Source organism: Rutidosis leptorrhynchoides, chromosome 8 (genome assembly GCF_046630445.1).
Source record: "Rutidosis leptorrhynchoides isolate AG116_Rl617_1_P2 chromosome 8, CSIRO_AGI_Rlap_v1, whole genome shotgun sequence".
Taxonomy (NCBI): Eukaryota; Viridiplantae; Streptophyta; class Magnoliopsida; order Asterales; family Asteraceae; genus Rutidosis; species Rutidosis leptorrhynchoides.
The window spans coordinates 372,866,480-373,010,658 of record NC_092340.1 but is presented as its reverse complement, the minus strand read 5'-3'; the positions used below and the strand labels follow the sequence as shown (position 1 = coordinate 373,010,658).

Genomic DNA, 144,179 nt, shown 5'->3' with positions numbered 1-144,179 from the left:
TAGTGGGATATAAAAGGTTCTCTGGTAACGATGGCGAAAAGACAACGTATATATATATATCGAGGTTATAATAAAACTAGTCTTACTGAGAAGTCGAAGTTAACTTACTGGAGCTGTGACAAAAATTGACTACCTTGAAGAAGAAATCGTAAGGCTGTTTTTGCTAGTGAATGGTAAAGGATTCAACACAGGTACGTGTTAAACCATGACTTTGGGTTCGAGAGTTTTTCGGGTGCATAACTATATGCAACAATCTTTTCTTCCATAGATGAAGTGCGGTTGATTCAACCTCTCGATTGAGGTATTTTCAAAAATCATGAAAGATTTGAACGCGGATTGTAACTGTTGAGGTACAAATGAGGTTTAAGATAAAATCAAGTGGCAAACTTGAAGAATTATTTAGTTTCATATGTTATAATCAATATTTTAATTCATTTTAATTGTCCAAAGTTAGCAGTCCAATTGTCCAATTGTCCAATAGTCCAATGAATTCATATATAAATTAGATATATAATATTCGAATTAATTAATACGTATCATGACCTGTGTACCGGTCCCAGTATTGATCACAACTCAAACCATATATATTTTTTGGAATCAACTCCAACCCTGTATAGCCAACTCCAACATTCACATATAGAGTTTCTATGGTTGTTCCGAAATATATATATATATATGGGTTGATATGATAGGTCGAAACCTTGTATACGTGTCCCATTATTTAAAGTGCGTAAAATAAATAAATATAGATATCATGACCCGTGTACAACGTATTGTCTCAGAATTAATCCGACGTATTGTGTACGTGTGTCCCGATTTAAAGTGCGTAAAAGTAAATAACATAAATTAAATGACAATTAAATTAAATTGCAATAAAATGTAATACAAAATTAACAGTTAGCTGGGAACAGTTAGCTAGGAACAGTTAGCGTGGAATCTTAACAATATTTAAATTAGTTAATCCGTTTGTTTCTAACACTTTTTATTTGTCCAATGTTTTCTTCGTTATGCCACTTGTTGGATTCTGATAGGTCAAAATCCAAATACGAAATTTGAATGGAAGTGGTTATTTTGTGGTGAACAGATACGTATATCAGTGGTTGTAAGTAGGATAGTAAATAATCGTTGAATCAGATTTGAAGAATGTACAGTGTAACTTATTAATGTGAAATCATAAATATTCCTCGGGTACTACCTACCCGTTAAAATATTTTTCATCATTAATAGTTTGTACGAAAGAGTTTTTAATTACAATCTTTATGAAAACATATATGCATATATATTTTCTTCAGATGTAATCATGGATTTAATGAGTCAATAAGATATTAAACTCATTTGATTTATTGTTAATACTAGATTACATAATCTCTAAAACTTTAGAAATTACGTAATCGCCATGTCGAGCGAAAATAATCGATGTAGAACGATATGTAGAACGATGATTATACTCGAGGTACAGAATGAGATGTCAAAGCTGGTGACGCGGATGTTGTTGTTGGTGGTACTGTTAGTGCCGGTGATGCTGCTGGTGCTTGTAAGTTTTGAACCATATTCTCCAAGGTTAGCACTCGAGCTCGAAGTTCTTTAACTTCTTCTACTAACCCTGGTTGGTTATCAGTGTGAGGTAGAGATCGGATATCTTCTCTAGTTCCGTTAATGGTAGTCTCAAGACAAAAAATTCTCGCAAAAAGGGTATAAACGGTGTTGCGAACATGTTCGCCGGTGAGCGGGTCGAGTACTCCAAGGTTAGGTGGTAGATTCGGTTCATGATATGGAGTACCTTCTTCCATTCTCCATAGGGTGAGTATGTCGCGAACCCACCCCCATCTTCTCCAGTAATCACGGTAGTTGATTGGTTGGTGTGTTCCCGTCACACTGCCTTCGGAGTCAGAGGAACTTGGACGATTCGTAGAGGCCATCTTTCGCGATCACAGATAAATATTTTTGGTATGAAACGTTTAGTGACAGCAACTGATAGTTGGATGGTATTCTCAATGCATAATATGCATAGATATATATAGTACCAGGATTCCTTAAATTACGGAGAAATTTACGGGAGATATCAGGCAAAGTCTATCGTAATAGATACGCTAAGATATGAATTAGCAGATACGCTAAGATATGGATTTGTCGGTACACTATCTATGCAATAAAGGCAGTAGGACGTGTCTAGACTTAGAATGATAAGCAGGTAATTTTCGACACGAAATGATAAGCAAAACTTTTGACATGCAGACACGGTCGAAGTCCAGACCTGCTAATGCATCTAAACAACTATCAGTTAGACACACTAATGCAAGACCTGATTCGCTAAGACCACCGCTCTGATACCAACTGAAATGACCCGTCCTAATCCACCTGAACGAAGTCATCAACATTTGGTCCCATTGCGATGATCGACTCCAAGTAATGTCCTTAAAAATGAGCAAATGCACAGCGGAAGACTTAATTCGTACCTGAGAATAAACATGCTTTAAAACGGCAACATAAAGTTGGTGAGATATAGGTTTGATGCTAGCAGCGTTATAACTATGGACCACAAGATTTCTTATTCATAAACGTTTAAATAAAAATATTCTAAGTTGTTGAGCACTTGATAACCATACTTAACATTTAATCAACGTCGCATATTCCCTTTATCATGAAATCTTACTACACCGTACCAAGTGTAGTCACCAAAACGAAGTACTGTGCAACCGTTGAATACTGGTCGTCCAGTCCGGTTGGGGTTGTCAGGCCCGATAGATCTATCAACAGGATTCGCGTTTACAATACCTCATGTAAATAGTAGTTACCAAGTTACAGGGAAGTATGCCAGTGGTACAACTCAACGTAGAATATATATTTTTAATCACTTGTGTCCATAACGTAAATCATAAAATGCATGTATTCTCATCCCAAAATATTTAGAGTTTAAAAGTGGGACTATATACTCACCATACTGTATTTCGTAGTAGAAATACATATAACATCATTGAACAAGTGTAAGGTTGGCCTCGGATTCACGAACCTATATCACGTATATATATTAACACACGTAGTTGTAATCGAACAGATATACATATATATATTATTATTAGTAATTTTAAATATATATATATATATATATATATATATATATATATATATATATATATATATATTTTATTTTATATATAAAAATATTAATATAGTTAAGTTATGTGTAGTAAATATATATGTATAATCTTTATTGTTATGGTTATAACTTTAATAGCATCTTTAAAACTCTTATTTTCATAATCATAATTATTAAAAATAATGATAATACTGATAACAATAATAATGATAGCTTTAGTGATATCAAAATAATAATTTTAGTAAAAATGATATTAAGTTTAATAATAACAATACTAATAATTATTTTAATAATAATAATGATAACCTTAATAATAATACTTATGTTATTTATAATAATAATAATAATAATAATAATAATAATAATAATAATAATAATAATAAATAATTATAATAATAATCATAATAATAATAATAAAAGAACATGTGACTACCTCAAGTGAATGAATTTTCAGAAAAAAACAGCCCTTGCCCGGGCTCGAACCCGTGACCTCCCGCTCACCCTTCACTCCCTCAAACCATCCCGCTGTTACTTATTTTTCTGTTATATTCTACCCGTTAATATTTATAATATGTATTAATCTTGCATCCACTTCTCCTTCCTCTTCACTGAAATTCGCCCCGTATCCAATTTAGATTCCAAAAACGTTTTACTTACTTAATTTAAAGGCGTAGCTATGTTTATAAATTAGTTAAATAAATTAAAACTACCGAAAAAAAAGAACTCGCTGTGACAGGAGGTGAACCACGATATGAACACAATTTCAATTTCGAAATTAAAGTATGTTTTAGCCATAAATTAAAACATGAAAAAGGTGCTAAACTTCTATTAGAAACTTCCTGTATCCTCAATTAATCTTAAAACCACAAATTAAAATCAAATTTTGTGATGAACAATAAGGTTGACTTTTAAATTCAAACACTTTGACTCCGAAATTCGTATTCGATATGAAGAATTGGGTTTTGAAACTTTGCAGATAGTTTAGACGAAAGATTTCTAACATAAAGGCATTTAAGGATTTCTAACTTCGATTCAAATTATAAATGTTCATCACAACCTGTCGTAGCAGGAAAAAAAAATAATATCTGTTCCTGTGTAAATAATATCTCTTCCTGTGTTCATTTCTCTCAATGCAGTATGTGAGTGATGAATCGAATCATTTAAGGAGTAAAATGGTTTGTTGTTTAGTGATAAAAAAAATCGACCTTTGATCATGGGTTAAACAGATATTCAGAAAAAATAAAAGAGGAAAGCGATATATCTGTTTTATTCATTTGATTCTTATATTTATAAAATTTATTATTGATAGTTTAGTAAATATTATTATTAGTACTAAAATACTGATTAGTATATTTAATAATAGAAATAATAATAATAATAATAATAATAATAATAATATTAATAATATTAATATTAAAGTAATATTAATAAGAAAAATGATAATAAATACTATAAAATTTATAACAATAATATTACTAATAATATTAATAATATTAATATTAAAGTAATATTAATAAGAAAAATGATAATAATTACTATAAAATTTATAACAATAATATTACTAATAATATTGATAATTATAATAATACTAATAATTATAAAGATAAATGATAATAATTTATAATAATGATAATTCTTAATAATAATATCTAATAATAAATAATAATGATACTGATAAAGATAATAATATCATTACTTACAATACTAAATTATATATTTCAAATAAAATTAATAGTTATAATAGTTCTGATATTAGTATTAATAATAATAACGGTAATATTTGTAGTTAATGCATCAAATTTCATATTTATGTATTATATATAATAATAATAATAACACCCATATTAATATTTAATATTTATATGTTTTATATATAATACTACATGTATTATAGAAGTCACACATATATATTTATTCAACTAACAATTTAACTATTCTATATATTATTTTACATATTTATTTATAATAATAATTTCATACAAATGATTACTAACATAATATATATATATATATATATATATATATATATATATATATATATATATATATATATATATATATATATATATATATATATATATCTATTTACAAACAGTTGTTCGTGAATCGTCGGGCATGGTCGAAGGTTAATTGATTACATGAATGTAGATTTCAAAACTTTCTAGACCCAACATTACAGATTTTGCTTATCGTGTCGGAAACATATAAAGATTAAGGTTTAAATTTGGTCGGAAATTTTCGGGTCATTACAATATTACCCTTAAAAGATTCAAATCTTCCCACACTTAGTTAGCTGTGGTGTCGAAATTGTGATTAACTTCATTGTCAACTTCCATCGGATCATGTATGTAATGTTTAACTCTGTGACCATTGACTTTAAATTCAATCTCATTTGAATTTATCAACTCTATTGTTCCATATGGAAAAACTCTTTTAACTATGAATGGTCCAGACCATCTAGATTTCAATTTTCCAGGAAATAGCTTGAATTGTGAATTGAAAAGAAGAACTCTGTCTCCTTCTTTAAATTCTTTTGAACTTCTGATTCTTTTATCATGTCATTTCTTCATTCTTTCCTTATAGATTAACGAATTTTCATATGCTTCATGTCTTAATTCTTCTAATTCGTTTAATTGACTTAATCGTAGACGTCCGACTTCATGTAAATCAAGATTACATGTCTTCAAAGCCCAAAATGCTTTGTGCTCAATTTCTACTGGAAGGTGACATGCTTTTTCGTAAATGAGTTAAAAAAGTGTGGTTCCAATTGGAGTTTTGTAGGCTGTTCTAAAAGCCCAGAGTGCATCCTCCAATTTCATGGACCATTCCTTTGGATTTGATCCTACGGTTTTCTCTAGAATACGTTTAAAGCTCGGTTGATATTTTCAACTTGTCCACTTGTTTGTGGATGATAAGCGGTTGAGATTTTATGAGTTACTCCATATCTTTTGAGAACTTTCTCAAGTTGATTATTACAAAAATGAGTACCCCGATCACTTATTAAAGCTTTCGGTGTTCCGAACCTAGTAAAAAGACGTTTTAAAAAATTGACTACAACTCGTACATCGTTAGTTGGGAGAGCTTGTGCTTTCGCCCATTTAGATACATAATCAATAGCAACGAGAATGTAGAGATTATTATGAGATTTTGGAAATGGACCCATAAAGTCAATACCCCAAACGTCAAATACTTCACATACTTGAATGACATTTTGTGGCATTTCATCACGTTGACTTATTTTTCCGGTCCTTTGACAAGCATCACATGATTTACAAAGAAGGTGTGCATCTTTAAAAATTGTAGTCCAATAGAATCCAGCGTCGTAGACTTTCCTTGTTGTAAGTTGAGGCCCATAATGCCCTTCTGTTGGTCCTATGTGACAATGGTTTAAGATTTGACTAGCTTCATCTCCGAATATGCATCGGCATATTATTCCATTGGGACAACTTTTAAATAAATGTGGATCTTCTCAAAAATAGTGTTTTATATCACTAAAGAATTTCTTTCGTTTTTGGCACGATAACCCTTTTTCAAGGAATCCACATACTAAGTAGTTTGCATAGTCTGCAAATCATGGAATTTCATTATAATCGATCTTCAAAAGATATTCATCAGGAAAGTTATCTTGTATAGCCGATTCATTTAGAACTTCTAATTCGGGATTTTCAAGACGAGAAAGATGATCAGCTGCGAGATTTTCTGCTCCCTTTTTATCTCGGATTTCAATATCAAACTCTTGTAAGAGTAAGATCCAACGGATTAATCGTGGTTTAGCATCTTGTTTTGAAAATAAGTATCTAAGAGCAGAATGGTCGGTATAGACCACCGTTTTAGCTAGAACAAGATATGAACAAAATTTGTCAAAAACAAAGACAATAGCAAGAAGTTCTTTTTCAGTAGTTGTGTAATTCATTTGTGCTCCTTGTAATGTCTTACTAGCGTAATAAATAGGTTGAAATCGTTTTTCAATCCTTTGTTCTAAAACGGCTCTCATTGCAAAATCACTTGCATCGCACATAAGTTCAAATGATAAATTCCAATTTGGAGTTATCATGATCGGCGCATTAGTGAGTTTTTCTTTAAGAATATTAAAAGATTTGATGCATTCATCTAAAAAGATAAATGGAGCATCCTTTTCTAGGAGTTTATTCATAGGAGTGGCAATTTTAGAAAAGTCTTTTATGAAACGTCGGTAAAAACCGGCATGCCCTAGAAAACTCCTAACTCCTCTAACATTGGTGGGATGTGGAAGTTTAGCAATTACATCTACTTTAGCTCTATCTACTTCAATTCCTTCCTTTGAAATTTTATGACCAAGAACGATGCCTTCTTTAACCATGAAATGGCATTTCTCTCAATTAAGTACTAGATTTGATTGTTCGCATCTAATAAGCATTCGTTCAAGATTAACTAGACATGTTTCAAAAGTATCACCGAAGACTGAAAAGTCATCCATGAATACTTCCATGCATTCTTCTATCATGTCGTGAAAATCGCCATCATGCACCTTTGAAAGGTTGCAGGGGCGTTGCAAAGTCCAAATGACATGTGTTTGTAAGCAAAAGTACCATAAGGGCACGTGAACGTGGTTTTCTCTTGGTCCTCGGGTAAGATTGGAATTTGAAAGTATCCGGAGAAACCGTCAAGAAAACAATAGTAACTGTTTCCGGCTAACCTTTCCAACATTTGATCAATGAAAGGTAAGGGAAAGTGATCTTTTCTGGTGACGTCATTTAATTTTCTATAATCAATACAGACACGCCATCCTGTTACAGTCCTAGTAGGAATAAGCTCATTTTTTTCATTTGTGATGATAGTCATGCCACCTTTCTTAGGTACGCATTGAACTGGGCTTACCCATTGACTATCAGAGATTGGATAAATTAAACCTGTATCTAGCAGTTTAATAATTTTTTTCTTAACATCTTGCATATTAGGATTTAGTCTTCGTTGACGTTGCACATACGTTTTATGACCTTTTTCCATAAGGATTTTATGTGTGCAATACGAAAGACTTATGCCTTTAATGTCATGAATCTTCTATGCAATAGCTGATTTATGAGATTTTAGCACAGAAATGAGTTGAGATTTTTCATTTTCCGTAAGAGAAGACGATATTATTACAGGCAATTCAGATTCACCATGTAAATAAGCGTATTCCAAATGGTTTGGAAGTGGCTTTAACTCTAATGTCGGTGGTTCTTCTATCGATGATTTATATCGATATCTGTCTTCCTCTTTTAACATTTGAAGTTCTTCTGTTGTTGGTTCATATTCATTAGCCATGAGTGCGGTTAACTTTTCAGCTTCATCAATTGGTTCAGTTCCTTCTCTTAAAGAACATTCTCCTGTTCCTTGTAATTCTGGAAATTCTTTTAACAATTCTGCATGTGAATCTATAGTTTGAATATAATAACATGTATCATTTGCAGATTGCGGTTGTTGCATGGCTCTATCAACAGAAAAGGTAACACTCTCGTCCTCTATACTTAGGGTCAGTTTCTTACCGAACACGTCTATTATTGCTTTAGCCGTGTTTAAGAATGGTCTTCCTAATATGAGAGGAACTCGAGAATCTTCTTCCATGTCCAAAATAACAAAATCTACTGGAAATACTAAAGTACCAACTTTAACTAGCATGTTATCCATTATTCCTCTAGGATATTTTACTGATCGATCGGCTAGTTGTATGCTTATTCGTGTTGGTTTTAATTCTTCGAGGTCTAGTTTAGCATATAATGAATACGGCATTAAATTTATACTAGCATCTAAGTCTGCCAATGCTTCTATTGAACTAAGACTACCCAGAAAATATGGAATTGTGAAACTTACTGGATCTGAAAGTTTTTCTGGTATCTTATTCAACAGTACTGCAGAACAATTAGCATTCATTGTAACAGCCGAGAGTTCTTCCATTTTCTTTCTATTTGTTATTAGATCTTTCAGGAATTTAGCATACCTAGGCATTCCTGAAATCACATCAATGAAAGGAAGATTTGTGACAACCCGGAAATTTCCAACCAAATTTAAACTTTAATCTTTATATGTTTCCGACATGATAAGCAATATTTGTTAAGTTAAATTTTAAGAATTTTAAACTATGTTCATACATTCATTCAACCTCGATCAAGTTCTAACGATTCACGAACCATTAAACGAATATGATTATATATGTATATGTGTATATATATTATAACTTGAAACGTAAACAAAATATTAGATTAAATACTTTATATGATTGTATCTGTTTCAAAATGTTTATCAATGGAATTAGAAGATAAGATCAAATGATTGAATTATCGGATATATTGAATTATGATTACAAGTCTCTGTTGAAATGCCCACGTTGATTTGAGAAATCTTTCCATTTTAACAATATTCAAAAAATGGTAAAGTGATTTATAAATAAGAACAAATTGTCAATCATTGAGAACTAGACAAAGGATAGTGGAAGATTGAATCTCATTAAGACTCGATTGATCTATTTAGTTTCAAACGTACAAAAACGTTTTCAGTTTAAAAAGAACTTTATTATTAAAACGTATATAACTTTTATAAATATCTAGAACTACTTTTGACAACTCATTACTTAGCTAGTATGATAAAGATAACGATATTTATATTTTATTTTATTAAATATATATAACAATTTAAATTAATATTATATATATTTATACGCGTATTATACGTACATAGTTTTATACTTTTACTATACTTAAACTTTACCTTTATTTTATTTTTACTTTACTTTAACTTTAATAATTCACTTTAATAATTCATACTTTAATAATTCACTTTAATAATTTATACTTTAATAATTCACTTTAATAATTCATACTTTAATAATTCACTTTAATAATTCATACTTTAATAATTCACTTTAATAATTTATAATTTAATAATTCACTTTAATAATTCAAAAATCTATTATAAATAGAATTCAATAGGTTTCATTATTTCATAGAAACTTGAAAATATTTTTCTCTAAACTCTCTCAATCGATTTACATATATATATTTACTCCGTATTATTTCAAGATATTATTAGTATACATAAAATATTACGACGGAGTACTGTCCGAGTGATTTCGAAATTGTTTTTCGAGTAGGATAGGATTAAGGAAATTATGGGTTATAGCTATGGAGGTGATTGAGTATGGTTCATGGGTATGCTCGTGAGGTCAATATAGTGTTTATCATTTCCGTTGCGTCTACGTACCTTTCCTGCAATATTGAATCTCAATATTGATACGTGAGTACTCATAATTTAACTTTTACATACTAATAGTGTATCCCTGACTAGTGCTCGAGTATTTAGGATTATGCATGCTTGTACTTTTGATATTGCCCTTAGACAGGTTAGGTTGAATCTTGAATTAGTTACACTTGCGGTTGAGATAAGGTATAAGATATGCATGTCCTTGGAAAGCTAGCGAAAAATTAAGAACTTTTCCTTTAGATATCGAATGGTTTCGATGAACGGATTAGAATTAAAAATGATTATTATTATCGTAGTTTTTATCGTCGTTCTAGTTTTATCTTATTATTATCATTATTATTATCTTTATCAATGAAAGGGATTTATCATTAAAAATTGTTATTTTTTTTATTATTACTATCGTTATTATCGTTAAAGTTATAATTAGTATATTTTTATTATCCAATTATTATTATTATTATTATTATTATTATTATTATTATTATTATTATTATTATTATTATTAGTATTATTATTATTATTATTATCATTATTAATATATATATCATTATTTAAAAATGGTTATTGTTATTGTTATTATTATTATTACTATATTATCATTAAGATAATTATTAGTCTTATCGTTAATAATGTTATAGTAACTATCATTATTAATATTAGTGTAATTAAAACAAATATTTGTAACACCTAATTATTTTGATTACTATTATTATCATTATTATGAACACGATATAAAAGATGATTAAAAGCTATTAAACGAAACGATTAGGAAATAATGAGTAAGAGTATCATGATGAAATTAAAATATTATAAGATATTGATTTAGATAAAATTATAGTTCTTATTATTTTTATCATTACTATTATTATTAAAAGTATCGTTAGTATTAAAACTATCATTTTAACAAAAATTATCATTTTAATAGAAATGTCATTGTTACTATAAAATATCATTATTATTATTATTTTAAATAGAATTATTATTTTAAAGATAATATTAAAAATTATCGTAAATATTAAAGTTATCATAATTAGAATTATCGTTTTATTATAATGTCATCTTAGTAATTATAAATATTGATATTTTTATAATAATAATTATTATTACAAAATAATACAACTTTTACTTACTATCATTATAGATATTATTTTATCAAATAAATATGTGATACAAACATATTTTACTACGTGTAATAACTTACTTTAATAATACCTATCATATTATCTTTATGATATTAAATTAACCCTATAAATTTTATTACTTAATATATATAAAAGTATATTTTGTTATATAAATTTAATATAAAATTTTATTTATTAATACATAAATTATATTATTTACTCTAATAAATCTTTTAAAAATATTTAAAAATATAAAACGACGATATTTAAACTATATATTAATCATGTATAGATTTTTGGAAATTATTTTGAGTCAAATTTACTTTTGTTGACTTTTGCATATTAGTCTCGAGCATTAGGATTGTGGTACACTATGACTTGACCTAATTTGTTAGACAAATATTGACCAACACATAAATATATATAATTAATTTAGGTTCGTGAATCCGAGGCCAACCTTGCACTTGTTCAATAACGTTATATGTATTTTTACTACGAAATACAGTATGGTGAGTTTCATTTGCCTTTTTACCCTTTATATTTTTGGGACTGAGAATACATGCGCTTTTATAAATGTTTGACGAAATAGACACAAGTAATTGAAACTACATTCTATGGTTGAATTATCGAAATCGAATATGCCCCTTTTTATTAAAGTCTGGTAATCTAAGAATTAGGGAAAAGACACCCTAATTGACGCGAATCCTAAAGATAGATCTATTGGGCCTAACAAACCCCATCAAAAGTACCGGATGCTTTAGTACTTCGAAATTTATATCATGTCCGAAGGAGGATCCCGGAATGATAGGGGATATTCTTATATGTATCTAGTTAATGTCGGTTACCAGGTGTTCACCATATGAATGATTATTTTTGTCTCTATGCATGGGACGTATATTTATGAGAACTGGAAATGAAATTCGTGTGGTCTATTAAAATGATGAAAATAAATGATTATGATAAACCAATGAACTCACCAACCTTTTGGTTGACACTTTAAAGCATGTTTATTCTCAGGTGTTAAAGAAATCTTTCGCTGTGCATTTGCTCATTTTAAAGATATTACTTGGAGTCTTTCATAGCATATTTCGAAGAACGTTGCATTCGAGTTATTGAGTTCATCAAAGATTATTGTTAAATCAATTTATAGTTGGATAGTGGATATTATGAAATGGTATGCATGCCTGTCAATTTTTGATGTAAAGAAAGTTTGTCTTTTAAAAACGAATGCAATGTTTGTAAAATGTATCATATAGAGGTCAAATACCTCGCAATGTAATCAACTATTGTGAATCGTTTATAATGTATATGAACGGGTCCTTTCAGTTGGTATAAGAGCGGTGGTCTTAGCGAACCAGGTCTGCATTAGTGTGTCTAACTGATTAGTCGATAGGATGCATTAGTGAGTCTGGACTTCGACCGTGTCTGCATGTCAAAAGTTTTGCTTATCATTTTGTGTCAAAAATTAACTACTTATCATCCTCAGAAAATTACTTGCTTATCATTTTTAGTCTAAGACACGTCTTGCTGCATTGATTGCATAAATAGTGTATAGACAAAAATTCATATCTTAGCATATCTGCTAAATCATATCTTATCGTATCTGTTAGTTTAAACTTTGCCTAACATATCCCGCAAAGTCCTCCGTAATCTACGAAATCTTTTGATATATATATATATATATATATATATATATATATATATATATATATATATATATATATATATATATATATATATATATATATATATATATATATATATTCTATGTAATTAGAATACCATCCGTTAGCCAAAATCATTTCATATCGGAAAAAAATAATCCTTTATCCAATCGTACGAAATGGAATTCGTCATCAGTTCAAGTCACTCAGATTCCGAAATGGAATCCCATTCAAGCTCCGAAAGCAGTGTGACCGGAATAGATCAACCAATCAGTCATCACCTATTCTGGATGAATTGGGGATGGGTTCGTAGCCTCCTCAATCATTGGAGACAAGAAGAAGGTGATCCCTTCCATCCACCACATTGCCCTCTTGACAAAGAACCTGAAGCACTTACCGGCGAACCTGTCCGAAACACCATTTTTTCGCTCATTTCTAGAGTATCTCGTCATGATTATATATTACATCAAATTTTAGATTTTATTTATCCGCTCGTCCGAACCGACAATCACCCCGGTGTAATAGAAGAAGTCAACGAGCTTCGCGCTCGGATAGTGGCTTTGGAGAATATGGTGCAGAGATTACAAACACCAGCAGCAGCATCAACAGCATAACCAGTATTACCATCATCAACGCCAACAGTACCATTACCACCTCCAACCACAACCGCGTCGTAAACCTCAACTTCACAATCTGTCCCACGAGCATCAACGTCATACGCACCATAGATACCAAGGAGTACCAACAACAATAACTGACGAAGTATTAATTCATAACTTCATTGGAGAAACATTCCACGGCGATTATGTAATCTCTAAAGTCTTAGAGATTATCAAATCTAGCCCTAACCATAAATCAGTTAAATGAACCAAAATGATAGAAGGAAGAGTAGAAACCCTGACAAAAATGGTGTGTGATTAACAAGCTAAACTTGCTTTACCAACAGCATCAACAGTACCGTCAGCGTTACTAGCATCGTCAGTACAGTCAACATCCGAATCAACAACACCAATAACATCACAAACTCTATCAGTTTAAGAATCACTGTGGACATCATTACGAATCAATAACATGTATATTTTATCAACGAGTTATGAAGAATTAACTCATTCCCTTTGAAGAAATTATATGTATATATATATATATATATATATATATATATATATATATATATATATATATATATATATATATATATATATATATATATATATATATATTTGAAATAAATCTTTCCGTGCTAAGCTATTGTGTATGAATCTTAACTACTCGGTTAATTCATATTACAAATATGCAATAATGTGCGTCCTTCGGCCACAACTTAAACAGCGTTAACTACAATCTCTGTCGCAATTCAATAAATTCCAATTCATAATAAATCAAATATATATTTGATTTTACACTTTCATCATCGATGTACCCGAAACTTTTCAGATAACATCATTCGTACTTTGCAAAATTTACAAGAATTCCACGAACCGAACATCATACATCAACAAATAACGAAGTATTGATTCATAATTTCAATGTCATTAAAGAAATACTGCGTAAAAGTTATGTACTTTTTAAAGCCTTTAGGGATTATTCAATTCTAGTTTCAACCGTAAATCAAATGAGTTTAATTTAACATTAACTCATTAAATCTATGTTACATCAGAAGAAAATATACATATATATATTTTTATAAAGACTGTAATAAAATTCTTTTGTACAAAATATTAATTGTGAATTTTTTTTAACGGGCAGGTAATACCCGAGAGATATATAAATTCACAATTAATATGTTACATTCTTCGAATCTGATTCAGCAAATCATGCATTATACTCCCAACTTTCACAACAATATACATTCTTTTATAGAAATCAAAACAACCATACTCATTCAAAATTTAATTACATATTCTGATTTTGAATTCTCAAAATTCAACTTGAGATATGACCAAAATCATCACTCTTAGATCCTTACATCTTTCACAAGCTATATTTTAACTTCAAAACTATGTTAGAACATCAAATGTATGTTAACGATTACAATCTGTGTTCAAACCCTTCAAAAATTTCTGAAGACACTTTGAATGATGAGCAATCGAGATGATGATCCAACCGCATGTTACCCACAGTTATGTACCCGAAAAACTCTTGAAACCAAAGTAAAAGTTTAAACCACGTATCCGCGTCAGATTCTTTGGCATTTATTTGCAAAAATAACTTTGCGACTCCTATTCAAAGTAGCCAGTTTTGTCACAGCTCCATCAAGTCAACTTCGACTTTTCAGTCAGATTAACCTTATTATAACCTTGAGATATACACCATCGTTACCAGGGAACCTTTTACATCCCACCACATTATTAGCAGATGTACCAACAACTTCATTACCCTTTAACTTTAGCCTCTCCAAAAAGTCATTATAATTATTCATTGAAACCCCATCATTTACTCATTCGCATCTTGTAATGAGAATTGCCATACGAATCATTGGGAATTAGCAATCAGTATTTTGAAATCTCGCAGCATGTCTACGCCAATAGTTATATGTGTATATATAACGTTTATCTTCTAGACTTAATTTGAATGTGAAGTTTCTGAAAAACACTCCGAACTACGAATTGGTTCTCCAAAAATGGAAAAAATGCTGATGAAGCAGCAAAAACTATAAACGACTTTAAACGGTAAAAGCTGGATGATAATGATGAAGTGTTCTGGCAAAGCGCAGAAAAAGAGAAGTTTTGGAACTGAAAAACGGATTGAGCAAATTATGAAGGAGGCTGTGGACAAATTACAAAGACTGAACCTGACTTCAAAGGATCCAAATGATTCAGTACCTGCTGAAGTCATTAACGAATACCTTGCTCCTGACTCTAAACCCCTGCGGACAATATTCTTCATCATCCTCTGATATTAGAAATTCTAAAATATCATCATATCTTTCATTATAAATATCCTCCATATTTCTGAAGATATTTTCTTAATTTTTCTTATTTGAAATCATTTACCTCTTCGCGCTATCTGTATTGCATCATAAAAGAAACTATTTTAGTTTCTAAATTCTGAAACATTCAAGTTTAAAATAGGAATATTTTGAAGTAGTGTTGGGAACTGAAGCATGAATTAGTATAATATAATGACACTTGATCAATGTGATTATATTACAGTAAGTCATGCTGAGTTTCTAATTGGAACGTGATGATTCACAGATCATAACATCATCATGTGCCATGTTATACGACTCTTGTATTCTATTTAACCTCTAAAATATCAAGAAAATATTTCTTAATGATTCGGCCTTTTTCAAGGTATTCTAGTAATTTGACAAGTCAAGATCGTGCCATCACAATTTCCTTCCTAGAACATTAACAATGTTCATTCCGAAATTCATATCTGTGAATTCTGGACCATTACAAGCGGTGCTTAATCGCAAGAAGAAGAAACGAAAGGACAAAACTACGAAATAGAAATTGGGGTATAAATTGAAGCAAATAAAAGAGAGCATTAACTGTGAATGATAATGATTATAGAAGACAGAAGCAGACACTTTGAAATATAAGGGAACATATAAAGCCCAACGACAAACCAGAAATTATAAACCATATATATCGATGCATATAGCAATATAAAGACACGGGAGAACTAGAAACACTATAAACTCAAGAGTATAGTAGAAGTAAATAGATTCTTCCGGCGGTAGATGAAAAAGAAGAATGACCGATATGAAAGTTAGAAGTATATCGAGAATCAGAACTGGATGGAGCATATTGATGAATACTTTAAAATATGAGTTGAGGGGGGAAGAATAGAAGGTGATGAAACATGACCAGGAACTTAGAAATCAACAGATTTAACTCACACAATGGCGGAATAAGTGAATCAAACCCTCTAGTGAATAGGTTAATTTTTTTTTTTTGGTTAATTTAGTCAAACCACAACTAAATCAAGTGTGATTAGATCAACACCTAGAGCTATTATTCACCACTTGGGTGATTTGGACTAAGAGAGAATCGGAGGAGCTCACTAGATCTGAGTGTGTGTAACAAATGAGAGGCTTAACCTAAAATGAAGAACATAAGACTTTATATACCCCTGCTGTTGACTCACCCATATGATTCATTCATCACACGTATGAGTTGGCTTCATCATCCGTACGGGTGATCATTCACTCGTGTCTTCTCATTTAGGTTGTAATTGTGACTTAGCTCAGCATCAACCATGCGTATGAGCCTGTCAGCCGTACTAGTGAGGCTTCACTCGTACGTCTGACTAAGTCTAACATAGTTAAACATCTAAATCTCGTTCCTGCAGTTCCTGTAACCACATACAAACACGGATAGGATAATAACGAGCAATCATGATGGCTTGTAAACTGTTGTACCTGCAATGGACGTGGGTAGATGTCTAGGGACTTGCATAAAATGCATCAACAGAAGGTGTGAGTTGTAAGGAAATGAAGGAGGTGAATTTATAAGAAAATCTCTGACAGAACAATTAAAATGGACGATCGCATTTAAAGCGGATCCTAATTCCCTTGATTACCGGAGAGTCAAATCTTATTAAGAAGATTTTCTTCAAATCCCTTGAAATCTGGGAATCAATCATATCTACGTCAAATGATAAGATGAATCTACACTTACTCATTTCACTCTTCTATGTTAGCTTCATTCGTACTCTTCATATAAATGGATTGTTTATCCAAATTATTCGCTGATGATAAAACTCTAATTTTCAGCTCGTATGCATCATGAAAACATACTTATTATCATTCACGACCTTTCCACTCAAATTTCGGGACGAAATTTCTTTAACGGGTAGGTACTGTGACAACCCGAAAATTTCCAACCAAATTTAAACTTTAATCTTTATATGTTTCCGACACGATAAGCAATATTTGTTAAGTTAAATTTTAAGAATTTTAAACTATGTTCATACATTCATTCAACCTCGACCAAGTTCCAACGATTCACGAACCATTAAACGAATATGATTATATATGTATATGTGTATATATATTATAACTTGAAACGTAAACAAAATATTAGATTAAATACTTTATATGATTGTATCTATTTCAAAATGTTTATCAATGGAATTAGAAGATAAGATCAAATGATTGAATTATCAAATATATTGAATTATGATTACAAGTTTCTGTTGAAATGCCCACGTTGATTTGAGAAATCTTTCCATTTTAACAATATTCAGAAAATGGTAAAGTGATTTATAAATAAGAACAATTTGTCAATCATTAAGAACTAGACAAAGGATAGTGGAAGATTGAATCTCATAAAGACTCGATTGATCTATTTAGTTTCAAACGTACAAAAACATTTTCAGTTTAAAAAGAACTTTATTATTAAAACGTATATAACTTTTATAAATATCTAGAACCACTTTTGACAACTCATTACTTAACTAGTATGATAAAGATAACGATATTTATATTTTATTTTATTAAATATATATAACGATTTAAATTAATATTATATATATTTATACTCGTATTATACGTACATAGTTTTATACTTTTACTATACTTAAACTTTACCTTTACTTTATTTTTACTTTACTTTAACTTTAATAATTCACTTTAATAATTCATACTTTAATAATTCACTTTAATAATTCATACTTTAATAATTCACTTTAATAATTCATACTTTAATAAATCACTTTAATAATTCATACTTTAATAATTCACTTTAATAATTCATACTTTAATAATTCACTTTAATAATTCATACTTTAATAATTCACTTTAATAATTCAAAAATCTATTATAAATAGAATTCAATAGGTTTCATTATTTCATAGAAACTTGAAAATATTTTTCTCTAAACTCTCTCAATCGATTTACATATATATATTTACTCCGTATTATTTCAAGATATTATTAGTATACATAAAATATTACGACGGAGTGATGTCCGAGTGATTTCGAAATTGTTTTTCGAGTAGGATAGGATTAAGGAAATTATGGGTTATAGCTATGGAGGTGATTGAGTATGGTTCATGGGTATGCTCGTGAGGTCAATATAGTGTTTATCATTTCCGTTGCGTCTACGTACCTTTCCTGCAATATTGAATCTCAATATTGATACGTGAGTACTCATAATTTAACTTTTACATACTAATAGTGTATCCCTGACTAGTGCTCGAGTATTTAGGATTATGCATGCTTGTACTTTTGATATTGCCCTTAGACAGGTTAGGTTGAATCTTGAATTATTTACACTTGCGGTTGAGATAAGGTATAAGATATGCATGTCCTTGGAAAGCTAGCGAAAAATTAAGAACTTTTCCTTTAGATATCGAATGGTTTCGATGAACGGATTAGAAGTTATAATCAATTGAATTTTCGATATTTTTATTAAAAATGATTATTATTATTGTAGTTTTTATCGTCGTTCTAGTTTTATCTTATTATTATTATTATCATTATTATTATCTTTATCAATAAAAGGGATTTATCATTAAAAATTGTTATTTTTTTTATTATTACTCTCGTTATTATCGTTAAAGTTATAATTAGTATTATTATTATCCAATTATTATTATTATTATTATTATTATTATTATTATTATTATTATTATTATTATTATTATTATTATTATTATTATTATTATTAGTATTATTATTATTATTATCATTATTAATATATATATCATTATTTAAAAATGGTTATTGTTATTGTTATTATTATTACTATATTATCATTAAGATAATTATTAGTATTATCGTTAATAATGTTATAGTAACTATCATTATTAATATTAGTGTAATTAAAACAAATATTTGTAACACCTAATTATTTTGATTACTATTATTATCATTATTATGAACACGATATAAAAGATGATTAAAAGCTATTAAACGAAACGATTAGGAAATAATAAGTAAGAGTATCATGATGAAATTAAAATATTATAAGATATTGATTTAGATAAAATTATCGTTCTTATTATTTTTATCATTACTATTATTATTAAAAGTATCGTTAGTATTAAAACTATCATTTTAACAAAAATTATCATTTTAATAGAAATGTCATTGTTACTATAAAATATCATTATTATTATTATTATTTTAAATAGAATTATTATTTTAAAGATAATATTAAAAATTATCGTAAATATTAAAGTTATCATAATTAGAATTATCGTTTTATTATAATGTCATCTTAGTAATTATAAATATTAATATTTTTATAATAATAATTATTATTACAAAATAATACAACTTTTACTTACTATCATTATAGATATTATTTTATCAAATAAATATGTGATACAAACATATTTTACTACGTGTAATAACTTACTTTAATAATACCTATCATATTATCTTTATGATATTAAATTAACCCTATAAATTTTATTACTTAATATATATAAAAGTATATTTTATTATATAAATTTAATATAAATTTTTATTTATTAATACATAAATTATATTATTTACTCTAATAAATCTTTTAAAAATATTTAAAAATATAAAATGACGATATTTAAACTATATATTAATCATGTATAGATTTTTGGAAATTATTTTGAGTCAAATTTACTTTTGTTGACTTTTGCATATTAGTCTCGAGCATTAGGATTGTGGTACACTATGACTTGACCTAATTTGTTAGACAAATATTGACCAACACATAAATATATATAATTAATTTAGGTTCGTGAATCCGAGGCCAAGTTTGCACTTATTCAATGACGTTATATGTATTTTTACTACGAAATACAGTATGGTGAGTTTCATTTGCCTTTTTACCCTTTATATTTTTGGGACTGAGAATACATGCGCTTTTATAAATGTTTGACGAAATAGACACAAGTAATTGAAACTACATTCTATGGTTGAATTATCGAAATCGAATATGCCCCTTTTTATTAAAGTCTGGTAATCTAAGAATTAGGGAACAGACACCCTAATTGACGCGAATCCTAAAGATAGATCTATTGGGCCTAACAAAACCCATCCAAAGTACCGGATGCTTTAGTACTTCGAAATTTATATCATGTCCGAAGGAGGATCCCGGAATGATAGGGGATATTCTTATATGTATCTAGTTAATGTCGGTTACCAGGTGTTCACCATATGAATGATTATTTTTGTCTCTATGCATGGGACGTATATTTATGAGAACTGGAAATGAAATTCGTGTGGTCTATTAAAATGATGAAAATAAATGATTATGATAAACCAATGAACTCACCAACCTTTTGGTTGACACTTTAAAGTATGTTTATTCTCAGGTGTTAAAGAAATCTTCCGCTGTGTATTTGCTCATTTTAAAGATATTACTTGGAGTCTTTCATAGCATATTTCGAAGAACGTTGCATTCGAGTTATTGAGTTCATCAAAGATTATTGTTAAATCAATTTATAGTTGGATAGTGGATATTATGAAATGGTATGCATGCCTATCAATTTTCGATGTAAAGAAAGTTTGTCTTTTAAAAACGAATGCAATGTTTGTAAAATGTATCATATAGAGGTCAAATACCTCGCAATGTAATCAACTATTATGAATCGTTTATAATGTATATGAACAGGTCCTTTCAAGATTTACATTTATTTGTTTAAACATATCTGATAATGCTAAAAACGAACATATATTTCATAGCATTATTCCTCAAGAAAGACAAGCTTTTAGTTGCAATTGTTCTATTTACAAGTGATATTCGTTTAAATAATAAAAGGTGAAGACAAAAGACAGATTCGACGATTTGAAGACGCAAACGACCAAAAAGCTCAAAAGTACAAAAGACAATCAAAAAGGTTCCAATTATTGATAAGAAACGTCTCGAAATTACAAAAGTACAAGATTCAAAACACAAAGTACAAGATATTAAATTGTACGCGAGGACATTCGAAAATCCGGAACCGGGACCAGAGTCAACTCTTAACGCTCGACGCAACGGACTAAAAATTACAAGTTAACTATGTATATAAATATAATATAATATATAATTAATTATATTAATTATATATATATTATATTTATATATAAAAAACCGTCGGCAGAGAAAACTCCAAGGACTGAGCTGTAAATACTATCTCCGCGACTCGCGGAGATTGAAGGGGTTTTTGCCGCGAGTCGCGGAGCCCCAAAATTCAACTCTGGCTATAAAGCAAACCGAATTCTGATCAAATTTCATATTCTATTTCAATCTCTCTCTCAATATAGACGTAATATATATATATAATTTATATTTTAATTTTAATTTTAATTTTAAATCCTAATAATAAGGGTATGTTAGCGAATGTTGTAAGGGTGTAAGTCGAAATTCTGTCCGTGTAACGCTACGCTATTTTTAATCATTGTAAGTTATGTTCAACCTTTTTACATTAATGTCTCGTAGCTAAGTTATTATTATGCTTATTTAAAACGAAGTAATCATGATGTTGGGCTAATTACTAAAATTGGGTAATTGGGCTTTGTACCATAATTGGGGTTTGGACAAAAGAACGACACTTGTGGAAATTAGACTATGGGCTATTAATGGGCTTTATATTTGTTTAACTAAATGAAAGTTTGTTAATGTTAATATAAAGATTTACAATTGGGCGTCCCTATAAATTACCATATACACTCGATCGGACACGATGGGCGGGGTATTTATATGTACGAATAATCGTTCATTTAACCGGACACGGGAATGGATTAATAGCCACTAGAATAATTAAAACAGGGGTGAAATTACATTCAAGGGTAATTGGTGTAATTGTTAACAAAGTAGTAAAACCTTGGTTTACACGCAGTCGATAACCTGGTGTATTCATTAAACAAAGTATTAAAACCTTGTTACAATTCGAATCCCCAATTAGTTGGAATATTTAACTTCGGGTATAATAATAATTTGACGAGGACACTCGCACTTTATATTTATGACTGATGGACTGTTATGGACAAAAACCAGATGGACATATTGAATAATCCAGGACAAAGGACAATTAACCCATGGGTATAAAACTAAAATCAACACGTCAAACATCATGATTACGGAAGTTTAAATAAGCATAATTCTTTTATTTCATATTTAATTTCCTTTATTTTATATTTAATTGCACTTCTAATTATCGCACTTTTATTTATTGTTATTTAATCGCACTTTTAATTATCGTACTTTTTAATTATCGCAATTTTATTTTATCGCATTTTTATTATTCGCAATTTCATTATCGTTATTTACTTTACGCTTTAATTTAAGTCTTGTATTTATTTTATATTTTACATTAGGTTTTAACTGCGACTAAAATCTTAAAATCGACAAACCGGTCATTAAACGGTAAAAACCCCCCTTTATAATAATAATACTTATATATATTTGTATTTTTATAAAAGTAAACTAATATAGCGTTGAGCTTTGTTTAAAGATTTCCCTGTGGAACGAACCGGACTTACTAAAAACTACACTACTGTACGATTAGGTACACTGCCTATAAGTGTTGTAGCAAGGTTTAAGTATATCCATTCTATAAATAAATAAATATCTTGTGTAAAATTGTATCGTATTTAATAGTATTTCCTAGTAAAATAATAACTATTTTATATACACCTCGCTTCACATCAAGTATTTTTGGCGCCGCTGCCGGGGAACATTCTTAAAAGCCGGAAGCGCAACGCTAATATAAAAAAAAAAAAGATTTTTAGTTAACTTTTATTAAAATTCGTTTTTGTAAAAATACGTTTTAATTATTCAAAAATATAAAAAGAAAAACAAAAATATATGTATTTTTAAGATTTTGTTAAATATTTAAGTTTTATAAGTTTCTTTATTTCTATTTTAGTTTATAAAAATATAAGTTTTATTTTAAAATCTTTTATTTATTTAAAAAAACAGAAAACATAAAATAAAAAAAAAAAAAAGAAAAACGCGTAAAAAAATTGAAAGCTGTCAACAGAATTTCTGAACCCCGCGACTCGCGGGGTTTTCTTCTTTAATTGCCGCGACTCGCGGAGATCATCTGACACGCGCACAGGAAGCCCTAATTCAGCATTAATAACGGTTTTTAATTAATTATTATTATTATTTAAACCTAATTATTATTATTATTATTATTAGTTTTAGTTTTATTTTTACTTTTTATTTAATTTATGTATTTTAGTATTAATTTGTTTTAATTAAATTGTAAAATTAGTAGTTTTATTAAATAAATAATATAAAAAATAATATTTTTATAAAAATTGTACTTTTTACAACTTTTTGTATATTTTTATATTTTGTCCCTTTTTAATCGTTGTAGCGTAATATTTGTATTTTTTAGCTCATTTTTAATTTTAAACTTAGTTTTTGCTATAGTTATTTTTACTCCTAGATTTTTAGGCTTTGCCGTAGAATTCCTTAAGTGCTTTTTCTTTAGACTAAGATTTAGGTGCTTTAGAATTTTGCGACGCCTTTTTAAGTTTTAGTTTCTTTTTAAGTTATTTCCATTTGGGATTTAGTTTTTCCTGTAAGCTTTAATATTTTTAGACCTTTTACTATGTATCAATTATCATTCCAATTAGTAATCTCAATTTGCGATTATAATTTTAAGTTAGTTGTAGTAATAAGGTTAAATTAGTTAAGTATTTTTAAGTTTTTATAAGTTTCTTTTATTTTTTCATCACCTTTTATTTTTCAACCATTTTTCGTTTTTCGACCTTTTTCGACGAACTCTTTTTCTCTCTTATTTCTCGCCATTCTAGTTTTTAGGACTTAGAATTTTTTCTACTTCTTATCTAAATTTCTTAAAATTACGAAAATTTATTTTAAGTGGTTAAATTAATAGACATCAAAATTTTCTGGTTCGTAGTAATAGTTGGATTTGTACGTGGACCGGGTTATTGGAGCCAAACAGTCCTCAATTATATTGAGACCAAACGAATCCTGCCCCTCTGCTGCATCTTTTGGCTATTCGAAACGTGGGCAAAATCAGAAAAGTCTATTGATTGGATAACTTATTATAATTTTTCTTTCCTTTTAAAAACTAATAGGATATTCAGTGAATGCACCGAGCAAGACGTTCATCACCTTTTGTACGTTCACCACCTGTAACTAGATCAAGACATCGTTTAACAAATATAGCCGCCGTTGATTTTTCTTTAGAATCGTCATCTAGTCAACCAAGTACTTCAGTTCAAATTTCCGATAATCCATTTTTTGAACCCGACCTCACAATTGAGAATCCAGAGAATATTCAGGAACGGTTCGTAGATCCTGAACCATTAAACTTTCCTCCGGAACCACCAATCATTCAAACAGAGATTGTTGAGGAACGAACCATTAAATCAGAATCATCTAGTGATTCCGATTCAACAAATTCAATTATGGAGAATCTGGAACCTTTAAGTATGGAAGACCGAATGAGAGCTAAACGCACTGGCCAAGGTCACGCAATTACTCATCCAGACATTAATGCACCAGATTATGAAATCAAAGGACAAATTCTACACATGGTGACTAATCAATGCCAATTTAGTGGTGCGCCGAAGGAAGATCCAAATGAACATCTACGTACCTTTAATAGGATCTGCACACTATTTAAAATACGAGAAGTGGAGGATGAACAGATATATCTCATGTTATTTCCCTGGACTTTAAAGGGAGAAGCCAAAGATTGGTTGGAATCGTTACCTGAAGGGGCGATTGATACATGGGATGTTTTAGTTGAAAAATTTCTTAAACAATTCTTTCCTGCATCTAAAGCCGTAAGACTTCAAGCAGAAATTGTTACGTTCACACAAAAGCCAAATGAAACTCTATATGAGGCGTGGACAAGATATGGAAAGTTGTTAAGAGGATGTCCGCAACATGGTTTAGACACCTGTCAAATAGTACAAATATTCTACCAAGGATGCGACATCACTACAAGGAAAGACATAGATATAGCAGCTGGTGGTTCTATTATGAAGAAAACCGAAACTGATGCTTACAAAATTATTGATAACACTGCTTCCCACTCACATGAGTGGCACCAAGAAAAAGATATCATTAGATCATCTAAAGCAGCTAGAGCCGATTCTAGCTATGACTTAGATTCCATTTCCGCAAAGATAGATGCTGTGGAGAGACGAATGGAAAAGATGACTAAGGATATTCACTCAATACGAATTAGTTGTGAGCAGTGTGGAGGACCACATTTGACAAAAGATTGTCTCAGTATTGAATTAACAATGGAACAAAGAGAGAATATTTCATACATAAACCAAAGGCCTGGAAATAATTATCAGAATAATTATCAACCGCCAAGACCAATTTACAATCAAAATCAGAACTATAACCGAAATGTTCCATACAACAACCAACAAGGTCCTAGCAATCAACAAGTATCCAATAATACTTACAACCAGCAAAGACCGAATTTTCAAAACAAACCACCACAACAAACCGATGATAAAAAGCCAAATTTAGAAGATATGATGACGAAGCTAGTTGAAACTCAAACGCAGTTTTTCACATCTCAGAAACAAACCAATGAACAAAATGCTCAAGCATTTAGAAATCAACAAGCTTCTATTCAAAATCTGGAACAAGAAGTAAGTAACCTAGCAAGGTTAATAGGTGAAAGAAAACCGGGAAGTCTACCTAGCGATACAAATGCTAACCCACGGAATGAAACAGCTAAAGCTATTACCACAAGAAGTGGTACAACACTTAAACCACCTGAAATACCTGTAACTTCTGATGAAACCATTCCTACTCCACAAGAACCACAACCTGATCAAGATAAGGAAAAAGAACCGGTAGTTGAAAAGGTTAATGAAAATAACACAGTTAAGGATAAACCTTATGTTAAACCATACCAACCACCACTTCCTTACCCGAGTAAAATGAAGAAAGAAAAACTTGAAGCCGAGCAATCCAAATTCTTGGATATGTTTAAACAGATAAATGTAAATCTTCCTTTCATTGATGTGATTTCAGGAATGCCTAGATATGCTAAATTCTTGAAAGATCTAATCTCAAATAGAAAGAAAATGGAAGAAATCTCGGCTGTTACTATGAATGCTAATTGTTCAGCAGTGTTGTTGAATAAGATACCAGAAAAACTATCTGATCCAGGAAGTTTCACAATTCCATGTTTTCTGGGTAGTCTTAGTTCAATAGAAGCATTGGCAGACTTAGGTGCTAGTATAAATCTAATGCCGTATTCACTATACGCTAAACTAGACCTTGGAGAATTGAAACCAACCAGAATAAGCATACAACTAGCCGATAGATCAATAAAATATCCTAGAGGGATAATGGAGAACATGCTAGTTAAGGTTGGTACTTTAGTATTTCCAGTAGATTTTGTTGTTTTGGACATGGAAGAAGATTCTCAAGTTCCTCTCATATTAGGAAGACCATTCTTAAACACGGCTAAAGCAATGATAGACGTGTTCGGTAAGAAACTGACCCTAAGTATAGAGGATGAGAGTGTTACCTTTTCAGTTGATAGAGCAATGCAACAACCACAATCTGCAGATGATACATGTTATTATATTCAAACTATAGATGCACATGCAGAATTATTAGAAGAATTTCCAGAATTACAAGGAACAGGAGAATGTTCTTTAGGAGAAGGTAATGAACCAATTGATGAAGCTGAAATGTTAGCTACACTTATAGCTAATGGATATGAACCAACAACAGAAGAAATTCAAATGCTAAAAGAAGAAGACAGATATCGATATAAATCATCGATAGAAGAACCTCCGAAATTAGAGTTAAAGCCACTTCCAAACCATTTGGAATACGCTTATTTACATGGTGAATCTGAATTACCTGTAATAATATCGTCTTCTCTTACTGAAAATGAGAAATCACAACTCATTTCTGTGTTGAAAGCTCATAAACCAGCCATTGCATGGAAGATTCATGATATTAAAGGAATAAGTCCTTCGTATTGCACACATAAAATCCTTATGGAAGAAGGTCATAAAACGTATGTGCAACGCCAACGAAGACTAAATCCTAATATGCAAGATGTAGTTAAGAAAGAGATTATTAAACTGCTAGATGCAGGTTTGATATATCCAATTTCTGATAGTCCATGGGTAAGCCCAGTTCAATGCGTACCTAAGAAGGGTGGTATGACTGTCATTACAAATGAGAAAAATGAGCTTATTCCTACTAGGACTGTAACAGGATGGCGTGTATGTATTGATTATAGAAAATTAAATGACGCCACCAGAAAAGATCACTTTCCCTTACCTTTCATAGATCAAATGTTGGAAAGATTAGCCGGAAATAGTTACTATTGTTTTCTAGATGGATTTTCCGGATATTTTCAAATTCCAATAGCACCCGAAGACCAAGAGAAAACCACATTCACGTGCCCTTATGGTACTTTTGCTTACAAACGCATGCCATTTGGACTTTGTAACGCCCCTGCAACCTTTCAAAGGTGCATGATGGCGATTTTTCACGACATGATAGAAGAATGCATGGAAGTATTCATGGATGACTTTTCAGTCTTCGGTGATACATTTAAATCATGTCTAGTTAATCTGGAACGAATGCTAATTAGATGCGAAAAATCAAATCTAGTACTTAATTGGGAGAAATGCCATTTCATGGTTAAAGAAGGCATCGTTCTTGGACATAAAATTTCAAAAGAAGGGATTGAAGTGGATAGAGCTAAAGTAGATGTAATTGCTAAACTTCCACATCCCACCAATGTTAGAGGAGTTAGGAGTTTTCTAGGGCATGCCGGTTTTTACCGACGTTTCATAAAAGATTTTTCTAAAATTGCCACTCCTATGAATAAACTCCTAGAAAAGGATGCGGCATTCATCTTTTCAGATGAGTGTATCAAATCTTTTAATATTCTTAAAGAAAAACTCACTAATGCACCGATCATGATAACACCAAATTGGAATCTACCATTTGAGCTAATGTGCGATGCAAGTGATTTTGCAATGGGAGCCGTTTTAGGACAAAGGATTGAAAAACGATTTCAACCTATATATTATGCTAGTAAGACATTACAAGGAGCACAAATGAACTATACAACTACTGAAAAAGAACTCCTTGCTATTGTCTTTGCTTTTGACAAATTTCGATCATATCTCGTTCTAGCAAAAACGGTGGTCTATACCGACCATTCTGCTCTTAGATACCTATTTTCAAAACAAGATGCTAAACCAAGATTAATCCGTTGGATCTTACTCTTACAAGAGTTTGATATTGAAATCCGAGATAAAAGAGGAGCAGAAAATCTCGCCGCTGATCATCTTTCTCGTCTTGAAAATCCCGAATTAGAAGTTCTAAATGAATCGGCCATACAAGACAACTTTCCTGATGAATATCTATTGAAGATAGATTATAAAGAAATCCCATGGTTTGCAGACTATGCAAACTACTTAGTTTGTGGATTCCTTGAAAAAGGATTATCGTACCAAAGACGAAAGAAATTCTTCAGTGATATAAAACACTATTTCTGGGAAGATCCACATCTGTTTAAAAGTTGTCCCGATGGAATAATACGCCGATGTGTATTTGGAGATGAAGCTAGTAAAATTTTAAACCATTGTCACACAGGACCAACAGGAGGGCATTATGGGCCTCAACTGACAGCAAGAAAAGTTTATGAAGCTGGATTCTATTGGCCTACAATTTACAAAGACGCACACCTTCTTTGCAAATCCTGTGATGCATGTCAAAGGGCCGGAAAAATAAGTCAACGTGATGAAATGCCACAAAATGTCATCCAAGTATGTGAAGTATTTGACATTTGGGGTATTGACTTTATGGGTCCATTTCCAAAATCTCATAATAATCTATATATACTCGTAGCCATTGATTATGTATCTAAATGGGCGGAAGCACAAGCTCTCCCAACTAACGATGCACGAGTTGTAGTCAACTTTTTAAAACGTCTTTTTGCAAGGTTTGGAACACCGAAAGCTTTAATAAGTGATCGGGGTACTCATTTCTGTAATAATCAACTTGAGAAAGTTCTTAAAAGATATGGAGTAACTCATAAAATCTCCACAGCATATCATCCACAAACAAGTGGACAAGTTGAAAATACCAACCGAGCTTTAAAACGTATTCTAGAAAAAACCGTAGGATCAAATCCGAAGGAATGGTCCATTAAATTGGAGGATGCACTCTGGGCTTTTAGAACAGCCTACAAAACTCCAATTGGAACCACATCTTTTAGACTTGTTTATGGAAAAGCATGTCATCTTCCAGTAGAAATTGAACACAAAGCATTTTGGGCTTTGAAGACATGTAATCTTGATTTACATGAAGCCGGACGTCTACGATTAAGTCAACTAAACGAATTAGAAGAATTAAGACATGAAGCATACGAAAATTCATTAATCTATAAAGAAAGAACGAAGAAATGGCATGATAAAAGAATCAGAAGTTCAAAAGAATTCAAAGAAGGAGACAGAGTTCTTCTTTTCAATTCACGATTCAAGCTATTTCCTGGAAAATTGAAATCAAGATGGTCTGGACCATTCATAATCAAAAGAGTTTTCTCATACGGAACGATAGAATTAATAAATTCAAATGGGATTGAATTTAAAGTTAATGGTCACAGAGTTAAACATTACATACATAGTCCGATAGAAGTCGACAACGAAGTTAATCACAATTTCGACACCACAGCTAACTAAGTGTGGGGAGAATCAAGTCTTTAAAGGATAATATGTATTTCTGTTAGAGTTAGAATGTCTGTTTTCGTGTAGTTCTCGAAAATGGAACACGTATGGTCTTTCCCTAGCAGACCCTAAAGAACTAGTCTTCTCCCCCCATTCTGAATTTTTATTTTTTTTTTAGGTTTTTACGAAATGAAGACTGCCTGTGAACTAAACCATGGTCTAATGCTACACGCTTTGATCACTAAAAGAAATAATGACATACTACCGAGTGAATTAGTATCAGTAATCAGAGAAAGAATGGACGGAGTTAGAAAAGGATCCAGATGCGAAGATAATAAGTTACAATTTGGTAAAGGAAAATCAAAATCCGCAGCGAAAAGAAGAGCACGACACCTAGAACGATGTCACAAATGCGGAAAATGGTCACATGGAGGTAAATGTTCAAATAATCAAACCTATTCAAATACCGAATTTGTTACTTTATGCAGAGACGGACCGTTCATATGTTTAGAAGAAAAGACACTGAATGCTCGAGGTTACGCCTATGTAGCCATGGAAAATCAATTAAACCGACTATCTTATGAATGGAATAGATCATATAACTAAGAAATCTATTTCACAGGTATGTCTGTACAGTTTTTATTTTTATTTTTAACCTTTTGATAATAAACGCTAATTTGTTCGCTAAAAAGTATTAAATTGGTATTAAATAAAATTAGGTTTGGCGACCGAAATTATTGATATCATTCAAAAATTTATTACATCACTGCGAAATTTAACGTTTATTCTTAAGGTATAAATATCTTTAATCAATCAACCCAAAATATTTCAAAAATTCGTCATGAGTTAAATTAGGTCTTGGAACCGAAATTACTTTACCGAAAAGAGGGGCGCATATTTTTGATAATATTTGATTGATTAAAGTGGGATAAAAAGACAAAAAGATTTTTAATTTTATTTTTACCATGTTTTTAAAATTAATATTTAAATCTTAAATTAATATTGTAAACTTTGTAAAAACAATATATTTAAAATTGTAAATATTTGAAAAATTAATATAAGTTTGGTATGAATTTATAATATGAATTTTTAAATTAAGTTTGGTGTGAATTTTTAATTTTTAAAATATGAAATTTTAATTTTATGCATTTCAAATTTTAAGTTTGGTGTGAATTTTTAATTATTAATTTTTAATTTTGAATTTTATATTTAAGTTGTGTGAATTTAAAAACAAAAATTTACTTTATCTCATTAAGTTAAGAATATGATTTTTAAAATTCGTCGTAAGTTGAAGACTAGGTCTTTGAACCGAAATTGCTTTACCCGAGGGAGGGACGAGAACTTTTATTATCATTATTTTTAATCTTATTGAATTAGAGTATGCCAAAAACATTGAAAAAACCCAAAAATCTTAGCTTTTAAAACAATCGCTACAAAAAGACAAATTTTAAAATTTTGTCGAAGGACGGACTAGGACATCGATCCGAAATGACCTCGTCCTAAATAACAAGGGAAACAAAATTTTAAAATTAATTACTAAATTGTTTTAATAAGTTAATGATTATAAAAAAAAAAAAAAAAAAAAAAAAAAAAGAGCAAACTCCGCGAGTCGCGGAGTTTGGAGGGTAAATCCCCGCGACTCGCGGAGGGACCAAAACCCAGAAAAAAAATAAAAGAGCTGCACGAACTGATCAGCTCCCACACACAAAAACAACTCGAAAAATACTGCAAAAACACTGCGAAAAAACCCGAAAAACACCCCCAAAAATCCCAATTTTTAACCGTTAATCACCAAATTTTTTGCTAAAATCATGTTGAGAAGGATGCTATCTAAGAATTACTCAAGAAAAACGGTAAATTTCTACACCTAAACACCATTTAATTCGAAATTAGGTGTTCTTGAGCTATTTTTTCCCCAATTTGATTTTGATGCTTTTTAGTGTAATTAGACTTAAATTGTTTATGTATTATGCTTGTATAACCTAGATTGATGCTGTTTAACATGATTAGAAGCCTTAAACTTCAAATTTTGAATAATCTAGGGTTTGTGTTCTTGAGCAATTTGGGGCTTTTTGATATAAACAGGTTATGGCCGATTTTTGTCATGAATTGTTGCTAAATTGAGTAGTGTAACATGTCTAGGTAGTTAAATGATCCAAACTTTGAGCCTAAACATGATTTTGAGAATTAAAGTGGACTTTTTCAAGTCCAAAATTCATGAACTTGATTTTTGAAAGATAATGCCATTTGAGACTTGTTAAATTGCTAGTAATGATTATTTTGACATGTTATTTGAGTTGAATGCTTATGAACTTGGCAAAAATTTTCGTATATGCTTATTTGAAAAAGTGTAGATTTGATAAAAATGTGAAAATAAGCTTAAGTTTGATATAAATTGATAATGTCATTGTAATTATTTTGATTGATGATTTTGCTGACACTAATGCATATTTGGATGCACAAAATTTGTGTTTGATGTGTTTTGCAGAATGAAAGGGGTGAATCTTCATCCCAAGCCCGCAATGCTCCTGCTGAGAATTTGGAACAACAGGAGGTAGATAACTACTACAAGCAGGATGTACCTCATCCAGTCATTACCTTTTCCGATATGCATTTGGAAGAGTTGCACCCGAACCTGAGATTTGACAGACTTTGGATAGATTATCCAAAATATCAACGGGGTTTGCATACTCTTCACTCTAAGGTTGTTGAGGTACCGAGGGTCATAGAATGGGGACCCTTAGAAGCTGTAGAATTGGTCGGGCCAATTAGGGAATTACTTGTACAGAGGTATGGTAATTCTTCTTTTAATGACTGGATATGTTTATTCACCATACGCCGACCTGTATATAAAGTATGGTGTGAAGAGTTGTTATGTAGTATAGAGTTGAATGATCGGGTAGCTAGTTTAACCGATCGTTCTTTTATTAGATTTTTGTTAGGCGGTTCGATGCGCCACATGTCTTTACTAGACATGGCTCAGGCTTTACGTATATATACGCCTGAGGAGTTAGCGTCTGCCGATTGTAGAGGATTGATACTAAACGGTAGAAAGATAGATGAGAATTTTGATACACACGGTGTGTGGAGTCAAATGACAAGCCATCACCGTTTCAAAGGGGGAAACTACTCTTATTTGGATATAGATAGAGCCGAATTAAGAGTAATACATAGGTTTTTAGCTAATTCGATTACACAAAGGGGTAAAAACAAAGAAAAGGTAAATGAACAAGATTTGTTTTACCATATGTGTATTCGAGACCCACAGAGCGCTGTAAGTATACCATATTGTGTGGGTTATTATTTATCAGCTATGGTTCGGGGGATGCGACCACATAGCATAATAGGAGGTGGTATTTTTATTACTTTGATTGGTGAATATCTCGGTGTGGATATAAGTCGGGGGGGATTATTACTAGAAGAGCCGGAACCCCGCGATACTATAGGTTTAAATGTATACCATGGTGCGAAAGTTTTGAAGCGGCGAAATAACGCCGCAGTACGATACCATGGTAGACATCCACAGGTGGAGAGAAACCAGGAACAAGGTAATGTAGGAGGGGGAATGAGATGCAAGAAATGCATAGGTTTATAGCTTCTCAGGAATACGAAAATGCTAGACAGAGAGCATTTGAAGATTGGCAAGTTCATCAGAACCAGATCATAGCGCATTGCCAACATATAGGTAGAAACTATATTCCTACACCGAAACCCGTCTTCCCTCCTTGGTCGATAGAGATGCAGCCACCATATCCTACGTATGACCCTGCCGAAGCATTCTATAGCACTTATGGTTATGCCTGGAACCCCTATTGGTACCAATATCATCCTTAGTTTACTTATTATTTTTTTTTTATTTTGTAATTTGTAATTATTGATATGTTTAATACTCTTGTTAATATTGTAATCATTTTTATAATTATCTAACTTTTATTCTTAGATTTTAATAATTTTTGAATGTGGGGTAATATACCAAACTTCAAAAATATGTATATATGTTTGCAGTTTATCTTATGTACACAACAGGGTAAAACAACGCATTTTCAAAGACTGGCATTAAGTTCAGCAAAAGCAACTAATTTTGACGACAAGATGCAAAATATATGTGAAATAACAACAAGACGGAATGAACAAATGATGTGCACCATTTATCATTCAGCAAACAAACGCCAATATATTTGGAAACTTTGGTAAAAATTTAATCATTTTCACACAAATCACCCTCAATAATTTAAATTGTTACTGATTTCTTGCAAATGAGGGCATTGCAAGATCTTAAGTGTGGGAAGGGGTTAAATTCTTTCGGATTTTAAAATTTTTTACTTTATACACTTGGTTACCATTAAAAATACTAGTAAAGCAGTAGTTGTATTAGAATCTAGTGCTCTCTGATAAAAAAGAACAGCCCTAGTCTTATATACTGACTACCCAATTCTAGTAAAATTTTTCAATTAAATGAATTCAAATCATGTTTATACATATTTATGAACGATAAAACTAGGTTTTAACACCGAAATTATTGTTACCTCAGAAAGGACATAAATTGAGAAACAAACTAAAATGTTAAAATTCATTTAAAATGGAATAGAGGACGATAAAAAGGAAAATAAAAGCCAAGTGTGGGAAAATTTACCAAGTTATTTTAAACATATGTCACATATATCTGTAACCAATAACTGAAAATACTTTTGCTTTGAACTAAACTAAACTGTTTTACCCAATAAAAGAAAAGAAGAGATGGATCTACACGATGAATCAATTCCATCATTAAAAGGAAGTAAAGTCTTCCTAAAAAGAAACGCGCTTCTTGATTTAGGTCATGAAGTTGTCGTCCAGACCAGCTGTAGGTTGACGAAAAATCTAGAAAAGTCATCACTAAAATCAGCAGGAAATCCACGGACCTCAGAATTAAACAGGGTCGCCAAGTGGTCAGATTTATCCTAACCATGAGAAGGATTTATCTCGTACAATGGGGGGGCACCATGCAAATTAGCTGGATAAGACTAATGAATCAGATCCCCAGAAAGGATAATCTCCTTAAAGATTAAAAATCAGCTTTTAAGACTGATATTACTCAATCCTAGAGATTGACCTTAAAGATTGAGAATTCAAACTCATGGAATTCAATGATATCTAAACTCGAGCTTAAACGAGAAAATATTTTGATCAAAATTACAAACCGATTTGTTTTCTGAAAACCCTATTTTCAATGCGTTCATTACCATTGAACGTAAAATCCTAGGAATTCACCTGGAATTCATTAGGTCACCTGAACTAAATCGGGTGTCAACCGTAAGAACGGTGGTTGCATAACATGGTCAAAGACAGGACCTTGTGCCAGACCGAAAAATTATAAGGGTGAGCTTTACTATTGCTCCTACCAAGGATAGTAATTGCGTCCGACACGTTATAGACCATAATCAAAAGCATGTCACGAGACATTGCCTTAACAGTTGCTTGTTCAACGCTTTCCTTTACAACCGGACGGTAGTTTGCCGAAAGGTAATATACGGGACAAGTAAACTGGACGTGTTGCTTTCCTAATACAAGGTTAGCAAGTGGGTGACATAAAACCGCAAGTTTTGAGCTAAAATTTTCAAATTTGAAACCCACCAAACCCACAAAAATATTTTGCAAACACCGGTAAAGGGTTATTCCGGAAAACTTATCTAGGGTAAAAACTAGATTTAATTTTCAAAAGATCAAATGTTTTCATAAAGATCCAATTTCCTTAATGGATCTAAATTTTTATAGTCATGTGGGACTGTAAACCATATCGTTACTACCATTGTTTATACCGCCGTATAGAAATCACTGATGTACAAAGTGTGAAGAATAAAGAAGTGATTCTAGTATTTCAAGACGATATTGCTTGAGGACAAGCAACGCTCAAGTGTGGGATTATTTGATAATGCTAAAAACGAACATATATTTCATAGCATTATTCCTCAAGAAAGACAAGCTTTTAGTTGCAATTGTTCTATTTACAAGTGATATTCGTTTAAATAATAAAAGGTGAAGACAAAAGACAGATTCGACGATTTGAAGACGCAAACGACCAAAAAGCTCAAAAGTACAAAAAACAATCAAAAAGGTTCCAATTATTGATAAGAAACGTCTCGAAATTACAAAAGTACAAGATTCAAAACACAAAGTACAAGATATTAAATTGTACGCGAGGACATTCGAAAATCCGGAACCGGGACCAGAGTCAACTCTTAACGCTCGATGCAACGGACTAAAAATTACAAGTTAACTATGTATATAAATATAATATAATATATAATTAATTATATTAATTATATATATATTATATTTATATATAAAAAACCGTCGGCAGAGAAAACTCCAAGGACTGAGCTGTAAATACTATCTCCGCGACTCGCGGAGATTGAAGGGGTTTTTGCCGCGAGTCGCGGAGCCCCAAAATTCAACTCTGGCTATAAAGCAAACCGAATTCTGATCAAATTTCATATTCTATTTCAATCTCTCTCTCAATATAGACGTAATATATATATATAATTTATATTTTAATTTTAATTTTAAATCCTAATAATAAGGGTATGTTAGCGAATGTTGTAAGGGTGTAAGTCGAAATTCTGTCCGTGTAACGCTACGCTATTTTTAATCATTGTAAGTTATGTTCAACCTTTTTACATTAATGTCTCGTAGCTAAGTTATTATTATGCTTATTTAAAACGAAGTAATCATGATGTTGGGCTAATTACTAAAATTGGGTAATTGGGCTTTGTACCATAATTGGGGTTTGGACAAAAGAACGACACTTGTGGAAATTAGACTATGGGCTATTAATGGGCTTTATATTTGTTTAACTAAATGAAAGTTTGTTAATGTTAATATAAAGATTTACAATTGGGCGTCCCTATAAATTACCATATACACTCGATCGGACACGATGGGCGGGGTATTTATATGTACGAATAATCGTTCATTTAACCGGACACGGGAATGGATTAATAGCCACTAGAATAATTAAAACAGGGGTGAAATTACATTCAAGGGTAATTGGTGTAATTGTTAACAAAGTAGTAAAACCTTGGTTTACACGCAGTCGATAACCTGGTGTATTCATTAAACAAAGTATTAAAACCTTGTTACAATTCGAATCCCCAATTAGTTGGAATATTTAACTTCGGGTATAATAATAATTTGACGAGGACACTCGCACTTTATATTTATGACTGATGGACTGTTATGGACAAAAACCAGATGGACATATTGAATAATCCAGGACAAAGGACAATTAACCCATGGGTATAAAACTAAAATCAACACGTCAAACATCATGATTACGGAAGTTTAAATAAGCATAATTCTTTTATTTCATATTTAATTTCCTTTATTTTATATTTAATTGCACTTCTAATTATCGCACTTTTATTTATTGTTATTTAATCGCACTTTTAATTATCGTACTTTTTAATTATCGCAATTTTATTTTATCGCATTTTTATTATTCGCAATTTCATTATCGTTATTTACTTTACGCTTTAATTTAAGTCTTGTATTTATTTTATATTTTACATTAGGTTTTAACTGCGACTAAAATCTTAAAATCGACAAACCGGTCATTAAACGGTAAAAACCCCCCTTTATAATAATAATACTTATATATATTTGTATTTTTATAAAAGTAAACTAATATAGCGTTGAGCTTTGTTTAAAGATTTCCCTGTGGAACGAACCGGACTTACTAAAAACTACACTACTGTACGATTAGGTACACTGCCTATAAGTGTTGTAGCAAGGTTTAAGTATATCCATTCTATAAATAAATAAATATCTTGTGTAAAATTGTATCGTATTTAATAGTATTTCCTAGTAAAATAATAACTATTTTATATACACCTCGCTTCACATCAATATCCAAGAATTTGGATTGCTCGGCTTCAAGTCTTTCTTTTCTCATTTTACTAGGGTAAGGAAGTGGTGGTTGGTATGGTATAACATAAGGCTTTGCCTTAACTGTGTTATCTTCATTAACCTTTTCAACTACCGGTTCTTTTTCCTTATCTTGCTCAGATTGTGGTTCTTGTGTAGTAGGAGTAGAGTCATCAGAAATTTCAGGTATTTCAGGTGGTTTAAGTGTGATACCACTTCTCGTGGTAATGGCTTTAGCTGTTTCATTCCGGGGGTTAGCATTTGTATCGCTAGGTAAACTTCTCGATTTTCTTTCACCTATTAACCTTGCTAGGTTGCTCACTTCTTGTTCCAGATTTTGAATAGAAGCTTGTTAATTTCTAAATGCTTGAGCATTTTTTTTTATTGGTTTGTTTCTGAGATGTGAAAAACTGCGTTTGAGATTCAACTAGCTTCGACATCATATCTTCTAAATTTAGCTTTTTATCATCGGTTTATGGTGGTTTATTTTGAAAAATGGGTCTTTGCTAATTGTAAGTATTGTTAGATACTTGTTGATTTCTAGGACCTTGTTGGTTGTTGTATGGAACATTTCGGTTATAATTCTGGTTTTGATTGTAGATTGGTCTTGGTGGTTGATAATTATTCTGATAATTATTTCCAGGCCTTTGGTTCATGTATGAAACATTCTCTCTTTGTTTCATTGTTTGTTCAATACTGAGACAATCTTTTGTCAAATGTGGTCCTCCACACTGCTCACAACTAATTCATATTGCGTGAATATCTTTAGTCATCTTTTCCATTCGTCTCTCGAAAGCATCTATCTTTGCATAAATGGAATCAAAGTCATGGCTAGAATCGGCTCTAGCTGCTTTAGATGATCTAACAATATCTTTTTCTTGATGCCACTCATGTGAGTGGGAAGCAGTGTTATCAATAATTTTGTAAGCTTCAGTTGCGGTTTTCTTCATAATGGAACCACCAGCTGCTATGTCGATGTCTTTTCGTGTAGTAATATCGCATCATTGGTAGAATATTTATACTATTTGATAAGTGTCTAAACGATGTTGCGGACATCCTCTTAACAACTTTTCAAATCTTGTCATGCCTCATATAGAGTTTCATTTGGCTTTTGTGTGAACGTAACAATTTCTCCTTGAAGTCTCACCGCTTTAGATGCCAGAAAGAATTGTTTAAGAAATTTTTCAACTAAAACATCTCATGTATCAATCGCCCTTCAGGTAACGATTCTAACCAATCTTTGGCTTCTCCCTTTAAAGTCCAGGGAAATAACATGAGATAGATCTGTTCATCCTCAACTTCTCTGATCTTAAATAGAGTACAGATCCTATTAAAGGTTCGAAGATGTTCATTTGGATCTTCCTTTGGTGCACCAGTAAATTGGCATTGATTAGTTACCATGTGTAGGATTTGTCCTTTAATTTCATAATCTGGTGCATTAATGTCTGGTTGAGTAATTGCACGACCATGGCCAGTATGTTTAGCCCTCATTCGGTCTTCCATACTTAGTGGTTCCAGATTTTCCATGATTGAATTTGTTGAATCTGAATCACTAGAGGATTCTGACTTAATGGTTTCTTCCTCGACAATCTCTGGATGAGTGATTTGTGGTTCAGGAGGAATGATTAGTGGTTCAGGATCTCTGAATTGTCCCTGAATATCCTCCGGATTCTCAATTGTGAGGTCGGGTTCAAAAAATGGATTATCGAAAATTTGAATTGGAGTACTTGGTCGACTAGATGACGAATCTAAAGAAAAATCAACGGCGACAATGTTGGCTAGATGTCTTGATCGAGTTACAGGTGGTGAACGTATGAAAGGTGGTGAACGTTTTGCTCGGTGCATTCACCGAATGTCCTATTAGTTATAAAAGATAAAAATTATTAAAGCTATCAAATTAATAGACATTTTTGAATTTGAGCACGTTTCGAATAGCCAATAGATGCAACAGGTAGCCAGGACCCTTTAAATCGGAAGCCCACAACTCGCCACTAACAAATCCAACTATTACTACGAACCAGAAAATTTTGGATGTCTATCCATTTAACCACTTAAAATAATTTTTTCGTTGAAATTTAAAGAAAATAAAGAAAGCTCTATGTCCTAAAAACTAGAGCGTCGAGAAATAAGAAAGAAAAAGATTGCGTCGAAAAGCGTCGAAAAATAAAAGGTCGAAAAATAATCGTCGAAAAACAAACAGTCGAGAAATAAAAATAAGAAAATAAAGCGTCGAAATTTTAAAGTCTAAAGATTAAATATTAAAAGTTGCATCTAAAGGTATTAAAGCTTAAAAGGAATTCTATATCCAAAACAGCAATAACTTAATAGGCACTAAAATCTATTAAAACTAAAGCGATAAGCGACGTCGTAAAATTCTAAAGCGCCTAAGTCTTAATCTAAAGAAAAAGCACTTAAGGGATTTTACGGCAAAGCCTAAAAATCTTGAGCTACTATGGCAAAATACTAAGTTTAAAACTAGTTACAAACGATAAAAATACAAATTACAAATTAAACGATAAAAATATACAATTTATAAAAAAGAAATAAAAAATGATAAAATTACTTATTTTTATAAAAATATTATTTTTATATTATTAATTTATAAAAGTATTAATTTTATAATTTAATAAAACTAATTAAACTTAATATTACAAATTAATTATTAAAACTAGAATTAAAAATTAATTTAATAACTAAAACCCTAATTAATAATTAATTAATAATAATAATATTAATAACCGTAACCGTAATTATGTCGGCTAAGGTACCAGGGCTGTCAAATCACCTCATGCGACCGCATGAGGTTCCTTTGTTTCGGTCATGCGACCACATGGATCCGAAAACCAGGCCAGAATTTGGGCTGCTACAGTACCTTGGCCCGATTACTTTGTATTATATATATTTTTTTTACTTTTTTACTTTTTACTTTATATTCTTTACTAAATTTATATAAGTAATATTTATAAAAAATATTTTTTTAAAAAAAACTAAAGAAAAATACTTTTATACTTTATAAAATATATTTTCTTTTTACACACTTAAATATATATATATATATATATATATATATATACATATATATATATATATATACATATATATATATATATATACTTTTTTTATGTTTTTATATTTTTGTAATTTTAACAAAATATTTTTTACAAAATAAGAAATATTATATTTTTACAAAAATATCTTAAAAACTACTCCGTAATTTTTTTATAGCGTTTCGCTTCGGCCTTCCCCGACAGCGGCGCCAAAAATACTTGATGTTCTGCGAAGTGTATACGAAATAGTTATATTTTTACTACGAAATACTATTAAATACGATACAATTTTACACAAGTTATTTATTTATTTATAGAGTGGATATATCTAAACCTTGCTACAAAACTATAGGCAGTGTACATAATCGTACAGTAGTGTAGTTTTTAGTAAGTCCGGTTCGTTTCGCAGGGAGCTAGCCAAGTTTAACGCTATATTTATTTTAAACTATATTTGTATATATATATATATATATATATATATATATATATATATATATATATATATATATATAAGTAATATTATTATTGTTATAAAAGGGGGTTTTACCGTTTAATGACCGGTTTGTCGATTTTATGTCTTAAGTCAGAATTAAAACCTAATGTAAAATATTAAATATACAAATGACTTAATTTAAAGCGTAAGTAAATAACGATAATAAAAGTGCGATAATTTAAAGTGCGATAAATAAAATGACAAATAATAAAATTGCGATAATTAAAAAGTACGATAATTAAAAGTGCGATAAGATATAAAATAAAGGAATTATGCTTATTTAAACTTCCGTAATCATGATGTTTGACGTGTTGATTTTAGTTTATTGTCATGGGTTAATTGTCCTTTGTCCTGGATTATTCAATATGTCCATAAGGTTTTTGTCCATAATAGTCCATCAGTGATAAATATAAAGTGCGAGGATCGTCGTCAAATTATCCTTATACCCGAAGTCAAATATTCCAACTAATTGGGGATTCAAACTGTAACAAGGTCTTAATACTTTGTTTAATGAATACACCAGGTTATCGACTGCGTGTAATCCAAGGTTTTACTACTTTGTTAACAATTACACCAATTACCCTTGAATGTAATCCACCCCTGTTTTAATGAGTCCATTAACTATTAATCCATTCCCGTGTCCGGTCAAATGAATAATTATTGGTATTTATAGATATCCCGCCCACCGTACCCGATTAAGCGTATGTGGTTATATATAGATACGTCAAATTATAACCTTTATATTAAATTAACGAGGTATCGTTTAGTTAATATAAAGCCCATTAATAGCCCATAGTCCAATTTTCACAAGTGTCGTTCTTTTGTCCAAACCCTAATTATGGTACAAAGCCCAATTACCCCGTCTTTAATATTTAGTCCAACATCACGATTACTTTGATTTAAATAAGCATATTAATAACTTAGCTACGAGACATTAATTTAAAAAGGTTGAACATAACTTACAATGAGTATTAATAGCGTAGCGTTACACGGACAGAGTTTCGACTTACAAACTTAAAACATTCGCCACTATAACCTTATTATTATTAATCTTAAATTAAAATTAAAATTATAAAATATAAATATAATATATATTTAAGAGAGTGAGAGATAGATTGAATTCTGTGTTATATTTCGGCCAGAAATCGTGAGATTTATAGGACTTGGCATGCTACAGGAAGCCATGCGACCGCATGGTTTTTGTGTCTCCAGGCCATGCGATCGAATGGCCAGCTGGATCAGACCACATTCACTTGTTTGCTAGTTTGTCGACGGTTTTTAATATATAATATAACATATATATAATTTTAAGAATTATTTATATATTATATTATATTCATGTGCATAGTTGACTTGTCATTTTAGATCCGTTGCGTCACGCGTTGATAATTGGTTCATGTCCCGGTTCTGGATTTTCGAACGTCCTTTCGTACGATTTAATATCTTGTACTTTGCGTTTCGCGACTCGTACTCTTGTAACTTTTAGACGTTTCTTATCAATAAATTGAACCACTTGGATTGTACTTTGTACTCTTTAGCATTTTGGTCGTTTGTGTCTTCAAATCGTCGAATCTGTCTTTTGTCTTCACCTTTTATTATTTAAACGAATATCACTTGTAAATAGAACAATTGCAACTAAAATCTTGTCTTTCTTGAAGGATAATGCTATGAAATATATGTTCATTTTTAGCATTATCATTACACAACTCTTACATTCTACCTAATCTCCAGACAAATCAAGAACATATTTTCTTGATAATTCTATCTTTTCCCGTGATTTCTGATAATTTGTCAAATGTTTTGGAAATATGATTTGTGGTATAAAAGATGAGCGTTGTGAAAATAATGGAACGAAGGAAGTTCATTTATATTGAAATATTAAGATAAAGCAGTCGAGACAGATTATCGCATTTAACCAAAGAAGATCCTATTTCCTTAATTACCGAAAAAAAATCAAATCTTATATAGATTTCAAAGATCTTCCTTAAATTCCTTGAATTCCAAAAATCAATAGTGACTACGTCACCGATTAAGACGAACTTACATTTACTCATTTCACTATTTTGTGATAGCTTCATACGTACTCTTCGAATAATCGAATTTACTCAATGGTGATAAAGCTCTAAATTCCAACTCGTATGAGTCATGAAAACATATTTATTGTCAGCCATGACCATCCCAATCAAATTTTGGGACGAAATTTCTTTAACGGGTAGGTACTGTGACGACCCGGAAATTTCCGATCAAATTGAAACTTAAATCTTATATGATTTCGACAAGATAAGCAAAGTCTGTAATATTGAGTTACAAAATTTTGAAACTGTTTACATGAATTCAGTTAACCTTTGACCATGCCCGATGATTCACGAACAATTGTGTGTAAATAAATATGTAAATAAAATATAAATGTATATATAATATTTTGAATTTATAAAGTATACTTTAATCAATTAATCAATTAGAATTAAAGATGTAAAATAACAAACAAATAAGTAAGTTATTATTAAAATGAAGATATATAAATAGATATATAATATTATTACAAATCTTTATATATATATATATATATATATATATATATATATATATATATATATATATATATATATATATATATATATATATATATATATATATATATATATATATATATATATATATATAAAAGATCTCTATTAAACTATTATATTGAAACATTTGTAAAATTTATAAATATATAAATATTAAGTATTAAATTAATATATATATATATATATATATATATATATATATATATATATATATATATATATATTACTATATAATATATATTACAAATAGGATATAATTAATAATTGTAATATATTAAATTATAAGTTAAAATATAGTTAGTACATTAATTATTATTATAATCAGTATCATTAAAATTATAACATAAAAATTATTACATGTAATTTGTTATATTATTATTATTAGTACTATTATGATTATCATTATTGTTATTAACTATATTATCATATTAATATTAATATTTTTACTATTATTAATATCATTATTATTCTTATAGTTATTATTAATATAAAATAATACAAAATATTATTATTATTATTTATAATAAAATTATTATCATTCTATGATTACTAATAACATTATTATTATTTTTATTATTAATATAATATAATTATTAATTTAAAAATTAATTAACTAAGGATTACAAGATCACCTTCAATTACAGAATCAAAATCTGTTCCATATCTACATCAAACTGTATACAATTTTTATTTCTGTCTACAATTCGTGCAGATTGATTCCAATTTACCACACTAACAAACAAACTTAGTACAACTCAAAAATCAATATGCATATTCTTCTTCTTCTGCTTTCTGAATCGAATATTATCCGTGTGATTGATATAACCTGTTGACAAGCAATTTAGTGAGCTGTAAAGAATATATAGTCAATTACTTCTATATCACTCTGTAAATAATATATACGTATACATAGAGATTATAAAGGATCACCAGTTTAGTTTGTTTCACGTCATGATCAACCTTTATTCCTTCTGCAATACATTGAGAAAAATCAAACAGACAGATACAAAATTTGTTAGATATTAAACAGAGGAAGAATCGAATTCAGTTGGGCGTCAACATCAATTCATTTACTTTATATTTTTTTTAGTCCTTCTTGTATTTCTTGTCTGCAATTGATTCCATTCGAATTCACAATACAACAAAATCTGTTGAACGTCCAATCTACTTTTATTTTCCTTCTTCATCCTGTACAAGAGATGTTGTCGACCACCATCAACCCTACAAAATAATAACTTAATCAATTATTATTGTGGTATCTCTCACAAAATACATATATACTTACATATCCAAAGCACATAGAGGGAAAGAATTATAGATTTTCATCCAACACCACATTATACTTCTCAGTTCCAAGCTACAAACTCACCCTCCATCGAACTCAAACACCACTATCAATCTTCTACTTTGTTTTCTGTTTTTGCACAAAACCAAACCCACATAAACTGCCACCTTCAAACTATCTTTCTCTTCTCTCTTCTTTTCATTTAGAACCGTGAACCATCACACACCCAAATCGATTCCTCCTTCTATATATATATATTTTTTTCTTTTCTCTTTTCTGATGACACCCAACAAACACCCCTTATATTATATTTTTCTTTTCTTTTCTTCTTCTGCTACCTTAAGTCTGCTTTCCGTTTTCTGCATAAGCGACATCCAAACAAACCTGCTACTATATAATTTCATCACCAACTGAACTACTACTTCGACTTTTTTCTTCTTTTTCTACGAACCGTTTGAGCTGCTACAATACTTGTGTGGTGTCCAAGTCCTATTATAATGTAAGTAAAATTGATGAGGTAGTGAGTGGTTGGTAAAGTTTGAATAATGGTGTTGTCGGTTATTATAAAAAGGAAAAGAGGTATGGCCGAAACATATTGAATCAAACAACCCACTTGCGATTAAGTTAGACTTTTTTTTATTGCATACGTTTTCAATTGTGGAATGGGAACTAGTTTAAACCTTGGGCTGAGTATTTGTTTTATATTTTGGGCCGAATACTATTGGGGATTGTTAGTCCGTGATCCACTTTTCTTTTGAGCCAAGGAATGAATGAGAGTAAAGGAAATAATGATAATGATGTAGTATTAGGATAAATAATGATTAGGAAATGAAAACATGTTGATGATTTTATGATGGTACGGTTATGATAATAATGAGGATGATGAAATGACGATGTTATGATGAACCTATGATGATGAGTGAGTAAGATGTTAGATGATTATTCTTGTGTCACGAAGATGATGATTCATTATGAAAGAGATCGTGATAATGGAAGATGGTTATGATTTTATGTTAGTAATAGATTAGGAGCGATGGTGTATAATGGTGATGATAATGAAGATGGTAAATAACTTCGAGAGGGTTAAATAAATAAGTAGGCGATTAATTCAAAGAAAGTATTAAGTGGTTCATTGGTTAGGAGTGGTGTCTGGTGAACGGGAGGTTGCGGGTTCGAGCTCTGTCTGGGGCATTTTGTTTTTGAAAAAAGCTTTTGAGGTAGCTAAGTTATATGTATTATTATTATTATTATTATTATTATTATTATTATTATTATTATTATTATTATTATTATTATTATTATTATTATTATAGGATGAAACACCTTTTTATCTACTATTATTTTATCGAATAACTATTAGTTATATAAAATCATATTTACTACATATAACGTAACTATAGTAATATTTTTACAATAAATATTAATAAATGTAACTAATTAGCTTATTAATGAAAAACATAACTAAAGTAACAATTAATACACTAATAATACATAAATTGTTCGATTACCATTATATGTGTTAATATATATATAAATGATATAGGTTCGTGAATCCGAGGCCAACCTTGCATTTTTCAGTTCTGTCGTATGAATTTTTTACTACAAAATATCGTATTGTGAGTTCATTTGATTCCCTTTTACTCTTTACATTTTTGGGACTGAGAATACATGCGCTGTTTTTACAACTGCTTTATTAAATGTTTTTGGAAATATATTTTGAACTGCGAATACATGAAATGTTTTTATAAATGTTTGACGAGATAGACACAAGTACTTAAAAACATTCTACGAATGAGATATGAGTACACCGGATATCACTCCTTTATAGTCTGGTAATCTAAGAATTAGGAAACCGAGCTCCTAATTGACGCGAATCCTAAAGATAGATCTATGGGCACTAACGAGCCCCAGCCAGAGAATTTGAACTGCTTTAGTACTTCAAAATAGATATACAACCGTCAGCTTTAAAAGATATGATCTGTTTGTGAGGTGTACACAACCATCATATTTAAAAGAGTGGCCTGATTGTATGCTTTTTGCATGACCGTGCGGAATGCCGGTATACGGGGGATATTCTAGATGCATTTTGTTAAGGTCGATTACCAGGTGTTTGTAGTTCGTATGAATGACTTTTATCTCTATGCCGTGCGAAATGCCTGATATGAGATTATGTTATGAAAGATATTAAAAATCGCGAGGCAACCTACGGGGGAGAAAAGGATACGAACCTACTCTGCTAAGCATTATAAAATATGGTTTCGTACACGAGATAGGTGTACTGTATTTAAATCTTGTGGTCTATCAAAATGATGAATTTTATTGTTTACGATAAACTAATGAACTCACCAACCTTTTGGTTGACACTTTAAAGCATGTTTATTCTCAGGTATGAAAGAAATCTTCCACTGTGCATTTGCTCATTTTAGAGATATTACTTGGAGTCATTCATGGTATATTTCAAAAGACGTTGCATTTGAGTCGTTGAGTTCATCAAGATTATTATTAAGTCAATTATAGTTGGATATATTATGAAATGGTATGCATGCTGTCAACTTTCGATGTAAAGAAAGTTTGTCTTTTAAAAACGAATGCAATGTTTGTAAAATGTATCATATAGAGGTCAAGTACCTCACAATGAAATCAACTATTGTGAATCGTTTATAATCGGTATGAACTGGTCCTTTCATTTTGTTTAGTCATCGTTCAAGATAAAAATAGTTTAAAATTAAAAAATAAAATTACAAAAACACCTTTCATAAACAGAACCTACAATCATTGAAACGAAAATCTGCGTAAGTGGTCCGAGTCTCAAATGACGCTAAACAAACTCACTATTTGTATGTAGATAAATGATTAAAGTTTTTTTTTTTCAAGAAAAGAATAATAATATAATTATAATTAATAAAATGGTGGTGATCATCACACATCAAATTTTTTAATTCATATATACTATTTTATATGAAATTCCAATCCTACCCTTGTATTGATCGATATTTTCATCTTTGCTTTTATGTAAAAAGCAAGCACAAACTTGTACATTTATATAAAAAAAAAATGTGTATAAGATAAAAAATGATGTGTAAGGATCACAATACTACTAAAATCAAACTTGAATGTTGATTTATATAGGAGGGAGACACTCTACTTGGTAGCTTAGGGATATATTACTGTTTAGTATTTAAATACCTGAAGAAAGTGTTACACAACTTAAGGTGGTTGCGATGCACTTTCTTTTGAGGAGGTGACGAAGATTTAAAACATATAGCTTGGGTTAAACGAGATGTGATATTCAATTACTACGAGAATGGAGGTTTGGAAATTTGAAGTTTAGATTTAATACTTTGACCGAATTTGATCACTTTTGACCGAATTTGATCAATTTTTTCTTACTTTGACCAACTTTTTACCCTTGACCGTTTTTTAGCTACGACGAGTCGGCCATGCCTAAAATCGATGCGTCAGCCAAGTCGGCCGACTTTTACAATACTTATCGCAACGGAATGGTGTTTTCCGATTCAAGGATGAAAAGGGGAGATCTTTTTTATTTTTATTCGTACAACTACGTTTTTATCGATTTTTTGTAAAAGTATGGATAAAATTAGTTGAAACAATTGTAATTGTTGTTGTTTTCCATCTAGTTTCTTTTAGAGGTTTTACAAAAGTTGCATTGACGTTTAAAAAAAATTATATAGGAGGGAAAAGTGTAAAAGAGCTCTGGCTCGGGGCTTCCATATAATCATCGGATGGCTAGTACTCGAATCCTATCCGTATCTAAATACATACGCTCATTAAATAATTCACGATAGGAAATTTAGAACCTCACAGTTGTTAAAATACCTCAATACCACTAGGTCATAAGCCCTTTGGTGATTACCACAATATTTACTTATAAGTCAAACTTTATATTTTTTCTAACAAATTAATTACAACAATGAACCATACTTTTGTTACACGATAAATATGAGAATGAGAATATAATATATATGGCACAATAATATGTTTCATGTGTAACTGTGTAAGTAACACGAACACATGCAGCTAAATCATTATCATAATCAAATAATTCATGTCTTAATTAAAGGGAAAAGAATCAAGTAAAGTCGATCTCTAGAGAATGAAGCATACAAGGGAAAGTAAGAAATTAAACTACATAAAACAAATATAAGGAGTAATATATTATGCATATACTCCGTAGTAAATGTTGTATGGACCATGCACTTTACACACTTTACAGGCGAATACCTTTAGGGTGATGATATATCCACCATAATTTTTACTTCATCCATCATAAATTATGTATTAATAGATTGTATCATACAACCTGTTAATGTACAGTTATGATATATAAAGTAAAAATCATGATGGATATATCAAGTCCCATACATTTATGATGACCGGTACCAATATACAATTTATTTTGACTTTCAATCCACTTTTTCTTTATTGTGACATAGACATGAGCGTCTCAGGAATCCAAGTAAAATATCGAGGGACCAACCATATATAAGAACCTAGCTATAGGAATTAGCTACATGTGTTGAATATTTTGATGCCTTGAAAAAGACGGCCAAATAATGTCCCATTCTTATCTAGTGAAGGTGTCATGCATCGGGGTTTAAGACAAGGCGACCCGTTGTCTTCCTTTTTGTTCATTATCGTGGCGGAAGTTTTAAGTAAAATGTTAGACTAAAGATTTACATGAAGGTTTACTTTTGGGGTGTAAATTTAATCAAGTTACTTCCGTTAATCATTCTCAATTTGCGGACGACACAATCATTTTTGCAAATCCATCTTTACAAGAATTGCATCGAATAAAACACATTTTGGAATTGTTCTATTCTCTTTCCGGATTACAAATGAATTCCATCAAGACCACTTTGTATGGGATACATGTTCCTAGAGCCGATATGAGTGTATTTTCTTCCTTTTTTGATTGCAAAGTTGGTTCTTTTCCTTTTGATTACTTAGGTGTGCCCATATGTCTCACCTATAATAAGATTGCAATGTGGGATCCCATCATTGTCAAATTCAAAAAGAGGTTAGCGGGTTGGAAAGGGAGATGCTTATCTTTTGGTGGACGATTAATCATGGTGAACGCGGTTCTTTCAAATTTACCGATCCATTACATGTCTTTATACAAAGCTCCGGTTTCAATTATCAAACATCTAGAAAGGCTTCGAAGAAATTTTCTTTGGGGTGGCGATTGTTCTAAAAAGAAGACCTCTCTTGTTAAGTGGGATACGGTTTGCCTACCCAAAGATATGGGAGGTTTGTGTAGTGACCCGAACTTTTCCGAACCTTTCTATGATTATATGTTTAATAAAAACTATATTTACATGATTAAATATTTCCAACATGTTAAGCAATCAAACTTGTTAAGACTTGGTTAATTGAAACGGAAATTTTGTAAACGTCTGATTACCTAGTTTGACCAATGATTCACGAACGCTATAAGTTGTATATGACATGATGATACATAAATGAATAAATATATATGTTTAACATGATATAATGATCATCAAGTATCTCATTAAAAATAGTAACAATAAGTTATATACTTAAAAAGGAGACTATTGACGTATGAAACTCGAAACGATACATATAACGATTATCGTTATTACCACGTCTTACTAAATATATATAAAGCATATTAATACATTGTTATATTATATATAACATGATAATATAACATGATAATATAATAATTAAATATATCATTAAGTGTATTAACAATGAACTACATAAGTAAAAACAAGACTACTAACTTAAGGATTTCGAAACGAGACATATATGTAACGATTATCGTTGTAACGACATTTAAATGTATATATCATATTAAGATATATTAATATATCATAATATCATGATAATATAATAATTTAAAATTTCATTTGATATTATAAACTTTGGGTTAACAACATTTAACAAGATCGTTAACCTAAAGGTCTCAAAACAACACTTACATGTAACGACTAACGATGACTTAACGACTCAGTTAAAATGTATATACATGTAGTGTTTTAATATGTATTCATACACTTTTGAAAAACTTCAAGACACTTATCAAAATACTTCTACTTAACAAAAATGCTTACAATTACATCCTCGTTCAGTTTCATCAACAATTCTACTCGTATGCACCCGTATTCGTACTCGTACAATACACAGCTTTTAGATGTATGTACTATTGGTTTATACACTCCAATGATCAACTCTTAGCAGCCCATGTGAGTCACCTAACACATGTGGGAACCATCATTTGGCAACTAGCATGAAATATCTTATAAAATTACAAAAATATGAGTAATCATTCATGACTTATTTACATGAAAATAAAATTACATATCCTTTATATCTAATCCATACACCAACGACCAAAAACACCTACAAACACTTTCATTCTTCAATTTTCTTCATCTAATTGATCTCTCTCAAGTTCTAACTTCAAGTTCTAAGTGTTCTTCATAAATTCTACAAGTTCTAGTTACATAAAATCAAGAATACTTTCAAGTTTGCTAGCTCACTTCCAATCTTGTAAGGTGATCATCCAACCTCAAGAAACCTTTGTTTCTTACAGTAGGTTATCATTCTAATACAAGGTAATAATCATATTCAAACTTTGGTTCAATTTCTATAACTATAACAATCTTATTTCAAGTGATGATCTTACTTGAACTTGTTTTCGTGTCATGATTCTGCTTCAAGAACTTCGAGCCATCCAAGGATCCGTTGAAGCTAGATCCATTTTTCTCTTTTCCAGTAGGTTTATCCAAGGAACTTAAGGTAGTAATGATGTTCATAACATCATTCGATTCATACATAAAAAGCTATCATATTCGAAGTGGTAAACTAGTAATCACTAGAACATAGTTTAGTTAATTCTAAACTTGTTCGCAAATAAAGTTAATCCTTCTAACTACACTTTTAAAATCAACTACACACATGATCTATATCTATATGATATGCTAACTTAATGATTTAAAACCCGGAAACACGATAAACACCATAAAACCGGATTTACGCCGTCGTAGTTACAACCGGGGGCTGTTTTGGTTTGGATAATTAAAAACTATGAAAAACTTTGATTTAAAAGCTATACTTCTGGGAAAATGATTTTTCTTATGAACATGAAACCATATCCAAAAATCATGGTTAAACTCAAAGTGAAAGTATATTTTTCAAAACAGTCATCAAGATGTCGTTCTTTCAACGAAAATGACTACCTCTTTCAAAAACGACTTGTAACTTGTATTTCCGACTATAAACCTATACCTTTTCTGTTTAGTTTCATAAAGTTAAGTTCAATACGAAACCGTGGCCGCTTAAATCACTCAAAACGGATTAGAAACGAAGAAATGGCGAGCAAAACAAAATTGGTAAAAACTACTCATTTTAACTACGTAAAAATTGGTAACAAATCTATTCCAACCATAACTTAATCAACTTGTATTGTATATTATGTAATCTTGAGATACCATAGACACGTATACAATGTTTCGACCTATCATGTCGACACATCTATATATATTTCGGAACAACCATAGACACTCTATATGTGAATGTTGGAGTTAGCTATACAGGGTTGAGGTTGATTCCAAAATATATATAGTTTGAGTTGTGATCAATACTGAGATATGTATACACTGGGTCGTGAATTGATTCAAGATAATATATATCGATTTATTTCTGTACATCTAACTGTGGATAACTAGTTGTAGGTTACTAACGAGGACAGCTGACTTAATAAACTTAAAACATCAAAATGTATTAAAAGTGTTGTAAATATATTCTGAACATACTTTGATATATATGTACATATTTGTTATAGGTTCGTGAATCGACCAGTGGCCAAGTTTTACTTCCCAATGAAGTAAAAAATCTGTGAAAGTGAGTTATAGTCCCACTTTTAAAATCTAATATTTTTGGGATGAGAATACATGCAGGTTTTATAAATGATTTACAAAATAGACACAAGTACGTGAAACTACATTCTGTGGTTGAATTATCGAAATCGAATATGCCCCTTTTTATTAAGTCTGGTAATCTAAGAATTAGGGAACAGACACCCTAATTGACGCGAATCCTAAAGATAGATCTATTGGGCCTAACAAACCCCATCCAAAGTACCGGATGCTTTAGTACTTCGAAATTTATATCATATCCGAAGGGTGTCCCGGAATGATGGGGATATTCTTAAATATGCATCTTGTTAATGTCGGTTACCAGGTGTTCACCATATGAATGATTTTTATCTCTATGTATGGGATGTGTATTGAAATATGAAATCTTGTGGTCTATTATTATGATTTGATAATATATAGGTTAAACCTATAACTCACCAACATTTTTGTTGACGTTTTAAGCATGTTTATTCTCAGGTGATTATTAAGAGCTTCCGCTGTCGCATACTTAAATAAGGACGAGATTTGGAGTCCATGCTTGTATGATATTGTGTAAAAACTGCATTCAAAAAACTTATTTCGTTGTAACATATTTGTATTGTAAACCATTATGTAATGGTCGCGTGTAAACAGGATATTTTAGATTATCATTATTTGATAATCTACGTAAAGCTTTTTAAACCTTTATTGATGAAATAAAGGTTATGGTTTGTTTTAAAATGAATGCAGTCTTTGAAAAACGTCTCATATAGAGGTCAAAACCTCGCAACGAAATCAATTAATATGGAACGTTTTTAATCAATAAGAACGGGACATTTCAGTTTGGGCGTTACTCCTCTTCGTGTTAAAAATCTTGTGTTATTGGCTAAATGGTGGGCGAGAATGAATTCTAATCAACAAAGTCTTTGGAAAACAATTGTTACCACTTCTTTTGGTCCTTCGTTTTCGGGTAAACTTATGAATAACATTTCATCTCTTCATACAAATAAGTTATCACCCATTTGGAGGGACATTATTAATCTGCACAATGATGATTCTGTAAAAAGTATAGTGGGCTCTAACATTTGGAATTGGAAAGTTGGAAACGGGGCTAGTATTCTTTTTTGGTTCGACACTTGGGCTAACAACCGAATCCTTAAAGACGATTTTCCTTTCGTGCTCAGACCCTACTGTTTCTGTTCAAGGGTGCAGGTACCCGTCTGCTGTCGATCAGGTGCAAGTTGGGTGGGACTGTCACCTCATCCACCCTTTATCTCAATACGATTCTATGCGGTACAACGAGCTTCTCTCGTTCCTTGATAACTTTTCTCTCTCAGACAATGATCAAGATGAGGTTTTGTGGACTGCTGTCCCCTCGAACACGTTTTCTGTCTCTGATGGTGTTCGTATTTTTTTACAATCGGCTAACGTCAATGTTGTGTCTCCTATTTGGCCAAAAGTGGTGTGGAGTAATATGGTTCCTTCTAAAATCATGTTATTTCATTGGTTGGCGATTCGTAATTGTATCCCCGTTAAAGATATTTTATCAAGAAGACACATTATACCCTCTTCTCAATCAACCCTTTGTGTGTGGTGCATGATCGAGGTCGAATCAACGAGCCATTTGTTATTACATTGCAAGTAGTCTCATCTTATTTGGTCGGATCTTTTTAAGTGGTGGAACATTCGGTGGGTGATCCCTCAATCGATTGAAGCTTTCTCGTTTGATTGGTTTCATGGAATGAGAATTAAGGCTTCAAAGTTTTGGAAGCTTATTGGTCCCGCTACCTTTTGGGCAATATGGATGGCTAGGAACGACTTCATTTTTAACGGTAATTTCACGTGCCGTTCGGTCCTTGTTAGGAATATCAAACTCAAGGTGTTTCTTTGGGCTACCAATCTCAAGTTGTGCCATGGATTGCATTCCTATGTTTGGGATTATAATCCCTCTATTTTATGTTACTAGTTTCTAGCAATTGTTGTTGTATTTTGGTTTTCATGACCGAGAGTTCATCTCCGTCATTGTATTCTTCTCTTGATTGTTTCATCGTTTTGATGAAGAAATCGCTTCTAATATATTTCAATTTTTCGCAAAAAAAAAAAAAAAAAAAAAAAAAGGTATTTGGAACCTAATCAATATCAATATATAGCTTATTCTCTTGAAAATATTTTACTCCGTAATAAATTGCCTTTTTTCTTTATTCATACAAGATTGATATATTATATTATATTATATTATACCTATATTCTAAAAGACATAGGAGAAATGAATAGTACCCGGAGGTATTTTCGACTTTTTCCCTTTTTTTTTTTTTTTTTTTTTTTTGCAAATTCAACCACAAACCACCCTACACTTTATCCAAAAAATCAAATCCATCCCCTAAACGGGGGTAAAGTGTCAATTACCCATTCTCATAAAAAATCTTAAACAAACTCCACCCAAATATTCAACGGGTCATATCTTCGCACTCGCAACGAGTTAAATTTTTCCGCCACCATCGTTAAACTCGAAATAATTTTAGGAACACAATGTCACTAGCTATACTCAAAACGGACGCTTTTTAAAAAACGCTAAATATTTGGGATACTTTTCATACACATTAATGCCCCGTTAAATTTTTAAAAGTCGACAACTCCATAGCGAAACGCGGAGATGCACATATATTGTTAATTTTAAATAACATTTAAATCTTTCACGGGTTATACCTTAGTTCGACTCGAGTTGCGTTTCAACAACATCATCGTTAGCCACAAAAAAATTTTACAAATTAAACGCAATAAAATATATTAAAAAACGAACCCCCGGCGCGAAGCGAGGGTTCGAACACTAGTTCTATTCTATATTCTAAGTATATGAAAATAAAAAAGACCAAATTTTTTTCTCGCACTACTACAAACCGTTTGACTCATCATATGCGTTTAACCTCGTTTTTTTTTTCTTTGTAGGATCATTTAAACGGATTTGAAAAAAATCATTAATTGTTATATCGAGTGCGAAATTCTCGATACAATTTTTTTAGTCGAAAAGACTTTGATTAATGATCGATTTACCTTAAGAACCGACTTGGAACAATTAGGAGTCGATTAGGATTTGATAACAAACGTTTAGGAACGAGTAGATACGGCTCAGAGGTGTTAGGGTTCACAATCTTGATAATGAACCCGAATGACGTATATATAGAGACTGCAAGTCTATCCGTACGGATGTGTTAGCCATCCGTACGGATGCAATGTATCCGTACTATAGTATTTTTATCCGTACATATGTAAACTCAGTGTAAAACTTTATGTTCTCGCACGTAGTTCAAATGAACGAGGGACTTACATTTATGAATCAACAATCTTTTATTTTTATATACTTAGAAATTCAATAATATATTAAGAAAGAAAAAAGCTATTAGTAGAATGTTTCACTAGACTCGTTAGTTAATTCCATACTGAATTAGGGACGGAGGAAGTAGTTTATATTATTCGTTAAATTCTAAGGAGCTTTTTATTTACCTCATTCTACGTATTTAAATTCTTGAAACCGGATCATAGTTTACCTCTTCAAATTGTCACACACAACTTATTAAAAATATTAACGTGAGAATAAGCTGTATAAGTTGATAAGTCGATGGGTTCCAAACAGTTGTTTATAAGATAAAGTGGGGGTATTATATGGCGGTTTTGCCTAGGGTATCAAAACACTCGGGACCCGACCAGGGGAAGAAGATATTGGTAAATATCATCATATATAATCAAAAAAAGAGTACCAATAGAAAAAATTACGCCGTTGGTACTTGTGAAGTGGCGGAACATTGTAGAGACGAGGCGGGACACCCGCCCAGTTGGATTTTTTTTTAAAAAAATTACACTAAAAAAATAAAAAATTTACTGAAAAATAAGGTTTTTTTAGTGTTCGCCCCAGCTATTATTGAAAAATTTAATATAATTTTAAACCCGCCCTGTCTTTAGTCGGGTTCAAGTTCCGCCACTGTACTTGTGGTTTATTTACATTTTCTTGATAGAACCGATAGAACCATATATAGTGAATACCCCGTATGGGGTACATTTTTTTACCAGTACCAGCAAATACAATTTAAAGGAATATGAACACCAGGTAATTAAGCTTGGGCAAGACAAACGAACAAGGGCCATAAATGAGTAAATCAGACATGTTGGGTACTATAGTTTTCAGTGTGTAATGACTGTCTATTTGCATCAATGATGGAAATACCAGATTTTCAGAGAGACTTTATCATGGAAGAAAAATATATGTGCTTACGTGGCAATAAAGTTTAATTATTGCAAGATTAAATGCCCAATCGTGGATTGGATGGGGTATCTATCATAAGATATGGTTGGTGTGCAATATTACATGACATATACTTCCTCCGTTCATTTTCTATTCAGTTCTTTTTCTATTGTTCAGTATTTTATTTTAAAATATTTTAAATTAATTATTTACTTTCATAAATAAAAAAGATTAATATGATAAAATCTCTTTGTGTCAGGGTAAAACTGGAAAGTTAACAAAAAGTACATGTGACAGGTTTTTTAAACTGTATTTTTTGTCTAAGGACAATAGAATTGAGACAAAAGGAGTATATTTTAAAAAATAAAGGGATAGAGTCTTAGGCTATTAGACTAATCTCAAACATCACACTATTTTTACAATCACATTATGTCACATTAGCGCCACCTCAGCAGCTTCTTCTTTCACATTACCAATCACATTCAGTAACAATCATCACACTAACCACATTGCGCCTACTTCAATATTTTATTTTATAATAAATTTATTATTATTATTAACATTATTATTAATATTATTAACTTTATTTTTTAAATTTGAAAATCTAACGGCTATAAAATCCGATCGTTTTTATTTTTTTCATAAAAACGGCTAGTTTTTTAATTTTACCTCTATAAATACACCCACTAACTCAAATCTTTTCACACACTTCATTTCTCAACTCAAAACCAAAATACACCAAACTACTCAAAAATGAAAACAATTCCCCCAATGATTGTTGCATATGACGTTCATTACAGAGGTGACTTCCGTAATGAAATGAAGCTTTACAAGTTCGGTAAAAAAATGTCATTTGAAGGAATCGATGCTCGTGACGTTGGTTTACAGGATCTGCTAGCGTTTTTGAAAGAATGTTTAATTGTCGGGGACGACGCGCTGCCATATATTCTTTTTCAAGTCCACAAAATGCACATCCATTGTCTTCGGATCTATATTATTTTTAAAAGATTTAACTAGAGTTGACTATTCCGGATAAATTCCATCCACCAAATAATATACTTTAGTAAATTGAAACTCATTAACTGTATAGTTACATGGAGGTAACTCGTCTTTTAATAAATATTTAAATAAATTCGATTGATATAAAACATTTATGTTGTTGTTTGAACCTGCGGGACCAAAAAAGGAATGTCAAATCCATGTATCATACGAGACAACATCCTCTAACATAATTGTTGGGTAACCATAATCACCTCGTGTATATTGCCCTTTCAATCCTCTAACATAATTGTTGGGTAAACATAATCACCTCGTGTATATTGCCCTTTCCAAGTAACGAGACAATTTCTCCAACCCCAATGCATACAATTGATGCTCCCTAGCATACCCGGAAAACCATGTATTTCTTCATGTTTTGAATTAAACATTACACATCGTGTGCATTTGGCCTTCTCATGTACTCGACAGAATATAAGTGTAAAACACTTTTGTAAAAGTTTTCCAAACACAAATAAGCATTCGATTCACCCATGTCCAAATATTCATCAAATAAATCGGGTGCAACACCGTACGCTAATTGTCTTATAGCAGACGTACATTTTTGAAAAACATTAAAACTGTAAGTAACTAGAGGGGGTGAATAGTTACTTAATACGATTTTTAAAAACTTTTTCGATGATCAACAAGATTTAAACAATCTTTGATCACTTTAATCAACTCAAACCAATGTGTGACGTGTTTATGTTGGTAGTAATGCGGAATGTAAAGTAAAGTACATAAACACAAGGATTTATAGTGGTTCGGGTAAATGTTAACTAATCCACCTTAATCCACTCTCCGATTCACTAATTGGGAGTTTTTCTTCACTTAGATCAACTTGTCTCCACCTTGGACGAATATTAATCCCAAATGGAAATTTATCAACTCCCTAATTCCCTTTAAGGAAGATGATAGCTAAGCTAGCATTTGCTTCTAATTACAAAGTACAAAGCTCACCCTTTCTAGTGATTACAATCCTAAGACAATTCTAAAGATTAATACAACACTATGTAAACTCACAAAGATAGTAATTTGAAAGTAAATTTACAACCCCTTATAATTTATGAGATTATAGAACTTCTCTTGCTAATCACAAACATATGTATATGAGTTATGTTCTTGTGATTCTCTGGTGATTTTGAGTTGTTGTATGTAAGAGGTCTAAATCTTCAAAGTTCTCCAAGTCTTGCTATTTATATGGAGAGATAAAAAAAGTAGCCGTTGCTAAAGCTGGGACCACGGTCGACAGTGGGTCGACCGCACGCGGTCCAGTCCAAAACTCCTATCCGATGTATAGCCGTTTGAATCAATTTTGAACTTTAATCTTTGGACTATTTACTTCATTTTAACACATGTAAAAGATACCCAACATCCTATACAAATACTATATGCATTAGATGTTTATTTACCTTGCATGAATTGCCTTGATAGTGACTTGTCATGCTAAAAGTGGAAAGTCTAACATTCTTGAATACAAGTCATGATAATCATTTGAGGTAATCTCAGTTTTGTCATAATCTTTTGTTTGTAATTAACACATTTGCTAAATCCTTATTAGTTGGTCAACATGTCATTGATGACAACAACACACTTTAATCATAAAGCATGCTAGTATTCAAATTTAAACTTGTTTGTGAATTAATTAAGCGTGTTAATGATGTCTTGACAATTTAAGCAAGTAATATCAATTTAGTAATACATCAAGTTAAATCAAGTCTAAACAATTCATAAACTTGATTTTAGACTTAAGCAAACCTATGTGTGTTAATAATTCATTATCTTTTAAGATTACTAGATTATGACATATTAAGCATTATTCCAGTATCATAAGCATATATTGAAGTAGTCCAAATACAAGTTGATGGAATTCCAACTTGTAACACATAGAAAGACAAGGTTCATGCATATACATATTAAGTAACTACTTAGCATTTAGCATTCAGCATTCAGCACATATTCAAATAATACACATGTATTAATAGCAAGTAGTCAAGTAATATTCATGTAATGACTAGCAAGAGATCACTAATTTATCTAGGATTAAACATATAGTGATAACATAGCATTGAACTAAGGGTGCAAGGTTCCACGGTCTGACCTGCGGTCGACTGTGGACCAAACCGTGAAGACTTAGTTTTCATTTTAAGCTTTGTTTGGTTTTGGTCTTTTGCTAGAGTAAGTGTGGATTAGTAAACTTGTATATATATGTCAAGATGTCTACCATCACCTCTAGTTATGTGCATATGTCATCATCAAAACACTTATTGTTTATGGATTAAGATTAGTAAAGTCATTAAGCATAATCTGCATTAACCCACAATCTCCCCCAACAAAAACCATATAAACCTGTAGCATCTTGTTTTTGTTGAAAGAAAGTAAAATATTCGGGAATAGGTTCTTGATTAAAATTAATTATACCTCGACATATGCGGATAAATAAAGACTTGCTCATACGATAGCGTCTCCAGAACTTATCAAGCGGTAAAGTGGGGTTGTCTAAAAAATAATCGTTATAGAGTTGTTTTGCTTTTCCTTCTCGATCTCGTGGAAAATGTCTTATAGGAGCTATAACACCGGCCATTTTTTTTTAAAACACACAGCGGAAGACTTTATTAACAAACACACTATAAGTCACGTCATTACATTAATCTGAGTAATTAAGTTTAAGTTTACACAACGGTGTTACGTTATTACAAAACATGATTTAAACAAAAGTCCACATCAGAGTAGGGTTGTCAAACATGTCTTCTGCATCAGCACCTATCCCGACTAGCAGTTCCTAAACCTGCAAGGGGGAAATTATGTGGGGGATTAGCGCACCGCTAAGTGAATGGAATCTATCTAACAGATATAGCTTAAGCCACACACAAGCTATATACTAACAACATTACTTGCTAACTACCAACTAGCATACAATAAGACAATACGAGGATCGGCGGCTTGTACGAGCACACGACTCCCAGCTGATCGGGCCTGAGTCTACCGATAGTCCCTGCTACCCAATTCACAGTATAGTTATCCAGATGCAGGGGGTGCATCGTTCACACTATACTTTACAATCAGTAGCCTATGGACCCAACCTCCCCTAGGCACGGTTGACCTCATACGGACTCTAACCTCACCTAAGCACGGTCTCGAGTCCCCAGTCTCCCTAGGCCCGAATGGTGCCATTCACACAGTGTACACATAATTCACATACAACATCAGGCATACTATATTATTCTAACATGGCAATTTCTACACTATGCATGGTAAAAGAGTCAATCACTGTAGCATGATATGCTACTTAAACTCTATCCGGAGATAGACCCACTCACCAATTACCAGCAACTGCTCAGTTATTATTTCTGAGCTTCCTCCTTGTCCTTATCTCTTGAGAACAGCAAAAACCAAGTTAGAATAGTGTTCCCATCAAGATTAGACACACTGACAGCGAATTATAGCAAATTAGTAAAAAAATGCGTCCGCTAAAAATTTCATGCTTAACACTTATGCATTTTCAAATTTTCAAAATTTACATCCTGAAAATCTTAAAAATACACGGACAGCGTAACGACTATAAATCAACACTTCGTAAAATATTCACTGTCTAAGACCATCGGTAGATGGTCCCATCCATCGGCCGATCGTCAACACACCATCGGTCGATGGTCTCCCCTAATCGGCCGATCGTCAAAATTACATCCGCTGGTCAAAGTCTCACACCATCGGTCGATGGTCTTGTCCACCGGCCGATCAACCCTCACCATCGGTCGATGGTCAACGACCATCGGTCGAAGATAGTTCATCAGCTGTAACAGCAGCAAAGTGACGGGTTTCAACCCAAAATTATCAAATCTCGACCTATGGCTCGTTTAAGACCCCAAAACCGAACACATCTTTTATAATAAACGTTTTGAGACATAAACCCACAAAATTTACATTCAAACAACATCAATTTAAGCACTTTTGACCCAAAATCACTTTTTAACAAAACTTACCTTCAAACTCAATTTACACACTGATTTGGACATGAAATTTGACAAATCTTACCTTGATAGACTCACAACAACACAAGGAATCAGTTTCTTGACTCAATTCAAGGACCAAATCGAGATGGAGTGATTAGGGTTTTTAAAGAGGTGAAGGTTAGGTACGAGAGTGAAGAAGAAATTTCTGAAAACATAACAAAATGAGCTGGTCAAGGCTTATATATTTGTGTTAAACACAATACCCTATCACACACGGGTATTTACCAGTTATCTGATATCTTATGCACAAGATTAGGTAACCCAAACGAGATCCAATTAAAATAAACAAACCTGTTCTGGGACCCTTGTCACAAACCGGTCACAACACTAATAAAATATTTAATATAAAAACACTTAAGACTAAGCACAAACCCTACGGGCAAAACCTGAAACTTACAACTAGCCCGGGTTTCAGTCTGTTACAGGAGCTTTGGGTATAAAGGCACCTTTGTTTTCGACTTATTTTTCTTCTAAAAAAACTATAGATTCGAGAGATTGAAGTAGATCATATGCATTTGCAATAGCTACCACCTCTTCATAACTATCATCTTCTCGATCCATAGTCGAAAATTTATAAATGTATAAGTTTTTTAATTGTAGTTTTAAGTATGAAAATTATGAGTAAATGGTTGTAGTATATATAGGGAAAAAAAAAAAAAAGCTAAACGGCTAGTCCAACGGCTATATTCAATATTGTTGCAATTATTCTTTTTTTTTAAATTTCTTTCGCGTGCTTCGATCAGTCAAACCTGGGCATAATCCAAGACGGCCACTCAACGACGGCCCAACGACGCTGTAATGACTACACCATTGCTATCAGTCTTAAAATTTATTCATTATTAATCCTAACTTAATAGGTTACATACAAAAAACACGGTTTAAGAAAAAGTGACTGTCACTTGTATTTTTTGTTTACTGATAATGCTAAAAACGAACATATATTACATAGCATTATCCCTCAAAAAAGACAAGCTTTTAGTTGCAATTGTTCTATTTACAAGTGATATTCGTTTAAATAATAAAAGGTGAAGACAAAAGACAGATTCGACGAATTGAAGACGCAAACGACCAAAAAGCTAAAAGTACAAAGTACAATCCAAGAGGTTCAAATTATTGATGAGAAACGTCTAAACGTTACAAAAGTACAAGACGCAAAACGCAAAGTACAAGATATTAAATAGTACGAAAGGACGTTCGAAAATCCGGAACCGGGACCAGAGTCAACTCTCAACGCTCGACGCAACGGAGCTAAAATTACAAGTTAACTATGCACATAAATATAATATAATATATAAATAATTCTTAAAAATTATATATATATATATATATAATATATATAAAACCGTCGGCAAGAAGCAAACAACAAAATGTGAGCTGGAAAAGCAGGCCATGCGATCGCATGGCCTGGAGGCTATATTTCCATGCGATCGCATGGGCCACTTTTTCTGGCCACATCCCTATAAAAGGCAGTCTGGTGCTCGAATTTATCATACCATCTATCTCTCTATCTCAACGTAATATATATATATATATATATATATATATATATATATATATATATATATATATATATATATATATATATATATATATATATATATATATTATAATTTTAATTTTAATTTTAATTTTAATAATAAGGTTATGTTAGCGAATGTTGTAAGGGTGTAAGTCGAAATTCTTTCCGTGTAACGCTACGCTATTATTAATCATTGTAAGTTATGTTCAACCTTTTTAAATTAATGTCTCGTAGCTAAGTTATTATTATGCTTATTTAAGCCGAAGTAATCGTGATGTTGGGCTAAATATTAAAGACATGGTAATTGGGCTTTGTACCATAATTGGGGTTTGGACAAAAGAACGACACTTGTGGAAATTAGACTATGGGCTATTAATGGGCTTTATATTTGTTTAATTGAATGATAGTTTGTTAATTTAATATAAAGATTTACAATTGGATGTACCTATAAATAACCATATACACTCGATCGGACCGATGGGCGGGATATTTATAAGTACTAATAATCGTTCATTTAACCGGATACGGGAATGGATTAATAGTCAATGGACTTATTAAAACAGGGGTGAATTATATACAAGGAAAATTGGTGTAATTATAGTTTAAGTCCCCAATTAGTTGGAATATTTGACTTCGGATATAAGGATAATTTGACGAGGACACTCGTACTTTATATTTATGTCTGATGGACTGTTATGGACAAAAACCAGATGGACATATTGAATAATCCAGGACAAAGGACAATTAACCCATGGTAATAAACTAAAATCAACATTTCAAACATCATGATTACGAAAGTTTAAATAAGCATAATTCCTTTATTTCATATTTAATTGCACTTTTAATTATCGCACTTTTATTTACTGTCATTTTATTTAAATGCACTTTTAATTATCGTACTTTTTAATTATCGCAATTTTATTTATCGTCATTTTATTTATCGCATTTTTATTTATCGCAATTTCATTATCGTTATTTACTTTACGCTTAAAATTAAGTTATATTTATTTTTAATATTTTACATTAGGTTTTAACTGCGACTTAAGTTTTAAAATCGACAAACCGGTCGTTAAACGGTAAAAACCTCCTTTTTATAATAATAATAATACTACTTATATATATATATATATATATATATATATATATATATATATATATATATATATATATATATATATATATATATATTATATTTTTACAAATATAGTTTTTAAAAATATAGCGTTAAACTTGGCTAAGATCCCTGTGGAACGAACCGGACTTACTAAAAACTACACTATTGTACGATTAGGTACACTGCCTATAAGTGTTGTAGCAAGGTTTAGGTATATCCACTCTATAAATAAATAAATAACTTGTGTAAAATTTTATCGTATTTAATAGTATTTTGTAGTAAAAATATAACTATTTTGTATACACCTCGCATAACATCAAGTATTTTTGGCGCCGCTACCGGGGAACTACTTAAACGCCAGAAGCAAAACGCTATATATATATATATATATATATATATATATATATATATATATATATATATATATATATATATATATATATATATATATATATATAAAAGATTCTTAGTTTACTTTTGTAAAAATACGCTTTTGTAAAAATACATTTTAATTATTAAAAATACAAAAATATAAAAAGAAAAATAAAAAAATTATATATTTTTAATAGTTTGTTAAATATATATAAAATTATAAAGTTTCTTTATTTTTATTTTAGTTCTTAAAATATAAGTTTTTATTTATATAAATATTTTTTTAAAAATAGAAAATTAAATATAAAACAAAAAACAGAAAAAAAATATTTAAAGTAATCGGGCCGAGGACTGTAGCAGCCCAACACCTGGCCCGAAACCCTACTCCATACGACCGCATGAATTTATAACGCGAAGACCATGCGATCGCATGACTTGATTTGACAGGCCTGGTAACCTCAGCCGACAGATTAGGGTTAGGATTATTTAATAATTATTATTAATTATTTAGTTAATTAGGGTTTAGTTATTTTAATTATTTAGTTTTAGTTTTATTATTTTTGTATTTTTAGTTTTAATTAGTTTTATTAAAAACTTAATACTTTTATAAATAAATAATATAAAAAATAATATTTTTATAAAAATTGTACTTTTTACAACTTTAAGTTTATTTTTATATTTTGTATCTTTTTATTTGTTTTAGCGTAATATTTGTATTTTTCGTTCGTATTTAGTTTTAAGTCATAGTTTTTGCCATAGTTATTTTTATTTCTAGATTTTTAGGCTTTGCCGTAAAAATCCCTTAAGTACTTTTTCTTTAGACTAAGATTTAGGCGCTTTAGAATTTTGCGACGCCGTTTTATAAATTTTAGTACTTTTTAAGTTATTGCCGTTTTGGATATAGTATTTCTTTTAAGCTTTAATATTTTTAGACGCAACTTTTAATTCTTAGTTTTTAGACTTTTAAGTTTCGACGTTCTACGTTCTTTTTATTATTTTTCGACCTTTTTTGACGCGCTCTTTTTCTTTCTTATTTCTCGATGCTCTAGTTTTTAGGATATAGAATTTTCTATTTCTTCTCTAAAATTTCTTTAAATTTTAACGAAAAATTATTTTAAGCGGTTAAATTGATACACATTCAAAATTTTCTGATTCGTAATAATAGTTGGATTTGTTAGTGGCGAGTTGTGGGCTTCTGATTTAAAGGGTCCTGGCTACCTGCTGCATCTATTGGCTATTCGAAACGTGGGCAAAATCAGAAAAGTCTATTAATTTGATAACTTATATAATTTTTATTTTTATAACTAATAGGATATTCAGTGAATGCACCGAGCAAAACGTTCACCACCTTTCATACGTTCACCACCTGTAACTCGATCAAGACATCTAGCCAATATTGTATCCGTTGATTTTTCTTTAGAATCGTCATCCAGTCGACCAAGTACTCCAATTCAAATTTTTGATAATCCATTTTTTGAACCCGACCTCACAATTGAGAATCCGGAGGATATTCAGGGACAATTCAGAGATCCTGAACCACTAATCTTTCCTCCGGAACCACCAATCATTCAAACGGAGATTGTCGAAGAACAAACCATTAAATCAGAATCCTCGAGTGATTCAGATTCAACAAATTCAATCATGGAAAATCTGGAACCTCTAAGTATGGAAGACCGAATGAGAGCTAAACGCACTGGCCAAGGTCACGCAATTACTCAACCTGACATTAATGCGTCAGATTATGAAATCAAAGGACAAATCCTACATATGGTAACTAATCAATGCCAATTTAGTGGTGCGCCGAAGGAAGATCCAAATGAACATCTTCGTACCTTTAATAGGATCTGTACTCTATTTAAAATCCGAGAAGTTGAGGATGAACAGATCTATCTAATGTTATTTCCTCGGACTTTAAAGGGAGAAGCCAAAGATTGGTTAGAATCGTTACCTGAAGGGGCGATTGATACATGGGATGTTTTAGTTGAAAAATTTCTTAAACAATTCTTTCCAGCATCTAAAGCCGTAAGACTTCAAGGAGAAATTGTTACGTTCACACAAAAGCCAAACGAAACTCTTATGAAGCGTGGACAAGATTGGGAAAGTTATTGAGAGGATGTCCGCAACATGTAAGACCCAAATATTTATTGTACATAATGTATTTATGGTGTACGATGCGTGTATGAAGTGTACGAAGCACGTACGTGTTGCTTGCTCGAACATCGAAGGAAACTGGACGTTGTCTGAAGTGACAAAGTGTGTACGTATCTTTTCAACCCCAAATAAAGTTTGTGTTGGTGTTTCAAAGCCTTACCATTGGAAAGAAAATCTTATTACGTTTCCAACGATATTTGATTCATCGAAAACGGAGCTACGGTCAAAAAGTTATGGCCAAAACAAGTTTCTGAAAACTGACCTGTAGGTTGGAGCAGCGCTCCACCATTTGGCGCGGCGCTCCGATTGCTGCTGATGCAATTTTCAGCCTTTTTAAAAGGTTTAAATGAGGGGTACTTTGGTCTTTTCATTTAGGGTCGGTTTAGGGTCATCAAGACTGATCTAGAACTCCATTGGAGCTCATTTCTCACCCACACAAACACTCTCATCCACATCAAGAGAGAGAGAGGAAGAGTTCTAGAGTGAGAGAGCTTGATTTAGAGAAGAAGGAGTCAAATTCTTGCCAAAGCTCGGGTTTTAAAGTTGTTCATATCGCTCCTAGCTATGTTTTGGTAGTATTGGTAAGTTCTAACTTCGAATTTCATTTGTTAGATTTGATATTCAAGTTAGGGTTTGAGATTGTTAGTTGTAAAACCCATTTGGTTGATGAAGAGGGTTTATGGAAACTTTCTATTTTGATATTTGGCTGGTTTTGGGTTGGTTAATGATTTAACCATGTTTAAGACTTGTAAATGGTGTATAATCACTAGTGTTAGTGATTATTGGTGTTTTGGAAACCATTAGGGTTCTTATGGTTGACTAATTTTGACTAGAGTCAAAATTAGGGTTTGTTGATGATTATGACTCAATTGCCAATTTAATAAGGTTTATAAACTTAAAATGGATTAAGTTGAAGCATAGAACCGAGTTAAATATGTTTTGGTGTCAAAACTTGCTAATGGCTTGATATTGACTTCTTATGGGTCAAATTAGGGTTGAAGTGTCATTTTGGGCAAGATAGGTGTTTAACACCTATGATTGGGTTTGATTGGCATATTAGGACCATTCTCACTTGTGTTAGTGATTATTCGTTAGTTTGGGCGCGGTTTGTGCTCGAAAGTGCATTTGGGTAGAAATTGCACTAGTTGTCAATTTGGGTTGATTTGTATATCCACCCTAATTGTGTTACTTGTTATGTAATAAATGGATTAGGTACATTCCATCGGCGATTGCGGATTTCGGTAGCATTCTTCAAGACGACAAGGTGAGTGTTAATATCCTATATGCATTTGTATGTGTAGGATGGGTGCAGGTCGGGTGAAGGGGTTCTCGCTTATAGAGCTCGCTTCTCGTATAGGTGGAATTGTTGGACTTGTGTATAGGTCCAATTGGCACGGTTGTGCGTTTTGGTTGACCACTTTGGCGAGGCGTACACTTTTTGTGTACGATATCACATGGGCGTGTGATGTGGACTTATATAACCCCAATGACGAAGGGTTAATATAGTGAGTGGAATAATTATATGCGTAGGTATATAATGTATTTATTTGTTGTAGCGTGAGATGTGAAGTGTCGATGTGCTAAGACACCACATTTCACGTGACGATTGAAGTGTCGATGTGCTAAGACACCACTCAAAGTAATGTGACGGGTGAAGTGTCGATGTGTTAAGATGCCACTCCAAGTAAGTTGAAGGGTGAAGTGCCGATGTGTTAAGGCGCCACTCGAGGTGAAGTATCGACGTGTTAAGATGCCACCTCAAGTAAAATGAAGAGTGAAGTGTCGAAGTGTTAAGACACCACTCGGGGTGAAGTGTCGACGTGTTAAGACGCCACCCGGGGTGAAGTATCGAAGTGTTAAGATGCCACCCATGGGGTTAGTGTACGAAGTGTTAAGTGCACTAATGGTTGTTATGAACATCAATGACTTGTTTCGCGAAGTCATTCCCTTGCGAAGATTTGGTTAACCATGGTTATTGTGTTGTAACCGTAAGCAAATTATGTTATTTGAGATATATATATATATATATATATATATATATATATATATATATATATATATATATATATATATATATATATATTGTATACATATAATGTTGTATTGTCGTGATGTAGCTAACCCTCCGGGTGTAGCTTATTGGCATTGTTCACATCGTTGTTGGTGAACTTATATTTCGTCGATGTATCTTTAGCTCGTTACTTAGTGATCTTACGGTATGCTTAGACTAGCTTGCCTTTATGCTTGGATGCTCCGGTATGCGGTATTTGGTTTTGTGTGGCGTGTCCATTTTATGAATATATATGTATGTAGTATATTCTCACTCACTAAGCGTTAGCTTACCCTCTCGTTGTTTACCTTTTTATAGATTTGCATGGATGCGGTGGCTCGGGTAAGCGTGGGACTAGTGGACTCGCGTAGTTGCTTTAGAAGGCTTGCTTTTGAATTGATTAGGATTGGGTAGCGTATCCCCAATCGCCATGCTCGGCTTTATTTGGTGTTACAAATCATGTGATTGAAAACTTGTATTTTCATATGAAAGCCGTAAAACGGTCGATGTGGGCCCGGCCTCGTAAAACTTATTTTATGAATGGAACGTGTTAGTTTTTCATATATGAATAGGTTGTGAAAAGCGTTTTGTCTAAATACGTCGGGAAGTGGTCAAACATTTTTGCATTTCATGACTTTTTGGACAGGCCAGTTTGGCGCGCCGCGCGGCCATATGGCGCGCCGCGCCATATGCTGTTCTAGCAAAAAAAAAAATTATTTGATATTTCCGCGTGATCGTTTGTATTACGGGTTGGGTTGTTACACAACATGGTTTAGACACTTATCAAATAGTACAAATATTCTACCAAGGATCCGACATCACTACACGAAAAGACATCGATATAGCAGCTGGTGGTTCAATTATGAAGAAAACAGCAACTGAAGCTTACAAAATTATTGATAACACTGCTTCCCACTCACATGAGTGGCATCAAGAAAAAGATATCGTTAGATCATCTAAAGCGGCTATAGCCGATTCTAGCCATGACTTTGATTCCATTTCTGCAAAGATAGATGCTGTCGAGAGACGAATGGAAAAGATGACTAATGATATTCACTCAATACGAATTAGTTGTGAGCAGTGTGGAGGACCACATTTAACAAAAGATTGTCTCAGTATTGAAAAACAATGGAACAATGAGAGAATGTTTCATACATGAACCAAAGACCTGGAAATAATTATCAAAATAATTATCAACCGCCAAGACCAATCTACAATCAAAACCAGAATTATAACCGAAATGTTCCATACAACAACCAACAAGGTCCTAGCAATCAACAAGTATCCAATAATACTTACAATTAGCAAAGACCTATTTTTCAAAACAAACTACCACAAACCGATGATAAAAAGCCAAATTTAGAAGATATGATGTCGAAGCTAGTTGAATCTCAAACGCAGTTTTTCACATCTTAGAAACAAACCAATGAACAAAATGCTCAAGCATTTAGAAATCAACAAGCTTCTATTCAAAATTTAGAACAAGAAGTAAGTAACCTAGCAAGGTTGATAGGTGAAAGAAAATCGGGAAGTCTACTTAGTGATACAAATGCTAACCCCCTGAATGAAACAGCTAAAGCCATTACCACAAGAACTGGCATTACACTTAAACCACCTGAAATGCCTGTAATCTCTGATGAAGCTATTCCTACTACATAAGAACCACAGTCTGAACAAGATAAGGAAACGGAACCGGTAGTTGAAAAGGTTAATGAAGATAACACAGTTAAAGCTAAACCTTATGTTAAACCATACCAACCACCACTTCCTTACCCAAGTAAAATGAGAAAAGAGAGACTTGAAGCCGAGCAATCCAAATTCTTGGATATGTTTAAACAAATAAATTTCAATCTTCCTTTCATTGATGTAATTTCAGGAATGCCTAGATATGCTAAATTTCTGAAAGATCTAATCACAGATAGAAAGAAAATGGAAGAACTTTCGGCTGTTACCATGAATGCTAATTGTTCTGCAGTACTGTTGAATAAGATACCAGAAAAACTATCAGATCCAGGAAGTTTCACAATTCCATGTTTTCTGGGTAGTCTTAGTTCAATAGAAGCATTGGCAGATTTAGGTGCTAGTATAAATTTAATGCCGTATTCACTATACGCTAAACTAGACCTTGGAGAATTGAAACCAATAAGCATACAACTAGCCGATCGATCAGTAAAATATCCTAGAGGGATAATGGAGAACATGCTATTTAAAGTTGGTACTTTAGAATTTCCAGTAGATTTTGTTATTCTGGACATGGAAGAAGATTCTCGAGTTCCTCTCATATTAGGAAGACCATTCTTAAATACGGCTAAAGCAATAATAGACGTGTTCGGTAAGAAACTGACCCTAAGTATAGAGGATGAGAGTGTTACCTTTTCAGTTGATAGAGCTATGCAACAACTGCAATCTGCAGATGATACATGTTATTATATTCAAACTATGGATTCACATGCAGAATTGTTAGAAGAATTTCCAAAATTATCAGGAACAGGAGAATGTTCTTTAGGAGAAGGAACTGAACCAATTGATGAAGCTGAAAAGTTAACCGCACTCATGGCTAATGAATATGAACCAACAACAGAAGAACTTCAAATGCTAAAAGAGGAAGACAGATATCGATACAAATCATCGATAGAAGAACCACCGACATTAGAGTTAAAGCCACTTTCAAACCATTTGGAATACGCTTATTTACATGGTGAATCTGAATTGCCTGTAATAATATCGTCTTCTCTTACGGAAAATGAAAAATCTTAACTCATTTCTGTGCTAAGAGCTCATAAACCAGCTATTGCATGGAAGATTCTTGATATTAAAGGAATAAGTCCTTCATATTGCACACATAAAATCCTAATATGTGCAACGCCAACAAAGACTAAATCCTAATATGAAAGATGTTGTTAAGAAAGAAATAATTAAACTGCTAAATGCAGGTTTAATTTATCCAATCTCTGATAGTCCATGGGTAAGCCCAGTTCAATGCGTACCTAAGAAGGGTGGCATGACTGTCATCACAAATGAGAAAAATGAGCTTTATCCTACTAGGACTGTAACAGGATGGCGTGTTTGTATTGATTATAGAAAATTAAATGACGCCACCAGAAAAGATCACTTTCCCTTACCTTTCATTCATCAAATGTTGGAAAGATTAGCCGAAAATAGTTACTATTGTTTTCTTGATGGTTTTTCTGGATATTTTCAAATTCCAATAGCACCCGAGGACCAAGAGAAAATCACGTTCACGTGCCCTTATGGTACTTTTGCTTACAAACGCATGCCATTTGGACTTTGCAACGCCCCTGCAACCTTTCAGAGGTGCATGATGGCGATTTTTCACGACATGATAGAAGAATGCATGGAAGTTTTCATGGATGACTTTTCAGTCTTCAGTGATACTTTTGAATCATATCTAGTTAATCTTGAACGAATGCTTATTAGATGCGAACAATCAAATCTAGTACTTAATTGGGAGAAATGCCATTTCATGGTTAAAGAATGCATCGTTCTTGGTCATAAAATTTCAAAGGAAGGAATTGAAGTGGATAGAGCTAAAGTAGATGTAATTGCTAAACTTTCACATCCCACCAATGTTAGAGGAGTTAGGAGTTTTCTAGGGCATGCCGGTTTTTACCGATGTTTCATAAAAGATTTTTCTAAAATTGCCACTCCTATGAATAAACTCCTAGAAAAGGATGCTCCATTCATCTTTTCGGATGAATGCATCAAATCTTTTAATATTCTTAAAGAAAAACTCACTAATGCGCCGATCATGATAACTCCAAATTGGAATCTACCATTTGAACTAATGTGCGATGCAAGTGATTTTGCAATGGGAGCCGTTTTAGGACAAAGGATTGAAAAATGATTTCAACCTATTTATTACGCTAGTAAGACATTACAAGGAGCATAAATAAATTACACAACTACTGAAAAAGAACTCCTTGCCATTGTCTTTGCTTTTGATAAATTTCGTTCATATCTCGTTCTAGCTAAAACGGTGGTCTATACCGACCATTCTGCTCTTAGATACCTATTTTCAAAACAAGATGCTAAACCAAGATTAATCCGTTGGATCTTACTCTTACAAGAGTTTGATATTGAGATCCGAGACAAAAAGGGAGCAGAAAATCTCGCAGCTGATCATCTTTCTCGTCTTGAAAATTCTGAATTAGAAGTTCTAAATGAATCGGCCATACAAGATAACTTTCCTGATGAATATCTATTGAAGATAGATTATAGTGAAATTCCATGGTTTGCAGACTATGCAAACTACTTAGTATGTGGATTCCTTGAAAAAGGGTTGTCGTACCAAAAATGAAAGAAATTCTTTAGTGATATAAAACACTATTTATGGGAAGATCCACATTTGTTTAAAAGTTGTCCCGATGGAATAATACGCCGATGTGTATTCGGAGATGAAGCTAGTCAAATCTTAAACCATTGTCACACAGGACCAACAGGAGGGCATTATGGGCCTCAACTCACAGCAAGAAAAGTTTACGATGCTGGATTCTATTTGCCTACAATTTTCAAAGATGCACACCTTCTTTTGCAAATCCTATGATGCATGTCAAAGGGCCGGAAAAATAAGTCAACGTGATGAAATGCCACAAAATGTCATTCAAGTATGTGAAGTATTTGACATTTGGGGTATTGACTTTATGGGTCCATTTTCAAAATCTCATAATAATCTCGACATTCTCGTTGCCATTGATTATGTATCTAAATGGGCGGAAGCACAAGCTCTCCCGACTAACGATGCACAAGTTGTAGTCAACTTCTTAAAACGTCTTTTTGCTAGGTTTGGAACACCGAAAGCTTTAATAAGTGATCGGGGTACTCATCTTTGTAACAATCAACTTGAGATAAAATCTCCACTGCTTATCACCCACAAACAAGTGGAAAAGTTGAAAATGCCAACCGAGCTTTAAAACGTATTCTAGAGAAAACCGTTGGATCAAATCCGAAGGAATGGTCCATGAAATTGGAGGATGCACTCTGGGCTTTTAGAACAGCCTACAAAAATCCAATTGGAACCACACCTTTTAGACTCGTTTACGAAAAAGCATGTCATCTTCCAGTAGAAATTGAACACAAAGCATTTTGGGCTTTGAAGACATGTAATCTTGATTTACATGAAGCTGGACGTCTACGGTTAAGCCAAATAAACGAATTAGAAGAATTAAGACATGAAGCATACGAAAATTCGTTAATCTATAAGGAAAGAACGAAGAAATGGCATGATAAAAGAATCAGAAGTTCAAAAGAATTTAAAGAAGGAGACAGAGTTCTTCTTTTCAATTCTCGATTCAAGCTATTTCCTGAAAAATTGAAATCAAGATGGTCTGGACCATTCATAGTCAAAAGAGTTTTCCCATACGGAACAGTAGAATTAATAAATTCAAATGAGATTGAATTTAAAGTTAGTGGTCACAGAGTTAAACATTACATAGATAATCCAATGGAAGTTGAAGATGAAGTTAATCACAATTTCGACACCACAGATAACTAAGTGTGGGAAGGTTCGAATCTTTTTAGGGTAATATATATTAGAGTTAGATATTCTGTTTTCGTGTAGTTCTCGAGAATGGAATCCGAATGGTCTTTCCCTAGCAGACCCTAAAGAAGTAGTCTTCTCCCCCCCATTCTGAATTTTTATTTTTTTAGGTTTTACGAGATGAAGAATTCCTTTGATCTGAACCATGGTCTAATGCTACATGCTATGATTACTAAACGTAATAATGACACACTTCCGAGTGAACTGGTATCCTTCATAAGAGGCAAAATGGACGGAGTAAGAAAAGAACTCAGAAAAGATCATCATAAGATACATTTTGGTAAAGGAAAATCAAAATCCGCAACAAAAAGAAGAGCACGACACCTTGAAAGATGTTATAAATGCGGAAAATGGTCACACGAAGGTAAATGTTCAAATAATCAAACATATTCAAATACCGAATTTGTTACTCTATGCAGAGAAGGACCGTTCATATGTTTACAAAAAAAGATATTGAAGATTCGAGGTTATGCTTACGTAGCTATGGAGAACCAAATCACACGACTCTCCTATGAGTCGGCTAAAGCAGGTCTCTGAGAATTCTTTCTCACAGGTAAGTATGTACAGTTTTTATTTATTTTTATTGCTTTTAACCTTTTGATAATAAACGCTGAATCGTTTGCTATAAAGTATTAAATTGGTATTCAATAAAATTAGCTATGCGTAACCGAAATTATTGATATCATACAAAAATTTATTACATCACTGCGAAATTTAACGTTTATTCTTAAGGTATAAATATCTTTAATCAATCAACCCAAAATATTTCAGAAATTCGTCAGGAGTAAAACTAGGTAATATAGCCGAAATTATTTTACCGAAAAGAGGGGCGTATATTTTTGATAATATTTGATTGATTAAAGTGAGATAAAAAACCAAAAAGATTTTTAATTTTAATTTTAATTTTTTTATTTTTTAAAATTAATATATAAATATTAAATGATTATTGTAAACTTTTTAAAATCAATATATTTAAGTTTGTACATATTTAAAAAATTAATATTTTTAATATAAGTTTGTATGTATAAAAACAAAAATATAATATAAATTTGGTGTGAATTTTTTATTTTATGCATTTTAAATTCAAGTTTGGTGTGAATTTAAAAACAAAAATTTACTTTATTTCATTGAGTTAAAAATGTGATTTCTAAAAATTCGTCGTAAGTTGAAAACTAGGTCGTTGAACCGAAATTGCTTTACCCGAGGGATGGACGAGAAATTTTATTATCATTATTTTTAAACTTATTGAATTAAAGTATACCAAAAACATTAAAAAAAAAAACCAAAAATCGTTGCTTTTAAAACAAACGCCAATATGTTTGGAAACTTTGGTAAAATTTAATCAATTTTCTACGCTAATCACCCTCAATAATTTAAATTGTTACTGATTTCTTGAAAATGAGGGCATTGCAAGATCTTAAGTGTGGGAAAGGATTAAATTCTTTCGGATTTTTAAAATTTTAAACTTAAACAATTGGTTATCATTAAAAAATACTAGTAACGCAGTAGTTGTATTAGAATCTAGTGCTCTCTGATAATAAAGAACAGCCCTAGTCTTATATACTGACTACCCAATTCTAGTAAAAAAAAAAATTTCAAAATTTTCAACTAAATGAACTCAAAATCAAGTTTATACAAATTTATGAACGATAAAACTAGGTGTTAACACCGAAATTATTGTTACCTCGGAAAGGATATAAATTGAGAAACAACCCAAAATGTTAGAATTCATTTAAAATGTAATAGAGGAAAATAAAAAAGCAAAGAAAGGAAAATAAAAGCCAAGTGTGGGAAAAATTTACCAAGTTATTTAGAACATATGTCACATATTTTTGTACAAATAATTGAAGATACTTTTGTTTTGGACAATATTAACTGTTTTACCCGGTAAATTGTAATATATTTGAAAGAAAGATGGATCTACACGATGAATCAATTCCATCATTAAAAGGAAGTAATGTCTTCTGAAAAAGAAACGCGCTTCTTGATTTAGGTCAGGAAGTTGTCGTCCAGACCAGTTGTAGAGTCTACGAAAAACCTTGAAAATTTTTCTTGAAAATCAGCTGGAAATCCACGGACCTCAGCATCAAACAGGGTCACCAAGTGGTCAGACTTATCCTAACCATGAGAGGATCTGTCTCGTAAAATGGAGAGGGCACCGTGAAAATTAGCTTGATAAGACTAATGAATCAGACCCCAGAAAAGATAATCTCCTTAAAGATTAAAAATTAGCTTTTAAGACTGATATTACTCAATCCTTGAGATTGACCTTAAAAATTGAGAATTCAAACTCATGGAATTCAATGATATCTAAACTCGAGCTTGAACGAGAAAATATTTTGATCAAATTACAAACCGATTTATTTTCTGAAAACCCTATTTTCAATGTGTTCATTACCATTGAACATAAAATCCTAGGAATTCACCTGGAATTCATTAGGTCACCTGAGCCAAATCGGGTGTCAACCGTAAGAACGGTGGTTGCATAGCATGGTCAAAGACAGAACCTTGTGCCAGACCGAAAAACTATAGGGTGAGCTTTACTATTGCTCCTACCAAGGATAGTAATTGCATCCGACACGTTATAGACCATAATTAAAAGCATGTCAGGGGACATTGCCTTAATAGTTGCTTGTTCAACGCTTTCCTTTACAACCGGACGGTAGTTTACCGAAAGGTAATATACGGAGCAAGTATACTTGACTTTTTGCTTTCCTAATACAAGGTTAGCAAGTGGGTGACACAAAACTGCAAGTTTTGAGCTAAAATTTTCAAATCTGAAACCCACCAAACCCACAAAAACAATTTGCAAACACCGGTGAAGGGTTATTCCAGAAAACTTATCTAGGGTAAAAGCTAGATTGTATTTTCAAAAGATCAAATGTTTTCATAAAGATCCAATTTCCTTAAGGATCTAAATTTTCATAGTCATGTGGGACTGTAAACCACATCGTTACTACCATTGTTCATACCGCCGTATAAAAATCACTGATGTACAAAGTGTGAAGAATAAAGAAGTGATTCTAGTATTTTTATTTCAAGACTATATTGCTTGAGGACAAGCAACGCTCAAGTGTGGGAATATTTGATAATGCTAAAAACGAACATATATTACATAGCATTATCCCTCAAGAAAGACAAGTTTTTAGTTGCAATTGTTCTATTTACAAGTGATGTTCGTTTAAATAATAAAAGGCGAAGATAAAAGACAGATTCGACGAATTGAAGACGCAAACGACCAAAAAGCTCAAAAGTACAAAATACAATCCAAGAGGTTCAAATTATTGATGAGAAACGTCTAAAAGTTACAAAAGTACAAGACGCAAAACGCAAAGTACAAGATATTAAATAGTACGAAAGGACGTTCGAAAATCCTGAACCGGGACTAGAGTCAACTCTCAACGCTCGACGCAACGGAGCTAAAATTACAAGTTAACTATGCACATAAATATAATATAATATATAAATAATACTTAAAAATTATATATATATATATATATATATATATATATATATATATATATATATATATATATATATATATATATATATATATATATATATATATATATATTTATAAAACCGTCGGCAAGAAGCAAACAACAAAATGTGAGCTGGAAAAGCAGGCCATGCGATCGCATGGCCTGGAGGCTATATTTCCATGCGATCGCATAGGCCACTTTTTCTGGCCACATCCCTATAAAAGGCAGTCTGGTGCTCGAATTTATCATACCATCTATCTCTCTATCTCAACGTAATATATATATATATATATATATATATATATATATATATATATATATATATATATATATATATATATATATATATATATATATATAATTTTAATTTTAATTTTAATAATAAGGGTATGTTAGCTAATGTTATAAGGGTGTAAGTCGAAATTCTGTCCGTGTAACGCTACGCTATTATTAATCATTGTAAGTTATGTTCAACCTTTTTAAATTAATATCTCGTAGCTAAGTTATTATTATGCTTATTTAAGCCGAAGTAATCGTGATGTTGGGCTAAATATTAAAGACAGGGTAATTGGGCTTTGTACCATAATTGTGGTTTGGACAAAAGAACGACACTTGTGGAAATTAGACTATGGGCTATTAATGGGCTTTATATTTGTTTAATTAAATGATAATTTGTTAATTTAATATAAAGATTTACAATTGGATGTACCTATAAATAACCATATACACTCGATCGGACACGATGGGCGGGATATTTATAAGTACTAATAATCGTTCATTTAACCGGACACGGGAATGGATTAATAGTCAATGGACTTATTAAAACAGGGGTGAATTATATACAAGGAAAATTGGTGTAATTATAGTTTAAGTCCCCAATTAGTTGAAATATTTGACTTCGGATATAAGGATAATTTGACGAGGACATTCGCACTTTATATTTATGACTGATGGACTGTTATGGACAAAAACCAGACGGACATATTGAATAATCTAGGACAAAGGACAATTAACCCATGGTAATAAACTAAAATCAACACGTCAAACATCATGATTACGAAAGTTTAAATAAGCATAATTCCTTTATTTCATATTTAATTGCACTTTTAATTATCGCACTTTTATTTACTGTCATTTTATTTAAATGCACTTTTAATTATCGTACTTTTTAATTATCGCAATTTTATTTATCGTCATTTTATTTATCGCATTTTTATTTATCGCAATTTCATTATCGTTATTTACTTTACGCTTAAAATTAAGTTATATTTATTTTTAATATTTTACATTAGGTTTTAACTGCGACTTAAGTTTTAAAATCGACAAACCGGTCATTAAACGGTAAAAACCCCCTTTTTATAATAATAATACTACTTATATATATACTTATATTTTTACAAATATAGTTTTTAAAAATATAGCGTTAAACTTGGCTAAGATACCTGTGGAACGAACCGGACTTACTAAAAACTACACTGCTGTACGATTAGGTACACTGCCTATAAGTGTTGTAGCAAGGTTTAGGTATATCCACTCTATAAATAAATAAATAAATTGTGTAAAATTGTATAGTATTTAATAGTATTTTGTAGTAAAAATATAACTATTTTGTATACACCTCGCATAACATCATTTACTTTACAGTTTTATCTAGTTTTTTGTCTCACTTGAATCCTTACAAAAGAATTTTAACCAATTATTCTTATCTATTTATGAAAGTGAACTATTAATTTGGGACAGCCCAAAAAGAAAAGATTGACTATTAAGATGGGACCCAATGAGTACCAAATTTAGGTGTTGTACTATACAACAATATAAACCATATTTAATGGTGCATATATAATTTTAGTAGTGTACAAATTGTAACTCATTTTATATAAATGAAATGCTTTAGATATGTATTGAAATCGAGTTCTTTTGCATTTGCATACGCGGGAGTATGGTACAACAGTTGTTTCTTTTCCGGTGAAGGGTTACATGGCAATTTGCTTTGAAATTGATTATGGAGTTCTCTAGAAATTTTTTGTAAATGGTGGGTTCTGCTCATATCTAGTAACGTCCATTTGAAGATTTCCCTTTGGTGCAGTATCTTAAAGTTTTCTCTTAATTGATATAGGAAGTGAGTATAACCCGTGACTTTCTGGATATGATCAAGTTGATTACTAATTGCTCATGTCAGTGACCTTAATACGATCGTTCAATATTCCCCCATATCATTTTTCACAATTTTCTCACACAACCCCCACCCCCACACACAATTATTCCACAAAAGATGGGGCACCATAAATCTTGTGGTAGGTTATTCATTACATATTCATTTTGTAACACCGTACTTTTTAATACACACATTTTTTTTAAAGACACTCACAGCGGAAGACTTATTAATTTACATATCATGTATTAGTACATACTATATGATTACACAAAATCACGGGTATTACGTATTAATACAAACCATTTGACCATATTGTTTATTACAAAACATCAGAGTTATTCACTGTGTCAAACATCTTCACTTGCCTTGCAAAACCCACCAAAAGCTGCTAATCTATACCTGCAGGGCAAAACACTGTGAGGGAATTAGCATAACGCTAAGTGAATGGAAATATCTAGGTGGACATCACTACAAGCATTAAGCACAGCTTAAATGCACTGATCACTAATCACTTAAAGCCATACACAAGAGGACCGACAACCCATAGCTGATCTGTAAAGACTCGACTTTTTCGACTTGCTTTTGTGCTTTGTGCTTTCACGAAAATGGGTATTTGTGCGTACTGAGCTATATTATACTCTGGGATCTTACTACTTGTGGATTACTTTCGTTTATATGTGAAAACATGCCTTTAAGTATGTAGGATACTTAACTTGATCCCCAGAAGCCTTTATGACCGTTAGTGTCACTTGACGTTTAGAACGAACTGCGTACTGTGTACACGTTTAACTTTTATTGTAATCGGAATATTATGACTACGAAATACTAATTGTTATTTTATAATAACAATTACTTGGGGTTTTGGATGCTTAATTACGCTTAGTAATTTACTAGAGCACACTAGTTAGTCTTGTTGGACTTTCTACCTTGTTGGACTTTAGACCACCCTACACTAGCTAGTGGACTATTTAATTAGCCCAATTTTTATTAGTTAATGACCCATATTAATGTAATACAAATGCCCATTTATTAGAGGGAACATACTAGCATTTTTGTTAACCATTATCTTTAATGTTGCATGGGATCCTAACATAAGCACCAACTTTAGACAACCATTAACCAAAAAGCAAAAAAGGTGTCCCCCTTGTCCCCCCTAAACCCCACGGCCACCATCCCCTCCCCATACCCTCACCTTCTATAAATACCAAGCTTATTCATCCCATTTCACACTTGATTTCATTTACAAATTACACACACTTACTCTCTAATTCTCTCTCTAGTCTTTCTCACTTTAAAAAGTGTAAGTTTTAAACTTTCTTCTTCTTCTTCTTCCCTTCTCATTTATGACATCATCATCATCATTGGATCTAGCTCTTTAGCTTTTAGATTTTGTTATATCCTGTAGATTCAAACATGGATTTGAATTCTTCAAGAACATGGAAGATTCAAGCTTTCTAGCTTTGAATCTTCACTTATTTTGTAGATCTAAACCTTTTTAGCTTTTAATCACTTTATTTTGTTGCAAAGATTCAAACTTGTGTTTGTAATCTTCATGTAACTTGAAGATCTAGCTTCATGCTTCAAGATCTTCAAGAACAACCAAGATTCTAGCTTTGAATCTTCATTTATTTTGTCGGATCTAGGTTTTCTAACTTATGATCTCATTATTTTGTTATAAAGATCAAAACTTGTGTTTATGATCTTCATGTATCTTGAAGATCTAAGCTTTATGCTTCAAGATCTTCAAGAACACCAAAGATTCAAGCTTTCTAGCTTTGTGATCTTATAACTTGTGTGAAAAGGATCCAAGCTCTCTAGATTAGGGTTCCATTACTTTGTTTGATGGAATTATGTTCATACTTGTTTGATTGATGGAAAGTTTGTAGCTTTAGTTGTAAATAGAACTTGTATTTGTGTTAAGACTAAGAATATGATGTAACATTGGTTCATCATCCTTCTAAAACTCTTAAGTGAGTTGTATTCTTACTTGGTCTTAACATATTGTGTGTTGATAGTTGAGTCTTGGTCAAAGTGATGCTAAAACATCAATAAGTTGTACACTTGAAGCTTACACGCATCAAGGATGAGAACCGTGATGAGCATCAAGCACCAAGAAATCTACCAGAGCACTTGTTTGCTGTTTTTCGGGGTCTGATCTGACTCCTGGACTTCTGGAAAATTGATTTTCATATAGTTCGTTTCGAGTAGATGACTTTTCGTTTAGGACTCGCCTTAATCCGATATATGGTTTAGGATTTATAGCCTTCCGAAAGTCACTACGCCTTTGTAACGTTGTGCTGAAATTTCTGAACTACTCGCACTTAAACCGTCGCCGTGGTTAAACGAAGACGAGTTACGTTCTGAAAATTGGTCAGAGTTAGAAGACTCACATACGGAGCCATAGCTACTGACTACGCATCTTTTTGATTTGTATAGAGGTCGTAACAGCTGTCCGAAGTCAGCCTTTTGTTTCAATCTCTATTCTTGTTAAACTTACCTTAGTTTTGATGAATGATGATGATAATGATGATGTTGATGATGACACTTAAACTTAATTCTTGCATTTAAACTTATGGGGACAACATATTGACCTAGTGACTTTTGACTTAGGTTGACGACCTTTCGGACCGACTTACTACCTGCATACATTTCATATCGACTTTTACTGCTTATTCACTGTGAGTTATAGCATCCCTTACTACTTTTTACTATTTTTGGGACTGAGAATACATGCGCTTTTTACGTTTTACATACTAGACACGAGTACTTAAAATTTATATATGTGTGGGTTACAAAACGGTACAAAGATTCCCCTTAGCTCGGTAACGTTTAATCATTGGTTTCCTAACCGTGAACGCGAATCTTAGATATGGATCCATAGGGTTTAACAACCCCACTCGGGCTAGTCGCGCTAGCAGACAACGGGTGTTTAATACTTCGAGGACAAACGCACTTGGCAGGTGTACTTTTAGGGGGTGATATACATACGTTAAGTCTACTTACCGGGTGCCCACGGTTAAGCATATACTTTTCATACTGATTTAAACTGCTGATTGAAGCACTAAAATCTCGTGGTCTACATTACTTTGCTGATTACAAACTATAGCTCACCAACATTCATGTTGAATTTTAAGCGTGTATTTCTTGGGTGCTTAGACGATGTTGCTTCCGCTGTTAGAATTGCTGTCTTGGTGTTATAGACTTGCTGTTACAGACCTGCTGTGTTAGATTTCCGCTGCATTACTTAGAGATGTCTCAATCATGAAACTTTTCTTTTGCATTCGTAACTTACGTTATTTTCAAATAATGGCTTTGTAACGACCTTTGGGTCACGTACTTATGTTAACACTTCTATTCATAGGAAGCACGTTATCTTTTGTAAAACGCTATCTTTTTATGAATGCAAAACTGGTTTTCAAACAGCATGTAGTGTTTGACCTTGTAATGATCATGTTGTTGATGAACCGTACACGATGGTTTTGTACGGGGCGTCACATTTGGTATCAGAGCATTGGTTGTAGGGAATTAGGTTGCACTAGTGAGTCTAGACCAGACCGAGTAGGATTCACTAATAGGACTAATCTACAACTTGCTCGTTTACTTGCTACTGCTTACTATTACTGCATGCTACTGCTTACTCTTACTGCTATGTGAACTTGCTGTATGCTACTACTTTCTCGCTACTGCATGCTACTATCTGCCTTTGATTTCATGTTACTTTTGTTTAGTACTGTTGTTATTGCCATGATATGTACTGCGATAGACGATCTAGGTTGCTGTAGTGCCTGATTACGTGCTTGCTATATGTCTTACTGACATGGAAAAAGTTATTTTTCCTTGTTCAGATGTCAGACATGCTGCCCATGACCTTTGACTTCGAGAGTGACTCAGAGACGACTGTTGTCTCGCCTACTATTGTTGCTGACTCACCGCTACCCTTCGACGACTCTGGCGATTCACCTTCTGGAGATAGTGGACTCGTGCTTGACCTGATTGACGTCTCAGACGGAGACGAGGATCCCGAGATGACTCCAGCACCACCCAGCCCTAGACTCCCGGAGCCACAGCACCATTCCTGTGGTACTGTGATCCCTGGGGGAAATGGAGACGGTCCTTTTTGTAACGAGCATGGACATTGGACTAGACGCACCGCTGATGGACGTGTTATACCGATTCTACCAGGCAGATATCGACTTATGACCATCGGCCAGACGCTTTCTCCCGCCCGCGACGATCCTGCATTACCTTCCGACGATTTAGACAGATCATCATCCGACGACTCCAATGAGGAGGATCCCGAGGAGGATTCTGAGGAGGACCCTGAGGAGGATCTCGTGCAGCCGCCCTCTACCCCGCCGAAGAAGCAGTATTGTTTCAATGGTACTATTATTCCAGGGGTTAACGGAGGAAGACCGTTCGTGGACGCACATGGACAGTTGGTTAGGGTCACAGCCCGTAAGAGGGTAATACCGTATCATGCCGATCCATTCGTGCATAAGACCGCCCGCACTGTGACGTCTACATCTGCACCACCTGCACCATCTACACCATCTGCACCACCTGCCCCACCAGTATCCCCCGTCGTCGAGGAACTGACGAGGGAAGTTCATGCCCTCCGTGCTCGGGTAACTGAGCTCGAAGATCAGATGTCCCACCTGATGGACATCATTTACCCACCTTCGACCTAGGACTATTGTATTAGATTTCCTTATGTATTCCGTTTGTAGTTTCCTATTTTTCATTAATGTATTGTACGAACCTCATGCCATTGTACGTAACTTTCTTATTATGAATGGAATTACTGCTGCTTAATTGTTGTACGGCGTTTTATTACATGTTGTCTTTTGTGCTACCTGCTGCTAGTTTTCCATGCTTAGTTATCGTGTGTTGTGTTGTTTCCGTACTGTTTACCTTATGCTATGACGTTACCGATTATCGGATTTTGACTTAAGTAGAAATTTTTGTTTGGAAGATCGATGGCTAACGAAAGAGGTCTGCGAGAAATCCCCACCACAGCTCATATCGAGGAGATGATAGCTGTAGTGACCCGAACTTTTCCATGGTTATATATATTAATTGAGATTGATATTTACATGACTAAATGTTTCCAACGTGTTAAGCAATCAAACTTGTTAAGACTTGATTAAATGAAATAAGTTTCATATAGACAATTGATCACCCAAGTTGACTGGTGATTCACGAACGTTACAAATTTGTAAAAACTACATGTTGTGGTACATATAGATATATATATATATATATATAGTTGACATGAGATTATGATGAGTAAGTATCTCACTAAGTATATTAACAATGTGTGATATACATAAGAAATGAGATTACTAAGTTAAGAAACTCGAAATGATATATATAACGATTATTGTTATGATAACGTCTACTAAATACATATGTTCTTCTGGGAAAATGATTTTTCATATGAACATGAAACTATATCCAAAAATCTTGGTTAAACTCAAAGTGAAAGTATGTTTTTCAAAATGGTCATCAAGATGTCGTTCTTTCGACGGAAATGACTACCTCTTTAGTAATTGACATGTAACTTAAATTTCCAACTATAAACCTATACTTTTTCTGTTTGGATTCTTAAATTAGAGTTCAATATGAAACCATAGCAATTTGATTCACTCAAAACGGATTTAAAATGAAGAAGTTATGGGTAATACAAGATTGGATATTTTTGATCTTTTTAGCTACGGGAAATGTTTAAAAAATCTATACAAATCATATCCTAGCTAACTTATATTGTATTATACATGTATTCTAATATATTATGTAATCTTGGGATACCATAGACACGTATGCAAATGTTTTGACATATCATATCGACCCATGTATATATATATTATTTGGAACAACCATAGACACTCTATATGCAGTAATGTTGGAGTTAGCTATATAGGATTGAGGTTGATTCCAAAAATATATATACTTTGAGTTGTGATCTAGCCTGAGACGTATATACACTGGGTCGTGAATTGATTCAAGATAATATATATCGATTTATTTCTGTACATCTAACTGTGGACAACTAGTTGTAGGATATTAACTAGGACTGCTGACTTAATACACTCAAATCTTTAAAACATAATAAAAATGGTTGTAATTATATTTTGATCATACTTTGATATATATGTACATATTTGTATAGGTTCGTGAATCGATCCGTGGCCAAGTCTTATTTCCGAGGAAGGAAATATCTGTGAAAGTGAGTTATAGTCCCACTTTTAAAATCTAATATTTTTGGGATGAAAATACATGCAGGTTTTATAAATAATTTACAAAATAGACACAAGTACGTGAAATTACATTCTATGGTTGAATTATCGAAATCGAATATGCCCCTTTTTATTAAGTCTGGTAATCTAAGAATTAGGGAACAGACACCCTAATTGGCGCGTGTAACGACCCAGATTTTTCCAATCGTTTTATACTTATGAGATTAATATTTATATAAATTAAACCTTACCAACATGATAAGCAATCCAAATTGTTGAGACTTGTGTTTTTGAAAAGAGTTTTACACAACGTTTGACCGTCCAATTTAACTGATGATATCACGAACTATATAACATACGATAATTATACATTTGTGTATATATATGTATTTATATATATTTAACATGATCTAAGGAAGGTTTAACATCTCATTGTGTACTAATGACAATGAGTTATAAGTATAATTTTGAAACTACTAACTTAAGTTTTCAAAACGATAACTATACGTAACATTCTTTGATATATATACTTATAACCTATAATGCTTATACATGTATCGTATATATAATGTATTTAATCACTTTTAAGGACTTAAATACATAAAACAATATAAGTATATTCACAAAAGATAGCTATATTTGAATTCTCATTCCGTTTCCTCGAGATTTCTATACGTATATCTAGGGTATATATACCCGTATCATACCCACCTTCTATATGTATTTACTATTGGTATATACACATCAAATCAACATCCTAATCAACATTATTACTGCCCTAGATATGAGGTAACTAGGATTTGTCAAGTAGCATGAATTATTAGTAAGAAAACAAAATTAGGAATCATTTTCTTTCTTTATAAACTAAAAACGTTTTTTATGAATGAACACCATTTCTTCACTCCATTTTCTCATACCTACACCCTCATTTCTCTCTCAAAATACTCCTAACTTCATACTTGATTATCTCCAAGTATTTTCCCCATCATTTAGCTTCAATTACAAGCCTTAAACACCATAAGAAAACTCTTTCAAGAACATATTAAAATAACCACCCATTTGAAGAAGTATACTTCTAACCTTTTGATCTAACTCCACCAATCTTTGATTCCAAGATTTTTTCTTATCTCTTACAGTAACTTTGTCCAAGTAACTTGAGGTAGTAACCTTGTTCATAATCTTGTTCGATTCATAATTATATAGCTATCTTATTTTATGTTGTAAAATTTTAACAACAAGAACATAGTTTGAATGATTTCAAACTTGTTTGCAAACTAAATAGATCCTTCTAACTTAACTTTTAAAACACTTCAAGACCTGTAATATATCATAATGCTATGCTAACTTAACAAGATATAACTTGGTTTTACAAAGAACACCTTAAAAACTGAATCTACGTCGTCGGAGTGCAACCGGGGGCTGTTTTGGGTTGGATAATTAAAAACCATCTTGAACTTTGAATTGGAAGTTCATGTTCTGGAAAAATGATATATCTTATGAATATGTTAACACATAAAAATTTCATGGTTTAACTCAAAGTGTAAGTATTTTTAGAAAAATGATCATTAAATGTTGTTTTTATGATGGAAAATGATTACTTTCATAAGTTTTACCAAAGTTTGACCTATAACCTGTGATTTCAAATACAAACTAAGGTATTTTCAGTTCATATTCTTAAAATTTGACTCGATCCAAGGAAGTGGCAAGTTGAACCAACAAAAACGGAGTTGTAATGAAGAAACTACGACTAAAACAAGATTGGGTATCCGAAGCTAGTTTAGCTACGAAAATATTTGGAGATAAAGTAAATTAATCATATCTTTTCTAATTAATATGATATTTTATATATAATTACTTATGATTTGATTTTATATATTTCAGGACCACCCGTAAACAACACGAGAAGATTAATCATAAGACCTCATGATTGTACGCAACACGTCATTTGACAACACGGTACTTTATGTACGCAACACGTCATTTGACAACATGGTACCATGGGTCGAGATTAATTCTGATCAATACGAATACGACGGGGTCTTTATTTATTTTATTGAGCAACTAATTGTGGACCACTAACATCGGACTGCTAACTACGGACTAAGAAAATATTAAAAGTATTATAAGTATATGTAACGATTACTTGAAAAGAAAATATGTTGATATATTATATATATATGGTTAGGTTCGTGATATCTATCGGAGACCAAGTCGAGTTAAATACCTTCAAGGCAAAAGTGGTATATAGTCCCACTTTTAAACTCTAAATATTTCGGGATGAGAATACATGCATTTTATGATTTACGTTATGGACACAAGTGATTAAAAATATATATTCTACGTTGAGTTGTACCACTGGCATATTTCCCTGTAACTTGGAAACTACTATTTACATGAGGTATTGTAAACGCGAATCCTGTTGATAGATCTATCGGGCCTGACAACCCCAACCGGACTGGACGACCAGTATTCAACGGTTGCACAGTACTTCGTTTCGGTGACTACACTTGGTACGGTGTAGTAAGATTTCATAATAAAGGGAATATGCGACGTTGATTAAATGTTAAGTATGGTTATCAAGTGCTCAACAACTTAGAATATTTTTATTAAAACGTTTATATATGAAATCTTGTGGTCTATATTTATAACGCTGCTAGCATTAAACCTATATCTCACCAACTTTATGTTGACGTTTAAAGCATGTTTATTCTCAGGTTCCTAGAAGTCTTCCACTGTTTGAATATATGTTAGAGAAACCATGTGCATGGAGTCATACATGTTTTATTCGAGGAAGCATTGCATTTACAAAATCATCACCGTGTATTTATTTTGACTGCATTGTCAATGGAAGTATTCTTGTAAACTGTTATTTACGGTGATTGTATACATGTAGAAATCATCAGATGTCGAAAACATTGAATTTTAAATATTCATTTATGGTATATCTTTTCAAAAGAATGCAATGTTTATAAAACATATCATATAGAGGTCAAATGCCTCGCGATGTAATCATATGTTATTGTATTCGTCCCTATGGATTGGGTCGGGTCATTTCATGTGGTATCAGAGCGGTGGTCTTAGCGAACCAGGTCTACATTAGTGTGTCTAACTGATAAGTCGTTAGGTTGCATTAGTGAGTATGGACTTCGACCGTGTCTGCATGTCAAAATTTTTCTTATCATTTTGTGTCGAAAATCATCTACTTATCATCTGTAGGAAATTACCTGCTTATCATCTTAAGTCTAAACGCGTCTTACTGCATTCATTGCATGAATGGTGTATAGACAAAATTCATATCTTAGCGTATTTGCTAAATCATATCTATGCGTATCTGTTACTGTAAACTTTGTCTGACATATTCCGTAAATCCCTCCGTAATCTATGAGATATTTTGTTCTATATATGTGGATATTCTATATAATTAGAATACCACCCGATAGCCGGAAAATCATTTAATATCAAAAAATCCTTTATTCAATCATACGAAATGGAACTCGTCACTAGTTGAAGTCCCTCGGATTCCGATATGGAATACCACTCAAGCTCTGAAAGCAGTGTGACCGGAATGGATCAACCAATCAGTCATCATCTATTTTGGATGGATTGGGGATGGGTTCGTAGCCTCCTCAATCATTGGAGATAAGAAGAAGGTGATCCCTTCCATCCACCACATTGCCCTCTTGACGATGAACCTGAAGCACTTACCGGCGAACCTGTTCGAGAAACCATTTTCTCTCTCATTTCCAGAGTATCTCGTCACGATTATATACTACATCAAATTCTAGATTTTATTTATCCGCTCGTCCGAACCGACAATCACCCCGGTGTAATAGAAGAAGTCAACGAGCTTCGCACTCGGGTAGTGGCTTTGGAGAATACGGTACGAAGGTTACAAACACCATCAGCAGCATCAGCAGCATAACCAGTACCGTCAATAACATCAACATCGCAAGCCTCAATACCCTAAGCACCAGCAGCATCACCAGCATCAACGTTATCACCATCATCAACATCAACAGGATCATTACCACCACCAACAATCACATCTGCATCACACGCCTCAATATCACCATCCGTACCTCGGATATCAACGTCACACGTACCATAGATACCAAGAAGTACCAACAACAACAAACGATGAAGTATTGATTCATAACTTCATCGGAGAAACATTCTATGGTGATTATGTAATCTCTAAAGACATAGAGATTACCTATTTCTGCCTTAACCATAAATCAGATGAGTGAACAGAAATGATAAAAGGAAGAGTAGAAACCCTGACAAGAATGATGCGTAAGGTACAAGCTAGACTGTTTTACCAACAGCATCAGCAGTACCCTTAGCCTCACCAACACAGTCAGTGCTGTCAACATCGTTAGAATCGTCAGCAACTTTAACATCACAAGCTCCACCAGTTCAAGAATCACCGTGGACATCATCAATAACGCGTATATTGCATCAACGAGTTATGAAGTATTAACTCATTCTTCTGAAGAATTTATATAAATATTTTATATATATGAATTCGGAAACCAAAATAAATCTTTTCGTACTAAGCTATTAAGTATGAATTGAAAAAGGGTAGATACTACTCGTTTAAATTCATATTACAAATATGCAATGATGTACGTCTTTCGTCAGCAACTTAATCATCGTTAACTACAATCCCTGTTTCAATTCAATGAATTTCGTTTTATAATAAACCAAGTGTATTATTCAATAATATGTTTGATTTTACACTTTCATCTTCAATGTACTCGAAGCTTACTGGGAAACAACATTCATATCTTGCGAAGTTAGCAAGAGTTCAATGAGTATCAGCATGATTCACTAAGGAAATATATATAAGAATAAATAATGAAGTATTGATCCATAACTTCATTAATATTCTGTGAAGAATATGTGGTTCCTAATCGTTTTAGAGATTACTTATTCTAGCTCAAACTGAAAATCAAATGAGTCTAATATTATATTGACTTGTTAAATTCATGATTACATCTGAAGAAGATATATATGTGTAGAGACCCGTCCTAATCCATCTAGACAAAGTCCGTATCGATTATAGATGATTCATAATAGTTGATTTCATCGCGAGGTACTTGACCTCTATATGATACATTTTACAAACATTGCATTCGTTTTTGAAAAGACAATATTTCATTACATCGAAAGTTGATGGCATGCATACCATTTCATAATATATTTAACTATAATTGACTTAATATTAATCTTGATGAACTCAACGACTCGAATGCAACGTCTTTTGAAATACGTCATGAATGACTCCAAGTAATATCCCTAAAATGAGCAATTGCACAGCGGAAGATTTCTTTAATACCTGAGAATAAACATGCTTTAAAGTGTCAACCAAAAGGTTGGTGAGTTCATTAGTTTAACATAAATAATCATTTTCATCATTTTAATAGACCACAAGATTTTCATTTCTCATAAATATACGTCCCATGCATAGAGACAAAAATATCATTCATATGGATTGAACACCTGGTAACCAACCTTAACAATATGCATATAGAATATCCCCATCATTCCGGGATCCTCCTTCGGACATAATATAAATTTCGAAGTACTAAAGCATCCGGTACTTTGGATGGGGCTCGTTGGGCCCGATAGATCTATCTTTAGGATTCGCGTCAATTAGGGTGTCTGTTCCCTAATTCTTAGATTACCAGACTTAATAAAAAGGGGCATATTCGATTTTGATAATTCAACCATATAATGTAGTTTCGATTACTTGTGTCTATTTCGTAAAACATTTATAAAAATTGCGCATGTATTCTCAGCCCAAAAATATAAAGGGTAAAAAGGCAAATGAAACTCACCTAATGTATTTTGTAGTAAAAATACATATGACTATATTGAACAACTGAACAATGCAGAATTGGCCTCGGATTCACGAACCTATATCATTTGTGTAATCATTAATATATATATATATATATATATATATATATATATATATAATTGTAATCGAATAAATATCTACCTTATTATTAGTGATATAATTTTTATGTTAATAACTTATATATATTTCATTATTTAATTAAATGCATTCATTTTGTATATAAAAATATTAATATAGTTAAGTTATGTATATTAAATTTACTTTTATATAATTACGCTTTTGTTTACAAAATACTAGTTATAATAACACTAGAATAATTATACTGATAATAATAATAATTTTCATAGTACTAATAATATTAATGATAATATTAATAATAGTTTTTATAAAAATATAGATTTAAAGTAAAGATACTTTTAGTAGTAATTATATTAATTTTCAATTATAATAGTACTTGTTAAAGATATTCGTATTAACGAAAATGCTAATATTAATAATAATACTTACGTCCATATTAATAATACTATCAATTTTAAAATTATACTAATACTAATAGTAAGGATGTTAATAATAATAATAATAAAACTTATAATAATAATAATAATAACAATAATAATAATAACAATAATAATAATAATAATAATAATAATAATAATAATAATAATAATAATAATAATAATAATAATGATAATAATCATAGTTGTAACTAGGGTTATGCTAATAATAATAATAAAAGGGTAACTAACACTAGTATTAGTAATAATGATAATACTAATAGCTAATGTTCGTAATACATAATAATAATAATACTAATAATTATGATTTTAATACTTAATGATAATAACAATAATAATAATCATGATATTCATAACAGTTAATATTTATAATAATAATATTAGTAAAACCTTTAATTCTTGCAACTATGATGTTAATAAAAATTACTATATTACTAATAATAACAATCATAGTAATAATCATAATAATATCAATAATAATAATCGTAATAATAAAAATAATAATAATGATAATAATTATAAAGAAAAAGAAAACTACCTCAAAAAGCTTTCTAAAAAAAAACTGCCTTCTACAAGTCTCGAACCCTTGACCTCATGCTAACCCGCAAACAACCTTAACCATCCCTCCAACCCAGCTTTCTTGATTAATTATACTGCCTAACAAGATTTAACTCGAATTATTATATGTTCATCTCTTCCTTCTCCATTTTTGTCAAATCGCTTTTATTCAGTTCTTTAAAACAATGAATTGGATTTTTAAAGTTGCAAACGAAAAATACAAAACAGATTAAGAGTATTTGTATTAAGGGAAATGAAAAAAAAAATATAAAAACAGCATCGATGATACTACTGCTCGTCGCTGTTGGTGTATAAAAAAAAATTTGATTTCATAATTTAGAATGTTTTAAATAAATGTCACAACGTGAATTAGATTGTAAATACTTCGTATAAACGTTCCAATTCATCAATTTAACTTAAATCTTAACAGGTAACATGAATTTGATCAAAGAACATTAGTTGACTTTTAAAAACTAAAACTTTGACTTCGAAATTTGAGTTTGTTAGAAAGAATTTAGATTTGAAACTTTGCAGATAGTTTGAGCATAAGATTCCTAACAACACTACATTATTACTTTTTGCAATTGAATTCAAATTCTAGTTTTTGTATTTTGAACCAAGAACACTATAAACCCACATCTTGATTTTTGAATTTAAGATTGTTTTAGTTAATAATTCCTACATCAAATATGTTTTAAATGATCCTTGAAAACTTTCTGGATCATCAAATAAACTTAAAACATAAAGACAAGTTCGAATTTTACCATGAATGATTCGGTTGACTTTTTGGAAATAATCTTTGACTCCAAAATTCTTATTCGATATTAAAAATTGAGGAATGAAACTTCACAGATAGTTTTAGAGGAAGATTCCTAACAACTTGGCATTAATATATTTTGGAAATTGGTTCAATTTCGAATTTGGCTAAAAAAAATGAACGTACAGAGGGTTCAAGCTGTGTTTATGTGTTTTGGTTTGATTTTTCTTCCCTTCTCTCTTGAATTGTAGTTAAAGTGTTTATGGGGTAGGAATGAGAATTAAACAGTCATAATATTCGATTATATTTGTTTTGTAGTCAAGATTTGTCTCGACAGGATTTTGGAGCAAGGACAGTGAATCAACTAACAGAGAAAAAAAATACAGTGACAATGATATGCAACAGAATTTGTTGTTATCTGAATAATATATTCAGTGTTTTTAATTATTAAATAAAATATGTTAGTGGTAATAAAATACTTATAATGATAATAATGGAATTTATAATAATATTAATAATAATAATAGAAATAGAAATAATAATAATAATAATAATAATAATAATAATAATAATAATAATAATAATAATAATAATAATAATAATAATAATAATAATAATGTCATAATAATAACTAAGATCCTAATTTTATTACTACTTATAATAATAATGTTATTAGTAATATTAATAATAATATTAGTAATAATATAACAAATCAAGTGTTTATAATAATTTTTAATAATACTGTTTATCAATATTCATAATGATAACAATAACATTTAGTAATAATAATAATATTTTTACTAATGGTAATGATGTTAACTACAATACTATGTATAACAATAATATTATTAATAACAATAATACGAATAATTTATATACATGTATCCATTTCTATATTTATATATTATCTATAATAATATATCTAACGCTGATGTTAATAATGTTAATAAAAATAATTTTATTATTAATGGTACTGATAATATTATTAGTTAACTTTACTGATAATAATATTAACAATACTAATATAACCATTTATGCTTATCTACATTCCTATATATATATATATATATATATATATATATATATATATATATATATATATATATATATATATATATATATTCATTTTAACCAACTTATTACCTTGCATATTATTTTACTTATTTGTTATTATTTCAAATTATTATATATATACTTACGTTTATATATTTATATATACGTATTCATTAATTTTGCAACCAATAGTTCGTGAATCGTCGGGAGTAGTCAAAGGTTAAATGCATACACGAACACAGTTCAAAGTTTTCGAGACTCAACATTATAGATTTTGCTTATTGTGTCGCAATCATATAAAGATCAAGTTTAAATTTAGTCGGAAATTCCCGGGTCACTACAGTACCTACCCGTTAAAGAAATTTCGTCCCGAAATTTGAGTGAGGTCGTCATGGCTAACTATAAAAATGTTTTCATGACGAATATGAGTTGATAAATAGAGTTTTATCATCATTGAGTAATATGGATAAAACAATTTGATTATTCGAAGAGCACGAGTGAAGCTATTCACAAAAGAATGAAATGAGAAACAAAGATTTGTTTTTAGCTTTTGACGTAGTCAGGTTTGAATTCCGGAATTCAAGGGATTTAAAAGAAAATCTTGAAGATCTATAAGATCTGATTCTTCGGGATTTATGGAAATTAAGATCTCTTTAATTAAATACGGTGATCTGCCCCGATTACTACGTCTGATATTTCCTTTATAAATTTACCTTTTCCGTTCCATTTGTTTTCACCACTTCTATACTCAATTTCCAAATTCAAAAGATTTATGAAAATGCTTAACCCTGTTCTATTCCTTGTTCTTATTCTAACTATCGCAATGATCGTTCTTCTTTTCCAACTACCACCTGAAGAATATGTTTATTTCTATTATGCTCTAGGGATTATTGTACTTATAATCCTCCCGTGTCTTTACACTGCTATACGTACTGATATCCACGGTTTGTAATTTAGGTGTTGTCATTAGGCTTTATATTTTCTCTTATATTTTGGATCTCTTTGCCTTTTTATTATCCTCCCGCCCTCTAGTAAAGCGAGTAATGGTCCAGACTTCGTAAGTATGGAATTTCGGATAAACATCATGTTTTAAATAAGAAAGAAGGTATTAGCACGATTTGATTTGTCAAATTATCAGAATCACTGAGTAAAGAACTATCAAGAATATATATTCTTGATATGTTCAGAAGTTACGCAGAATGAAAGAGTTATGTAACATGACACGTGATGACGTTATGATCTGTGAATCATCACGTCTCATTAGAAACTCAGCATGACTTACTGTAATATAATCACGTTGATCAAGTGTCATTATATTATACTAACTCATGCATTAGTTCTCAACATTACTTCAATAACATTCATATTTTAGGCTCGAAAGTTTACATAATATAGAAACTAATAGTTTCTATATGATGTAACACTGATAGCACGAAGAGATTAATGATTTCGGACGAGAATATTTATGAAAATATCTTCAGAAATATCGAAGATATTTATGATGATATTTTGGAATCTCTAAGTTCGATGGTTGATGAAGAAAGATTTTTTGTAAGATTTTAACATGACTTCGGAGCAGGATATTCTCTAAAGATTTCATCGAATCTAGAACTACCTGGATTCTTTGAATATAGGATATGGTCCTTGTATTTGTCCTTGGTCTCCTTCGTGGTTAGCTCAATCCGTTTTCTAGTTCCAACTTTTCTGAGCTTTTCCAACCTAATATTCTTTATCATCACTTCCGATGATTGAGGTCGTTTACGGTTATCTATGATTTCTGCTGCTTCATTCAGCTTCTTCAATATTTAGAGTATTGATTTATAGACTGAGTGCTTTTCAGAATTTCAGAATGAAAGATCATAATTCTAAGTGATAAATGTTATACATATAACAGTTGATGTAGCTATGCTGTGAGTTTTTAAAGTACTGATTGATGATTCCTGATAATTGGTATGACAATTATTGTTACAAGATGTAGATGAGTACCTGATAGAGTTTCAACGAACAATAATGATTTTTCGGAAAGTCAAAGATCAATGAAGTTGCTGGTAAGTTTACCGCTAATGTGGTGGAGTATAAATGGTTCTCCGGTAACGATGACGAAAGGTAAACTTATATATCAAAGTTATAGTAGAGTTTACTCGAATGAAAAGTCGAAATTGATTTGCTGAAGCTGTGACAAATTTGGCTAATTTGAAAAGGAATTGCAATGTTATTTTCGGTAATAACAATGCTAAGGAGTTAGCACAGATACGTGTTAAAAGTTTACTCAGGTTCTGAGTGTTTTCGGAGGCATAACTCTATGTATCAATCTTTTCTTCCTTAGATGTAGTGCGGTTGGTTCATCCTCTCGATTGAGGTGTTTTCAAGAATCATGAAAAGTTTGAACGTAGATTGGAATCGTCAAAATACAAATGAGGTTTAAGATGAAATCAAGTGGCAAACTTGAAGAATTGTTTAGTTTCATATATTATAATCAATATTTTAATTCATTTTAATTGTCCAATGTTATTAGTCCACAGTCGATAGTTCACAGTTGACAGTCCAATAATTCATATATAATTTAATATATAATATTCAAATTAATTAATACGTATCGTGACCCGTGTACATGTCTCACACTCGATCACAACTCAAAGTATATATATTATTATAGAATCAACCTCAACCCTGTATAGAGAACTCGATCATTACTGCATATAGAGTGTCTATGGTGATTCCAAATAATGTATATAGATGCGTCGATATGATATGTCAAAACCTTGTATACATGTCCCGATATTTAAAGTGCGTAAAAATAAATAACAGAAATTAAATGACGATAAATAAAATTGCGAGAATGTAAATTGCGATAATTAAATTGCTATAAAATAAAATGTAATACGGAATTAACAGTTAGCTAGGAATAGTTAGCTAGGATCTTGTTAGCGTGGTTTCTTAACAAAATTTCATATTGTTAATTAGTCTGTTTCTAATCAATTTTTATTGTGTCCATTATTTCTTCATTATGCCACTTGTTGGATTCTGATAGGTCAAAATCCAAATATAAAATTGAATTTGAATGAAAATAGTTATTCTTTGGTGAACGGATACGTATATCGGTGGTTGTAAATATGATATTAAATGAATGTTGAATCAGATTCGAAGAATGTACAGTATAACTTATTAAAGTGAAATCTAAATATTCCTCAGGTATTACCTACCCGTTAAAATATTTTCACCATTAACAGTTTGTACAAAAGAATTTTTAATTACAGTCTTTATGAAAAAATATATATACATATATATTTTCTTCAGATGTAATTATGGATTTAATGAGTCAATATAATATTAGACTCATTTGATTTTCGGTTTGAGCTAGAATAAGTAATCTCTAAAACTATTAGGAACCACATATTCTTCGCAGAATATTAATGAAGTTATGGATCAATACTTCATCGTTAATAGTTGTTGTTGGTACTCCTTGGTATCTATGGTGCGTAGGATATTGATGTTCGAGGTACAGATTGGGATGTTGAGACGTGTGATACGGATGTTGCTGTTGGCAGTGGTGATGGTACTGTTAATGTTGCTGATGGTGGTACTGTTGGTGCCAGTGATGTTGCTGAAGCTGGTACGTTTTACACCATATTTTCAAAATTACAACTCGGATGCGAAGCTCGTTGACTTCTTCGATTACTCCGGGATGATTTTTTTTTGTCAGAACGAGCGGATGAATAAGGTTTAGAATTGTGGGTAGAATCTAATCGTGTCGAGCTACTCTGGAAATGAGAGAGGAAATGGTGTCTCGAACAGGTTCGCCGGTAAGTGCTTCAGGTTCTTTGCCAAGAGGTGAATACGGTTGGTGGAAAGGATCGACTTATTCTCATCTTCATTGATTAAGTCGACTACGAACCCATCAGATGAATTGGGGATGGCTGATTGATTGATTCATTCTGGTGACACCGTTTTCGAAGCTTAGGTGAATATCCATGTCGGAATAGTTGTCGGAATAACTATCGGAATAGCTATCGAAATCTGAGTGACTCGAACTGGTTGAGGGATTCATCCCGTACAATCAGATGAAGGATTTTTGATAAGAAATAGATTATAGGATGTAGATTAGTACCCTGCAATACATAATTGTCATATGCATATATAATACTAAAATCCCATAAGTTACGGAGGAATCTACGGAAGCTGTCAAGCAAAGTCTACAATAACAGATACGTTAAGATATGAATTTTGCCTATACACTATTCAGTCAATGCAGTAAAATATGTCTAGACTAAGAATGATAAGCATGTAATTTTCGACACTAAATGATAAGCAAAACTTTTGACATGCAGACACGGTCGAAGTCCAGACTCACTAATGCATCTAAACAATTATCAGTTAGACACGCTAATGCAAGACCTGGTTCGCTAAGACCACCGCTCTGATACCAACTGTAGAGACCCGTCCTAATCCATCCAGACAAAGTCCGTATCGATTATAGATGATTCACAATAGTTGATTTCATCGCGAGGTACTTGACTTCTATATGATACATTTTACAAACATTGCATTCGTTTTTGAAAAGACAATATTTCATTACATCGAAAGTTGAAGGCATGCATACCATTTCATAATATATCTAACTATAATTGACTTAATATTAATCTTGATGAACTCAACGACTCGAATGCAACGTCTTTTGAAATACGTCATGAATGACTCCCAAGTAATATCCCTAAAATGAGCAATTGCACAGAGGAAGATTTCTTTAATACCTGAGAATAAACATGCTTTAAAGTGTCAACCAAAAGGTTGGTGAGTTCATTAGTTTAACATAAATAATCATTTTCATCATTTTAATAGACCACAAGATTTTCATTTCTCATAAATATACGTCCCATGCATAGAGACAAAAATATCATTCATATGGATTGAACACCTGATAACCGACCTTAACAATATGCATATAGAATATCCCCATCATTCCGGGATCCTCCTTCGGACATAATATAAATTTCGAAGTACTAAAGTATCCGGTACTTTGGATGGGGCTCGTTGGGCCCGATAGATCTATCTTTAGGATTCGCGTCAATTAGGGTGTCTGTTCCCTAATTCTTAGATTACCAGACTTAATAAAAAGGGGCATATTCGATTTTGATAATTCAACCATATAATGTAGTTTCGATTACTTGTGTCTATTTCGTAAAACATTTATAAAAATTGCGCATGTATTCTCAGCCCAAAAATATAAAGGGTAAAAAGGCAAATGAAACTCACCTAATGTATTTTGTAGTAAAAATACATATGACTATATTGAACAACTGAACAATGCAGGATTGGCCTCGGATTCACGAACCTATATCATTTGTGTAATCATTAATATATATATATATATATATATATATATATATATATATATATATATATATATATATATATATATATATATATATAATTGTAATCGAATAAATATCTACCTTATTATTAGTGATATAATTTTTATGTTAATAACTTATATATATATTTCATTATTTAATTAAATGCATTCATTTTGTATATAAAAATATTAATATAGTTAAGTTATGTATATTAAATTTACTTTTATATAATTACGCTTTTGTTTACAAAATACTAGTTATAATAACACTAGAATAATTATACTGATAATAATAATAATTTTCATAGTACTAATAATATTAATGATAATATTAATAATAGTTTTTATAAAAATATAGATTTAAAGTAAAGATACTTTTAGTAGTAATTATATTAATTTTCAATTATAATAGTACTTGTTAAAGATATTCGTATTAACGAAAATGCTAATATTAATAATAATACTTACGTCCATATTAATAATACTATCAATTTTAAAATTATACTAATACTAATAGTAAGGATGTTAATAATAATAATAATAAAACTTATAATAATAATAATAATAACAATAATAATAATAACAATAATAATAATAATAATAATAATGATAATAATCATAGTTGTAACTAGGGTTATGCTAATAATAATAATAAAAGGGTAACTAACACTAGTATTAGTAATAATGATAATACTAATAGCTAATGTTCGTAATACATAATAATAATAATAATACTAATAATTATGATTTTAATACTTAATGATAATAACAATAATAATAATCATGATATTCATAACAGTTAATATTAATAATAATAATATTAGTAAAACCTTTAATTCTTGCAACTATGATGTTAATAAAAATTACTATATTACTAATAATAACAATCATAGTAATAATCATAATAATATCAATAATAATAATCATAATAATAAAAATAATAATAATAATAATAATAATAATAATAATAATAATAATAATAATAATGATAATAATTATAAAGAAAAAGAAAACTACCTCAAAAAGCTTTCTAAAAAAAAAACTGCCTTCTACAAGTCTCGAACCCTTGACCTCACGCTAACCCGCAAACAACCTTAACCATCCCTCCAACCCAGCTTTCTTGATTAATTATACTGCCTAACAAGATTTAACTCGAATTATTATATGTTCATCTCTTCCTTCTCCATTTTTGTCAAATCGCTTTTATTCAGTTCTTTAAAACAATGAATTGGATTTTTAAAGTTGCAAACGAAAAATACAAAACAGATTAAGAGTATTTGTATTAAGGGAAACGAAAAAAAATATATATAAAAACAGCATCGATGATACTACTGCTCGTCGCTGTTGGTGTATAAAAAAAAATTTGATTTCATAATTTAGAATGTTTTAAATAAATGTCACAACGTGAATTAGATTGTAAATACTTCGTATAAACGTTCCAATTCATCAATTTAACTTAAATCTTAACAGGTAACATGAATTCGATCAAAGAACATTAGTTGACTTTTAAAAACTAAAACTTTGACTTCGAAATTTGAGTTTGTTAGAAAGAATTTAGATTTGAAACTTTGAAGATAGTTTGAGCATAAGATTCCTAACAACACTACATTATTACTTTTTGCAATTGAATTCAAATTCTAGTTTTTGTATTTTGAACCAAGAACACTATAAACCCACATCTTGATTTTTGAATTTAAGATTATTTTAGTTAATAATTCCTACATGAAATATGTTTTAAATGATCCTTGAAAACTTTCTGGATCATCAAATAAACTTAAAACATAAAGACAAGTTCGAATTTTACCATGAATGATTCAGTTGAATTTTTGGAAATAATCTTTGACTCCAAAATTCTTATTCGATATTAAAAATTGAGGAATGAAACTTCACAGATAGTTTTAGAGGAAGATTTCTAACAACTTGGCATTAATATATTTTAGAAATTGGTTCAATTTCGAATTTGGCTAAAAAAAATGAACGTACAGAGGGTTCAAGCTGTGTTTATGTGTTTTGGTTTGATTTTTCTTCCCTTCTCTCTTGAATTGTAGTTAAAGTGTTTATGGGGTAGGAATGAGAATTAAACAGTCATAATATTCGATTATATTTGTTTTGTAGTCATGATTTGTCTCGACAGGATTTTGGAGCAAGGACAGTGAATCAACTAACAGAGAAAAAAATACAGTGACAATGATATGCAACAGAATTTGTTGTTATCTGAATAATATATTCAGTGTTTTTAATTATTAAATAAAATATGTTAGTGGTAATAAAATACTTATAATGATAATAATGGAATTTATAATAATATTAATAATAATAATAGAAATAGAAATAATAATAATAATAATAATAATAATAATAATAATAATAATAATAATAATGTCATAATAATAACTAAGATCCTAATTTTATTACTACTTATAATAATAATGTTATTAGTAATATTAATAATAATATTAGTAATAATATAACAAATCAAGTGTTTATAATAATTTTTAATAATACTGTTTATCAATATTCATAATGATAACAATAACATTTAGTAATAATAATAATATTTTTACTAATGGTAATGATGTTAACTACAATACTATGTATAACAATAATATTATTAATAACAATAATACGAATAATTTATATACATGTATCCATTTCTATATTTATATATTATCTATAATAATATATCTAACACTGATGTTAATAATGTTAATAAAAATAATTTTATTATTAATGGTACTGATAATATTATTAGTTAACTTTACTGATAATAATATTAACAATACTAATATAACCATTTATGCTTATCTACATTCCTATATATATATATATATATATATATATATATATATATATATATATATATATATATATATATATATATATATATATATCTTCATTTTAACCAACTTATTACCTTGCATATTATTTTATTTATTTGTTATTATTTCAAATTATTATATATATACTTACGTTTATATATTTATATATACGTATTCATTAATTTTGCAACCAATAGTTCGTGAATCGTCGGGAGTAGTCAAAGGTTAAATGCATACACGAACACAGTTCAAAGTTTTTGCTTATTGTGTCGCAATCATATAAAGATCAAGTTTAAATTTGGTCAGAAATTCTCGGGTCACTACAATATGTACATATATTTTCATAAAGATTGTAATAAAATTCTCTGGTACAAAACATTACTTGTGAAATTTTTTTTTAACGGGTAGGTAATACCCGAGAGATATATAAATTCATAATTAATATGATTATATTCTTCGACTCTGATTCAACAATCATCAACTATACTCACTACCTTCACAATAATATACATTCTTTCATAGAAATCAAAACAATCATTCTCATCCAAATTTGATTACGACAAAACGAAATCCAAGTCAAGACTTAACAGAAGACATCACTCTTAGGACTCTTACAGCTTTCAAAACTATACTTTGACTTCAAAACTATGCTAGAACATCATTCGATTCTTGGAACCCAGAAAAATATTTGTATCATTCAAAGTTCTAAAACATCATATGTATATTAACAATTACAATCTATGATCAAACCCTTCGAAATTCCTGAAGACACTTCAAATAATCGAGATGATGATCCAACCACACATTACCCGCAGTCTTGCACCTGAAAAGCTCTCGAAACCAAGGACATAATTTAACACGTATCCGCGTTAAATCTTTTAGCATTTATTAGCAAAAATAACTTTGCGATTCCTTTTCAAAATATCAAATTTTGTCACAGTTTCAGCAAGTCAACCTCGACTTTCCATTCGAAGTAGCCTTATTATAACCTGTAATACATACGATTACCCTTTTGTTACCAGGGAACCTTTTATATTCCACGACATTATCAGCAGATGTACCAGCAACTCGTTACCCCTTTGGCAGAATCAACAATTGGTATTTTGAAATCTCGCAGCATTTCTATTTCGGCAGTTATATATATATATACAACGTCTATCCACAAGAATTACATATTTCAAATGTGAAGTTTCTGAAAAATGCTCCAGTCTACAAATTAGTGCTATTAAGTTTTAGAAAAGACTGATAAAGTGGTAAAGACAGTAGACAACAATTACGGTCAGAAGTTTGACAATAAAGAATAATAGATTGGAAAAGCTCGAACGAAAAAATTTGGTACTGGAAAACGGATTGAGCAGGGTATAAAGGAGGTCGTGGACAAATCACAATGACGAAATCTACCTTCAAAGGATTCAAATGATTCAGTGTCTGTTGAAACCGTTAGTAAGAACCTTACTCCTTATTCTAAACCTTCACAGACAGATTTTCCGCGTCATTCCCTGATCTTAGATATTCTAAGATATCATCGTATTTTTCATTATAAGTATCTCCGATATTCCTGAAGATATATTCCCAACTATCCTCATCAAAAATCATTTATCTCTTCACAATATTTGCGTTACAACATAAAAGAAACTGTGTTAGTTTCTAAATTCTGAAAAATTCGAGTTTAAAATATGAATGTTTTGAAGTAGTGTTGGAAACTGAAGCATGAATTAGTATAATATAATGACACTTGATCAACGTGATTATATTATAGTAATTCATGCTTAGTTTCTAAATGGAACATAATGATTCACAGATCATAACGTTATCATGTGCCATGTTACACAACTCTTACATTCTACCCAATCTCCAAACATATTAAGAACATATCTCCTTGATAATTCTATCTTTTCGGACATTCTGGTAACTTACCAAATCAAGATCGTGCAATTACTATTTCCTTCTTAGAACATTAACTATGTTTATTTCAAAATCCATACCTACGAATTCCGGACCATTATTCGCTTGACTCGAAGTCGGGAAGAGGAAACAGAAGTATGGAACTGTTGAATATAAAAGAAAATATAAAGCTCGATAACAACAAATAAATTACAAACCGTGTATATCAATACGTATTGCAACGTAAAGGCACGGGAGAATTAACAATACTATAACCCCAAGGTAATAGTAGAAATAAATAAAATCCTCCGGAGGTAGATGAAAAAGAAGAATGACAGAGATGAAAGTTAAGAGTATATCCAGGATCAGTACTGGATGAAGCATACTGATAAATGTTTTAAAGTATGAATTGAAGGAGGAAGAATAGAAGGTATGAGTTGTAAGGAAATGAAGGGAGGTGGATTTATAGTAAAAGATCCGACCGATCAATCAAAATAGATGATCGTATTTAAAGCGGATTCTAATTTCCTTGATTATCGAAGAATCAAATCTCATTATGAAGATTTTACTCCAAATCTCTTGAACTTGGAAATCAATCCTATCTACGTCAAAAGATATGACGAATCTATACCTACTCATTTCACCCTTTGGTGATAGCCTCACTCGTACTCTTCACAAAAATCAAATTACTTTATCAATATTACTTGATGATAATAAAACTCTAATTTCCAACTCGTATACGTCATGAAAACATACTTATTGTCAGCCATGACCATCCCATTCAAATTTCGGGACGAAATTTATTTAACGGGTAGGTACTGTAACGACCCGGATTTTTCCAATCGTTTTATACTTATGAGATTAATATTTACATAAATTAAACCTTACCAACATGATAAGCAATCCAAATTGTTGAGACTTGTGTTTTTGAAAAGAGTTTTACACAACGTTTGACTGTCCAATTTAACCGATGATATCACGAACTATATAACATACGATAATTATACATTTGTGTATATATATGTATTTATATATATTTAACATGATCTAAGGATGGTTTAACATCTCATTGTGTACTAATGACAATGAGTTATAAGTATAATTTTGAAACTACTAACTTAAGTTTTCAAAACGATAACTATACGTAACATTCTTTGATATATATACTTATAACCTATAATGCTTATACATGTATCGTATATATAATGTATTTAATCACTTTTAAGGACTTAAATACATAAAACAATATAAGTATATTCACAAAAGATAGCTATATTTGAATTCTCATTCCGTTTCCTCAAGATTTCTATACGTATATCTAGGGTATATGTACCCGTATCATACCCACCTTCTATATGTATTTACTATTGGTATATACACATCAAATCAACATCCTAATCAACATTATTACTGCCCTAGATATGAGGTAACTAGGATTTGTCAAGTAGCATGAATTATTAGTAAGAAAACAAAATTAGGAATCCTTTTCTTTCTTTATAAACTAAAAACGTTTTTATGAATGAACACCATTTCTTCACTCCATTTTCTCATACCTACACCCTCATTTCTCTCTCAAAATACTCCTAACTTCATACTTGATTATCTCCAAGCATTTTTCCCATCATTTAGCTTCAATTACAAGCCTTAAACACCATAAGAAAACTCTTTCAAGAACATATTAAAATAACCACCCATTTGAAGAAGTATACTTCCAACCTTTTGATCTAACTCCACCACTCTTTGATTCTAAGATTTTTTATTATCTCTTACAGTAACTTTGTCCAAGTAACTAGAGGTAGTAACCTTGTTCATAATCTTGTTCGATTCATAATTATATAGCTATCTTATTTTATGTTGTAAAATTTTAACAACAAGAACATAGTTTGAATGATTTCAAACTTGTTTGCAAACTAAATAGATCCTTCTAACTTAACTTTTAAAACACTTCAAGACCTGTAATATATCATAATGATATGCTAACTTAACAAGATATAACTTGGTTTTACAAAGAACACCTTAAAAACTGAATCTACGTCGTCGGAGTGCAACCGGGGGCTGTTTTGGGTTGGATAATTAAAAACCATCTTGAACTTTGAATTGGAAGTTCATGTTCTGGAAAAATGATATATCTTATGAATATGTTAACACATAAAAATTTCATGGTTTAACTCAAAGTGTAAGTATTTTTAGAAAAATGATCATTAAATGTTGTTTTTATGATGGAAAATGATTACTTTCATAAGTTTTACCAAAGTTTGACCTATAACCTGTGATTTCAAATACAAACTAAGGTATTTTCAGTTCATATTCTTAAAATTTGACTCGATCCAAGGAAGTGGCAAGTTGAACCAACAAAAACGGAGTTGTAATGAAGAAACTACGACTAAAACAAGATTGAGTATCCGAAGCTAGTTTAGCTACGAAAATATTTGGAGATAAAGTAAATTAATCATATCTTTTCTAATTAATATGATATTTTATATATAATTACTTATGATTTGATTTTATATATTTCAGGACCACCCGTAAACAACACGAGAAGATTAATCATAAGACCTCATGATTGTACGCAACACGTCATTTGACAATACGGTACTTTATGTACGCAACACGTCATTTGACAACATGGTACCATGGGTCGAGATTAATTCTGATCAATACGAATACGATGGGGTCTTTATATATTTTATTGAGCAACTAATTGTGGACCACTAACATCGGACTGCTAACTACGGACTAAGAAAATATTAAAAGTATTAAAAGTATATATATATGTAACGATTACTTGAAAAGAAAATATGTTGATATATTATATATATATGGTTAGGTTCGTGATATCTATCGTAGACCAAGTCGAGTTAAATACCTTCAAGGCAAAAGTGAGTATATAGTCCCACTTTTAAACTCTAAATATTTCGGGATGAGAATACATGCATTTTATGATTTACGTTATGGACACAAGTGATTAAAAATATATATTCTACGTTGAGTTGTACCACTGGCATACTTCCCTGTAACTTGGTAACTACTATTTACATGGGGTATTGTAAACGCGAATCCTGTTGATAGATCTATCGGGCCTGACAACCCCAACCGGACTGGACGACCAGTATTCAACGGTTGCACAGTACTTCGTTTTGGTGACTACACTTGATACGGTGTAGTAAGATTTCATAATAAAGGGAATATGCGACGTTGATTAAATGTTAAGTATGGTTATCAAGTGCTCAACAACTTAGAATATTTTTATTAAAACGTTTATATATGAAATCTTGTGGTCTATATTTATAACGCTGCTAGCATTAAACCTATATCTCGCCAACTTTATGTTGACGTTTAAAGAATGTTTATTCTCAGGTTCCTAGAAGTCTTCTGCTGTTTGAATATATGTTAGAGAAACCATGTGCATGGATTCATACATGTTTTATTCGAGGAAGCATTGCATTTACAAAATCATCACCGTGTATTTATTTTGACTGCATTGTCAACGGAAGTATTCTTGTAAACTGTTATTTACGGTGATTGTATACATGTAGAAATCATCAGATGTTGAAAACATTGAATTTTAAATATTCATTTATGGTATATCTTTTCAAAAGAATGCAATGTTTATAAAACATATCATATAGAGGTCAAATGCCTCGCGATGTAATCATATGTTATTGTATTCGTCCCTATGGATTGGGTCGGGTCTTTTCAGCGCGAATCCTAAAGATAGATCTATTGGGCCTAACAAATCCCATCCAAAGTACCGGATGCTTTAGTACTTCGAAATTTATATCATATCCGAAGGGTGTCCCGGAATGATGGGGATATTCTTATATATGCATCTTGTTAATGTCGGTTACCAGGTGTTCACCATATGAATGATTTTTATCTCTATGTATGGGATGTGTATTGAAATATGAAATCTTATGGTCTATTGTTACGATTTGATATATATAGGTTAAACCTATAACTCACCAACATTTTTGTTGACATTTAAAGCATGTTTATTCTCAGGTGAATACTAAGAGCTTCCGCTGCTGCATACTAAAATAAGGACAAAATTTGGAGTCCATGTTTGTATGATATTGTGTAAAAACTGCATTCAAGAAACATATGTCGATGTAATATATTTCTATTGTAAACCATTATGTAATGGTCATGTGTAAACAGTATATTTTAGATTATCATTATTTGATAATTTACGTAATGCTTTTAAAACCTTTATTGATAAAATAAAGGTTATGGTTGTTTTAAAAATGAATGCAGTCTTTGAAAAGCGTCTCATATAGAGGTCAAAACCTCGCAACGAAATCAATTAATATGGAACATTTATAATCAATATGAACGGAACATTTCAGTTGGTATCTGAGCGTTGGTCTTAGAGAACCAGAAAATTTACATTAGTGTGTCTTATCGAGTTTGTTAGGATGCATTAGTGAGTCTGGACTTCGACCGTGTTTTCTTTAAAAATGATTGCTTAACATTTTTGTTGGAAACTATATATTATTAACATGTAAATATTATGTGATATATTAATCTGTTAACATGTTTGATATTGTGTGATAGATGTCTACCTCTAGCACAAATCCCATTGACTCACCTAATAATATCGAAGAGTCGAATATATATTGGCAAGATTCACAAGTTCCCAAAGAACCGGAAGAAGAGGAAACGGAACCGGAAGAAGAGGAACCGGAAGAAGAGGAACCAGAAGAAGAGGAACTGGAAGAAGAAGAGGTTTCGGAGGGGAGAATAGTAGGAACCACAGAGAACCGGTCAAATAAAAGAAAATCCTCAACCAATGGACCAAAGTTAATAATGGTCAATGGTATTTCCGCTAAGGAAGCAAAATATTGGGAAAATTACCAATTTTCCGATGAATCGGATCCTGATGAGGATTCCGATGATGTTATAGAAATTACCCTGACCCAATTTAATGAGGCAAAAGAAAATAATAAGGGAAAAGGCATCAAAATATTGAAATCTGATTCCGACCCCGATGAACTTTATATGTACCGTCAACACCCGTATTTTCAATATCTTGACAATAACCCGGGAACCTCTAAACCACCAGGTTTTTCTAAACCTATGTGGAAAACGACGGCTCGTATTAAAGGAACATCATATATCCCTAGAAAATTAGGAAAAAGAACTAAGTTCGAAGAATAAGAAGAAGAAACCAGTGATTCAGATTAGAGGGGTGTGAGCATGTTGTGTAATAAATGTATTGTAGTGTGCTTGTACTTTTATGTTCTATGTAAAAATTGCTTGTATTGTTTGTTATTACGAATCTAATCCTTGTCTATTTTACAGTATAAAAACAAAATGGACATTAAGGGTAGACAACCGAATATTTTAGAAGACCTACCAGAGGATATGATTGAGGAAATCTTGTCTAGAGTCGGTCAGAATTCATCAGCACATTTAGTTATGGCGAAATTAACTTGTCAAACATTTGAAAGACTTTCCAGAAATGCCTTAGTTTATAAAAGGCTTTCCTTTGATAGGTGGGGTATATCACATTGGGGAGACTTTAAGTTACGCCGTGTTTTCTTTGAAGCGTTAAATGTGGGGAACCCAAATGCGGAAGCAATATTCTACAGCGGAAGCAATTAATACCTGAGAATAAAACACGCAAAATGGATCATAAATAATGTTGAGTGAATCTACAGGTTTTAGGTAAACAATACAGTATGTTTAAGAAATAATATTCCGAAAAACGTTTATTAGTGGAAGACCAAGGTTCACTGTTAAAGTTTTTAGACAACACCGTTTCTCGTTTCAAAAGTTTATTGACACTACTATGTCAAGTTTCAAATATCTGTAAACAATACCATGTCAAGTTTTATCTCATTTTGCTCGTAAACCACAGTTTTACATAACGTTGTATAGCATCTGAAAAACAGTTATCAGAAAAATAGTTTAAATTTCCTTGACCACGAGATTTTACAAGTACAACACCAAGTTGCAAAAACGTTTGCATAATCTGAGCACCTGAATACTAGCAATGACCCGAGTATAGAAACCACTATACCCTCCCTTACCTCGTAAAATGTTATACACCTGTTCAAGTGTATCTAATGTTCAAAGTCAATGCACCACAGTTAATATTGTAGGGTGAGGTTGTCAACCTAACGGACCCGTCCATCTAAATTGTGCTTACACCGATGGTATTAAAAGTATTCAAGCTAGAGGCTTTTTGAACAAATTCAATATGCATATATAGTACTCGTGTCAATACAAAAGCATTTGATAATGTAAGTATAACAGCGTGTATTCTCATCCCTGAAAATATGTAAAAAGCGGGACTGTAGACTCACCTTTGAATAAAGCACGGATTGAAAGACAAACTTGTACGGATTATAGCTGAGTAATGCAACCTAAGTATACGTATTTAGGTTGGTCAATATATGTATCTTAAATAGTGTGGTTTCATAGTGTAAGTTGTCTCAATGCTCGACTCAACGCGTTTCAAAGTAAAAGTCAACTATATCATGCAAGTCAAACAAAGTCAATCGAAGTCAAATCGAAAGTCAAACTTGGTCAATGTGGTCAACTAAAGTCAACATCAGTAGGTTCATGCCAAATGTTGCTCAACATGTCAAACCTAAGTCAAACAACACGTTTTAGATCATACATGGTCAATTTCACAATTTCAGTTTATCGTTGTGCACAAAGTTCATGAACACGTAGCATACTTAGCATTATCTCATAGTACAAAATTCATGCAAACATGGAAAACTCTAGATCATAATTATACTCAAAATAAATTCCAAAAAGTCTAGCCAGGGTCTCATACAATAATTAAAAGTCAGGAATCAGAAGGGGTACATTTGGGGTTTGCCAAGTCAGTTTCTGACCGCGCACTGATTTCGTTTTGGCTATAACCGGAGCTAGGAACATGAAATTGATACAAGGTCAGTGGACATAGTCCAAGGACAAGTCAAACTAACACATATCAAAAATTGAGCAATTTTTGTTTAGCCAATTTGTACAGTTTATTCATGCAAGTTAAATGTTCAGTTTTTCAGCTCAATTCAGAAGTCACACAAAGTATGACCCTATGGTGCCCAATGCATAAGGTTTCAGAGATTGACATTAACTAACCATAAGTGAAATATCATGTCAAAATTCATATTCCATAAGCTTACATGCTCATTCAATAAACACAATTAACAGAGTATAAAACAGTTAGCAATTTACAGATTCGATTCTAGTTTAGCTAGTCACATTCGCACGCGATTATCCGAAGATCTAGATACAATTAGCCTATGATATCTACATGAAAGGCGAATTAATTTTTGTGTAATTTTCAAATATGCAAAGCTTAAATCACAGAAGTTAACACATTTTATCATACAAGGATGTTTTCATGCAAGTGCTGTATAAATCCACTTTTACACTAAATCAAGCATATCTCGGGTTATACATAAGCAAATGACATGATATCCTAGTGTAACTTGAGTGTTTTTAAATTATCTTTCCAGTGGGATAAGTTTCACATTCCAATTCGTGGTCTATATAACCCATATTTCTGATTACACACCAAAAACACAACGTTAATTTCAATTGGCCATAACTTGATCATCCGGAAGCGAAATCAAGTGAATCCAAAGCCTAAAATCAATAGTTTTTCGCAAGGAATCTGATTATAACATAATAATTAACATTTAACAAAGTCAATTTTCTGTACACACAAGCATCAAATTCGGTTTTCATACAAAACAATCAATACGATCGAATTAACGACTAACAATACGTACAAACGCGATGAATCAAGCAATTGACCAACATAAACTATAAAAATTTATGAAATCAGAATTTTTAAAGCTAGGGTTCATGTGATTATACCTTTGTTCAACAAATTAAATACACCAACGCGTAGAGGACGATGTGAATTACAAGTTTGATGTTGAACATTTAAGCTAAAAAGCAAAAATTGATGGTGCTATGGGATGGTGATGGGCGAAGGTTCAAGGGGGAGGGGAAGAGATCGACTGCACAAAAATTAGAGTAGGAGATATTGCAGTTTAGGTTTAACACATACTATTTATATTAAGCCCTAGTTCCACTAATTAACACTTAAGTCCTCCAAGTTGCAAAATTTTAAAAATAAAAGGGGTGGGGATGGGGGTGTTCGGCCGAATGGGGCCCACTATGGGTATCCCGGGCTCTCGTTTTGCAAAAGCGCGTATTCGTGGTCCGTTTTAAGTGCTGTTTAGTCGTACCGAAGGCCCGAAACGCTAAACCGATCGTTAAACGCAACCAATCGCTTAATTTATTAAAAACCCAATAAATTAAATATTTTGAAAAGTTAATAATTAATAATTTAATTATTAAAATAAAACCGAGCGTTTCGTTGTTCAAAAAGCATTTATCAAAACTGTATCGTTTTTATCGTATTTCTTTATCTGAAATATATATTCGAGTTAATATCAACCCACATTAATTATTGTAACCCTTCAAGGATCAAGTACGCATCTATTACACATAAACACATAACGTCAAGTAATCGCCGTTAAATAAACTAACAGAAGGTTAACGGAAGTAACGGAAAAGCAGGGTTGTTACATTACCCACCTGTTATTGATGTCGTAGGGGGTGTATACAAAATAGTATTATTTTTAGTGCGAAATACTATTAAATATGCTACAATTTTACACAAGTTATTTATTTATTTATCGAGTGGATATACTTAAACCTTGCTACAACACTTATAGGCAGTGTACCTAATCGTATTATAGTATAGTTTTTAGTAAGTCCGGTTCGTTCCACAGGGAGCTAGTGAAGTTCAACGCTATATTTATTTTAAATATATTTGTACAAAAATAAAAATATATAAATATATATATATACAAGTAGTATTATTATTGTTAAAATGGGGGTTTTACCGTTTAGTGACCAGTTTGTCGATTTTAAATAAAGCGTAAAAATAAATGATGATAAAATAAATTACAGAATTTAAATTGCGATAAAGTAAATGACAGAAAATAAAATGACAGTAAATAAAATTACAGTAAATAAAAGTACGGTAAAAAAAATACAATAAAACAATTATGCTTATTTAAACTTCCATAATCATGATGTTTGACTTTTTGATTTTAATTTAGTCCAATGCGTTAATTGTCCTTTGCCCTGGAGTATTTGAAACCTATATGGTTTTTGTCCAAAATAGTTCATCGGTCATAATTATAAATTGCTCGGCAAATTAGCCTTATTCCCGAAGTCAAATATTCCAACTAATTAGGGATCCGAACTGTAACAAGGTCTTAATACTTTGTTAACAATTACCCCAAGTGCCCTTGAATGTAATCCACCCCTATTTTATTGGTCCATGAATATTAATTTACCCACTTGGCCATAGTGAATAATAAATTACCCAACCCAAATAATTAATTAAACGATTGTAAAGGATGTCGAATAAACGTCACTAAATAGGACATCCATAACCATTTAATAATTTATTCAGATTAATTAATTTGAAGATAGGTTCGACAGGCTCCCCTGAGTTGTCACCCAATTTAGACAATACCCCCATCTATTAATTGTCCATGGTCCAAAATTCACAAGTGTCGGTCTTTTGTTCATATCCTAATTATGGTACAAAGTCAAATAGTCCCGTCTTAATTTAGTCCAACATCACGATTACTTCGGTATTAAATAAGCATAATAACGGCTTAGCTACTAGACATTAAATTAAAAAGGAAAGACATAACATACCGTGGGTATTAATATCGTAGTATTAGACGGGCAGAGTTCTGACTTAAAACCCGTAAATTATTTGTACCATAACTAAATTATTATTATTAAACTTTAAATTAAAATTAAAATTTATATTATAAATATATATATTACATAATTCGCTTTACAGAGAAATAGAAAGAGAGATTGAAAAATGGGATTAAAAAGGGGTGTCCTTAAATCGATGAATTGCAAAGCCTTTTATAGGCGAAATGAAAATTTGAATTTTCATTTACGACCCCTGAACTATGCTCAATTAATAACTTTTTATTATTTAATATTATTCTTATTATGAATTATTTAAATATTATATTTTATTCTTGTGCATAGTTGACTCGTAATTTTTACACCGTTGCGTCGAGCGTTGAGAGTTGACTCATGTCCCTGTTCCGAATTTTCGAACGTCCTTTCGTACTATTTTATATCGTGTACTTTGCGTTTTGTAACTCGTACTCTTGTCATTTTTAGACGTTCTTCATCAATAATTTGAACCTTTTTGATTGTATCTTGTACTTTTGAGCTTTTTGGACCTTTGCGTCTTCAAATCTTCGTTTTCGCCTTTTGTCTTCGCACTTATTTAAAATAAACGAATATTACTCGAAAATGGAACAATTGCAACTAAAATCTTGTCTTTCTTGGGAGATTTTGCTATGAAATATATGTTCCTTTTTAGCCTTATCAATATCCCCACACTTGAGCGTTGCTTGTCCTCAAGCAATACAGTCTTGAAATAATATAATACATCACACGAATCACTTCTTTATTCTTCACACTTTGTACATCAGTGATTTTGATAGAGCGGTATAAACAATGATATTAACAATAGAACCATGGTTAAAGGTGGTTGTGCCATCCACAGTTGCCTTGGGTTTAGGTCAACGACACTTGCAATCAAATAGCCGATTTACTTTCGGTTTCCAAAGCAAAGTGCACATTTGAAAGGCGGTTTACAGTCCCACATGACTACAAAAATTTAGATCCTTTAGGAAATTAGATCTTTATGAAAACATTTGATCTTTTGAAAATTCAAGCTAGATTTTACCCTAGACAAGTTTTCTGATTTGATCCATCATCGGTGTTGCAAAATATATTTGTGGATCATTATTTTGGCTAAAACTTTTAGGCTCGTGTAATCCACTGCTATCCCGGTATCGGAAAGCACACATCCAGTTTACTTGTTCCGTATATTACCTTTCGGTAAACTACCGTCCGGTTGTAAAGGAAAGTGATGAACAAGAAACTGTTAAGGCAATGTCTTGTGACATGCATTTGTTCATGGTCTAATTACGTTTCGGATGCTAGTACTATCCTTGGTAGGAGCAATAGTAAAGATCATCCTATAATTTTTCGGTCTGGCACAAGGTCCTGTCTTCGACCATGCTATGCAACCACCGTTCTTACGGTTGACACCCGATTTGGTTCAGGTGACCTAATGAATTCCAGGTGAATTCCTAGGATTTTACGTTCAATGGTAATGAACGCATTGAAAATGGGTTTTCAGAAAACAAATCGGTTTGTAATTTTGATCAAAATATTTTCTCGTTCAAGCTCGAGTTTAGATATCATCGAATTCCATGAGTTTGAATTCTCAATCTTTAAGGTCAATCTCAAGGATTGAGTAATATCAGGCTTAAAAGCTGATTTTTAATCTTTAAGGAGATTATCCTTTCTGGGGATCTGATTCATTAGTCTTATCAAGCTAATTTGCACGGTGCCTCCCCATTGTACGAGATAAATCCTTCTCATGGTTAGGATAAATCTGACCACCTGGCGACCCTGTTTGATGCTGAGGTCCGTGGATTTCCTGCTGATCTTAGTGATGACTTTTCTAGATTTTTCGTCAACCTACAGCTGGTCTGGACGACAACTTCATGACCTAAATCAAGAAGCGCGTGTCTTTTTCGGAAGACTTTACTTCCTTTTAAATGATGGAATTGATTCATCGTGTAGATCCATCTTTCATTCAAAAGTATTACAATAAATCGGGTAAAACTGATTAGTTTCGTTCAAAACAAAAGTACCTGCAATAACTTTACAGAAACATGTGATAGATAGTTTTTAATTGAATAACTTGGTATATTCTCCCCACACTTAGTTTCTTTCTTTGCCTTTTTATTCTCTTCTATTCCATTTTAAATGAATTCAAGCATTTTAGGTTGTTTCTCAATTTATGTCCTTTCCGAGGTAACGATAATTTCGGTATTAACACCTAGTTTTCACCGTTCATAAATATGTATAAACATGATTTTGACTTCATTTAATTGAAAATTTTTCAAATTTTCGCAAAATTTGGCAAACAAACCAAGTATAAACCCGAGAGAATTTATAACCCTTCCCCACACTTGAGATCATGCAATGCCCTCATTTGCATGAAATCAGATTCTAATTATAAATTCATGAGGGTAATTAGTGTAGAAAAGTGATTAGAAATACCCAGTTTGTAAATTCTAAGCTCATCGAATGATAGATGGCGCGCCTCATCGTTCATTCGTTCATTTGTATATCACATTTGTTGTTTTGCGTCTTGTCTTCAAAATCAGTAGCTATTGCTGAACTTAATGTTAGTCTTTGAAAGTGCGTTGTTCTACCCTGTTTTGTACATAATATAAAATACAAACATATATATACATATTTTTGAAGTTGGGTATATTACCCCACGTTCAAAAATTTATAAAGTCTAATATCTTTTTGGCATACTTTAGATCAATAAAATTAAAAATAATGATAACAAAATTTGCCGTCCCACCCTCGGGTAAAGCAATTTCGGTTCAACGACCTAATCTTCAACTCACGACGAATTTTAGAAACCATTTTTTTAACTTAATGAAATAAAGTATATTTTTGTTTTTAAAAAAAAACACACAAAACATAAATTTTAAAAAGCATATTAATTTAATATAAAACCTACAAAACAAAAAAAATTCAGAATGGGGGAAGAAAACTAGTTCTTTAGTGTCTGCTAGCGGAAAAGACCAATCGGATTCCATTCTCGGAACTACACGAGAACAGAACAACTAATTCTAGATAGCATTTTTTTAGAACACTTAAATCTCCCCACACTTAGGTAGCTGTGGTGTCGAAATTGTGATTAGCTTCATCGTCAATTTCTCTTGGTCCATAATCAACTTGCATATCCGTGACTTTTTCTTTAAGCCATTGGTCGAATTCCTGTGTAATATCCACAATTTCAACTAGTTTCTCCTTTTCTTTAGGTGATAGATTGGATACTAACCGGTTACATAACTTAAAGTTCCCCTTGGTTCTAGCATCGCGAATCCGTTTAATAAGTTTCTTCATTGAACTATTAATAACGGGGTCATTTAATTTCGTATCAATAACGGGGTTCTTTGTTATCAAGTCATCATTAGGCGTTACTTCATTTTCCCCACACTTAGGCGTTTTATTATTGCTAAGTACTACCGTTGGAGTTGGTAAAACAACATGGTTCTTACCAATCGTTTTTGCTGGTTCAACGGTTTTGGTTGGTGGAGATTTAGACTTTCGAATCATAAAGGTGATCAATTTTTTATCATTACTAAGTGTCATTCTACCATTTCTTACATCAAATAACACCCCGGTGGACGCAAAGAATGGTCGACCTAAAATTAGAGGAATGTTTGGGTCCTCTTCTATGTCAATGACAATGAATTCGACTAGAAAGGTTAAATTACCTACTTGAACGGGTAGGTTGTCAGCAATTCCAACTGGGTGCTTAATGGTTTGATCAAAGAGTCGAACACTCATATCTGTTGGAGTTAACTTACCTACTCCTAATCTCTTATATAAGGAAAGAGGCATAACACTTACACTCGCACCTAAATCTGCTAGTGCATCATACATGACACAATCAATAAGTAGACAAGGAACAATAAATTCACCCGGATCACCTACCCTAGGTGGAGGTTTTGGTGGAACTGTATTCACCGGGTTTACTTCTACGGTTTTTGTTTCTTGTACTTTCTTATTCTTTTTCTTCTTCTTCTTTCCAGAGGTATCACCAACTTTATTACCTATTACTTGCTCATACTCAACTCTTTTTCTTGGAAACGGGATGAGTGGTTTATATGGTGCCACCACTGGCTTTACATACTCTGGTGGTGGTGGTGTAACTTCTTCATTTTTATTTTCATCTAAAACCTTCCCATCTTCCGGAGCTGGTTTTTCAGAATTTGTTGAAACCATGTTAACATTCTCATTCCGAGGATTTGCTTCAGTATTACTCGGTAGCTTTCCTTGTTCCCTCTCACTCATTAAGCTAGCAAGAGTACCTACGTGTTTTTCTAGATTCAAAATGGAAGCTTGTTGAGTTCTTAATGACTGATCAAACCTCTCATTCGTTTGGGTTTGAGATGTAATAAATTGTGTTTGAGATTCAACTAGCTTTACCATCATTTCTTCTAGATTTGGCTTTTTCTCTTCGGTTTGTTGTGGTGGTTTATACAAGCTAGGTCTTTGTTGATTGAAAGTGTTGTTTTGAGTTGGCTGGTTATTCGGACCTTGTTGGTTATACGAGTTGTTGTTTGGTCCATTTGGATTGTAAAGAATATTTTGATTTCGATTGAAGTTTAGCTTTGGCGGTTGATAATTATTTTGATAATTATTTCCCGGCCTTTGGTTCATGTAGGAAACATTCTCTCGTTGTTCCATGGTTGGTTCAAAGTGACAATCTTTCAATAAGTGTGGTCCACCGCATTGCTCACAACTGATTCGTATTGCGTGAATATCTTTATTCATCTTTTCCATTCGTCTTTCGAAAGCATCTATTTTTGCGGAAACAGAATCAAAGTCATGGCTAGAATCGGCTCTAGCCGCTTTAGATGATCTAACGATATCTTTTTCTTGGTGCCACTCATGAGAGTGGGAGGCTGTATTATCAATAAATTTGTAAGCTTCAGTTGCGGTTTTCTTCATGATGGAACCACCAGCTGTTATGTCGATGTCTTTTCTTGTAGCGATGTCTACGCCTTTATAGAAGATTTGCACTATTTGAAAAGTATCTAATCCGTGTTGAGGACATCCTCTCAACATCCTTCCGAATCTTGTCCACGCCTCATATAATGTTTCATTTGGCTTTTGCGCGAATGTAACAATTTCTCCTTGAAGTCTCACGGCTTTGGATGCCGGAAAGAATTGTTTAAGAAATTTTTCTACTAAAACATCCCATGTATCAATTGCCCCTTCAGGTAACGATTCTAACCAATCTTTGGCTTCTCCCTTTAAGGTCCAGGGAAATAACATGAGATAGATCTGTTCATCCTCCACTTCTCGGATTTTGAATAGTGTACAAATCCTATTGAACGTACGAAGATGTTCATTTGGGTCTTCATTCGGCGTACCACTATATTGGCACTGATTAGTTACCATGTGTAGGATTTGTCCTTTGATTTCATAATCTGGAGCATTAACTTCTGGCTTAATAATGGCGTGACCTTGGCCAGTGCGTTTAGCTCTCATTCGATCTTCCATACTTAGAGGTTCTAGATTTTCCATGATTGGATTTGTTGTATCTGAATCACTAGAGGATTCTGATTTAACGGTTTGGGGTTCAGGATCTTGGAATTGTCCTTGAATATCCTCCGGGTTCTTAGTTGTGAAGTCGGGTTCAAAAGATGGATTATTGGAAATTTGAGTTGGAGTATTTGTTCGACTAGATGATGATTCTAAAGAAAAATCAACGGCGACGATATTTGCTAAATGTCTTGATCGAGTTATAGGTGGTGAACGTATAAAAGGTGGTGAACGTTTTGCTTGGTGCATTCACAGAATATCCTATTAGTTATAAAAATAATAAGAAAAACTTAAATAAGCTATCCAATTAATAGACTTTTCTGATTTTTGCCCACGTTTCGAATAGCCAAAAGATGCAGCAGAGGGGCAGGATTCGTTTGGTCTCAATATAATTGAGGACTGTTTGGCTCCAACAACCCGGTCCACGTACAAATCCAACTATTACTACGAACCAGAAAATTTTGATGTCTATCAATTTAACCACTTAAAATAAATTTTCGTAATTTTAAGAAATTTAGATAAGAAGTAGAATAAAAATCTATGTCCTAAAACTAGAATAGCGAGAAATAAGAAAGAAAAAGATTGCGCGTCGAAAAATGTCGAAAAAATAAAAGGTCGAAAAATAGGCGTCGAAAAATAAAAATAAGAAAATAGCGCGAAAAATGGCGTCGCAAAATTCTAAAGCACCTAAATCTTAGTCTAAGGAATAAGCACTTAAGGGATTTTACGGCAAAGCCTAAAAAATTCTAGAAATAAAAATAACTACGCCAAAAATAAACTTAATACTAAAAATTGTAACTAGAGTCTAAAAATCTAAAGGTAATAAAACTTAAAAAAAATTATTATTAATTATTTTTTTTTAAAAATTTTTTTTTAAAAAAAAAAAAAAAAAAAAAAACTAGACCCAAACCAACCCAAAGGAAACCCACTGTTATTTATTTCAATCGAACCTCCACATCTCTATGTTTCTGTCCGGTTTTGGCTGTACAACGATGAAGGGGTGACCAAGTGAAATGATGATAATAAGGAATGTATTAGGAAAGAGATAATGATAAATGAGGTGACGTGATGATGTCTGTATCCACTCTTCACCAAAGTTACTTTTGTGACTAGAAAAATGCAATTATATGCATCGTTTTACCAACCTCCAAGACTTTTGTGTACATATGGAACTTATTAAATCCTAGTGGCCGACAGTGGGCTAACATCCCATATTTTTTTTTTTATTATTATTTTTTTTTTATTATATGATGAGGAGAGGAGGAGATGAACTAATCTTAAGGAATTTTGAATGGGGTTCGATGGGATATTTTATAATTATGGAGTAATATGTGTACTGAGAGCCTCCCTACTACACTAACATTCGTACTACTTTATTTATATATTTTTATTAATGTAGACGAATTTTGAATGCTTTGGATGAGAACCAAAGTTTTGACAAATACGGAGCAACTATTTTTCTTTTAGATAAGAACGTGTGAAAACCTCCCTCAGGATGACACGTTTACGTTTTTTTTTTTTTTTTATTCCATTTTTTAGAAAACGAAAATTTTATTTTATTAAAAGGAAAAATGAGTGAACAATAAATGGTGCCAATCAGGGATCGTAAATCCCTCTTGTTAATAGCTTTTTATGTAAGATTAATTAAATCTATGGTTTGAAAATAAACTAATAGTCCATAGTAAAAAGAATCTTACACTAGTAGTAATGAAGTGGGGTTGATGAGAACAAGACGTCCAAATGGTAATTGGACCCACCCGAGTTGTTTTCACATTTAGGTACCCTCTAAAATTATTACTTGTAAACTTTATTTCACACTAAATATTTATACAAAATGCTCGTACATTTTATATCTAGTTGTAGAACAAACTTTTTTTTTTCTTTCAAATTTTATGAAATGAAATAAGTCCAAATCTCATATGAATGATATGCGACTAGATTTATTAACAATTAAATTAATTACGGTTATTAACTTGTACCAAATCTAATTTCGTTTTTTTTTTTTTTTTTTTTTATTTCTGTTGAAGCACAACGTCAAAGAAAATGAGTAAGATATTTTTGGTAGGCAAGTAAGGATTAGGACCCCTTGCTTTTGCTTTTAGTGGTCACAACAAAAACAAAGAACCCGAATTTCTACTAGCTCACTATTTTGATTGATTAAATTTGCACAGTGACCACCAAATAGTGAATTAACATAGTTTTTTTTTTTTTTTTTAATTACACTGCCAGATGGACTTATAAAATTACACTACTTTCAAGTTTTTATTCGTATTATATTTTAAATAAGCACTTATAGTACGTAAAAAAAAAAAAACTAAAAACTCGTGGTTTAAATAAAACTTGTGTAATTAGTGAATTACTCGTGGTTTGTTTGTTTAAAATTTTATTTATTTAATTATTTATTTATTTTTTTAAACTTATATATAATTATATTTTTACAAATATAGATTAAAAATATAGCATTTTTGCGCTCCCCGGCAGCGGCGCCAAAAATACTTGATGTCGTAGGGGGTGTATACAAAATAGTATTATTTTTAGTGCGAAATACTATTAAATATGCTACAATTTTACACAAGTTATTTATTTATTTATCGAGTGGATATACTTAAACCTTGCTACAACACTTATAGGCAGTGTACCTAATCGTATAATAGTATAGTTTTTAGTAAGTCCGGTTCGTTCCACAGGGAGCTAGTGAAGTTCAACGCTATATTTATTTTAAATATATTTGTACAAAAATAAAAATATATAAATATATATATATACAAGTAGTATTATTATTGTTAAAATGGGGGTTTTACCGTTTAGTGACCGGTTTGTCGATTTTAAATAAAGCGTAAAAATAAATGACGATAAAATAAATTACAGAATTTAAATTGCGATAAAGTAAATGACAGAAAATAAAATGACAGTAAATAAAATTACAGTAAATAAAAGTACGGTAAAAAAATACAATAAAACAATTATGCTTATTTAAACTTCCATAATCATGATGTTTGACTTTTTGATTTTAATTTAGTCCAATGGGTTAATTGTCCTTTGCCCTGGAGTATTTGAAACCTATATGGTTTTTGTCCAAAATAGTTCATCGGTCATAATTATAAATTGCTCGGCAAATTAGCCTTATTCCCGAAGTCAAATATTCCAACTAATTAGGGATCCGAACTGTAACAAGGTCTTAATACTTTGTTAACAATTACCCCAAGTGCCCTTGAATGTAATCCACCCCTGTTTTATTGGTCCATGAATATTAATTTACCCACTTGGCCATAGTGAATAATAAATTACCCAACCCAAATAATTAATTAAACGATTGTAAAGGATGTCGAATAAACGTCACTAAATAGGACATCCATAACCATTTAATAATTTATTCAGATTAATTAATTTGAAGATAGGTTCGACAGGCTCCCCTGAGTTGTCACCCAATTTAGACAATACCCCCCATCTATTAATTGTCCATGGTCCAAAGTTCACAAGTGTCGGTCTTTTGTCCATATCCTAATTATGGTACAAAGTCAAATAGTCCCGTCTTAATTTAGTCCAACATCACGATTACTTCGGTATTAAATAAGCATAATAACGGCTTAGCTACTAGACATTAAATTAAAAAGGAAAGACATAACTTACCGTGGGTATTAATATCGTAGTATTAGACGGGCAGAGTTCTGACTTAAAACCCGTAAATTATTTGTACCATAACTAAATTATTATTATTAAACTTTAAATTAAAATTAAAATTTATATTATAAATATATATATTACATAATTCGGTTTACAGAGAAATAGAAAGAGAGATTGAAAAATGGGATTAAAAAGGGGTGTCCTTAAATCGATGAATTGCAAAGCTTATAGGCGAAATGAAAATTTGAATTTTCATTTACGACCCCTGAACTATGCTCAATTAACAACTTTTTATTATTTAATATTATTCTTATTATGAATTATTTAAATATTATATTTTATTCTTGTGCATAGTTGACTCGTAATTTTTACACCGTTGCGTCGAGCGTTGAGAGTTGACTCATGTCCCTGTTCCGGATTTTCGAACGTCCTTTCGTACTATTTTATATCGTGTACTTTGCGTTTTGTAACTCGTACTCTTGTCATTTTTAGACGTTCTTCATCAATAATTTGAACCTTTTTGATTGTATCTTGTACTTTTGAGCTTTTTGGACCTTTGCGTCTTCAAATCTTCGTTTTCGCCTTTTGTCTTCGCACTTATTTAAAATAAACGAATATTACTCGAAAATGGAACAATTGCAACTAAAATCTTGTCTTTCTTGGGGGATTTTGCTATGAAATATATGTTCCTTTTTAGCCTTATCAGTTATTAAAAATTTCGTCCCGAAATTTTAGTGATCGTCCGATGAAGTAGTTTCCTCGGGAAACAGTTGCGGGTATTTCAGTCTCATCTGGTCTTCATGCTCCCACGTGAACTCTAGTCCTCTTATCGCGTTCCATCGAACTTTAACGATAGGAATTCTGCTTTGCTTAAACTGTTTGACCTCACGGCCCAAGATTTCGACAGGCTCTTCAATGAAATGAAGTTTGTCATCGATACGCAGTTCCTCTAATGGAATAATCAAATTCTCATCGGCTAAGCACTTCTTCAAGTTGGATACGTGAAAAATGTCGTGTATACCACTGGGTGCTTGTGGTAGCTCCAATCTGTAAGCCACTGGTCTAACCCTTTCTGTTATCTTGAACGGTCCAACATAACTAGGACTCAGTTTACCTCGTTTTCCAAATCGTACAACATCCTTCCAAGGTGATACTTTAAGCATAACTTTGTCACCAACTTGGAACTTTATATCCTTCCGTCTAACATCAATGTAACTCTTTTGACGACTCCGAGCCGTTCTCAATCGTTCCTGAATCTGTAGAACTTTCTCAGTTATCTCCTGAATAATCTCAGGACCTTTCAACCGACTATCTCCCAATTCGCTCCAACAAACGGGAGATCCACATTTCCTTCCGTACAACGCTTCGAAAGGTGCAGCTTTAATGCTCGCATGGTAGTTGTTATTTTATGAGAACTCAGCTAGTGGTAAGTACTTATCCCATCCGTTTCCAAAATCAATGACACATGCTCGCAACATGTTCTCAAAAGTCTGAATAGTTCGTTCTCTTTGGCCATTGTCTGGGGGTGATACGCTGTACTCATATCTAAACGGGTCCCCATTGCTTTCTGTAATGACTGCCAAAAACTGGAATTGAATCTGCTGTCGCGATCGGATATAATAGATATAGGCACTCCATGCCTAGAGTCGACTTCCTTAATGTAAACTTGAGCCAACTTCTCCATTTTATCAGTTTCTCTTATCGGTAAGAAGTGTGCAGACTTTGTGAGACGATCCATGATAACCCAAATAGTATCGTAACCTCCCACTGTTCTCGGCAGTTTCGTGATGAAGTCCATTGTAATACCTTCCCACTTCCACTGGGGAATCTCTGGTTGAGTTAATAATCCTGATGGCTTTTGATGTTCAGCCTTGACTTTAGCGCAAGTCAAGCACTTTCCGACATAGGTAGCAATGTCAGCCTTCAAATTTGGCCACCAATAAAACGCCTTCAAATCTTGGTACATTTTATCTGATCCCAGATGAATTCAGTACCTTGACTTGTGTGCTTCCTCCAGCACTAGTTCTCTCAATCCACCAAACTTTGGTACTCAGATTCGATTAGCAAAGTATCGTGTTCCATCCTCCTTGATGTCGAATTTCTTATCCATCTTTTTGATAAATTCAACATTGACATTTTATTGTTTTATGGCTTCTTGTTGTGCTTCGCGGAGCCGTGATGTGAGATTCGTATGGACAACTATGTTAAGCGCTTTAACCCTTAGGGGTTTCTCTCGCTCTTTTTTGTAAAGCATCCGCCACGACATTCGCTTTGCCCGGATGGTATTAAAGTTCGCAGATATAATTGTTAAGTAGTTTCATTCAATGTCGTTGTCTCATGTTGAGCTGTTTCTGATCGAATATGTGCTGTAAACTCTTATGGTCAGTAAAGATAGTAAACTTGGTTCCATACAGGTAGTGTCTCCACATTTTAAGTGCAAAGACAACAGATCCTAGTTCAAGGTCGTGCGTAGTATAGTTCTGCTCATGAATCTTTAACTGTCGTGATCCATAAGCAATAACCTTGTTTCGGTGCATAAGCACGCAACCCATTCCTTGATGTGAGGCATCACAATAAACAAAAAAAATCTTCACTTCCCTCTGTTAGAGACAATATCGGTGCAGTTGTTAACTTCTCCTTCAACAACTGAAATGCAGTTTCTTGCGATTCTGACCACTCATACTTTTTTCCCTTATGAGTCAACGCGGTTAATAGTCGAGCAATCTTAGAGAATCTTTCAATGAATCTCCTGTAGTAACCAGCTAAACCCAAAGATTTCCGGATCTAAGTTGGCGTCTTTGAAGTTTTCCAGTTCTTAACCGACTCAATCTTTGCTGGATCAACTTGTATTCCATTGGCCCCTACAACATGGCCAAGGAATTGTACCTCTGGTAACCAGAAGTCACACTTATAGAACTTTGCATACAACTGCTCTTTCCTAAGCATGGTCAATATCGAACGTAGATGTTGTTCGTTCTCTTCCCTGTTCTTGGAGTATACCAATATATCATCAATAAACACTATAACGAATTTATATAGGTATGGCTTACACACACGGTTCATGAGATCCATGAACACTGCTGGTGCGTTCGTCAAACCAAACGGCATCACGTTAAACTCATAATGTCCATAACGTGTTCTAAACGCTGTCTTCGGGACATCAGCTTCTTTGACTCTCAATTGGTGATACCCGGATCTCAAATCAATCTTCGAATAACAACTAGATCCCTGTAGTTGATCAAATAAGTCATCAATCCTCGGTAGCGGATACCGATTCTTGATTGTCAACTTGTTCAATTCTCTGTAGTCGATACACAATCTCATCGACCCATCCTTCTTCTTAACAAACAAGACTGGAGCTTCAACTCGGAAATTCATGGTTATGTGACCCACCTTCTAGTACCTGTCACATTAGGGCATTACAACCCTGATGTTCTTCAACATGGGAAGCTCTTATAGTTCTGAGGGTGCAAGTTCGTATATTGTACGTGTAACGGGTGCAGTTGCTGGGACCAAATCAATCCGAAATTCGACTTCATAGTGGGTTGGACGTGTAACCTCGGGACAATCTCTAATAGTCGGGAAATATTCGGGTCTCTTAAATGTCAGCTCATCCTTACTTACATGTGCTAGAATTGCGAGACATTCTCGTCTCATGTACTTCTAGACCTTCGAGTAATTAGTGTAGCATGACGGTGTACAAATCTCCTCTCCGTACACCATTACAGTCGGTGAAAGGATTTTGAATAGCCTTCTAGTCGTAGTTGCCTTGGTTGTATCGTCAGGTAACCAGTTTGTTTCAACCACGAGGTTAAAACTTCTCAGTTTAATAGTTCTATAGAGTACACGTTGTCTAAGGAAGGTACATGTTTATAAACGTTGTGACCAAATTCTCTAGTGTTAAAGCTTCTATCAGCACCGGTGTTGACAAAATATATAAACAGTATGATCGATGAGTGAGAACAATCTCGTGACGAATTTCATGGAAAATGAAATTGAACAAGGTGTAATGGCAACTCAAACAAAATCCGATATTTAATCGAAAAGGGTTGGTACAAACTCCCAGACGGGTGTGTCTCGTGGGAACAGATGAAGTGTAGTTCACGTCGATGTGTTCAAAGTTGGTTGGTAATCTTTGTGGGTATAACGAAAATGATTGCAGCTTGAGAAAAGTACGTTGAGACAGAATGAGAAAAGATACGGTAACAAGTAGTATTACTAGTAGTAATGAGTGATGGTGTCAGCGATAAATAGCGATGGGTTGTGATAAGCAGTGATGATAGTAGTGACGTATTAGTTATTAGGTAGCATGCTAGCATCATAAGTATATACACATGTATTCTAATAATAGTCATCAGTGGGTAGGCTCGTGTTTGGAAAACAAAATCATGAACTGCGAGTGGCTGAATGATAGGTAAGTTGGAAATCGAGTGGACAATATCTACTACGTATTGTGCGGGCTGTTACCAGGAAATCCTCCTCTAAAGGCGTATCAGAATTAAGTTGTGATGCACAGTAGTAAGTAGTAAAGCGTGGATGTGTTAGTGGTGATGAGTAGTACTTAGTAGTGGTAAGTAGTAATGAGTAGTAGTAAGTGACAATGGGTAGCAGTAAGTAGTATTTAGCAATGACAAGTAGTGAGAAGTAGTGATCAGTCATGACTAGCAGTGAGAGGCGGCGTTGAGTAGTAATTAGCAGTGATAAACAGTACTGAGTAGTGGTATAAGATGACGAGTGTGTTCAAGTAGTGTCTTTGTAGTGACATGTAGTGATCGGTGGTGACAGACAGTGTCGAGCAGTGATGAGTTGGGTCAAGATTTACGAGTTACTTACAAGTTATATTAACAATTAATTTGAACATGGTAAGTTTCTTCTCACATTTGAGATTACATGGTTTGTTTTCTAAACGTTGTTTATCCAAGTAACCTACTTGACTCGGCCCCAATTCCTTATTTTGCAATGTCGAAACTTCTATATGAGTTACCGTAATGTAATCCCGGTCATTACATTATGCTATCTCACATTTCCATTCGACATCACTCTATAAGTTCAAGATAGCGTAGTCAACTTAATTCATTTAAGTTTCGCGTCGTATGTACGTATGCGATTCGTGATACAATATTGAGTCTAAGTCCGTATCGTATTGGTATAAGGTGTATATGTTTGTGATGTGGTGTGTAGCCCTACATGTAGCATGGTGTCACAAACAGTGCAAGTATATGATGCATAAAAGTCATCCAAGACACACGGCTATAGACTAGACTTCACTAATGCGTCCTACGGTTAGACACACTAACATATCCTAGTTCCCTATAGCCAAAGCTCTGATACCATCTGTAACACCCCGTCAAAAATCCCTTTAACGGAATGTTAACTCTGGTCCCAGTGCTTAGCTTGACTTCTACGTAACAACAATATTCTACAGCGGAAGCAATTAATACCTGAGAATAAAACACGCAAAATGGATCAACAATAATGTTGAGTGAATCTGCAGGTTTTAGGTAAACAATACAGTATGTTTAAGAAATAATATTCCGAAATACGTTTATTAGTGGAAGACCACCAAGGTTCAATGTTAAAGTTTTTAGACAACACCATTTCTCGTTCCAAAAGTTTGTTGACACTACTATGTCAAGTTTCAAATATCTGTAAACAATACCATGTCAAGTTTTATCTCATTTTGTTCGTAAACCACAGTTTTACATAATGTTGTATAGCATCTAAAAAACAGTTATAAAAAAAAATAGTTTAAATTTCCTTGACCACGAGATTTTACAAGTACAACACCAAGTTGCAAAAACGTTTGCATAATCTGAGCACCTGAATACTAGCAATGACCCGAGTATAGAAACCACTATACCCGCCCTTACCTCGTAAAATTTTATACACCTGTTCAAGTGTATCTAATGTTCAAAGTAAATGCACCACAGTTAATATTGTAGGGTGAGGTTGTCAACCTAACGGATCCGTCTATCTAAATTGTGCTTACACCGATGGTATTAAAAGTATTCAAGCTAGAGGATTTTTGAACAAACTCAATATGCATATATAGTACTCGTGTCAATACAAAAGCATTTGATATTGTAAGTATAACATCGTGTATTCTCATTCCTAAAAACATGTAAAAAGCGGGACTGTAGACTCACCTTTGAATAAAGCTCGGATTGAAAGACAAAACTTGTACGGATTATAGCTGAGTAATGCAACCTAAGTATACGTATTTAGGTTGGTCAATATATGTATCTTAAATAGTGTGGTTTCATAGTATAATTTGTCTCGTTGCTCGACTCGACGCGTTTCAAAGTAAAAGTCAACTATATCATGCAAGTCAAACAAAGTCAACCGAAGTCAAACCAAAAGTCAAACTTGGTCAATGTGGTCAACTAAAGTCAACATCAGTAGGTTCATGCCAAATGTTGGTCAACATGTCAAACCTAAGTCAAACAACACGTTTTAGATCATACATGGTCAATTTCACAATTTCAGTTTATCGTTGTGCATAAAGTTCATGAACACGTAGCATACTTAGCACATTATCTCATAGTACAAAACTCATGCAAATATGAAAAACTCTAGATCATAAGTATACTCAAAATCGATTCCAAAAAGTCGAGCCAGGGTCTCATACAATAATTAAAAGTCAGGAATCAGAAGGGGTACATTTGGGGTTTGCCAAGTCAGTTTCTGACCGCGCAATGATTTTGTTTTGGCTATAACCGGAGCTAGGAACATGAAATTGATACAAGATCAGTGGCCATAGTCCAAGGACAAATCAAACTAACACATATCAAAAATTGAGCAATTTTTTGTTTAGCCAATTTGTACAGTTTATTCATGCAAGTTAAATGTTCATTTTTTCAGCTCAATTCAGAAGTCACACAAAGTATGACCCTATGGTGCCCAATGCATAAGGTTTCAGAGATTGAAATTAACTAACCATAAGTCACATATCATGTCAAAATTCATATTCCAGAAGTCTACATGTTCATTAAATAAACACAGTTAACAGAGTATAAAACAGTTAGCAATTTACAGATTCGATTCTAGTTTAGCTAGTCACATTCGTACGCGATTATCCGAAGATCTAGATACAATTAGCCTATGATATCTACATGAAAGGTGAAGTAAATTTTGTGTAATTTTCAAATATGCAAAGCTTAAATCACAAAAGTTAACACATTTTATCATACAAGGCTATTTTCATGCAAGTGCTGTATACATCCACTTTTTCACTAAATCAAGCATATATCGGGATATACATAAGAAAACGACATGATATCCTAGTGTAACTTGAGTGTTTTTAAATTATATTTCCAGTCGTATAAGTTTCACATGGCAATTCATGGTCTATCTAACCCAGATTTCTGATTACACACCAAAAACACAACGTTAATTTCAATTGGCCATAACTTGATCATCCGGAAACGAAATCAAGTGAATCCAAAGCCTAAAATCAATAGTTTTTCGCAAGGAATCTGATTATAACATAATAATTAACATTTAACAAAGTCAATTTTCTGTACACACAAGCATCAAATTCGGTTTTCATGCAAAACAATCAATACGATCGAATTAACGACTAACAATACATACAAACGCGATGAATCGAGCAATTGACCAACATAAACTATAAAACTTTATGAAATCAGAATTTTTAAAGCTAGGGTTCATGTGATTATACCTTTGATCAACAAATTAAATACACCAACGCGTAGAGGACGATGTGAATTACAAGTTTGATGTTGAACACTTAAGCTAAAAAGCAAAAATTGATGGTGCTATGGGATGGTGATGGGCGACGGTTCAAGGGGGAGGGGAAGAGATCGACTGCATAAAAATTAGGGTAGGAGATAATGCAGTTTAGGTTTAACACATAATATTTATATTAAGCCCTAGTTCTACTAATTAACACTTAAGTCCTCCAAGTTGCAAAATTTTAAAAATAAAAGGGGTGGGGAGGGGGTGTTCAGCTGAATGGGGCCCACTATGGGTATCCCAGGCTCTCTTTTTGCAAAAGCGCGTATTCATGGTCCGTTTTAAGTGCCGTTGAGTCGTACTGAAGGCCCGGAACGCTAAACCGATCGTTAAACGCAACCAATCGCTTAATTTATTAAAAACCCAATAAATTAAATATTTTTGAAAAGTTAATAATTAATAATTTAATTATTAAAATAAACCCGAGCGTTTTATTGTTCAAAAAGCAGTTATCAAAACTGTATCGTTTTTATCGTATTTCTTTATCTGAAATATATATTCGAGTTAATATCAACCCATATTAATTATTGTAACCCTCCAAGGATCAAGTACGCATCTATTACACATAAACACATAACGTCAAGTAATCGCCGTTAAATAAACTAACGGAAGGTTAACGGAAGTAACGGAAAAAGCAGGGTTGTTACACCGCCCCAGCTGTGAGGACAAACCCAAATGGACCAAGGAAGTGCAATGAGTGCGGACAACAGGTCCACTTTAGGAATGAATGTCCCAACAAGAAGAAGGATGGCGGGCCAGCACGTGGAAGAGCCTTCAACATGAACGCAAGAGATGTCCGCGAGAATCCTAACTTGGTTACAGGTACATTCACAATCAATAACCTATTAGCTTTTGTTCTGTTTGACACTGGTGCCGATAAGAGTTACGTATGTAGACACTTTTACTCTAAGATAGATTGGTCGTTAGTGCCTTTGGAGGAGAGTATGTTTGTTGAGGTAGCCAATGGAAAACATGAGAAAGTTGACCAAATTAGCCGAGGAGGTATTATCAACCTAGCCGGAGTGGATTTTGAGATTGATCTAATACCCATCAAATTGGGAAGCTTTGATGTGATAGTCGGTATGGACTAGTTGTCCAAATTAAGAGCCGAAGTTATCTGTGGTGAGAAGATTCTCTGTATACCACGCGAGATTGGAGAGCCACTGATTGTTTACGGAGATAGATGTAGCCCGAAGTTGAACCTTATTAGTTGCTTGAAGGCACAAAAGGTTATGAAGAAGGGGCGCTTTGCTATTCTGGCACATGTGAAAAAGCTAGAAGTTGAAGGGAAGAGCGTGGATGATGTGTGAATTGTGAACGAATTTCCCGACATCTTTCCAGAAGAGTTGCCTGGATTACCGCCGCCGAGATCAGTAGAGTTTCAGATCGATCTAGTGCCAGGAGCTGCACCTGTAGCTCGCGCACCTTATCGACTTGCACCCTCCAAACTGCAAGAGTTGCAGAGTCAACTGCAAGAATTTCTAGACCGAGGGTTTATCCAACCGAGTTCATCGCCTTGGGGCGCACCTGTTTTTCTCGTGAAGAAGAAGGATGGATCTTTTTGCATGTGTATCGATTATCGTGAACTGAATAAGTTGACGATCAAGAATCGGTATCCCCTTCCCAGAATTGATGATCTTTTCGATCAGATGCAAGGATCCAGCGTCTACTCTAAGATTGATTTGCGATCAGGTTATCACCAGTTGAGGGTGAAGGAGAGCGATGTGCTGAAGACTATGTTCCAAACTCGTTATGGTCATTTTGAGTTTCTCGTGATGCCATTCAGTTTAACCAACGCACCTGCCGTGTTTATGGATCTCATGAATCGCGTATGCAAACCGTACCTGGACAAGTTCGTTATCGTCTTCATAGATGATATCCTCATCTATTCTAAAAGTGAAACAGAACATGAGCAACATCTTCGACTCGTGCTAGAACTCTTGAGATAAGAGCAACTTTATGCCAAAATTCTCTAAGTGCGAATTTTGGTTGAAGGAAGTTCAATTTCTCGGTCATATCGTGAGCAATCAGGGTATCAAATTCGATCCCACAAAGATCGAAGCTACCAGCAAGTGGGAAACCCCCACTACTCCTACTCATATCCGCCAATTCTTAGGCCTCGCCAGTTACTATCGTAGATTCATTGAAGGTTTCTCTCTGATTGCACGTCCTTTGACTGCATTAACTCATAAGGGGAAGAAGTTCGTTTGGGAAACCGAGCAAGAGTCGGCATTCCAAACCCTGAAGCATAAGTTAACTACCACTCCTATTCTATCCCTTCCCGAAGGCAGTGATGACTTCATTGTGTATTGCGATGCCTCCCGACAAGGTTTTGGGTGTGTATTGATGCAACGGAAGAATGTTATTGCTTACGCCTCCCGACAACTGAAGATTCACGAGCAAAACTACACTACTCACGATCTCGAGCTTGGAGCCATTGTCTTTGCACTCAAACAGTGGAGACACTATCTGTATGGAACCAAAAGTACTATCTTCACCGACCACAAAAGCCTCCAACACATCTTTGATCAGAAGCAACTGAATATGAGACAACGTTGATGGATCAAAACGTTGAACGACTATGATTGTGAACTTCGCTACCACCCTGGCAAGGCAAATGTTGTAGCCAATGCCTTGAGCTGAAATGAGAGAACGGTACCACTTCATGTTCGTGCCTTGAGCATCACCATTCAGACTAATCTCAACAGCCAGATCTGTGTAGCTCAAGAAGAGGCTCTCAAGGAGGAGAATATTTCTCAAGAGCACTTGAACATTCTCGTTTCTCGATTTGAGGTCAAGGAGACTGGACTCCGATACTTTGCCGGAAGAATCTGGGTGCCTAGTTATGGAGATTTACGGAGCCTTATTCTAGACGAAGCCCACATGTCAAGGTATTCAATCCATCCAGGAGCTGGTAAGATGTACCACGACCTCAAGGTTCAATATTGGTGGCCAAACCTCAAAAGGGATGTTACAGCATATGTTGGAAAGTTTTTAACTTGTTCCAAGATCAAAGCCGAACATCAGAAGCCGTCTGGGTTACTTCAACAACCCGAAATCCCGCAATAGAAGTGGGAAGGAATAACAATAGATTTCATCACGAACCTACCGAAGACGGTAGGCGGTTATGATACCATCTGGGTTATGGTTGACCGTCTTACCAAATCTGCAAACTTCCTAGCCATGAAGGAAACTGATACGATAGAGAGACTGGCATAGTTATACATAAAGGAGATTGCATCTCGTCACGGTGTACCCTTATCGATTATCTCAGATCGCGATACCCGTTTCACTTCCAGATTTTGGCGTTCTTTACAAGAAGCCTTGGGAACACGTCTAGATATGAGTACTGCGTATCACCCACAAACTGACGGACAGAGCGAGCGCACGATTCAAACCCTGGAGGACATGTTACGTGCTTGTGTTATTGATTTCGGGAAAGCTTGGGAGAGACATTTTCTTTAGCCGAATTCTCTTACAACAACAGCTATCACGCAAGCATTAAGGCCGCACCTTTTGAAGCATTGTATGGTCGTAAATGTCGTTCTCCTATCTGTTGGGCCGAAGTAGGTGAAAAACAACTCACCGGTCCCGAACTCGTCCATGAAACAACCGATAAGATTGTCCAAATTCAAGCGAGGCTCAAGACGGCCCGTGATTGTCAAAAGAGCTATGCCGACCTTAAACGTGGAGATCGCAAATTTCAAATCGGCGACCACGTTATGTTGAAAGTCGCACCTTGAAAAGGTGTAATCCGTTTCGGAAAGCGTGGGAAGTTGAATCCGCGATATATTGATCCTTTTGGAGCGTGTTGGACCCGTTGCTTACCGTTTGGATCTTCTGACTTAATTAAGCGCAGTTCACCCCACTTTCTACATGTTGAATCTGAAGAAATGTCTTGCCGAACCAGAACTCGTCATACCTCTCGAGGAGCTTATGATTGACAACAAACTCCACTTCGTAGAAGAACTTTCGAAATTATGGACCGTGAGGTCAAGACCTTGAAACGCAACAAGATTCTGATCGTCCGAGTCCGATGGAATGCAAAACGATGGCCTGAGTTTACTTGGGAGCGAGAGGATCAGATGAAGCAGAAGTATCCTCACCTCTTCACAACTCTACCATCTAACTCAGCTTAAAATTTCGGGATGAAATTTTCATTAACATGTGGGTAATGTAACGACCCGACTTTTTCGACTCGTTTTTGTGCTTTATGCTTTCACGAAACTGCGTATTTGTGCGTGCTGAGCTATATTATACTCTGGGATCTTACTACATGTGGATTACTTTCGTTTATATGTGAAAACGTGCCTTTAAGTACATAGGGTACTTAACTTGATCCCCGAAAGCCTTTATGACCGTTAGTGTCACTTGACGTTTAGAACAAACTGCGTACTGTGTATATGTTTAACTTTTGTCGTAATCGAAATATTATGACTACGAAATACCAATTGTTATTTTATAATAACAATTACTTGAGTTTTTGGATGCTTAATTACGTTTAGTAATTTACTAGAGCACACTAGTTAGTCTTGTTGGACTTTAGCCCACCCTACACTAGCTAGTGGACTATTTAATTAGCCCAATTATTATTAGTTAGTGACCCATATTAATGTAAGACAAATGCCCATTTATTAGAGGGAACATAATAGCATTTTTGTTAACCATTATCCTTAATGTTGCATGAGATCCTAACATAAGCACCAACTTTAGACAACCATTAACCAAAAAGCAAAAAGGTATCCCCCTTATCCCACCCTAAACCCCACGGCCACCATCCCCTCCCCTTACCCTCACCTTCTATAAATACCAAACTTATTCATCCCATTTCACACTTGATTTCATTTACAAATTACACACACTTACTCTCTAATTCTCTCTCTAGTCTTTCTCACTCTAAAAAGTGTAAGTTTTAAACTTCTTCTTCTTCTTCTTCTTCTTCTTCCCTTCTCATTCACGACATCATCATCATCATTGGATCTAGCTCTTTAGCTTTTAGATCTTGTTATATCTTGTAGATTCAAACATGGACTTGAATTCTTCAAGAATATGGAAGATTCAAGCTTTATAGATTTGAATCTTCACTTATTTTGTAGATCTAAAAATTTTTAGCTTTTAATCACTTTATTTTGTTGTAAAGATTCAAACTTGTGTTTGTAATCTTCATGTAACTTGAAGATCTAGCTTCATGCTTCAAGATCTTGAAGAACAACCAAGATTCAAGCTTTCTAGCTTCGAATCTTCATTTCTTTTGTTGGATCTAGGTTTTCTAACTTATGATCTCATTATTTTGTTATAAAGATCAAAACTTGTTTTTATTATCTTCATGTATCTTGAAGATCTAAGATTTATGCTTCAAGATCTTCAAGAACACCTAAGATTTAAGTTTTCTAGGTTTGTGATCTTATAACTTGTGTGAAAAGGATCCAAGCTCTCTATCTTAGGGTTTCATTACTTTGTTTGATGGAATTATGTTCATACTTGTTTGATTGATGGAAAGTTTGTAGCTTTAGTTGTAAATAGAACTTGTATTTGTGTTAAGACTAAGAATATGATGTAACATTGGTTCATCATCCTTCTAAAACTCTTAAGTGAGTTGTATTCTTACTTGGTCTTAACATATTGTGTGTTGATAGTTGAGTCTTGGTCAAAGTGATGCTAAAACATCAATGAGTTGTACACTTGAAGCTTACACGCATCAAGGATGAGAACCGTGATGAGCATCAAGCACCAAGAAATCTACCAGAGCACTTGTTTGCTGTTTTTCGGGGTTTGATCTGACTCCTGGACTTCTGGAAAATTGATTTTCATATAGTTCGTTTCGAGTAGATGACTTTTCGTTTAGGACTAGCCTTAATCCGATATATGGTTTAGGATTTATAGCCTTCCGAAAGTCACTACGCCTTTGTAACGTTGTGCTGAAATTTCTGAACTACTCGCACTTAAACCGTCGCCGCGGTTAAACGAAGACAAGTTAGGTTCTGAAAATTGGCCAGTGGTTAGAGGACTCACATACAGAGCCATGGCCACTGACTACGCATCTTTTTGATTTGTATAGAGGTCGTAATAGCTGTCCGAAGTCAGCCTTTTGTTTCGATCTCTATTCTTGTTAAACTTACCTTAGTTTTGATGAATGATGATGATAATGATGATATTGATGATGATATTTAAACTTAATTCATGCATTTAAACTTATGGGGAGAACATACTGACCTAGTGACCTTTGACTTAGGTTGACGACCTTTTGGACCGACTTACTACCTGCATACGTTTCATATCGATTTTTACTGCTTATTCACTGTGAGTTATAGCATCCCTTACTACTTTTTACTATTTTTATGACTGAGAATACATGTGCTTTTTACGTTTTACATACTAGAAACGAGTACGTAAACTTTATATATGTGTGGGTTATAAAACGGCACAAAGATTCCCCTTAGCTCGATAACGTTTAATCATTGGTTTCCTAACCGTGAACGTGAATCTTAGATATAGATCCATAGGGTTTGACAACCCCACTCGGGCTAGTTGCTCTAGCAGACAACGGGTGTTTAATACTTCGAGGGAAAACGCACTTGCCAGGTGTACTTTTAGGGTGTGATATACATACGTTAAGTCTACTTACCGGGTGCCCACGGTTAAGCATATACTTTTCATACTGATTTAAACTGCTGATTGAACCACTGAAATCTCGTGGTCTACATTACTTTACTGATTACAAACTACAGCTCACCAACATTCATGTTGACTTTTAAGCGTGTATTTCTCAGGTGCTTAGACGATGTTGCTTTCGCTGTTAGAATTGCTGTCTTGGTGTTATAGACTTGCTGTTATGGACCTGATGTGTTAGATTTCCGCTGCATTACTTAGAGATGTCTCAATCATGAAACTTTTCTTTTGCATTCGTAACTTACGTTATTTTCAAATAATGGCTTTGTAACGACCTTTGGGTCACGTACTTATGTTAACGCTTCTATTCATAGGAAGCACGTTATCTTTTGTAAAATGCTATCTTTTTATGAATGCAAAACTGGTTTTCAAACAGCATGTAGTGTTTGACCTTGTAATGATCATGTTGTTGATGAACCATATACGATGGTTTTGTACGGGGTGTCACATGATCAAGCTAGAATATACCGATAGCCCACACTACTGAGTCACTGGTATAGTCATCCAGACGTGACGCACTCATCATTCATACTATACCACTAATCAGTAACACTTGGACCCAGTATTATCACCTTAAATACACAAGGTAAACAACATTGACCTCTTACGTCGGAATTACACCCATCGACGTTCACTGGTGCGCACATAATCACATATAGTCACAATACTGGTCACAGTCTCATTACACAGTCTAATTATAAGCATGGCACGGATCACTATACTTGTCACTATATAATCACATCCATAAAGATAATCCCACTCACCTGGATGCATAAGTACTCAGTTGTCTTATATCACTGAGCCTTCACATTTCCGTTTATCACCTGAGAATATCAGTTCTCTAGTTAGTACACTTTTCAATCAAATTACTCATTAGCATAAATATCACAAAAATACAGTAAATGAGTCAGAATTGCACTTGACCCAAACTTACAAATACTGTTACTCGCACGGATGAGGTCTCACTCGTGCGACTGACTATGCTCACTCGCACGGGTGAGTATCCTCACTTGCACGACTGACCTATCACTTATACTAGTGATTATCAAAGCTACTCACATGGTTTAGTGTCTCACTCGTGCGAATGGACACTTCACTCGCACGAGTGAGTGCCTCAGACGCACGGTTGAGCAAGTACAGTAGTACAACTACAATTCGAGCTTTTTACACCCAACCTAAAGTTTGATTTAGTGTTTTAAAACCTGATCATTGGAAACTAGACCTCAAGATGATTCTAGCGATAGTTTATTTGTCAAAAACGGAGTTACGGTTTGAAAGTTACACCCTTTTCAATTTTACCAAAAGCTGACTACTGCTCAACCGCATGGTTGAGCCTCAACCGTACGGTTGAGCCCTCAACCGCGTGGTTGAGCCCTCAACCTCGTGGTTGAGCCCTCAACCACGTGGTTTAGCCCTCAAAAGTGTGCTCAACTGCGTGGTTGAGCTATCAAAAGTGTGGATGCTGATGAACAGCATCAGCTAACTGTTTTTGAGTTTTTTACACCTAAAACTCGATTTTTGCTTGTTTTGATCAATCCAATGACCCAAGAACACTATATAACACATATATAATCTATTTCTAACCACATACAAGCATAATAAACATATTAAAAGCAAGAATTGATCATCAAAAGCTTACTTTTTCAAAACCCACTTAAAATCCATTTCAATTCATCCAAATTAAAGATATTTACCTTGTTTTGATTCTGAAATCACAGAGAATTTGGTGTACGAAATCACTAGCTTTGATTTACACTTCTTGATTTTAGAATTTAGAGAGCAAAAGGTTAGTTTAGGGTTTATGTTATTGCTAAAATTGGCAAGTAATGAACGTACAGGTATATATCTATAATGGTTTTCTTCATTGTGAGGAAACCCTAATCCGTATAACACACGGGTATTTACCAGTTATCTGAAACCCAAAATTTCTAATAACTTATTCATTCTAAGTCTAATTCACAAAAGGAAATATGTTCTGTGACCCTTGTCACAAAACGCACATTATCCCATACACAATAATTATAAAACACATAATTATTAAAATCACTATTTTAGCACAGAAGGGTAAATAAGTCATTACCTACTAGGCCTAAAGCTAGGATGTTACAAATCTACCCCCTTAAAGGAGATTCCGTCCTCGGAATCTGTTCAAGGTCAAACAAATGAGGGTATCTAGAAGTCATCAACTCCTCAGTCTCCCATGTCAGATTGGTGCATAAATTATGCTTCCATTCCACAAGCACCATTGGAATCTGCTTCTTGCGTAACTTAGTCACTTTTCTGTCGATGATCCTCACTGGTTCTTCCACCAATTTCTTACTTGAATCTACTTTCAGATCTTGGAGCGGAAGATTTTGATTTTCATCGTCCACTTTACACTTACGAATATAGCAGATGTTAAAAGTGTCATGAATACCTGCTAACTCTGGAGGGAGATCTAACACTACAGTTTGATCATTCAGCACTTGACGAATTCTAAAAGGACCAATGTATCTCAAAGCTAGTTTTCCTCGTTTACCGAATCGAATTACACCCTTCTACGGTGACACTTTTAAATACACACGTTCACCCACAGTAAACATCATTGGTCGTCGATGAGGATCTGCATACATCTTTTGTCGATCTCTAGCAGCTTTCAGCTTTTCACGTGCGATAGTCACTTTTTCTGCAGTCTGCTGCACAATTTCGAACCCGCAAACTATTTCTCACCTGCCTCCAACCAACACGATGGAGTTAGACACTTTCTACCATACAACATTTCATAAGGCAGCATGCCAATACTTGAATGATAGGAATTGTTGTAAGCAAATTCGATCAATGGCAGATGATAATCCCACGATCCACCATACTCTAAAACACAAGCCCTTAACATATCCTCTAAAGTCTGAATAGTTCGTTCACTTTAACCGTTAGTCTGAGGATGATAAGCTATACTAAGGTTGACACGAGTATCCAAATTTTCTTGTAGACTATTCCAGAAACTAGACACAAATCGGGAATCTCTATCTGACACAATAGACAACGGTATCCCATGTTGTGATACTATTTCATTTAGGTAAAACTGAGCTAATTTGGTCAACGAAGTTGTTTCACTAGTAGCTAGAAAATGCGCACTTTTGGTTAAAAGGTCCACTATTACCCAAGTCATATCATTTCCTTTCTGGGTTCTGGGTAGTTTTGTCACAAAATCCATGGTGATATGTTCCCATTTCCACTCTGGAATCTCTAATTGACGCAAAGACCCATACAGTTTCTGGTGTTCCGCTTTCACTTGGGCGCAAATATGACACTTTTTCACATATTGCGCGATGTTTCCTTTCATAGTTGGCCACCAATATAACACTTTCAGATCATGGTACATTTTTGTACTACCGGGATGTACAGATAATCTCGATTTATGTGCTTCATTTAAGATTAAATCCCTCAATCCTCCAAATAACTTCACCCAAACTCGTTCACGATAAGTCTTTAATCCTCGAGAATCATTCATCAATTCTTCTTTTCTTTTCACCATTAACTCAGATTTTAAATGTTCATCTTGTAATGCTTCGAGTTGAGCTATCTTTAGCCGATCCACTAAATCAGACACAATCTCAATTCACATAAACTTTACACTGTCAGCGGATTTCTTAAGACTTAACTCATTAGCCACGACGTTTCCCTTGCTAGGATGATATCTGATCTCACAGTCGTAATCCTTAATTAATTCTTGCCACCGTCTCTGACGCATGTTCATCTCTTTCTACGAAAAGATATACCGTAAACTTTTATGATTGGTGCAGATAACACAGTGCGTACCATAAAGATAATGTCTCCACAACTTTAACTCAAACACTACTGCAGCCATTTCTAAGTCGTGTGCTGGGTAATTCTTTTCACTTAATTTTAACTGTCGAGACGCATACGCAATTACACGATCTCTTTGCATTAATACACAGCCCAAACCGGATAAAGACGTATCGCAATACACAACGAAGTCGTCAGATCCTTCAGGTAAGGCTAACACTGGTGCTTTACACAATAAACTTTTCAAGGTCTGAAACACAGTTTCTTGTTCATTACCCCACTGAAAAGACACATTATTTCTAGTTAACTTTGTCAAAGAACTTTCAATATTTGAAAAATCTTTAATAAACTGTCGGTAGTAACCAGCCAATCCTAGAAAACTCTTGATTACTGTCGGATTCTTTGGCGAATTCCAATTCATCACAGCTTCAAGTTTAGACGGATCCGCTTTTATACCTTTCGCACAGATAATATGACCTAAAAATTGAACTTCACGTAACCAGAACTCACACTTTGAAAATTTTGCATACAAT

At 32.6% G+C, this 144,179-nt stretch overlaps 1 protein-coding gene across 1 annotated transcript in view; it reads right to left on the bottom strand.

The window, feature by feature from the left end:
- Positions 1-143,458: 143,458 nt before the first annotated feature.
- The window catches only part of LOC139864762 (uncharacterized), a 2,837-nt gene continuing 2,116 nt past the window's right edge, over positions 143,459-144,179 (bottom strand). Inside the window, exons 3-5 of the mRNA XM_071853331.1 lie at positions 144,038-144,123; positions 143,699-143,926; positions 143,459-143,602 (exon numbers count right to left, since the gene is read on the bottom strand). Coding sequence (XP_071709432.1) covers positions 143,459-143,602; positions 143,699-143,926; positions 144,038-144,123 — 458 coding nt within the window. The remainder of the gene's footprint in view (positions 143,603-143,698; positions 143,927-144,037; positions 144,124-144,179) is intronic.